Raw genomic sequence first — 143,078 nt, forward strand, 5'->3', positions numbered from 1 at the left:
AAGTCTTTGGGTTAGGGTTACATTTTAGTGACACATTTTAACCTCTGCTTGCATTGTGGCAAGTTCTGGATTTCAGATTTTCTTTATTTCTCTTAGAGGCCCATCTGTTGTCCTGAACCCCAGGCCTACCTGGCATTAAGTCAGTATGTCAAGTCCTTAGTCTAAGGTCAAGCCACGTGTCCAAAGTCCAAACTGAAGCACCATGTGGCAGAGATCCTGGAGCATCCAAGCTGAGGTCCATTAACATGGGCAGTTGAGAAGACACAGCACCTCAACTCTGCTTCCCTTTTGCATGCTGATTGCAGCATCTAGGCTTGATGAGGCATGTGACCCTCACCTGTTCCAATCCTACTCCAGCTGAGGAATCACACCCCTCCTCCCAGAGCTAGCGTGTCTCACCTGGCCAGAGCTAGAGAGCTGGGCTGTGGACCCTTGCCTGCCTCAGCCTCCTGGAGCTCCCCACCCGTTGCTCCCTTTGCCTCAGAGCCCACCATGTGAGGGTCATTATGGCTCTGGTGATGGGTCCTGCTCTTTGGTTCCTGTGCACTTGACCCGTATGTCCCCTCATCATCCTCCGTCACCCCATGAGTACTTCCTACATCAACCTCTCCTTCCCCATCCCCAGCTTGCCCCAGTGTGTCCCAGTCCCAGCCACACCCCTCACTGGGGTCTTCTTCCTCTTCCCCATTGTCCTGCCAGTTCATGATACCTGCTCTCTGAGGCTTTTGATGTCAGATTGAGGTGGTTATGATTAATGTTATGTTCCCCCTGTCTTCTTATGCAGCTAAACATGTTTTAGTCATATTTTAATGTGTGTGTTTTGTAGTGAACCGCCTTGTGATATTGAATGAAAATGGAACTATATATATTTTAAATAAAATAAAGAAAAAACTTCTCCCCTGGGGCTTTTTCAGTTCAGTAAATGTGGACAAGTTGGGGAGGCTGCGGAGACAGTACTGCAGAAATGCTACAGTGGAGAGAGAGAGCAAACCAGATACCACCCTCAGTTTTCTGTTCCCAACAATAAGGAAATTTCAACTTTTGAAGGAATTTTGATGTGACCTCAGAATGAGGAAGAAAAATAGAAGCCTATTTCCAAGAGGAAGAGAATTTCTGAGACAGAATAGTTGTTGGCACAGACCTTGTGCTCATCACCACCTGATTGTAGCACGCCTTGACCACACACACATAGGGGAAATGCTCTTTCGATTTCCCAATCACTCTTTTTGGGTGCGAGTAGCTATAAATGCCACAGGCAAAGTGAGCTGAGACAAATTCTGAGGAGCAACCACCAGCTTTCTTCAGAACAGGAGGGCTGTGCTGAATCTGTACTCACCATGGGCCGAGCATTCATTTTGGCGTGTAAGTTTGGCTTCAATAGCATGTCTATGTTGGATGTTGTTGTTTTGCTAGATTTCACTCATTAAGATATGCTACTGTGCAATGCGCTCTTATTGGGAATGGAGGAGAACTTTGATCCAGTTCATACTGAAAAAGTAAGCATATGTAATTTGCACTTCTCAAAACAATAGGTCAGGCATAAACAAACTCGGCCCTCCAGATGTTTTGGGACTATAACTCCCATCATCCCTAGCTAACAGGACCAGTGGTCAGGGATGATGGGAGTTGTAGTCCCAAAACATCTGGAGGGTCGAGTTTGCCTATGCCTGCAATAGGTGTACCAAAACTCAGGCATCCTTCAAAATGTGCACCTATCTGAATTTTGCAATGCAGTTGTACAAAGGTTGTACAAAGCATACAAATTTTGGGGTAAAGTGTGCACATAAATGCATATATTTGTGAAAATAATTTTAAAAATGCATTATCCTTGGGGAAATTGCTTTGCAAGAGTTTGTATATTTGGAGAAATTTGTACTAAAATGCTGTTGAGTTTTCCTAAGGACTTAAAATCACAAAAAGATTTTGATTGAATCTAAAAAGATTAAATTACAGGTCCTAAGTTTGCCTGTGCTGACTGATTTGGGCTTCAAGATTAGACCCCATTATTTGAATTATATTCTAAGGTACTATTCCACAGCCGTAGACAACTTTCTGATGGTGTGGCAGAAGGTTTGTATTGAGTGAATTCTGAAAGAAAAGCAGATGGGGGAATGAGAGAGAGAGGATCTGAATTACTTTAAGAATAAACCACCAGTAGATTGTGTCAAAAAGGGGACTTTGGCTAATGGTGCAAAGGGTTAAGACACACACTGGTTGAAATTTCTCCTTCCTCCCAACTATTAAAGCTTGAGACCAGAAGCAGTGCCTTCTTTTGCTTCTAGTCATATGAGAAAAGGCAAAGACACCCTAACACTTCATTTTCTGTTTGGGAAAATATACCATCCATCACATTCTAACCTTTATCTGAATGACCTCAAAAACCTTCATAACATTCACCATCATTTTAGCTGTTGGTTATTGGGTTAGCAGGATGGATGAGAAACTCTTTCAATAGCACAGGAAATTAAATGTTATTGAAGAGGGGCAAGCTTGAGATTTATGGGTTACAGAACATGTAGCCAAAATGATATCATTTGTCTTTCATTTTGTATATTCTATTGAGGGATTAAATACCATTGGTACAGTATTTTATAATACATGGCTGGACCTATTGTAGAGGAACACATTATGATGTTCAGGCATGTGGTTATTTGATATTGGTGTTTTAATCATTAGGACAATTCAATTTGGTGTTTTAGTCTATAAAACTAATTCATGTACGGAAAATGCTATTAGTGCTAATAATAATGCTATTAACAATTATCATAACAGAATCAACTTACTGGAAGGTTCCAAAGTATCCAGCTACCTGTCTAATATCTTCCATTTTCATTTTTCTCTAGGTTTTGCCATCTTGCTGGTTTTTCACTGCAGTAAGTAAGCCTTCCCAGAGTTGTTACTCGCTTAGAACAAGCCAAGTGAAAATCAGGCAGAGTAAAGCTTGGGTTTGTTGGGCTTCGTTAAGACATTTCCTGCTTTAGAATAATCTACCGCATGCTGTGCATGATGGAGCCAGTTAGACAGAGCCAGGTGTCAGCACCTAGCACAAACACCTGGCATTGCTCACCTGGGCATGATAGGTTGAACATACATATCATGCCAATCCTGGCCCAATAGCATTGGCTACCAAATAGTTTCCAGGCCCAATTCAAAGTGCTGGTTTTGACCTATAAAGCCTTAAACAGCTCAGGGCCGCAATGCCTTAAAGACTTCTTCTCCCCACAATTATCATCTGAGACCCTTCTTTGTGTGTCCCTTCCGTCAGAAGACTGGAGGGTGGCAACATGAGAATGAGCCTTTTCCGAAGTGGCTCCCCCCTGGAATGGGCCTTTTCTGTAGTGGCTTCCTCTGCAGTGGCTCACCTGGTGTCTTTGTCACATATCTTTAGGCACCAGGCAAAACATTCCTCTTCTCCCAGGCCTTGGGCTAATTAAACAATCTCTGGCTTTTTAAAGGGGTGCATTGTTTGCTACTATGGTGTGGATTTTTGTGTTTTTATATTGTAAACTGCCTTGTGATACTTGGCAGTAAAGAAATTTATTTATTTATTTAATAATAGGTTCAGTTTCAAACTTTGTCTCTCCCATATATGAAAGGCATATCTAAATTCTAAAACTATAAACAACTTGTTTATCTATTTCCTCTCCACTTCTCTACAAATATGGGTGGGCAAATATAGTAAAGTAAAAAATCCAGCCATATTATTGATATGATGAGAGCAAGGCTGTAACCTTAAGGTGTTATGTCCCCACATTGGACCTCTATCATCAGTAAGGCCAGGATGGGTGGATGTTTCTGTGGAAGCAAGTAGGGCAGATCTGACCTTGGAACTCCCTCACCAAGAGTGGGGTTCATTCTCAAACGAGAGAGAGAGAGAGAGAGATTGGGGCGGGAGAGATAGTTTGCATCAGTACAATCTCTCAGAAGCTGTAGGAATGCACAGTTAACAGAATATTACCTCAAGGTAAGTTATTTTGTCATCAATTCCAGATTTTTACACGCACTTTCATCTTTGCAGGCTCTGCTTTCAAACTGGTTTGCTATTTCACCAACTGGGCTCAGTACAGACAAGGTGAAGGGAAATTCCTCCCTCAGAACATTGATCCTAATCTGTGCACTCACCTCATTTATGCATTTGCGGGAATGTCAGAGAACAAGATCAAAACACTGGAATGGAACGATGAAACACTCTACAGGGATTTCCAGAATCTCAAACAAAAGTATGGAGAGGGCTGGGGAGGAAGGATGACTTTTTTTGAATTTCCTAGAACTAGGATCTAAACTTGTATGAGTGCTCCCATTTTCTGATAACAGGGAATTCTGGGCTTAAGAATTGTATAGAGTTTGGTTAATGAGATTTGAAGGTGGAAAATTGGTCAAGCCAACACCTTTATATAATGCTGTGTCATTCACTGTTTCTTAGGAAGAAGCTTCACTTCCCCATGGAGGTAAAAGGGGGTGAGACCTAGCTGAGTCTAAGAATCTAACTCTGTGATCTTAACCCCTTCATGTACTAACTAGCCCTATGCTTGCTAGTAAGGTTTAAAAGCAATTTCCTATGCTCCATACCCTCAAACCCAAGTTGGGACTTTGAAAGAAAACTACATACAGTATGCATGATCTGTTTGTGTACACTGTTTTCCATGCAGCTGGGAAATATATGCAGAAAAGCTAGCTTCCATGAGTAGCACAAATGAACTTCACCGGGAATGATCAGAGATATTTGTAAGCTCAGCTGTGCAAGACAAAAAAAAAAAAAAAACTGAACTCTGTTCCTCTCTTCTCCTCCTATCTAGGAATCCAAGACTGAAGACACTTTTAGCTATTGGTGGATGGACATTTGGAAGTCAAAAGTAAGACCTGGGCATGGGGTTTCTAAAAGAGGAACTTCATCATGAGTAGGCAATATGTATTAAAGATGGGTGTTTGCTTCAGTCAAATCCTGAATGCAGAACTGAAATACTGTAGCTGCTTCAGAGAGATTTGGGAGAAGTCCACAGTGAAGTGAGGTCCCTATGAAGTGATTCAAATTGCACCAGGCATTTCCAAATTCCCAAATCAAGGTCCAGACCAAATATTGTGTTCTGTGCCGCTCTGTAGCATATCCCATTCCCTCCCCCTTCTCAATAATAATATGCATCATGAAAGTTTCCTGTTGCAATCCCCTAGAACCCCATCTTTCTATTTCATTCATTCATTTTTGCATTGCATTGCATTTACTAGATGTTCTGGCGAGTGTGTAAGGAATTCCAAAATAAATAAAAATGACAGATAACTAAAATGCAATGATAACAGCGCTAAAAGGAAGCTAGGGGGGGAAAATCAAAGTTTGTAGCAACGATGCATGTTTTCAGTTTCATTTGTTTTCATAAAGCAAACGCAGGTTAAAGTATCAGATTTAAAAGGAAGCATAAGGTGTGAAGTTCATTAGGTGAAGGTTTATTAGAAGGTTGTTTCTTTAGTAGCCACCCATCATATTCTGGATGGTGGAAGCACTTAGAGAAGTGTCTTCATAAATGATCTCTGAGCATTTGCAGGTACATACAGGGAATGGTAGTCATACCAATACTGTAGCATCAAACTGTGGTGGGGTTTTAAAGGTCAAAATCAACACTTTGTGATTTGGGCTGGAAGATGATGTATTACCATAATACGCTCAGAGGCAGAGTCCCAGCCAGTACTTGCAGCCATTTTCCATCTTGCTCTCAGTTTCTAGACTGTATTTTAAAAGAGCCTCATTTCCAATGTGTTACACAGATACAGTAGCCAACATGGTGCCCTCCAACTATTATTGAACTACAACTTCCATTAGTCCCAGCCAGTGTGGTCAGTTATCAAAGATGATGGGAGTTGTACTCCAGCAACATCTGGAAGAAGCACATTGACTACCTCTGAATTACAGTAATTTGAATAAGGCCTGAATAACAGAAACCAAAAAATCTACTCCATCCATGTAGGCTCATAGTTGGCACACCAGCCTAAGCTGCTATTTAAAGTTAAGTTGCCAATTTTCATGAAGGTATTATTTTTTTTAATTGGGTGGCAATGTTAAGATGCTTTTGAAAAAAAACCTGGAAGAAATTAAACATGCCTCATTCCACCACACCCCCTCTGTACTGAGGCAAATAGCTTCAGAATAATTTAAAGGTCACATGGCCATGAAATTGAAATACTGAGAACTATGCATATTAGTGCCAATCTTCCATCTCATGTTAACCACAGTGCTGAAAATGCCCACTGAAGCCAGTCCTTCAGATTCATCTAACAAAGGCATTACAGTTGGAACATTAACTCTGAGAAGCATATGTTCTCAGAATAATCACACACTGTGGTTTACCTCATTTCTCCCTACTCCCAAGTCCATTCTTTGGAGACAAATCAGGTCAGGGGCATGCTTTATGGAAGCAAAGCAAAAACAGATTGAACAATGAAGTTTCTCCCATGGCTTGATGGAATAAAAGGAAAGTCTGTTCCTGTGTTACGTATTCTGTGGGGACACTGCCTGATTTGCCCCAAGGCTCCAGTTGTAGACCTGTTCTTCATAAGATGGCATTGTTGGTTGGCAGCAGAAATACTGTAAGCACCAGTTATGCTTTTCCAAAATTAACAACTACCAATACACCAGAGTGTGTGTGCTTATGCAGCCAGTATGGTAGCCTTCACCATTCTGGTGCCTTCTGAATGTTTTGGACCACATCTTCCATGGCACTGGACTATCGCAGCCATGAACTGTAAGAAATAAATAGGCAAAGACTACAATTTGGTCTTAATGACTTGATTCTCTACCTATCATGGGTGCTGTAAAATTAGACATACCGGTATATATTTTTTGCATTGGCAGGGGACTGTTAGGGGTGGAATCGAGACCTCCAGCATGTACTGCTGATCATTTAATGCCACACAAGCATCTTTGTGGCTTTGGGAGTGATGAGAGGTGCTACAAGAGCCAACCATGAGCCCAGGTGATGGGTGATGTAAGCTCCAGTCATGGAGGGGGGTTGTCCAGATCTGATGGCTCCTCAGGGTCACTGGTAGTACAGAGATCTGCTGTGGGCCCTGCTCTTCCTAATTTGCTTCTGAGGAGACTACGTTTGAGGTCTGAGCAGGACTGAACCAGGACACCAGAACATGGTGACCTTGCAGTGAAGCAAAACAGCAGCATGTTGGAAAACTAAAATCAAACAGCAAAAGCTTGTGGGTGGACAAAGTCTTCTTCAGCAACCATCTGAAAACTAAAAGACAAGGGTCCAGTGGATAACCAAAGGGAAGATATTTTGTATTTTCAGCACCATCACTGTCTCGGGTGCCAAACAAAACAGCCACGATGTGTATCTTTTTGACTTGAATTGCTTCCCTTCTAGGTTCTCTGCTATGGTAGCTACTCCTGACACACGTCAGACATTTATTAATTCTGTGATACAATTCGTGCGAAATTATGGTTTTGATGGCCTGGACCTAGATTGGGAATATCCTGGAGCCAGAGGCAGTCCTGCAGCTGATAAAATGCGTTTCACTTCCTTGGTTCAGGTACAGTAAAACTCAGCAAATCACCATCAACCAATTCTACTGTCTGGCTGCAGATTCCAGGGGCAACTTCTGTGCACAACAGGCAATGAATTTAATAGGAATATCAGGGAGAGCTGCAAAGAGACAATATGAATTATTGTTTTCTCAGTGAACGGATGGAATCAAATTACAAGATTCAGACTTGTGTCAAATCCCAGGCTGGGCCAAGGTGTTGTCCAGAGACCAACCCCTAGATATGCCTTTGTCTCGGTTATGAAAGGGAAGTTGACCAACCAGTCAAGATATCAGAACTGTGTATACAAATAGAGCCCTAGACCAGCAAAACTAAATTATGTGAAATGTGAAAGCTTGTGTAAATCACCAGACACATCTGGAGTGGTTTTTGAGACAATATGGAACAAGGGGCTTAAAGATAGGTTCTTGTGCCTCAAGTAGTGAGCTAATAGGTTGAACCTATAACATATAGGTAAGATAATGTATAAATATTCCATAAGCTAGCCCTACAGTATGGTCTGAAGGTACACGAGGCCACCACCTTGTTGCAACTAAACAGGTTTGTATCTGGTCATCTGCCTGAATGGGTAGCCACCTGGGAACTACATGTACTTTGCCTTGGGTTCCAGAACAGAAGAAAGGTATGGGATGTAAATGTAATCAAAGCATATGGAATTTTCAATTAGTTCTGAGGGAAAGTGATTGAATCAGTAGGTCTCTACCTACACTTCCGCTCTTTACTGGGAAACCTCTTCTGCTTTGATTCAATTTAGATTTCCCTTTTTATTGATTGATTTTAATTTGATTTATTGTATTTCTATGACGCTTTTCATTCAAATGAATCCCAAAGCAGCTTACAAACAATAAATTACAACATGATAAACCATAATAGAACATCACAAATATAGTATAAATCGTATAAAATTGTCAATGAAACAATTACAATCTATAAAAAAGCAGCTGAAAAATAAACCGAACATCACAATTGCAACAAAAGTCATATTGTATGATTAACAAATCAATACGGCATTTATAATCTATAAAACAATATTAACAACTTAACAAAATAGCAGCTGGAAAAAAAGCTAAGCACTGTTAAGTTCATGCCCACTCTCATAACTCACAATCTTTCACTCTATTTGGTTCATTAAAATAAACATAAAATACAGTACACATAATATACATCAGCTCAACCAAATGCTATACTAGCTGGGGTCCTCATGTAGTGGGTGATGGAGGAGACAGTGGGGCTCTCTGGCCTACTGCCAGTGGCAAGGTAGGTATTGACTCCAGGTAGCCTGCCCAGGTGCCGTTGATGAGGAACTCACCCACATCGCTCTCAGTAATAAGGAAATGTGAGAGGAGCCTGTCCCTATTCCAGCTTCTTCAGCTGCATCTTGGCCAACCTGATGTCAGGGAAGGAGGAGGCTGCTGAGGGGAATGAGGGGGGTGGCTGGTTGAGTCCATCAGGCAGGAGGGAGAGGCCATGATTAACATGCTGAGAGCACCTCAGCAGGATCCTGGAGGCCTGGATGAGCTCGCATCCAATGACTCAGAGCTGTGTATCTGTCTTGGTGTCCATGCAAGGCATGAAGCAGAGGTCATCGGCCAGCATGGGTGAAGCAGGAGATGTGGGGGTGGGCCAAGAAGCTAGAGAGTGTGGAAATGGGGATGTTTCCATCTCTTCCACATCCTCGAGCTTTAAGAGAAGGACAAAAGCAAATTTAATTATTGTTCTACTCAACTATTTGCCTTAGGAAATGGCGAAAGAATTCCAGGCAGAAGCACAACGGACAGGAAAGGAAAGGCTGCTGCTGTCTGCTGCTGTGGCAGCTGGGAAGGAAACCATTGACAATGGCTATGAAGTGGACAAGATTTCCCAGTGAGTATGATGAGGCACTTATGAACCATGAAGGGAAATTAATGGTGGCAACTCACAGGCAGCTTGCATTTGTTACTTGAGAACCAGTTTAGTCCAATAATTTCAAATCATGGTTGACAAATCATGCCAGTGGGCAAATGCATCCACTCAGGATTCTTATGCTAGAGATGGAATAAACATATTCGAATTCCCCTTGCAGGTCTCTGGACTTCATCAACCTGATGACATATGACTTTCATGGATCTTGGGAACGCGTTACAGGACATGTCAGCCCTCTGTACCCTGACACCGTAAGTGTTAAATATTTCCTAGCAAATTGTAGCCTCTCATTTTAATTGAAAGTAAAGAAAATGTCCAAAGATACAAAGCAAACCCACTATTTCTTGGTCCTCTAGATCAGCCTTTACCAAGCTCCTCATCCTGTGAAAGGTTTCCAATATGGAACTGGGATAAAGTTCTTGGCTGAAATAATGTACAAAAACAGATCAAATACGTATTGAGATACAGTATATGAAATACATTGAGATACAATATATATTGTGATATAATGCATGCTTAAATGCCATTGTTATGGCTTTGTATCGTTTTAAAAATATTCATCATTGAATAATGTGGAAATGGGGTTGACTAAACTAATGAATGGATATATGAGAATTTGATACAGACTGGGAAAAGACTCATGTCTCCATCCATAGTCTACTGAGTCGTGGCTGCTGGGAAACTACAGGTCTGTGGAGCAACAAGAGATCTGAACAGTAAAACTGGGCAACATGCATTGATATCATGCTTTCTATCTCATTGCCTCATCAAGGACAATGCTGTGAAGTACTGGATGGGCAAAGGAGCACCAGCTGAAAAGCTTGTCCTGGGAGTTCCTCTCTATGGACGAACCTTTACCCTTTCTTCCACACAAAATGGGGTTAATGCGCCAGCCTCAGGACCAGGGACAGCTGGCACTTTCACCAAAGAGGCTGGATTCTTGTCTTATTATGAGGTAGGAAAGATGCTTAAATATATATATTGTTAGGCTTGCCCCACTTCTCTAAGTGGTGAGACGTTCCAGGAGTAGAGTGCTTGCGAACGTTTATGTTTTGCAATACTGGGTTGTTGTGGGAGGTTTGTTTTACGTTTTACAAATACAGGTTGTGTATAGGTGGAGGCACTTAAATACTGCAGAAGAAAGCTGCCTCATCAGATCTCCAGAGAGAGGGCACCCCTGATACCACTAACTTCCAGAGCCCCCAAAACTCACCTCTATTTCGCTCTACAAAAATGGCAACCCCTTTCTTCTTGCAGACCTACGTTACGTCATCCTCGGCTGAAGGAGCAACACATGCCCCTTCCCCAGTGTGGTCCTATATATATAAAAAAACCTAGCTGTCCAACATTTTGTTGTCATGGGGACACATCTAGTGCTGTACTGAAAAATCCCATTCCTAATATTTTTGCAGGGCCATTTGCAGTGACTTTATTTCCAGTTACTTTCTTGTGGGTGTGAAATATAGTCGCAAAGTGATTTCATGCTCTTTATTCAGCTCATAGTGGTGAGGAGGAATGAATGAAAGTCCCCTCAAAGTATCTGCTTTATATACATTATTTACACAATGGGCTGCACATGATTGGTTAATTCTGGAATTCTACTGTAAGCCAATCAGGTTGTGGATTCACTTATATCTGGAGCATGATTGGGCGGTTCCTGCCAACCAATCATACTGCTGCATTGTTCTTGGACCAATCAGACTGCTGCATTCTGAATCCTATTGTTCTAGGACCAATCAGACTGCTGCAGTTTGGATCCTATTCAACTCAGTACATAACAGGGTGAAATCAGTTAATTGCCATGTCTCCCTCTGCACTGTTGGGCTGGGCACTGGGATGGCAGAATCCAGAGGAAAATGAGGAGACATAGAGGGGGCTGAGGCTGGAACAGATGGAAGCCCTTCCGTTCCCACCACATGGTCCCTCCCCTCTGGCTCCAGTGTGGCTCCAGACTTCCAGCTGCCTCCCCTCCTGAGCAGGTCTTAATAAAAATTCATTTTCTTATCTAGAATTAGGAGCATCTGCTACTGTGTTTTGATCATGGCAAACCCGCTGCCTTTACTTTCCCCCACCCCAATTAACTAATTTCCTCAAACTTATGGACACATACTTCCCTTTTCTGTTCTGCTTTTCATGCCACACACATCCTCAGATTTGTTGAGAAAGTTGTGGGCAAACTTCAGGACAGGGCTCAGAACACACAATCCAAGAAGGTTCAAAGTGGGGTTATTGGGTTGTTGTTTCTGTTTTTATTAGGTATTTGGTGGTTTTATATCTTGATTTCATTCTGTGAACTGCACTGAGACCCCCCGGTTATAGGGCGGTATACAGTGGTACCTTGGTTTGCAACCGCTTTGGATTACAACCGTTTTGGATTACAACCACGTCAAACCTGGAAGTGTGTGTCCCTTTTTTGGATTTAAACCAATGGGGGGGGGAGGCCCCATTGGCGAAAGCGCACCTTGGGTTACAACCTGTTTTGGTTTACAACTGGACCTCCAGAACAGATTATGGTTGTAAACCAACGTACCACTGTATAAATTCCATAAATAACAATAATCATAATCATAATCTGCACTATACATTTAAAGCATCATGCCTCTTTAAACAATCGTGGCTTCCTCCCTGCCAAAGAATGATGGGAAATGTAGTTATTAAGGGGGCTGAGAGTTGTTAGAAAACTCTTATTCCCCTCACAGAGCCACAGTTCTCAGAGTGGTTTAACAGTTAATTTCTTTTCCCAGGGGCTCTGGGAATTTTAGCTCTGTGAGGGGAATAGGGGTCTTCTAACAACACTTGGCAGCACTAACACTGTACTGTGGCTGGTGGAGACTCTTCAAGGTCCCCAGTAGAAGTCTTTCCCAACACCTGTCATGTGCATGTGGCCTACCACTGAGCTATGGTCCCTCCTCAGGTCAGCAATCATTCTCTGTTGTATAATATATTTCCAAAACTTCCTGGAGTAGCGTTAAAACCCCTATTTTGCTTTACTTATTTTAAGGGTAAGGCACCTGATACAGACAGCTTTATGAACATAAGAGAAGCCTGCTGCATCAGGCCAATGGCTCATCTAGTCCAGCATCTTGTTCTCATAGTGCCACCAAGATGCCTCTTTGAGACCTGCAAGCTGAGCATGAGCACAACAGCACTCTGGCCACCTGCAACTTCCAGCACCTGCCTATTATTCAGAGGCACAATGCCTCTGACTGTGGAGGTGCAAGATAGCCATTGTGGCTGGTAGCCATTGGTAGACTTGTCCTCCATGAATTTGTCTCTCTGAAAGCCATCCAATTTGGTGGCCATCACTGGTTGGTGAGGGACACGCTCCATAGTTTTACTATGTGCTTTGCAAAGAAGTGCTTTCTTTAATCTGTCCTAAATCTTTCACCATTCAGCTTCATTGAATCTCCATGAATTCTACTGCATGAGAAAGGGAGAGGAACTTTTCTGTATCCACTTTCTCCGTGCCATGCATAATTTTATAAACTTCTATCATGTCATCTTTTCTCTGAACTAGATGCCCCCAAATGCTGAAACCATTCCTCGTAAGAGGAAGCTTGCTCTATCTCCTAGGTCATTTTAACTGCCCTTCTTGCAATTGCAACAGGCTCTGATTTCTACACCTCCGTAATGGGGAAGTTGTCTGACCTCAAGTGTCTCAATTCAACCATGTGGTAACACAGCCATGCTCCAATCTATTTTGTTTCAGATCTGCAACTTTAATAAAGGTGCCACCACAGCAGTGATTCCAGGGGGGAATGCTCCCTATTCCTTCAAGGGAAATCAGTGGGTAGGATACGACAATGTGGACAGCATTAAAACTAAGGTAACAATTATACATATATTTGCTTTTATCTGTACAAAACATTTAGTGGAGCTCAGTCAATGTTATGCTTCAAAATCATCACCTAGTAAACATGCTAGCAAGCTACATAATTACTAGATAATAAAGATACTAGGTTCTTTAAGGACCACTTTGCTATGTAGAATGCAATTTCCAATAGGAATTAAGGTGTCAGGGGCTGGACTGAGGAGGAATGGTGGGAGTCCCCCCCCCCCACTTTTCCTGAGGACAGGAGGACAGTATTGATTTAGAACAGTGGTTTGCAGAGGGGCATAGTCCAGAGGGGGAAAGCTGGGAAATACTGGGTGAGGAACAACTAGAAGAGGAAACACCAAGAGAGAGACAGCTGGCAGATTCAGTGTCATTGGACAGCATTCCTGACCCACTTGTCCCCCCCCCCTTCGCCTAAGACTAGAAGGGCTTTGAGAGTGGTAAAACAGAAAGCACAGCGGCAACAAACTCAGATTACCCAACATAGGAGTGACGTAGATTAATGGGGACAGAGGGGCTGAACCTTTACTGGGAGCATCGCCATTTCTAGAGAGATATGCATTACTTTGTCTTTCACTGTGATTATTAAAGAAACTAACTGGTAAGAACTCTCCTTTCATTTGATCTGTTTATTACTGCCACCGGGGGAGAGATCTGATTCCCTGAAGTCTGACATAAGCTGAGGTTTTCACTGCCTATAGTGATTAGGGTGTTGGACCTGGGAGACCATGGTTCTAATTCCCACTCAGTGATAAGCCTTCCTGGGTGACCCTGGGCCAGTCACCATCTCTCAGCCCAACCTTCCTCACAGTGCTGTTGTGAACATAAAATGTGGGAGAGGTAGAACCATGTACACCACTTTGAGTTTCTTGGAGGAAAGGTGGGATATAAATGTAATCAATCAATAAAAACACATGCAGTGGGTAGCTATGGTTCACCATGCTTTTCCAAGGACAAAATGCTTAATGTTGAACAATAGCAGCCAGTGATAGGGTGATGTTGCAGAGCTGCTCTCCCAATACTGACATCACTGCCGCTTACATGGGTAGGGTGGGACAAGGCACTGGGCTGCATGGATGTCCTGATGGAAGTGCTGGATTGGCTCTAGCCATAAGCTGCAGTGATGCTAGTGTCTGGAGGTGAGCTCTGTCCCACCACTCCAGCAACTGCTCATATTGAAATTGTCAGTTGTCATGATGATTTACTTTTGTCTTGGACTTTACTGTTAAAGGCAGCATACTTACAGACCTCTGAATATTCTAATTTCCTTCTTAAACAGGAGCCATATTCATTGCCCTAGAACGGTTCTCACCATTATTATTACTCCCACAAGCCTTTGAATTCCTGTTTCTATTTCTCTCAGGTCAACTATCTGAAAGAAAAGAAGCTGGGAGGTGCCATGGTATGGGCCATGGATCTGGATGACTTCAGTGGTTCTTTCTGTGGCCAAGGAGCATACCCACTCCTCCAGACTCTGAAGAGAGAACTTGGCTCCACAGGTTAATCCTTTGTTATTATATTTGTTTTTCTTGAAATCCTCAGTCACAAGGCCTGTAGGGAACTAAATATTTACCCAACACTCTTACTTCATTCTGGCTTCCTGTTATATAGCAATAGGTAGTTGCACCCATGATATAAGAAGAAGAAAAAAGGCCTCTGTGAAAAGGGGAGTTTCTTGTCTCCCTTTAGGCCTCTGGTTGTGCTTAAATAAACTCGTTTAACCTAAAACAGCTCTCTTAGGCTGTGCATTTCTCCTCCTCTTCATGCAACACACCAGGGAATGAACAATCAAGGCTGTGTAAGCACATAAGAGCCCAGTTGGGTCAGCCCAAAAGTCTACCTATTCCACTATCCTCTTTCCCACAGTGGCCAACCACATGCTTCTGAGAAGCACACAAGCAGGACGTGAGGCACTAGGTCTCTCCTACTGTCCCCCTCCCCCAGCAACTGTGGGGTGCTGCCTCTGATCTTGGAGGCAGCATATTCTCCCCATGACTAGCAGCCCTAGCTTCCAAAATTTCATCTAATCCCTACCTTGAAATCCATCTAATATGGTCAGCGCCATTTCTTGTGGAAGCAAGAAATCCCATTATTTAACCAGTTAACCGTTTCTGACTCTCCCACCCTTCATTGGGTGACTCCAGGTTCTAGTATTATGAAGGAAGGAGAAAAACATTTTCTCCACACCATGCCTTCTGTTTTATGAACATTTCCCACACACCACTTCTCTGCACCAAACAGCACTTTCCCTGGTTCCTTTTCTACTGATATTGAAAGGTTCTCTTTGTGTGTGACTAATTTCACCCCATCCCCATTAAATTTCAAGTTAGATTTCAGCACCATTTAATTTATTTCATTATTCTGGAACATCTGAAGGCCACCTTTCCTTGATTGAGCAATCAAAGGCGTACCTCACACTCCAAGCTTAAATTTGCCACAGCATCCTAAAAGTCAATGTGCACAGAAGCCTTGCATGTGGTACCAGAAACAAGAAGTCAGAGGAAGAGGCAGAAGAGGCAGCTGCATTGCTGGAGCCTTTCATGAGTGCCAGCTCCAGATATATACAGTAGTATTATATTTTTTATATATATATATATATATATATATATATATATATATATATATATATATATAAAAAATCTTTTTTAAAAGGCTAAACTATCTGTATTCTTCTTCTGGCAGGCCTGGCACCAAACCCCAAACCTCCAGTTCCTGCTGAACCTCCAAGACCTGATGTGCCACAACCTGATGCGCCACAACCTGATGTACCACAACCTGATGCACCTACAGCAGACACCTTTTGCCTTGACAAGGAGGATGGGATCCATGCTGATTTGCAAGATGCCACAAAGTATTATATGTGCGCACACAAAAAGACTTTCAGCATGCCTTGCCCAACAGGACTAACTTTTGACAAGCAGTGCAAATGTTGCAATCATCCTCAATAAAGGGCTTCTAATATAGGCAAACCCCAAAGATGACATTCCGTTGTCTTCAGAGCTAAGTACTTCAGAGCTAAGTGCTTTGCTGTCCCTGTAAAACTGCCTATACTTCCAATATGTTCATCTGCATATTTCTCCAAGTCTTTAACAAATAGGGTTATAGTATCTGCTTCTGCTTTGCACTAAAGAACAACGCACCAGCCAGCAAGATATGAGCACTTCATAATAGTTTGCTTATACAATATGTAGCCACTTGCTCCCTATTTCTGATAATTGTAGCAAAAGAAAATAAACTAATTTCAACTAAAAGTAGTTAGAGGCTTGTTTTGTTGCATACCTAGCAGGCAACCAGCTCCGTGAATTCATTTTAATAATAACTGGTACTAAACATGTATTTCAAAACATTCTCTCTGTTTGGTTCATTTAAAAAAAACAAACCCACAAGGAACAAATTTAGGATCCAAAAGAGTGACATTTCTGCTTTTGCTTTAGTATCTAATAACTTTGCAATTCTTGGCTCTATGTATGACGTGTGCATACACACGAAAGCTTATACCAGAACAAACTTAGTTGGTCTATAAGGTGCTACTGGACAATTTTTTATTTTGTTTATTTTTATTTCGACTGTGTCAGACCAACAGGGCTACCTACCTGAATCTAGAAATTGGAAACTTATTTCTGGTAGCTGTGCCCAGCATTTCTGCCAATAGATGGCACTCTACACTTCTCTAACAAATAATGTTCTATATTTTATCAGATAATTGTTCCTTTTATCTTAGTACCGGTAGCTCAACCATGCTCTTGAATTTAAGCTTACAGCTATTTTGTATTTATTGTTTCCACTAGGGCTGAAATATACATGTGGCACAGAAGAACTGTGATTAGCCTCCTAAAGATGGTTTGATTTCATTTCTGAACCGAAATACAGCCTTGTAACTGCTTTCATAGCTGCAGGGGAGAAGATACACGTTTTCTTGAAGTGGCATTTCAGTTTTAAAATGCCTATAAATTAATCACAGTTAGGAGCATAGGAAGAAAAAAAGCTATCCATCTTAAGTCTGTATAACTGAGATGAAAGGTTAGAAAACAATAGATTCTGTTTGAGTGACTGAGGTCTTCATGGACTCATGAACAGAGGGCAGGTTAGAAAGGAGTCATGATCAGAAGGCTGGCTGTCCTTTCTTGCCAAAGCCACAGTTCCAGCCACCTTCATCATCTCTAAGGATTCGTCTTTCTTGACAATGAACCATCGTTTGCAATGTTTACTTAGACATAAAACCATTCAATTCAATGGTGCTAGCTCCCTTGGATGTTTAAGACTGCAGCTATAATTTTGGGATTCTAAGCAGTTGATTCTGATTTCATGTAAGCGATTTAGAGAAAATTTCCCAAATATCAGAGCTGTTGCAAGCGCTCAGCATCCATCATCAGTAAGAAGCAATGAAGCATATACACATACACTTTAACTTGATTCAAATTTATTCTTTTACCACTGAGTTTACTGTGTGACTCTACTAAGACTATTGATATAGACTTCAAGACCTCTTGCTCCATTATTTCCTTAACTAAAAGAAGCCACTATGGACTAATTATTGTCCTGGTCACTTAACCAAGTTATTCTACTATTATTTTTATTTGATGGATTATTTGTTCATTCATAACTAACACCATTGGTTTTCTAGTTGTATTTATCCAGCATGGAGTGAGAATTAGGCCCTGTATTCCCCTTGTCTGATGTTGAAACTAAAATTACTTCATCTGCAACTACATCATAGGTCAAATCAGTTTCATTCAAAATGATCCCTAAATATGTATATAGGACCAATACTGACTCACTTTTTAAGCTGAGTTCATCTTAAATGTTCTGACCTAAAAAAAAATAATCCTCAATTGCTGCTAATATTCGCTGAATTACCAGTACTTACAGAGTCTTAGAAAGCTGTGTATGAATTAGGAACAACATTTGCTATATCACTTTCGCTTCTGCAAAGAGCTTTCGTGCTAGGCTAGATTCTGCGTCAAAAAACAATGAAATGTAGACTCTCATACCAAATGTTCATCACTCTGGTACTTGAATTTGCAGAAGTAGGAAAGTGATTAATTACCCAGTAGAGCAGCTTCTCTCTGAAAATCTCTACAGTACTTGCAAGTCACTTAAAGGGAAAAGAGTAAAATGAGAGAAAACACAGTTCAGTACACAAATTCCCTTCCTTTCACAACATTTGATTCGCTTCCCTTACATCTCTTGGTGGCTGGATTAGATCTATGAGAAGGAAGGTTTTTAAACCCTTCCAGCTGTTGTTGGGCTCCATTTCCCATCAGTTTATTAGATTGCTGGGTTCTTCAAAGATATATCTGGCAATACTCTATCATCTATCTATTAATCGATCCTAAGGCCTGCTATTAAGGTCAATCAAAACAATTCAATCAAAACAATATTCAATCAAAACAATTCAATCAAATTCAATCAATCAAAACAATTCAATCAAAACAATATAATATCATTCCTATAACAAATAACTTATTTATCCTGTCATAAAAGGGCCCCTAATTAATACTTTGATCTCATCATGCACCTGCAAATACATTTTAGGAAGTAATTGTTGTACCATATTGCCAAACTACTGTACAGTTCTGCTATGAATACCAGGAATGACAACAGCACAGGTTGGTCATATATACAGTACATGCCTAGCTCACACATCACAGCAAACAAAAATGGAGGATAGTCTTCAAAACTATTTGGTGTGCTCTTTTCTTTGTGATGAGATCCAAGTGTACCTGATCAGTGCTTTTGGTGTGTTAAGCTGATCAGCACCGGAAACCAATATCTGAATGCTCTATAAATCAATGTGTAACTATAGCCCCAGTTCACTTATTAGTGCTCAAATGTTCAATACATGCAAGTCTGGGTTCTTCTTACACCTAGAGACACCCCTGCCACTGCACTCCTCCTCACCACCAGCTTTGTCCTTCTTGAACTTCATGATGTTATGGGTTTGTGCCTGGATTTAGTAAAAGTTTGATTGAATAATGGTTTGATTAAACATTGCCAAACAGAGAATCCCCTGGATTTAGTTATGCTAACAAGCCAAGCCAGCTCAGGAGAGCTAGCTGGATGGTCCCCTAGCAAAGGCAAAGAGTAGTGGGACTCCTCCTGTGCTGGGTGCTAGTGGGCAGAGGCAAAGGCCAGGTTTAGGGTTTCAGCTTTGAATGAAGCAGGCTGTGAGGAGGTCCTTGGACTCAGTTAGCAGCAAGAAGGAGAAGGAGGGGCAAAACTCCCTGTGAGCTGGGGCTGACAGGCTAGGACTAAGAGACACAGAGGGTGGCTTTTTGCTGTTCTTTGAATCCAATGCTGCCCTTAGGAGGGAAGCCAGGATGCTCTGCAATTCCTCCATCTAGGTGCAGCTTATATATATGTAAAAAAACAACAACAACAAAGCCATATATCATAAAGACATCACAGTCTTTGCTGTGCCTAATTTCTGAAGGAAACACAAAACTTGGGTAAGTACCTGGAACCCCTGGAATCTCGCATCGCTCAGAGATAGGGGTGGCATCTAACAATATGTTAGCCACAGACATTTGCAAAGGGGAAAGCTTCATGTGTACAGTTGTGTATGCAAAGGCTTCCACACAATTTGGAACCCATGACCTGAAAACCTTCATACATGGAGCTAAACAATGTATAGCACACGTGTCCCCTTTGCTGATGTGCATGTCAACATGCAGGTGTCAGGGGCATGGTTGGTCAGGCGAGTGGTAGCAGTGGGACTAGCTGGCACAGTCCACTTTCCACCCATGCGTTGACTGAACATGTGAACTGTAACAAGTGAACAAGGCTGAAGTATTTTGGATAAACCTGGTCCCGTATCAAATGTGCTAATCAAGCAAACTGGAACACATGGGAAAGGATATTAAACTTGTTTGGTTTGGTTTTCCCATTATGTTAGCTTCAACCAGCATGTTGTGAAAAATAAAAATTCCACAGTCCTGATTGCAACACTTCCTGGCTAGACAATTGCACAATCATTCCAGGAACAGAAATGAGGACATTTTCACTCAAGTGTGTGAAAGCCACACACTTGTTACATGCCTTCACTTCCTCTTGTAATTTTATTTTTAAAAGGTTGGGATCAGCGGTGTGGAAGCACAACTGTAAAGAAAGCAGCGTTGTCATTGTGGTACAGCAGCCAGGATGGGTCAGGCTTCCGTGTGGGCTGGTGAGTTTGGCAATGTGATTGAAGGTTAGAATTGGAGACTACCCTGGGCTTTCTCCAGCTGGAGTTCCAAGGGTTTGCTTTGGCAGGACAGCAGTGACCCAGTGCATGTTGTTGATGTTGCTAATTGGGTACAAGATATGGAGAGGGTAACTGAATGCTATTTTGAACGTTTATGGTTAGGTACCTTTTAAAATTTCATGGGCAATACAAAAAAGCCCGTACTGCTGTGTGGGGAAATCCCATGTAGCTAACCATCTAAGCAAGTTTGAAATCCCTCTCTGCCTAGGGTAATCATGCTCATTGACTTGAGTAGTTTTATTACTCAAAGTGCATGACTTTGAACATTCAAGAATTTGAAAAAGGTAGTGATAATATGGTATTTATAGCAGGTCTGGTCTTGTCATAACATGATTTTCTCCTCTTGACTTTTTGCAGTAAGCATCACTGCGCTGATCTTTCTGCAGTCTGGTAAGCTATTTTTTCCTCTTTTCTTGGCTTTCGGAAATCACTCTGGGGTTGGAAATTCCTTGTGTCAGTCTCTACTAGGGCTCTGATATGCTCACATTCCCTCATTTCAATCATTCTACAAGGGTTGGTAATGAGGGAAGCTCTCCATGATGGGGCTTTGGCCACTGAACAGGTATCCCAGGATGTCTGAAAGTGCCCCAACACTTTCCCCCTCCCCGGGAAGGGTCGGAATCAATGTTTTATTTGGGATGTGCACAAAATTACTAAATGGAGATAGAATTCCTGTCCTTGCCTTCAACCCAGAGTGGGGCAGGGAGAGGTTAGGAAGGAAGGAGCACATCTGTAAGCCCTACTCCTGATATAGATGCAGGCTGTGTGAAGTGAGTCTAAATATGTACCAACTGCCCAAGCAATTGGAGGTCCTGCATCTTGCCCTTTTGTGGCAGGTTCCCACATATTATTTGACTAAGGGTGTGTCCAGACTGTCATTAATTATGGGTGGGATTCAAGCGCATACAGACAAATACAAGTTGCACAATTAAAGTTGGTTTGGTGCACTGACTCTCTGTGTAATGGACTCTCTGTGAAAGGGAAATTCCCCGAAGATTGTGAGATAACAATTGCTTGATGCAACATCATATAATATCCCTGCAAACAAATCAGTATGTATGCTCAGGGAAGAGCTGACATCCTCTAACCTCCCCACAAACTTTATGCAAACGAATCAGGATCAGAGGCAGTTTTTGGGTGGTGTGACCAGGGCAGTGGCACTGCAGGAGGTGCCACAACAATGCTGTAGAATGGAGAGTGAGAGGCGGGGAGCACTGAATTTTAGCGTCACGCAGGGTGCTGCTGACATTTGAGAACCTAATGTCCACCACTGTCAGGGTGAATGAAAAGGTCATTTTGAAGTATGGCTGTTGGAGAATTCTGGTAGAAATGCCAGTGGAAATTGCTGGTGTTTGCTTATTCATCCCATGCCCAGAACAGAATTGATCTAGTGAAAAGAATCAGTATTCACTGCTGTCTTCAGTCTGCAAACAATACATACATAATTGATTACTCCCCACCCCAGTTTGTATTGCACTCCCTTTGCATTGAGTTGAATGGTATGGATCAAAACAATGACAATGTAATTAATGATGTGAAATTCCACCACAGTGGACAGCAAGACAAATAATGTAAGTTTCGTCAGAAGAAGCCCAAGAGGGATGGAAGGAGCACTGCATGCAATGGACACAGGTGGCAGCGGAAAGCGATGCTTTCTTACATCTCTATCTGGAAGGAAACTAGCTCCTTTTTTAAAAATTATCTCTCCTAATTATCTTAACCTAATTACCTCTCCTAATTATCTTTACAGTTTCTACCTCTAAGCTGGTTTGCTATTTCACCAGCTGGTCCCAATACCGGGAAACTTCAGGGCGTTTTGTCGCTGATCAGATTGATCCAAATCTCTGCACCCACATCATTTATGCTTTCGCCAAAATAAGTGGCAACCAGCTCGAGCCCGGTGAATGGAATGATGCCACTACGTATGGGACTCTCAATCAGCTTAAAAGGTGGGTAACATAAGAAGGCACATACATACCATGAAACACAAAGGGGACCCTATCTCCACAGCATCCTCTATTGTTGACACAGCCCACGCTGAGCCTAGCTGGGAATTTTCTTGCAGGGAGTGAGTGGGCCTTGGGTCAAACTACATATGAAGATGTAACTTAACCTCATATGTATGTTTTACAATAATAAATAGTCACCGGGGATGGTGATCAGAAACATGGTGTGTGCTTGGGCATGGCTTGTTTAACCCTTTCCCTCCACCATGGTCCCAGTGATAATTAGCCCCTGATTTTGTGCCTAAAATGAAGCTCTCATTGGAGCCAATGGAAACTTTCATCTTCAAAAATGAATGCTTTGGGACAGTTCTTGGTATAACCATGGCAGGGAGGTTATATCATATCCACCATGATTCCAATCCTGGTTGCCTCCCCAGCAGTAGCTAGTGTTCACTGTTTTCAGAAGGGTAAAACCCAAGTGTTATGTAGCATGCAGTGTGGACCCCCAGACTCTATCTCTTGCAAGACACCAAGTGCCTTGACTGTTTCCTCAGTGCAAGTCACTGCACTTTCCACCAGCAATGGAATCAGTAATGCTGATAATTAAACCACTGTGGAAGAAGAGGCCTCATTTACCTAACTAACTTCACAGGTTGATGGATATTTGGGGTTCAAATATCACATTGTGTTGAGTTGTATTATTCTTTCTCAAACTTTTTTAAAGCAAAAGCCTTGAAGCAGTCTCTGGCAGGTTGTTTCTGAGCAGAAGAGGAGTGTATCAAGGGACACAACTTTACTCTAACCTCTCCAGCTGTTCATCAGCTGAAACAATTACTTAAAGTACTCATCACTGCTTTGGTAGCACAAAATGAGGGATGGTGAAAAATATGCTACTTCCAAGTGTATCAAATGCTCTGATTATTCCATACAGCCTATTACTCAGAATGCTTGGCCTACTGCCAGTCTCCCCTCCCCTTCTGCACAATCCAGAGAAAATTAAGTAACTGTGCACATGTAACACTCTGGATGATGTTCTGTGCTATAAAAAACCCAACGTTGACTTCTGCTTTGCTGAAATCATTTTTTAAAAATATCCTAATACTCTTTATTTTATTCACTCTTTTCTTCTTTAGAAATCGCAACTTGAAGACCCTTCTCTCTGTTGGTGGAGCTCTCATGGGACCTGAACCGTAAGTCTAGAGCTATCTGTTTACAGTCGTACCTTGGATCCCGAATGCCTTGCGAGTTGAACGTTTTGGATCCCAAATGCCGCAAACCCAGAAGTGAGTGTTCTGGTTTGCAAACGTTCTTTGGAACCCAAACATTGGACACGACTTCTGCGGCTTCCGATTGGCTGCAGGAGCTTCCTGCAGCCAATCGGAAGCCATGCCTTGGTTTCCAAACATTTTGGAAGTTGAACAGACTTTTGGAATGGATTCCATTCAACTACTGAGGTACCACTGAACTTAATTTTTGCTTATGCCAGTAAAAATCATAAATTAAAAAAAGCCAAAGGTTTCTCTTCCAAAGTGGCCTGTCCTTTCAAGATAGCAAGTATACTTCCCAGAAGTGGGGTTGACACCTTGCTGTAAACTCTCTCTCTCTGAACACGTGTGGTGATGGTCAGAACCTGGCTATTTCCACATTTCTCCCTGTCTAACTGTGAGACAGCCTAATGCTTCTTGACACCTCCAGTGGGAGGGTGAGCATGGGCAAACCCTGGTGTATAAAGTTGCACAGTGAACCATTCTTCTCTTGGATTTTAGATTACAATTCATCTCAGCAAGTGGGACCTGCAACAAAATGTGTATCTTCTTCCTTTAACAAGACTGGCTGCTCCAGCCAGTCAAGCCCTCCAATATATACTGTGAGCTGTAAAAGGACCAACACAGACCAATTCACCTTCCCAATTTGCTTTCTTGTTTTTCTATAGTCATCACCAGGGCTGTCTTTAGTATATGCACTGCCAGAGTGCAAAGATCCGCCCAGCGCCCCAAAATTAACTTTTATTGAGCTTTTTTAGGAGGGGGGAAGCCAAAGTTGCTGACCTTTTTTAAGGGGGGAAATCGCTCACCTGTAACAATGACGCAGCGGAATAAATTGCTTTTGTTTCCTGACTCACCAGTGATATTTGATGCTATGGAGTAGCAGAGCGACGGGAGGGGGGGGAGGACACTTTCGCTCCTGTCAGGGAACTGCCATCAGCTCAAAGGCAAGAAATAGAAGGGCAGTTGTGTTACAGGGAGCCTCTGAAAATCTTGCAAAGCAGTTCCTCTTCCGGAGAGGAGGAAAGCCCCAGCTCCAGTGGGGAAGAGGTGCAAAGACCAGAGGATGCTGGTAGGAGCCTTAACACCATACCTGGGCAAGCTGGACAGGAGGGAAACACGCCCTTGCCATCACCCATCCTGCGCAGTAGCCTAAGGCGCAGAGAGGGAAGGAGAAGGTTGGGAGTAACGAAATTCTTATGTTGGGGGAGGTCCAAAGAAAGACCACTCCCGGATTCTGCTAGCGAATGAGCCAGACATGAGCTTTGGGGCTCTTCACTGTAAATAGTTTGCACCAAAATAAAGCCTGTAAAACACAGGTCCTGCCTGGTTACTCTCGAGCAACCACAACAGCCACCTGACAGCTCCATTGCTTTTCACTGCCGCCAATCGAGAGGGACAGGTATACCGTAGGTATACATTTGGCACCCTCCAGAATGAAGCACCTGGGTGCCCCGCACCCCTTGCACCACCGGGTAAAGACAGCCCTGGTCATCAACAAGTTTTTCCAACCCTTCTGTTGGCTCCCTTTTGTTTTCCAGTGGTCCATTTCTGTTGGCATGGTGTGCTGAGTTTTCTATTGGAGGGAGTGATACTTTCAATATGAATACTTCTCTGCCCGTGGAAACTTTTTTTCCAGTTATTGTGGAATACTTCAATCATCTACTGTAAAAAATAATAATAATGGCTTCATTTTATTTCTATGAAAAATACAAAGTAATCAAGAATCCCTCTACGTTTTTGTCTCCTATCTGTAATAGCTTTAGAAGAATAACTGCATCTCCTGCCACACGCTCACAATTTGTGATGTCTGTGTTGCAGTTGCTTCGGACAAATAACTTCGATGGCTTTGATCTTGCTTGGCCCTTAGCAGAACTGTCTGATAAAAGCCGTTTGACTAACCTGGTTAAGGTAAATCAAAATACAAATCATCCTTACGCAAATACATTTAACAAAGAAATTGATTCAAAAGACAGTGATGGGAAGGAATTACAAATCATAACTTATGATTTCTGTTTTGACTATGTCTTTGTTTTGTTTTTGCTCCACGCTTTCTCTACAAAACCCTGCTCTTTACCACTGAATTAGCACAAACAGCAATCTACAGAAAAAAACAAAAAACCATTTGCTTCAATTCAGCTGTAAAGATCAGGTTTTTCTGGGGAAAGATGTGGGGCAAAGGGAAAAAAGCACTTGGATACAGAATGGGAAAATGTGGACTGGTGGCTTGAAAATGTAGGGTAGAAGATAACTGTGGATAAGTCCTCAGATGTCTGAAGAGTGGAAGGCCAGGAGAGAGATTTCTTTGTGGTAGCCCCCAAATTGTAAAACTCCCTCCCTACACAAGTGAATCTAACAGCATCATTATTCAGCTGAAAAGGCACCTCTTTGCTTTTGACAGACACAAAATTATTTTTGTGACCTACTTGAAAACTAGGAATTAACCTGATTGGGGTGGTTGTGGGTGGGTGTGAATGGTTGGTTATTCTGTTTTAAGTTGTACTGCTCTATTTCTTACCCCTCCTTCACCATAACATCCCAGGGCAAGTTACAATAACAAAATTGCCCTGGGATGTTATGGTGAAGGAGGGGTAAGATTCATAGTAGTAGTTGCCGCTGCATTAATCCTCCGCATCACCCATTAGGATCTGTCTGTAGCATTTCGGAGGAGGGGTCAGAAAAGACTCTTACTGAGTGTTGCAATACCCGCTGGAAGGGAAGCCATTGACAAAGGTTATGATATTCAGACAATCTCAGAGTAAGTACCTTTTAAAAAAATTAATCTACATTAAACAGAATGAACAGCATACTGGGTGGGGCAATTACAGTGAGCAAGCAGTACATTTCTTTAGTTCCAGTTTAAATGGTTCAGGCAAGCAAACAGATGCTATAATGATGATTTAGGGCTTATTTGCACAAATTTCTTTGTGTACCCTGAGAAGGGTGGTATACAAATTTAATAAATAACAGTAATTTACTTTCATAAATAATATTTATTAAGTTTTCCAATTTAACAATCCAGTAAAAACTACATAAAAACATTCCAAATTATAATGCAACAAAACAGCCAAATAACCATGCCAAATTATAAATCTGAAGTTCAGGGAGTGATGATCTAATATTGTTACTGCATTCCTTAATTAGTCAGATAGTCCTGATAAACATTTCCAAAGTTGATCCTTTGTTTATTGTTAACATCCTCTGAGTTCGTTTAGACAAGTGGATTAGTTCTTTGTAATTATGTGTGAAATATTGTCCTGTAATCCAACATTCTCATCCACTTTCACTTTCTGCATTTCTTACTGTGTCACAGCCAAGACCGGAGGAGATGTTGCCTCTTCACCATTAGCGCAGGGCAGATATCTAAAATTCCCTCCTGTAATATTTTTCCAGCTGCTAATGAGTTGATGTTTCCGTAAAAAACACCGCAGCTCCCATCGTAAATTCTTTTTATCATTCAATTAAAGGTCTTTGCCAGAATCATAGTCCAAATTTCACACAGTCAATTTTGTAGTTAAACCATAACAATAATGATAGCAAGATACTTTTTCAGTCCTGCTTGCTTATTTCAAACCGTACTTCGGGGGAGATTTGCCAAAAAAACAGTAAATGCAAAATATATCAAAAGGAAGTAATGGAGGCTCACCTCCCCAACATACTAATAGTTGCAACGAAAGTCCTTCTCCAGGTCGAATCCTTGGCACCCTGTGGCTGAATCAGTTAGCAGAGTACTTTATATTCCCTAGTTCAGAGCATGCCTGCTAATTAAGCCCAAATTTTATCTTAAAAAACAGGTGTCTGCTGCTTATGGCAACAGCTTTGGAGAGTTGCCAAGAAGTGCAATGCAATGCACCCAGTGCCCCCTGCCCCCCACATTAAATAACAGAAATTTAAAATCCTCAGCATAAAGTGCCTTTTTCAGTTGTAAGGTAGAGGTGAGACCAAAAACAGTCAGCTCACAGTTTTGCTCCAAAATGGTAAGTAACTACAAATAGATTTCCATTCTGGAAGGTTAGTGTGTATGGCATTTATTAAACCTAACAGAAACTGAAGATAACTGTAGTTATTCCCCAAGGGGCTCTGGTGACCATTTGTTCTTCTTTCTCTAGATATGTTGATTTCATTAACTTCATGACCTTTGATTTTCACGGTGCCTGGGAAACTTTCACAGGCCATTTAAGCCCCCTTCAGAAGAGCACAGCTGACAGTGGATCTGCATCCTACTACAATGTTGTAAGTTGTCAGTCCAAGGACTTTGTTAAATATTTCAAAGAGCTTTTCCATAAGCTTTTTTTTTTTAAAAAAAATGCCACATGTTTTCTTTACTGTAGCAATAGTAAAGCTAGCCTGGTGGACGAGGTTCTGAACCAAATATCAGTGGTAGAGCTCTGTTTACTTTGCCCCCTCCATCCATTGATTTAATGACTGGCACAAGATAAATTCACATCTACCCCCATTAAACAGATGATTAATTCAAGCAGATGGATGGGGACAGATTTCCCAAATAAAACAGTCTGGTATTAAAACAGCCTGGTATTCAGGATCCTGCATTTTTCCAAGGCACATGCAACCCATAGATAATAGCATTGAGCAACAGATCTGCAACATGTCCTGAACAGGCAGATCTAGGAATTAGAAAGTTGACCTGTTTAGCATGGGGAGAACCTCACTTGAAGGAAACATTTCAGCATTGTCTTTGGAGGTCTAAATGACATCAGTGGCTCAAAGTGTCCTTTTCCAGCTATGCCTGGTAAGCCATAGCCATTTCTGGATCATAAGAGCCCTGACACAGTGATCTATGCTCTGGTAACCTCTTGGTAGATTACTGTAATATGGTCTTCATGGGGCTACCCTTGAAGATAGTTTGGAAGCTCCAGCTAAGGGGAAACACAGCTGCTAGAATCTTGAGTGGTTCAGTCAGGTTCTTCTTACCCTGTCAATTGGTGAAGTTTAAGATAGGGCCTGTTCTGTGATAACACTTTGGTTCTCCCTCAAAGTATGGTTGGTGCCATCAATGCTTCCTTTTCAGCAGCTAAAAACACACTTCTTCAGCCAGGTTTTTGCTGGGAATACTTTACTGGGTCACATAGAAACTGATCATGGTGCTGCATTACGTTTTGGGTCAGGGATGGGCAGGAGCGTGAGGGCTGAGAGAATGTGTGGGCAGAGGAGGCAAGCGGGGAGAAGGAAGATCTAGGGGAAGGGGCCGGTGATGTGTGGGGAACTGGAGGAGGTATTGGAAGCTGAAGAGCCTGTGATGGGTCCAGAGAGAGTGGTGCCTTTGGAATCGCCTCCATCCTTCCCCACCACTGTCTCCATACACAAGGAGGGACTTGAAGTGACAGGAGAAGCTGGAGCTGTCACTGAGGAGGAGCTATTGGGTGCTTGTGTTGGCCATATCAGACAAGGGCATTTAAGAAATCAGGAAGAGGTGTGGCTATGTTGTTGCTCAAATGTCCAAGATGGAACACAGGTCTACAGAGATACCGTATTTTTTGCACCATAGCACTCACTTTTTTCCTCCTAGAAAGTAAGGGGAAATGTCTGTGCGTGTTATGGAGGGAATGCCTACGGGTGGCATGCCTATGGATTTTCCTCCTCTAAAAACTACGTGCATGTTATGGTCGGGTGCGTGTTATAGAGCGAAAAATACGGTAGATTGCCTAGAGAGCTAGTTAGCGGGGAGTGGTATATCCCTTGCAACTTAGGAGCTGACATAACCGAGTGCTTTGCTGATAAATAAATAACATTCAAGTCAGTTGTCCTCATCATGGGTCTGGGTATGAGCAGGATGTATTGTCATTTTGTATATTTTATCTGAGTTGTTAATTGTTTTAATGGTGTGTTATGTTGTTAACCATGTTGGGACCATGAATAAAGGCTGGGATAGAAATTGAAATAATAAATAAAGAAGTTTAGAAATAACATTTAGTGTCCTACCTAATGTATGCAGTAACTAGTCTACTCTTCCTTCTTCAGGACTACGCTGTGAAGTATCTACGCAGCATAGGTGCCCCAGCTGAGAAGATCATCATGGGAATCCCCACTTATGGCCGGTCTTATACCCTTTCTACCAAGCTGACTGGAGTTGAAGCCCCAGTATCTGGTGCTGGGACACTTGGTCCTTTCACAAAAGAAGCGGGGGTACTGGCCTATTATGAGGTAGGGAGGAGTTCATTTAAGTTCCCATTTAGCCTATAGAAACCCCAATTCCCTTCTGTCTCATCAATCTCAAGGAGATGGATTCAAATCAGAATTAGGATGGGAAGAAGGCAGGAGAAATTTAACATGAAGTTATCTCATGCTCTGTCTTAGAAATGGTACATAATTAGATATGTATGGCTCATAGACAACCCAGACATCACACAGGGGTGTGCGTGGAGAGAAAGAGAGAGAGAGAGAGAGAGAGAGAGAGAGAGAGAGAGAGAGAGAGAGAATGCACACACCACTATGTCATACAGTCGAAGCATTTCTTCACTCCCATACCCTCTGAGTGTCCTGATTTTCCAAGGACAGACGTGGAATTATGAAAGCCATCCTAGCTTCTGATTTGATCCCAGAATGTCCCTATTTTCCCCACCAGTGCTGAGCTTGAGGAGGCCACTGCTCAGTGCCACTGCTGAGCTTGAGGAGGAGCTAGCACTTGTCCTGAGCAGCAGTGGCAACGAGGGAGCATCCTGTTGCCTCTCCATGGCCTCTCCATGGCCGCCGCTGCCTACCTCCTCCCTTGGGCAGCTCATAGTGGCTGCTGGAGAGCAGGTGAGGAGGAGAAGCTGCTGCTGCTGAGGCCCAGGCCCACATGAGGTGCTGGCTCTGAGGAGCAGGCAGAGCACAGGGCTGTCCTGGGCAGGAAAAAAGGGGAAGCGGAGCAGAGAGCAAAGAGTCTAGATTTATTTAAGCTTTGTGCACCTACGTTTAATCTTGCCCCTTTCTAAAAATTATTTATTGGTGTGTGTTTTTCTTTTTAAATCTACCAAAGCAAAATAAAAAAGGAATAAGGGGTTTTCTCAGGGCGTTAGTGTGTAAACTGTGTCCCGTTGGTATTGTGGTGGGGGCACTCGCCATTCTTCTGATAGGAAATGCTCTGTGGGGGCAGGACCAAAAAAGAGGGGTCAAGGAGAGTCAATTGGTGGGGGGGTGAGCAATGTTCTTATTTTCCTGAGGAATGTTGGAGGGCAGTTGTTTTTTCTTAAAAAAAATGTTTAGGGGTACTCTCATTTTCCCACGCATATTGAAATACTGCCCCTCAATGAGGCCAAACTTAGATTCACAAAATGTTTGGGGGTATGTGTACCCCCACAAAAAAGCACTGTTGGAGGGTATGCACTCCCAGTCCCAAAGCAATGGGAAAGCTAAAGTCCTCAATCTGAAATGAAGCATTTGCCCTAAAATCAAGTTTAACTGGCAAGAATTGGGAGAGTGGGGGAGTGATGTGTCCAAACTATATCACTACCTGTGGAATCCCTTTATGGACCTCAAAGCAATGGTATGGGGGAGGGCTTTAAATCTATATCAGATTTTCTCTTCAAAAACATGTGTTGTGGTAAAACTTTAACCTACTTTTTATAGCTCACATATATATTGTTATAGCATTGTGAGTGCTGTGGAAACGTTGTGGAGAGAGTAGTCAGAGGATAAATGGGAGGACTTTGGAGAACTAACGTGGGGGAAGGTCCTAGCAGGTTGGCAGGTGGAGATCTGGACACAAGGGAAGGGTCTAGTGGCCTATTAGAGGAGAGACCCACTTCTATGAGATCAGACTCACCAAGCAATATGTCACCAGCTGTGGAGGTGACTCCAGTGCCCCCATTGTCGGTGAAAAGCCTTTCCATCACTGGCAGGCAGAAGAGAGATGTCAGGACAAAATGGTGGCTAGTCCTGTCCTGCAGTTATAGACAATCTGCTAACATCAGCATTCATGTTTATGACTTTCAATTTATTCCTGTCAGATCTGTGGCTTTAATTCCGGTGCCAAGAAGGAATGGATTCAGGAACAAAAAGTCCCCTACTCCTATAAAGGGAACCAGTGGGTTGGATATGAAGATGTGACAAGTGTTCAGATCAAGGTAAGTACTGGCAAATGTCTATTCCCTTTGTCCATTAAGTTGCATGATCTACAGGTATTGGTAAGGAAAGTTATGAAATTGTGTGAGGATAGGTCCTCTTATTCTTAAAATAGCCCATAGTGGCTGAGCACCTGAATGTCATACAGAGAGATGCCACCACTCAATTTTATTTAGAGGGCAAATCTTGTTTCCATCAAAGATGTACATCAGGATAGGAGCTGGATGATCCCAGCTGCCTACACAGACCATATCTGCAAGAACTAGCAAATTAAGTGGCAAGAAGCAGAATAAAAGAAAAACTGTGATGGGCAGTACAGATGTCCCCCACTTATGTATAATCAATTTGGTAACAACTCACTAATTCAATTCAAACCCAGAAATGGCAGGAGAGAGCTGGAGAGCACTTGCGGTTCATAAGGATACCCTTTCCAGAGCCCAAAGAGAATATCGGTGAGGGAAGAGGAAGCCCCAAACAGACTGGAGGCACAACAGGGATTTTTTTAGGCTGCTGAGCCTCCCCACCTAGCAGCTGATATATGGAGTAGTGCAGCAGCAGCCGCTTTTCCAGCCTCCAGCCAGCCCCCGAGTTTCAATTCTAGTTGTAGGTATTTTTGAATACAGTATTTTTGGTATGGGTGAAGAGAGAGCAGCAGAGAGGGTGTTTAAAGGGTATTTAGAGGGTACTCTCCACTTTACAAGATTTCATTTAAGTACACGGGGCTCTGGAACGTAACTCCTGCATAAAGGGGGGGGCTGCCTGGACATGTTTTTTACAAAGATTTGACTATTGGCTTGGTTTCAATCTAATTTTCTATTTCACTGAGCAATGATACTCAAACGAGGTGGCAAGCCATTGTACAAAGCTGTGTGGCTGTTAGATATGAGATTGTAGCTTGGATTGCTATACGGTTAAGCAATGCGCAGGCCTGCTCACAATTCTATTCTCTTATCAGGCTGCCAACATCAGAGAATACAGAGGCCCATAAAAAAATCCCAGCAAAATATCACTTTGCTGCTTTGCATATATGAGCTGTCACAGAATACATATGTGCACTTTGGGATCATATGGGAATTTGTTGCGCAATGTGCATGAATATGCTGTTAATGCACTGTGCCGTGAATGTGAATGCATGTGCATTTGACTGCCATGTGGAAATCCAGCCCTAACAGAAGACCTATAGAGGTGGCTGTTACCATCCTAGAAGATATGTTTGTCAAAGGTGTGCATGTGCAGTATGGCGGCCTTCTTGCTGCTTGACAGACAGATGTGTCTCTATTGAGGAAATGACAGCAGTAGCCTGTTTTACACATCTGGACCACAGCGTAGACTAAGACGCTTCCACAGCCCAGTTTGCACACCATGGTAAACCATAATTAATGGTTTGCTGTGGGTTGCTTTGTTCTTCTCTGCCTTGTATATGGAGAACACAAAGTACTACAGACTGGTTTGGATGTAATGTTAAGAAAGGGGGTAATTTGTTTTTCCCCAAGCTAGCAAGATGGGAACAAAACAGCTGTGTTTGGTTCATGCATGGTAAGTCATGCTGTATGGCGTACCAGGATGTGCGAACAAAATCCATGTGTGGTATGCAAAAAAGTTCCATAAAATTTTACATTTGATATAGAATTTGTTTTTGTTTTTTAATTCTTTTTCCCCTTTCTAATCTTCTTTAGGTTCAATACATGAAGGATAATCAGTTGGGAGGTATTATGGTTTGGACACTTGAGCAGGATGATTTTTCGGGTTCCTTCTGCAACCAGGGAAAATACCCTCTACTTGGTGCTATTAAGAAAGAACTGGATAAAAAAGCTCCAGTTTTTGCAAAAGGATAATCTTGAATATCAGGAGAACTGTGAAGGCATGCTGGAGCTTATCTGTTTCTTCTAGACTTGAATGCAGATGATCCATTTACTATGTGGGAAATGTCAGGAAGTTTATTTGGTTGTTAAATGCATGTTAAAGTGCTATAATGTAGACTGCCATAGCAAGTTTCTTGGTTAATGTTAGTTCCTAATTTGCTGTACTGATGTGAAGTGAAGACATCGTTTCTCCACATCCCACTCTGTGCTTCTGCAGTTTTCATCACTATTGCCAAGTTCCTGGATGAAGGGCTATGACGTTACTCGTTAAGTCTGTTCTTAGCTGTCTTAAAAATGAACTCACCGTTGTAATTGTGGCGCTTGCATTGGTTTCTAAATATATAAATAATGCATTCAATAAAACACTCTCCTGTCTTTTTTTCAGGGAAAGCTTTCTTTTCTTATCCTGCAAAATAGTTATCTCGGAAATTGTGTTTGTGCGTGTATGTCTTGTAATGATGTGTTGGGTGAGGAGGTGTGGCATACAGATTCATAAAAACATAGAGTTGGAAGGGACCCTGAGGATCTGGTCCAACCCCCTTGCAGTGCAGGAATATGCAGCTGTTCCTTATGGGGATCGAACCTGCAACCTTGGCATTATCAGCATGGCACTCTAACCAACGGAGCTATCAAAGTTGTGCCATTAATCTGGTTTAAAATATGTTCAATGTGTAAATGTAATTGCTTTTAAAAAAAACACTCACAAACAAGCATTTTGCACACACAGGGTGGTATTCAACTAGTATTTACTCAGAGTAGATCCATTGAAATTAAGCAACCTGAGTCATATCTATTGATTTCAATGGATCTGTTCTGAGTAAAATCTAGTTGAATGCCACCCATGGAGGCTGAAATTGTCTCTCAGGTCCTTTCCACACAATCAAACAAAATCATTTGCACAAAACTCCTGCAAGCCTTAATCTATTGCAAATGTGCCACATTTGCATTTAGGTAAGTGTGCCTAGCATTGCAACCATGCCACACAGTGCTATGTTTGTTACCAAGAAGGACAACACCATAACAAGAGGACAACACCATACATTTCAGGCACATTTTACCCCAAAGAATCCTGGGAATTGTAGTTTATATTTCCCAGGATTCTCAGGGACAGGGTTGCTTTAGATGTGCTTTAAGATGTGCATGCAACCTCTCTCCCAAGTGTGTAATCTGGATGAGAGAATGTGTTGCTATCTTCAGTAATCAACTGTAGTCCAGTGCAGTTCTGTATCCAGAAGTTTGTTAAGGGTTTAAGCAATTATCATTATAATTTTTCCAATCCCATTCTTATTAAATTGAGATCATATTTATGTCCTCTGTACAAGTTGGGGTTATTTCAGCACTAGCGCAATTACCAAAACTTGCCAAGGTCCTAAGCAACATTATATCTTATCTTAATTTTCCCCGAGTAAATGTTTTTATAGGAGAATTCCAAGGACAAATGCTTAATGTTACATTTGCTTTCTAAGGTGTGATTCCTTCAAAGGCCCTGGTCAATTCCATTTGCCCCTTTCTTTCAAGGCAGAGATGGGGAGCCTGTAGTCTTGCAGATGTTGCTGGATTGCAGCTCCCATCATCCCTAATCACTGGACATGCTGACTGGGGCTGATGTGAACTGGAAGTCAACAACATCTGGAGGATCACAGGTTCCCCCAGCCTGGTTTGAGGACCATCAAAAAAGCTATTTGACTTGTTTCAATATGCATTAAGTCCGTTGTATAGAATGAAAGCATTTTTCAAAGCTGGCTGGTAGATTTTTTTGCAGCTGGGTGTTTTTGGCAACTGTCCCTTGCTAAAGTATCTATTTCATTTAGCTATTTCAGCAGTCCAGGTATAAAGGATTTTTTTTGTGTTTGTTTGTTTAGCTTTCTTTGGCCTTTGTTGCTGTTGTTAGCTTCAAAGCATTTTTTAAAAATGACAGATTCTGAAAGAAGCACCTATGAAGTAATGTTTACAGCAGATGTTGTTTCTAGCAAAGGTAATCAAACACACGAGGAGCAATGGCATACAGCTTTGAGGCATTTTAAATGTGCTAGGTTTGCCCTGAATCAGAAACGTAGACCCAATTTGCAAGGCATGTAGTCAGCAATCATGTAGTTTAGCTTCTGATTAACTCTCCCATACTCTGCAAAATTGGTCCATGTTAGCAATTTTATGGGGTTCAAAGCAGTACAAATGTTCGTACATTCGGAGTGAAAGCAATGTAATTCAGGAAGCATTGCACTCACTTTGAACTGACTTCATTCAATTTCAGCGATGTAATTGTGTAGAAAAATCTGATTGGCTACATACACCCTTGTGCAAATTAATTGAAACAAAGCATGTTTTCTATCTTAACTCGTAATCCTGTACTCAGAAAGCCCACAAAAAGTCAGTTATTATTATAATAATATAATTTTATTTATATCCCGCCCTCCCCAGCCAAAGCCGGGCTCAGAGCGGCTAACAACAGTAAAAATAGTACAGTTTACATAAAATCACAGTCAATTAATTGAAATACATTCTAAAATCAATTTGGTTGATCATTATGGTGTCGGAAGCCTGCAGCAATGAAAAGAATGATGCACTCGCCACAATATATTGAGGTTCTACGAAAGAGAGTTATTCCAGAGCTGGAAAAGATATCCCTGACGATACTGGGATATTGCAGCAGGACCTAGCCCCCTGCCACACATCGAAAGTGATGAAGAAATTCATGACAGAGCAGCAAACACAGGTACTTGATTGGCCAGGGAATTCCCCAGACATAAATCCCATTGAGAATTTGTGGGCTATATGCAAAAGTCTCCTCTGTGCTGCAGACTGTCCGACTATGGAGAATCTCATTCAGGCGCTGATTCAAGAGTGGTACAGGGATCCAAAAATCAACAGTGACTGTTTGAAATTAGTAGACTCCATGCCAAACTGTGTTCAAATGCTGTTTCGAAATAGCGGAGGTCATATCCATTACTAATGTACATATATGTGAGTCTTGTACATGTATGTGTGAGTTTTGTACAACAAACTACTAAATTCATTGTTTGTTTCAATTAATTTGCACAAGGGTGTAGTAACAGCAGGAAGAAGGATGAGTTGGGGTGGGGAGGGAGAATGACACAATGGCAGCAGATGGCTGTGAGCAGCATGTTCAGGGAGCATTTTTATCCCTCTCTCTGACAACTCCTATTATTTAAGCAACCTCTGATGGCAGGGGATGCAAGACATTCTTATTCAAGCGCTGCAGTAGAACATAGAAAGTTGCCTTATACTCCACCATTGGCCCACTTGACTCAATATTGTCTGTATTGACTGGAAGTGGTCCTCCAGGATTTCAGATAGGAGTCTCTTCCAGCCAAGGATCAAACCTAACTGGGATTGAACTTGGAACCTTCTGCATGAAGAGCAGATGCTCTACCTCTGAGCTATGACCCTTCACAGCATCAGCTTAGCTACAAATTAGAGACCAGCAAATAAAATATGAGATGCAACACTAGTAAACACTCCATCACTGTCAATGTGAATGCAGCAGTACTAAGCCCTACCATTAAGCAGAATAACACACTAGCTCAGGCAGCTGATTTGGGGTGTTATGAAAGGGCAGAGGACTGTTAGCTAATGCATTGTTTATTTAAAACAAAAAAATTCCTTCCAGTAGCACCTTAAAGACCAACTAAGTTAGTTCTTGGTATGAGCTTTCGTGTGCATGCACACTTCTTCAGATACACTGAAACAGAAGTTGCCAGATCCTTCTATATAGTGAGAAGGTGGGGAGGGGTGTTACTCAGAAGGGTGGTGGGAATGGGAGATAGGCAGATAGCTGAGAGAGCCTGTTGACGACTCTTAACGACTGTAATAGGTCTTACAGGAAAAGGCAAGGGGTGAGAAGGTGAGAAATGGTTTAGTCATGTATAGTGGGATAAGAATCCAATGTCTTTGTTCAGCCCAGGTCTTTCCATGGTTTTAAGTTTGGTAATGAGTTGTAATTCAGCAGCTTCTCTTTCCAGTCTATTTCTGAAATTCCTTTGTAGTAAAACAGCTACTTTGAGATCTTGTATAGAATGTCCTGGGAGATTGAAGTGTTCTCCTACTGGTTTCTCTGTTTTGTGATTCTTGATGTCAGATTTATGTCCGTTTATTCTTTGGCGTAAGGTTTGGCCTGTTTGTCCAATATAGAGAGCTGAAGGACACTGTTGGCATTTGATGGCATACACAATGTTAGACGATGAGCAATTAAATAGTCCCGAGATGGTATGTGTGATGTTGTTGGGGCCAGTAATGGTGTTGTCCGGGTGTATGTGGCAGCAAAGTTGGCATCTGGGTTTATTGCAGGCTCTGGTGCCAGTGTCTGTGTTAAGTCTGGTTGTAGTATTATTGTGGGTTAGGAGTTGTTTAAGATTGGGTGGCTGTCTGTAGGCAATGAAAGGTCTTCCTCCCAGAGCTTGAGAAAGAGAACTGTCATTGTCCAGGAGAGGTTGTAGATCTCTGATGATGCGTTGTACTGTTTTAACTTGGGAGCTGTATGTGATGACTAGAGGTGTTCTGTTATTTTCTTTTTTGGGTCTGTCTTGCAGCAAGTTCTCTCTGGGTATCAGTCTGGCTCTGTTGATCTGTTGTCTAACTTCATCTGCTGGGTATTTTAGTTCTGAGAAGGTTTGCTGTAGATCTCTTAGGTGAGAGTCTCTGTCTGTAGAATTGGAACAGATGCGGCTGTAACGTAGTGCCTGGCTATATACAATGGACTGTTTGGTATGTTTGGGATGGTAGCTAGAGGCATGTAGATATGTTTGTCGGTCAGTTGGTTTGCGGTATAAGGTGGTGTCTATGCGCCCATCCTGTATTTTTATAGTAGTGTCCAAAAAATGTATTTCTTGCATAGATTGATTCATTGTAAGGTTGATTGTGGGGTGAAAATCATTAAATTTCTGGTGAAAGGTGTCCAGGGTCTGTTGACCATGTGTCCAGATGATAAAAATATCGTCAATGTATCGCAGGTACAAGAGAGGTTTGAGTGGGTAGGAGTTCAGGAAACGTTGTTCTAAATCTGCCATGAAGATGTTGGCATACTGTGGGGCCATGCGGGTGCCTATTGCTGTGCCGCTGATCTGAAGGAACAGGTCGTCACCGAATTTGAAATTGTTGTGGGTAAGGACAAATTGACAGAGTTTGGTGGCAAGGTCCGCTGTGGTTTTATCTGAAATGGTGTTCCTTATAGCTTGTAAACCATCGTTGTGTGGGATGTTGGTATACAGAGATTCCACATCCATAGTAGCTAGTATAGTATTGTTGGGAAGATTATTTAAAGATTGTATTTTCCTCAGAAAATCTGTGGTGTCGCGTACATAGCTGGGAGCACTGATGGCATATGGTTTCAGAACAGAGTCCATATAACCGGAGACACCCACTGTAACAGTGCCAATACCTGAAATGATGGGGCGTCCTGGATTTCCTGGTTTGTGTATTTTAGGTAGAAGATAGAAAGTTCTTTATTTGTATTTCTTTATTTGTATTTGTGTATTTTAGGTAGAAGATAGAAAGTTCTTTATTTGTATTTCTACTGCCAGGAAGAGGGAGAGGAAGTAATGAGATACCCTGTCACAGGGGCCAAAATAACTGTAAAGTTAGTTAAATGTGCCGAGACTTGTTAGGAGACCCTGTTTCTCTCACAGAGTGACAATTGCTAGAGTGGTTCTCCACGGCAGGCACTGCACCATGAGGAGTGTTGGCTGCTAATTTAATAATGGCAAGAACTGAAGTAACATATAAATGGAAAGCATCAAATGTTCTAAACACTGCAACCCTTGACACATTGGCTCAGATATAAGACCCCGTATTGGTTAAATGGGACTTACTCCCAGGTAAGGAAGTAGAGAATTGCAACCTTGATTTAAAAATAGACTAAGATAATTGAAACTACTCTGCATGTGTTGAAATTTATTGCCTTAATTAGATTTGGGAGGAAAGAAGAAACAGGATTAAGTTAAATGATATTGAAGGTTGGAATCTTTTTTTATCCAATTGTAATGTGTTATTGAATCAAAATATTCCACTTGGAAATCTTATGGCTTGGAGTTGATTTTGAGTATGGAGAAAATGTATAAATGCTTATTTTAAATTTATATTCTAATTAAAATTGGGGGAAATATGTGTTACTGAGGATGATATGCTTTTGGGGTGAACGGAATTTGTACATGCATGCCTATGCACAGCCATAGTACTTTAATTCTTGGTGGCAGTTGATTAGAAACTGGCCTGAACCAATAATTAATTTGCTTCCCAAATAGCTGTTATCTCTCATGCCTCACTAAGGGCTCGTGGGTTTGTTTCCAATGTCATTTCTCTGCAATTAAATGGTCCATTTTCAACACTGTAATTGCATAAGCAAATCTTACTGATACATATGTTTGCCTTCCTTATCCAATACCCAATATCTTTGGTAAATTTTGAGTGGAAGGGTATAACATTGATTTAGGATCTGGGATGCAAAAATAACCTTCCTCTTTCAATGCATGCCTGCTTAATCCCAAACTTCAGAAGATTGGGATGAAAGATAATATTCCAAGGTGAAGAGGACAGTCGGTATAGTAATTTAGTTTAGTTGTGTCTACCAATGATTACATATTAACTTTCTATTTAATTTTTGGGGGTGAGGGCATCTGAAGTCACATGTGTTCAGAAGGAGGTGGGAACTGAATGTTTCATATAAAAAGGAAACAGAAGATGAAACAACCTAGTACACAGGTATCAAAATGGGCAAACTACTCCTTCTGACTGGTGAGTAGGACAGGCTCAACGTAGCACTGAGCTGGCAAAAGTTTCCATCTCTCTGTCAATCTATCTCTTTTTGTTGTTCTCTGCCTTCGTCAACACACTATTCTAGTCTGACCTAGTTTACTTTCAAGTAGTCTTTCTGTCCACGTACATCTATAGACTACCTAGCTATAGTAATTTGATGGCCATTCTAGAAAATGTTCATAAATTGACCAGAAACTGTGATGGTTTAGGAAAAAATAGGCCTCTTACTAAAAACATAAGAATAAAAACAAATTATAACAGATGTTTTTAGGCTGGATAACAAGAAATGTTTTCAATAAGAAGAACAGGCATAGATTAGAATAAGTTTTGGAATTCCTTGCTCTAGAGTTTTAAGAGACTGAGGGAAATCTCTTAGGAAGTCGCTTAAGTCTTAATAATTTTTTTAATGTGTGGAACTTGGGTAGGTGGCCCACAATATCTTTTTACAGCAACAAATGAGTCAGGGTAAAGCTACGCAGTATCTCAGCAACCACTTATTCCTAATCCTGCATTTGCTGAGATAACGCCAATGTGGAGGGAGGACACTTGAAGGAGACAGAGGTGGACTGGTGGGGCAGATTGCTGGGCTACAACTCCCATCATCCCTGACCATTGGCAATGATGACTGAGACTGATGGGAGCTGCAGTCCAGCAACATCTGGAATTGTTCTCCACCGTTGCCTTATTTAGGAAACAGGATTTGGGGAACCCCATGTTTTCCTCATAAATGTGAATTTCCACCCGTTATATCTATGCCATTATGAAGAGGATCCCAGAATCCAAGTATTTATTTATCATACATCTAAGACAGGACCACAACATATAACAAACTGAATTGTCTGTCTCATCAAGCCAGTAACCATTGCTTGCAATATATCAGGACAAACCCATGGCTTACTTCAAAAGCTTCAGAGATCTACAGCAAAACCACCTGATGAGAACACCATTGACTTAAACAAGCTTAGGAGTAATGCTGTCTCACAAAGGAACCATGGGTGAGAAAGCCTAGGGATCTATAACAAAGTATTCTCAGTTGATCAGCACCCTTAACAAACTACACTTCCCATGATTCTGTTGGGGGAAGCTATGACACTGATGCAGACAATGCAAGTTTGTAGTGTAGATCTGTTCACTGACTTGTAGTTGAGGTGAACTAAGAAATACACATGACTAGCTTTTGTGTTTAACTAACAATGGAACTTTTCTTTCATAGGTCTGGCTCTCCTGCTGCATGTGCAGCTGGGTAAGTTGTAGCAAATTTCTTTTTCTTTTATTTTATTTTATTCCTTAAAAAGCAATACCTAAAAGAAGCTTCTCCTCTAGTAGGAAATTTGAATGCAATGGTTGACTTTAACCTTTCAAACTGCAGGTGCATCTACCAATATTGTCTGCTACTTCACCAACTGGTGCCAGTATAGACCTGGTATTGCACGTTATATGCCCGAAGATCTTGACCCATGCCTATGTACTCATGTCATCTATGCTTTCGCGGGCATGGCAAACAACCAGATCCAGACCATCGAGTACAATGATGTGGCTCTCTATGGTGGCATCAATGGACTCAAAACCTAGTAAGATTCAGCATTCAACATACAACATTCAACACAAGGGGCAGAGTCAAGAGAATTAATTTCCAGTGAAATAAATGAGGATTGAGTATTAAGTTTAAATCCCATGAACTTCCATGCAACTTTAGCTCCATATTTTTCTATGGCGTATGCCTAATTTTTGCATTTCCTATTCTATTTCAATAATATACCTGTCTTTCATATTAGCAAAAATCAGACACATATGATACTGAAGGTGAAAGAAAGTAATAAATGGGTGTGTCTGCTCCTTTCTCCAGGCAACTTTCTGCCCACTTTCACAACAGAAACACACTTTTACAATTTGCTTTCTGGTTTCTTGAATCCCTGGACAGGCTCCCCGCTAAATTTGCTCCAAAACTCTCGCAACTCCCCAGATTCTGAGGGGGTGTAGAGAGGAATGAGAAGCAAATGTCCAATTAGATCTCACCATCTGTTGCATTTTTATATTAACAATCGCCCTTTCTATGCAATTCTTAAAGGGTACAGGAATTCTCTTTGGATCTATCCCTGCTTTTAAAGTTTGTGTGGATATTTCAATTCTTTCTTTTTAAAGATAGCCCACTTGTAACTGTTTGCATATGGTTCAGAGTCTCTTTAATGACCTTCCAAATAATTTGTTTACAGCAATCCTGACCTGAAAACCTTGCTGTCTGTTGGAGGCTGGAACTTTGGTACCCAAAAGTAAGGTCCTCTAGGAGATCCCCTCCCATATTTAGCACTAGGATGATCAGGAGAAAAAGAGGACAGAGCCCCTGACCAGAAGAGAGAACTTCCACAACTGCTGAAATTTCCTCTTCTACACAACTGGTGCAGGCGCCCTGTCCTCTGTTCCACCTGGACATATTGTTTAGCACCATCTCCACCCTTGCTCTACATTAGCTGTTGTATTTCCCTGGCCCATAAATTAGCACACCTGAGAACTGTTTTCCCTTCTTCCAGCTCCTTAATTAATGCAGTATGGTTCTAGATTAAAGAAGACAAGGACCACTTTTACATGTGCAAATCTAGTCACATGTATGTAGATGTGCGTGAGAGTTGTGTATTGTGAGGATGCTCCCTGTGTCTCTCTTTTTGTTTCCAGCTCCTTGTGTGCATCTGGAAGTAGATTCCATGTTTCTGCTTCCAAGTAGTCAGAAAAAGCAACTTCCAGGGGCAGGGGGCAACTTTCATCTCACAAGATACATACACAGTTCTATACTGGATTAAATCCATAGATACACATTTATACCACAAGAAGGGGTATGGATATGCTGGGTACGCTGCCAGAAACAACAGGAATATCTTCAAGTCCAAACAATGAAGATTAATGTAAGCTGTTCCTCACAAGGGAGGGAACTCTGATTCACAGCCAATGTGATTGAACGTGGACTGGATACACTTGGGTTCAAATCCTTGCTCAGCTATGGAATTCACTGGGTGGCCTTGGGCAAGTCACTGTCACCCAGCCTAACCTATCTTGCAGGGTTGTTGAGGAGATAAAATGGGATAACAGTTAATAGCACACTTAACACCTTGTATGCATGTGGGAAATTAACATGCCTTAAGAGATGTGAGGAATATTATCAGGGAAGAATAAATATTTGGATTTTAAGGTTAAGTGACTGAAGATATCCCCTTCCTATCTAAACCAGGGATAGCATTATGTAGCAGGAAATCAAAACCTCTAGTTCAGGAGGGGAAACCTATGACCCTGCAGCTGCTGTTGGACTCCAAAACTCCCATCAACAACAGTCAGCTTGGGCAATAGTCAGGGGTGACCAGAGGTGGAGACCAGCAACATCTGGAGGGCTGAAGGTTTCCCGTCCCTCCTGAAGTCTGTGGAATTCAAAGCTTAACAATCTCAAAAGGCTATGCTGTTTTCAATATCCAAAGTATCTGGAGAGCACTAGGTTGGTGAAAGCTAGCTCAGACCATCAGCAGCAGATCTAATTAAGCTCTATAGTTTCAGATTTGTGGAACTGATCATTCCGACCTTCCTCTTTGCAGGTTTTCTGACATGGTTTCCTCTGCTCAGAACCGCCAGACTTTCATTCAGTCTGCCATCTCCTTCCTGCGCAAGTACGGCTTTGATGGGTTGGATATTGACTGGGAGTACCCTGGCAACAGAGGCAGCCCCGCTGACACCCAACAACTTTTCACAGTCTTACTCAAGGTTGGCTTCGGCAATGTGCTCTCTCTGTATCTGGGTGACTAATATAGCAGTGAAAGGAGGTTTGTTCTGGAATTTTACCCAGTGCTATTTGTCTAGGCAACGCAATCACTAAAACAGATATAATAACAACTCCATGTCTTTAGGGTAGGATACCTTTTTTCTCATTCTTTCCTGGGCTGGATCTAGACACATCAAAAAAGTGTTTCAGGAAATTGAGTTGTGAACTTTATTATGGGAAATATAAAATACTTTTTCTTTACTAATGTAGCTGAGTACCCTGTTCGTGTTCCAATAATCTGCATCTCAGAAATATTAACAGCATTTGTGATGCTCATAGTTTGAGGCAAATGGTGGGTAGAGAGCTTCAGAAGTGGATACAGAGGGAAGTGAGACTGTGATTACAGTTTTTGATTAAATAACTGCATGAGTGGAATGACTTCAGCTTCTGCCCACTCCCCCCACCCCCTGTGCATGCCCAACACCATCCCCATCTCTACTCTGGAAAGTTAGACGGGGGACCCAGAACAGATTTTTGTGGCGGGGGAGCATGCAGAAAGTGGAGAAAGTTCCATCAAGCAAGTGGAAGTCATTCTGCTTATGCAAGGAGCCACTTAGTGCTACGTTGAATACAACCCAATTTTCTTAGTTACCCTGTGCCTTACATTCTGGAACATCACTTCATTATGTCCGCAAAGCCAAGCATTTTAAACATTTTTTAAAAACCATGACCCTGAGACTAAGAGCCTCAACCAGACAATGAAGATTTTAAAAACTCAGATAAGGGTGTGTGCGTGTTCTTAAAAGAGTAGCTTAGTGCTGGAGCTACAAATTTTCTCTTAGAAGCAAATGCCTGCACTACTGCTCCCTTTATCCCTCCTAGTGTGCTTACTCCAGCAGCAGGGGGGAGGTTGAAAAGGATAAATAATTATTTTCCCCTTGACCACCATTCCACACATCCATACACACACAGGAGCAGGCAAAGCGTCTGTAGTTTTTCCACCATCCCAACCTACCTCCTGGGGCACTTGCCGCCTCTTGCCCCCTACCCTCGATCCAGACCTGGAGTAGCTTGTGACAATTCACTTCTTCCAATAACAGGAAATGTATGAAGCTTTTGAACAGGAGGCTTCTCAAACCAACAAGCCCAGACTGTTGATCTCTGCAGCTGTGTCTGCTGGTGTGGGCACCATTGAGACTGCTTACCAGATCCCAGAGATGTCTAAGTAAGTTGCATGTGGATATCTTGGCTCATTGTGAGCTAGCATAGACAATACGGAGGTAGCTGGCCCAATGGTTTCATTTGGTATAAGGCAGTTTCCTATGTTCCTAAGAGGAGACAGGAGTACACAGTGGAAAGACTGGTCATTATGGCAATTGCACCATAGTTTAGGACTTCTGCTGCAGTGATTACCCACTATGGTAAAAGCTGAGATCTTCTTGGGTTGGAGTGGGTGCCTCCTCACTTTGCCAAACACTAATAAGAAAAATCCAGAATATGATGGCTGGTGTCCTGGTCACATATCAGGCAAGCAGTGGTTATTTCTATGGCTCAGCACTACTGTATCTGCCTGTGATCTTGCCTATACTTGTCAGTTCAGGAAAGAGGAAAGAATGTGACTTATGTGGCAGAGGACATGCACAGGCCAAATTATGTTTCAGCACAGAATTCTTTACATCCTTCAGCATGGTCTGAAGTAGATACGTAACAGCTTATTAATGTGTGCATTGGAGCATATTACTGTGTTCACCAGTGACAAAAACAAACATTAGCAATAATGCTGAAGCGATTAATGAAAGTCTCTGTGTGGATCTTGTGTGTATTGCATCTATACCCTGCAAATCTCACAAATCTTGACAGGCTGCCCCATGCTCAGTGACTGGGAACTTGGCAATATCTACATTGTATTAATATTAACAATTAAACTCTATTGCAGAAGCAAGACACTTTGCCTTCTTACTAATCAATTTGAATCATGGGACCAAACAAGATAGGGACCTGAGAATCACCAGAGATGGCTGAGGATATCATATAATAATGCCTCCTGGCTAGAATCCTAACCAACTGAAATCTGATACATTTTCGGGGGGGGACGGGACGACAGCATCAATGCATGCCAAATGGCCAGTTTTAAATTTGCCTAAATTTAAATGAATTGTAATGTTGAATACACTGAAACTGATAGATAGAAATGTGCAACAGCCACGATTCTCTGATAGAAGTGGCAATGCTTAGTTAACAGAGTAAATACATATGAGGAAAGGGTCCAAAGTTTTCATTAGAGGGAAATAAATTTCTAGACTGATATATTTGCCTATTTGCTTCCCTCACGTCCCTCCAAGGTACATGGATCTGATCAATGTAATGACTTATGACCTCAGAGGATCCTGGGAAGGTTTCACTGGTGAGAACAGCCCTCTGTATGCAGGCCCTGAAGACCAAGGCTCCTATATTTACTTCAATGTGGTGAGTGACTGAACAGAAATTAAGGGTTTCCTTTATCATCAACCATACCCTACATATTCAGCTGCTGAATATGTAGTTCAGAATTGTCCCATGATTCGCCTTCTGATTGCCTCCTCAATGTTCTTTCCACCAGGACTATGCTATGAACTACTGGAAGAAGAATGGTGCACCAGCTGAGAAGCTGATGGTGGGATTTGGAGCCTATGCTCGCACCTTCACCCTGAGCAACCCTTCTAACCATGGCCTGGATGCACCAACCTCTGGGCCAGGGAGAGGTGGGGCCTACACCCAAGCAGCTGGGACGCTGGCCTATTTTGAGGTAAAACTGTGGCATAGTTCTTGCAGCGATCCTGAACATTGGTTAGTTATCATGATGTCCTGCATTTTCATTTTTTAATTATAGCTTTTTATGTACTACTGATGCAGTTTTGCATCTGGATATTGCACTTGTGAGCCAATATAGTTATCCAGTTTATTTCTGTGTAGTTTCATGTTCCTGTTTTTGAATGGGTGTTTATTTGTTGCTTTCTGTGCCAAGGAGCATAATGGCCAATTCTCGCATTCAGAAAGTGTGCTGTTTTTAAGCCAGCATCTGCTATCCTGGTGCCCTCCAGATGTTTTGGACTAAATCGCCCATCAGCCTGCTTTAAACTATGGCAATGTGCAAGCCACTCTTTGCACTGTTGGAGCTGACATTCTGATTTCCACATTTCTCTCCCGCTCACAGCTAACAAACACTCATATGATTTCTGGAAATGGGTGTAAATAACCCAACATAGTTTAGCTAGCCTTGGGTAACTAGATCAAACATTTTCATTGGCTTAATCCAAGATATTTGTCTCCACAGGTCTGTACCTTCTTGAAGGAGGGTGCCACTGTTGTGTGGAATGCTCCCCAGGAAGTCCCTTATGCTTATAAAGGAAATCAGTGGATTGGCTATGATAACCCTAAGAGTTTTGGTATCAAGGTAAGCCTGTTTATTGTCTCCATATTCTGCCCTTATTCAGCACTTAATGGCCAGAGGCTCCTCCTGGAAGGCATCTTGCCTTTCTTCTCCCACCTTCCCCATTCCTGTGGAGCGTGATGCCATCAAGCTGTCTTTGAAAAAACCACAGGTTTAGACTGTGTTGAGTCTGAAAGGTCAGAGCAGAAGGATTTCTAGGGAGCTCAAGAGGCACAAGCTCCCCCCACCCTCCCTTTTAGAAGCCTAATGGGGGAGTAGTATCCATTATGTTCCACCTGTATATTTACACTCTGCCTGTATATTTGTAAAGAATATGAAAATATTGCACAACATCTTAAGTCTCCCATGACCATATACAGTGGTACCTCGGGTTAAGAACTTAATTCGTTCTGGAGGTCTGTTCTTAACCTGAAGCACCACTTTAGCTAACGGGGCCTCCTGCTCCGCTGTGCCGATTTCTGTTCTCATCCTGAAGCAAAGTTCTTAACCCGAGGTAATATTTCTGGGTTAGCAGAGTCTGTAACCTGAAGCGTATGTAACCTGAAGCATATGTAACCGGAGGTACCACTGTAGAAAGAAAACTGCACCCAAGTACACACACCCAGGAAAACTGGGGATAGTGGAACAATTATATAGTACTTTCTCCCTAAATAAATAAATAACTTGATTAACTGTGTTTCATGCATCTAACAGTGCAAATCCAAGTCTGTTGTGTGTGTTTTTTTAAAAAAGTAAACTCCTTATAGTTCAGCTGGCTTTTTTTCTCCAAATATGGTTAGGATTTCAGACTATCTGTTTAGGATTTATGTACTGTAATTTCTTAACCTATTTCCTGTAACTGCAGCTTTAAAAGTTACAGACCACAACTCTGGAGTATAGAGTCAGGCCGTTTATGCTCTCTATCTTAGCAACTCAAGGAAAAGATAGCTCTGGTTCTCATTTATTACATAATGCTTAACCGTCTAACTCACAGGCTAAGTGGCTGTTGGAGAACAACTTCGGAGGAGCCATGGTCTGGGCTATTGACTTGGATGACTTCACTGGCACATTCTGCGGGGAAGGCAAATACCCCCTGATGAATGCCTTGAAATCTGGATTGGGAGTCAGCACACCAAGTGAGTAGCATACTCCTGTTGGCAGGATTGAACAAAGTGCCTGGCATGCCCAGAAACCTTTGTTTTGTCTGTATGTGTATTTGGCTCATTTCTTTTGAGGCAGTATGGCTGGTCCAGTACTGAAAAAGCCACTGGGTGTGATGATAATTATCTGGATTTCAGCAGATGGGAGGCGGAATTTAACACTTTCCTCTTCTGCTATGGTCCTTAGGAAATCCCTCCTCTGAAGTCCATACTTACTTTGGACGCCTTCCTCTCAATGCAAATACTAGCTGAATTTTCACAGTGGAGGGAAAGGTTACATTTCCCCCCTCTACTTGGGCTGCAGCCCCAGTCATTATCCTGCATACATTCTCTGCTGGTTATATTTTTTGCAAAGATGCAGTTAATGTCTAGTCTGGCCAGGGCTTCTTTTGCCACGTTAAATTTTAAATTCTCCTTGAATGAGGTTTGTGTTTATGAGACTTTTGTTCCTCGCTCCTAGTGCAGGCAATATTGAAAGATATTCCCAAAGGTCTGGCTCAGTTTAAGGCAGCCTTCTGTGTTCCTAAAGTTCTAACGCCATTCTCATCTTCCTTTCAGACTGTAAGGTGCCTGCAACAACCCTTGGCACTAATGCTAATCAGCCTGCCCAGGCTACAACAGCAGCCCCATCTGGTGGTGGAAGCTCTGGTGGAAGTGGAAGTGGAAGCTCTGGTGGCAACTTCTGCAATGGAAAAGCCAGTGGCCTCTACCCAGATCCCACTGACAAGAATAGCTTCTACCATTGTGTGAATGGGAAGACCTACCAACAATATTGCCAGAGTGGCCTTGTATTTGATGCCAGCTGCTCCTGCTGCAACTGGGCATGAAGAGAACAGCCAGAGTGGTACACACTCCTTCCACTTGAGTAAACAGCAAGGAAAGAATTCAGCATGATAAATAAAGATGCATTGCATTCAAATCATAGTCTGTGGTTTCTTCTGCACAAATTCAGTATTTCTTCCCATTGAATCGAGTACTTCAATTACATTTTCTTGCAGTGCTGTTAAAAAAAAAACCATACTAGATCAAATGTGTGATTTATTTAATTTATTCGTTTGCTTTGAAAACACATTGAACATTTTTGCCATCCCAAAAGTGTCCAATGAAACATGCAAGAAAACTGTCAAGATAGGAATATAAAACATGCTGCAAGAGAAAATCATGACAAAGATTACAATTCTGAGACAATGTATGGAGCTTTCATGTAAATATTTAGTTAGATATAGGGAAATAAATGTAGCAGCATAGTGTTCTTGTTGGAGTCTGCAGATCACCATTTTCCTACAGTGAGGAAAAATCCTCTATTCACAAACTATAAAAGGTGCTACAGCATTCTTTGTTGATTTTGTTACAACAGGCATAGTAAGGCTGTGTACTACAGTACTACATGTTTAAAGCACATTCTTTTCCTTAAAGAATTATGGGGGGTGCAGTTTACTCCTCAGAAAGCTATAACTCCCAGCAACCCTTAACAATCTACAATGCCCAGAATTCTTTGAAGGAAAGAATGTTATTCAAATGTGCTTTAAAGGCATAGTATGTACCCAGCTACCCCTTTGGATGCTATTTCTGGGATTGTAGCAATCGGGTGACCAAATGCAATTAAATCGTTTATTCCCTCTAACTTCCCCCAACCCTCAATGCTTTTCTTGACTGCCACTACAACATATAAAGACCTCAATTAGCAGCAACCTTTAATGAATTCAGGCCTAGTGTGGCCATATGTCCTGCTTTCCAGAGGACAGACTTTCATTTGAAGAGCTGTCAGAGAGAGGACAAGCCTCTGTTTCAAAATATCCTCCATCTGAAGGGTCTTCCAACCCAAGTCTGGTTTAAAGACAAATAACAGTAAGAAGAGAGAGCAGGGGCCTTGAAGTCAGCACCTGGACAGTGGACTGAACAGGCACCCAGGTCACCCTGTCATGTTCTTCTGCACTATGCTGAGATGTACCTATACATACAAATCAACATTTGCTAGTTTTATGCAGATCTGTGTAATCTTCTGTCCTTTTTGTTGATAATGTATTTCGTCCTTTGGTGCAATGTGTGAATTGCCATCACCAACACACAGGGAAACAACAAGGGGGGGGGATCTACAAAAACTTTCCAAGTCCAACATGGAAGGATCTCTCCATTTCCCATTTTCCCCAAACTTCAATTTAGTCCTCCACTTTTCTGCAGAAATTTGTGGTTTTAAAAAAATCCTCAAGAAAATTCTTCAGCATTTTTGTTCCACTTTCTCCTAATAAACATGTAAACCTTGACTAATGCACACATTTTTGCAAGACTTTTCTCTTAATATAATGCATTTTTGTATGTTACTTTCACTAAGAAATGCATTTTTATGCCCATTTTCCCCTAGTATGTGCACTCTTGGAAACATTGGTTGAATAACTGCAGCACAAAATTCAGCTAAGTGTGAATTTTGCAGGATGGCAGTTTTTCAGTTTTCATATTGTTTTGGAAAGTGCAAATTCATTAGGTTCATTTTTAAATGCAAGCACAATAGAATTTCACCCCCATCCCTACAACCATTGCTTTTTTCTGGGGGGGGGGGTACGCATATCCCTAAACATTTTGTGAATCTAAGAGGAGAGAGAGAGAGAGAGATTGAGGGGCAGTATTTCAATATGAGTAGGAAAATGAGAGTACCCCTAAACATTTTTGGGGGGCGAGGGAAGCACTGCCTACAACTATATACATTCTTCCTCAAAGAAATTGTGGGTTTGGTTGTTAAAATGCCATCACACAAATGTGGACACATTAGACAGAAGGGTGTGGCAGTGTTATGTCCAGCACAGTTGGGAACATGCATCCATGCTATGTTCCCTAATGGGCTACCAATGCCAGCCACAGACACATTCACAGGCTGGCCCTGTTTAGCCATTTCACATTCAGTACCAAGGCTTTTGGGCAAAGAAAGCTCATGACCACAGCCAACCCGAGACATTCATGATGGGGCAACTGGTGCTCCTCAACTGCATATCCCCTGCTTCTTAAGGATCTTCCCACTATCTTATCCTGCCCTGCTCACCCTCTCTTGACCCAGCGGCTGGCACTACAGCAGCTGTATGAAATAAACAAAATAGTATTTGATAACTGACACTTGATTCTATTAGACATTTTTTGTGTAAAGGTAGATGGTATTTGACTATTGACAGATTATTATGAGGCTTCACATTTGATTTCTACCAAAATCAAGACAAAGGCATGCTGACAACTCTGAAACATTTGAATTTCTAGTGTTAAGGCAATTCTTCAGTAACAATCTGAATTTGAAACTCAACTCAAAAATATTATTTTTTATACCATATAATTTACAAATTGCAAAATGTTGACAAGGAAAACAGGAAACAAGCAAAACTGTTAGCTCAAGCCAGCATTCAATTCATTGGTATGCTTGGTTGTTAGTTTCACTGTGAAACCAGGCACACAGCATGGCTAGATCATTGCATAACCTCACCTTTTATGTTAATTCTTTCTTTCCTGTTATGGAACCTGAAACACAGCTGTTTTGCGCAAGTAGCTGAAATAATTTGCCGTACCTAAACTGTAGTGGGATATAGCATTCCAAGTAGAAAATCCATCAGATACGACACTTACATACTGTCACTATTTTGTGGGTGGGATTCAGTTGCATACTGGGTAAATTCAAGTAGCGCAATTAAAGTGTATTTGGTGCTCTTGCACAACAAGCCTACTTTTAAAAAAATGGACCTTTGTAGCAGGAAAAGCTATTGGAAAGTGTGGTTATAATTATTGATTAATGTGATATCATATAATAACCTCCACAACAAAGCTGAATGAATGTTCAAGGAACAAATGTCATATGACCTCCTCACAAACTTTGTGCAAACAAGTCAATAAAAAGGTCACCTGAAAGCGACGCTTACTGAGTTCTGTAGTCCCTAGAATAGAGGAACTCCTGACTTCCTCAGCAGATCCTGTAATGCAACACTTGTTGACACCATATGTTCCTTTTTAAAAAATGACTTTTTCTCAATCACCACAATGGAGAAGAAGTTAGTGGTTCACTTAGGACAGGGGTAGGAAATCTGTGCTCTTCAGAAGTTCTTGGACACCAACTCACCCAAAAAATGCTTTTGATAAAAGGCTTCATCAAACACTTCTGAGTAAGCTTAGCAGTTATGAAAGAAGAGGTCTTCTTGTGGACTGGTAACTGGTTAAGAAACAGGAAGGAGGGAGTAGGAATAAATGGACAATAGAGGGATAAATAGAGTGGAGTCCTCCAAGGGTCAGTATTTGGATCTATGCTTCTTAACTTGTTCGTAAATAATCTGGAGTTAGAGGTGAGCAGCGAGGAAGCCAAGATTGCTAATGTCAAATTGTTCAGCATGGTTAAAACAAAAAGAGATTGTGAAGAGCTACAAAAGGATCTCCCCAGAGTACTTAAGTGTAAAATGATGCACACTGTGACAAAAAAATATTTATTTCATACACATACTCATGGGGTCTGAACTGGAGTTGACTGGTGAGGAAGGAGACCTTGGCATCATAGTGGGTAGCTTGATGAAGATGTTTACCTAGTGTGTGGCAGCTATGAAAAAGGTCAATACCATGTTAATTAATTTAGAGAAAAGTCATGTAAGTGGTGACATGATATAGGTGTATAAAATTATACATGTAGAGAAAGTGGATAGAGTTTTTCTCCCTCTCTCAGAACATTAGAACTTGGGGGTCATTCAATGAAGGTGAATGTTGGAAGATTTAGGACAGGGGAAAAAACCACAGGGACCTCTTCACACAGTACATAATTAAACTATAGAATTTGCTCCAACAAGAAGCAGTGATGGCCACCAACGTGAATGGCTTTAAAAGAGGGTAAGATAAATTCATGGAGGGTACAAGCCACACGGATTACATTCCACCTCTACTGTTGGAGGCAACGTGTCTCTGAATACCAGTTGCTGGGAATCACAAGTGGAGTGTTGTTGCACTCCGATCCTGTTTATGGACATCTGACTGGCCACTGTGAGAACAGGATACTGGATTAGAAGGACCTTTGCCCTGATCCAGCAGATTCTTCTGCTCCCATACACTCCAGCCAGCATGATCAGTGTGGTGTAGTGGTTAAGAGTGGTAGACTCATAATCTGGTGAAGCGGGTTCGCGTCTCCGCTCCTCCACATGCAGCTGCTGGGTGACCTTGGGCCAGTCACACTTCTCTGAAGTCTCTCAGCCTCTCTCACCTCACAGAGTGTTTGTTGTGGGGGAGGAAGGGAAAGGAGAATGTTAGCCGCTTTGAAACTCCTTCAGGTAGTGATAAAGTGGGAAATCAAATCCAAACTCCTCCTCCTCTTCTTCTTCTTCTTCTTCTTCTTCTTCTTCAACGGTGATAGGAGCTGTAAAAAGGTAAAGGTAAAGGGACCCCTGACCATTAGGTCCAGTTGTGGCTGACTCTGGGGTTGTGGCGCTCATCTTGCTTTATTGGCCGAGGGAGCCGGCGTACAGCTTCCGGGTCATGTGGCCAGCATGACTAAGCCACTTCTGGCGAACCAGTGCAGCGCATGGAAACGCCGTTTACCTTCCCGCCAGAGCGGTACCTGTTGATCTACTTGCACTTTGACGTGCTTTCGAACTGCTAGGTTGGCAGGAGCAGGGACCGAGCAACATCGCGGGGATTCGAACTGCCGACCTTCTGATCGGCAAGTCCTAGGCTCTGTGGTTTAAGCCACAGCACCACCCACGTCCCTTATAGGAGCTGTAGTCCAGTATTATTTGGAGAGTCACAGGTTCTACTCCTGTGACACAGGAAAGCCTAACAAGACTTGAGAACCAGTTTTCTAACCATGGTTTTGTTAAACCTAGTCCAGGGAAGCAGAGAGTATTCCTGGTTGGGAGATCCTTGTAATTTCTCACTAATTAAGGAATCGTCAGTTGTCCATTTATATGCATGGTTGCAAACCTTTCTAGGCTTCTGGACACATCTAGATTCTTGAGCAAATGCTGGGGGAACCTTCTCCTCTAGTCACTTCTCTCCCCTTCACCCTAGATCGGCCCCCTCAAAGAGACAAAATACATGCACACAGTTCAGTTTTGCAAGGGAACAATCAGGTAACTGGGACAAACAGCTGGAAGTCCTCGGTAAACAGGTTATATAACTGTTCTCAATTTATAAGTGTAATCAAAAGCAAACTGGTACAGCAAATATAGAATCCTGACTTCTATATGTTATCATTCAATTAAAGAGACTTAAACACTGTAATCTAATTCCACCAGGATCCCAATGGCACTGGTAAAATAAAAAATAGTGATAACCATGTTTTCTTAAGTTTGGTTTTTTAATTGTGCCTTTGTTCTAGTAGTGGAATTTGTTGCATGCCAATAATTTTAGATGAATGTCCCAATCACCTGATCGCAAGGCACTGAACAGGTAGAAGGGCAAGTGTATGGTATAAAAGGAAGAGAGAAACAATGTTAGATCAGTACAGAGACCAAGATGGCCAAGTTGATGCTTCTTACCGGTAAGTACAAATCTGAAATTCATAAAATGGTGTAACTTTTCTCTGCTGGTAGAAGAAGCTCATTCTGTAATTCTCATTCTTTACTTTTCCATGCATATTCTATTATTTAAAAGAGAACAGCTTTTAATTAACTGAATGGATTTCAAAATAACTGAGCAAGTTTATTTTATTCTTGCTATTTTATAGCAAAGATTTCATTCACTACCATATTTCCTTACAAAACCAGAAGTGTTGCTTCCCTCCATTCCATAGTGTGGAGAGAAAGCTTTCTTTGTTCGGGATATTTGGAAATCAGGAATTCCCTCCATTGGAGAATGACCATAGCTCAGTGGAAAAGCACATGCTTTGCATGCAAAGAGTCCCTGGTTCAGTCCCTTGTGTCTCCAGATAAGGTTGGAGAAAATTCCTGGAGACCCAAGTATGTTCCCTGTAATACTGACAACTGAAAATCTTGCAGATTTTTATTCAGTTGTATCAACCCCTTCTTTTCCCACTATTAATTTCAGTTTTTGAAAATTCCTGCATAATACTTAGCAATGAAGTCCATGGATACCTTTGAGGTACAAATTATGGAAGAAAATTAATTATTCCTCCTCCAAGTAGCATGCACAGTGTAAATTATACCTCCATTACAATTCATTTGAAAATTCAAGCAGTTAAAGTGCTTCTATTTAAAATCATGTTTGAATAACTATATAATATAGCGGTCAATATAAGGCCTACAACAAAGTCTTTCATCAAAACAGAAATTGTTTGCCACTCTTCTCAATGTTAAATAGTGATACACTATGATTTCTAAACAACTCATAAAAGTTTATACATATTTAACTTACAAATTATTCCCTTTTTCTTTATAGGTCTGGTGCTCCTGCTGAATGCACAAATAGGTATGGAAAGCAGCTCTTTAAATTAATGTCTAAGTGTCACCTAGTCGCTTCCTGTGTTGGAGTGACAGCCTGGGTGATGGGCCATTAAGGAAAACAAAGGAAAGGGGCTCTATGTGAGGCAGCAAATGGGTGGGCACCTTCCCTCAACTCATAGATAGTTAGAAGGACAAAGCCTGAGTTTAGAGTTGAGTTGCAGTGATGTGACCTAAAGGTAAAGCACCTCTTGAGAGCAATGTTTGATTTCCATTTGAATCCAAGGCTGTAATTTTGGGAGAAACAAGAGCTTCTGTGGGTGTTAATGCTGTGAACCCCTCCATCATAGGTGCAGGTTGCATATATGTGTAAATAAACCCAATATTATAAAAACACCACAGTCTCCACAGTGGCAGGCTGTGGTCTTTTCAGTGGAACCCATAGCCTTTTGTGGTATTTTGCATTTCTCTAAACGTTGCAACACAGTTCCCAGCTTTCAAAACCATTAAAGGGGATTTTGAAATGCATATTTTGAAAGAAAATATGTTTAGAAAATTAGTGCATTTACATTACACTAAGCTGCATGTGTCTATCTCTAAGAATATTGCAGCAATCCCTCCTAAATATCACAGCAATGAATGCTCTTCTGCACCTACTATAATGACATGCCAAATCTGCAATATATACTAAGACCTGGCAGATATACATGTTTTATTATTGCTGAAGAAAATACACACTTGTCTTTCTTCTCCTCACCCTTCAGTCTTGCTCAATTCCATTTAAACTTTTATTATAACCTGTCCTATTTGTCTTGATAGGTTCTGCCTATGTGCTATCATGCTACTTCACCAACTGGGGCCAATACAGACCAGGCCTTGGGAAATACAAGCCCGACAACATTGACCCTTGTCTGTGTACTCACCTGATCTATGCCTTTGCTGGGATGCGCAACAATGAGATTGCAACCATTGAATGGAATGACGTCACTCTTTATAAATCTTTCAATGGCTTGAAAAACCAGTGAGTATCCATGAATAATGGTCACCCACCCTTCCCACATTCTGCTTCTGCCTTGTTTATATGAGGCTCAACTGGAACAGAAGGCAATATCATATGCCTTCCTGCCCAGAGGGATCCAATGGCCAGTGTTGTAACCTAGCTGAACCTAGCGCTACATAGAACAAAGAAGCAAGAAAGTTTGAGTACATGTGGAGCTACGATACTACAAGGTTGTCAGCTGATGTTGGGATGCAAACCAATAATAAAAAGTGACTCATTCTAGACTACTTGACAGATCGTCTGACATAAGAAAATGGGGTTCAAGATTATAAAAACAAACACAAAATAGATAGCAAGATGGCACCAACTCGGGACTCCTTGTTCCAGAAATAGGGTAGATTTAATCTCTGCAATCTCTTCCATGACAGGAATGGGGACCTGAAGACTCTTCTGGCAATTGGAGGCTGGAACTTTGGAACAGCACCGTAAGTTGAAGCAACGCTTGCATACTTCATCCTAGTAATAGAGAAAAGAATACACATAATAAGTAGGTAATTATCTTCTACCCTCTTATGGCCACATTACAGATTCACTGCAATGGTTGCCACTCCTGAGACCCGCCAGACCTTCATCAACTCTGTCATCACTTTCTTGCGCCAGTACGAGTTTGATGGGCTGGACTTTGACTGGGAGTACCCTGGCTCTAGAGGCAGCACCCCTCAGGATAAGTCCCTCTTTACTTTATTGGTTAAGGTAAAACCACTGATTATGTTGTTCTTATTTCACCACCACCACCCAGAAAGGGAGAAGCCAGATTGGATAGTTTAGCATCAATTTATCTCTGCCTTTATTCTCCTAACCTAGGGTGGCTAAAACCAAATACTGTGGACCACAACACCCACTGCTCCTGACCGTTGACCATTGCTGGCTAAGCTGATGGGAGTTGTAGTCCACAATAAAGCGCACCATATTGCCTACTGCTGCCCTAAAGTCAAGGAAGGAAGTCACTCTCACCAGCAGAGATGAGTGGTCCCGTTGCCATAGCAGCATAACAATAATGCTACATAGGGCTACAACATTTATGCTGCTATCCTACACACAACCACTTGGGTGTAAGCCCTACAGAAGATGGTGGAGCCTGTTTCTAAGTTAGCATGTGTACGACTGTCCCATTATTCAGTTAATAGGTTTTATCAATCTTTTAAAACCTTGCTATCAATTAAAAATTGCCTCAGATTGATGGGGTCTTTATTTTTAATATCATTATCTACAAAAACCAAAACTGGTAAGCATCATTTTAGAAGAGACAGGCTTTCATCTATCTCACACAGAAGTGGGCGCCTCTTCTAAAATGGTGCTTCCTGTGACAACACCTAAAACAGGAGTGGGGCAACTTGTGGTCCTCCAGTTGTTGTTTCACTACAGCTCCAATCAGCATAAGCTAGCATGGCCAGTGGTCAGGGATGGTGGTAGACCAACAACATCTGCAGGGCCACAGGTTCCTCACCTCTTACTTTTTTCAAGAAATTTTTATTCACAGGCATTTTTTATAGTCTGAAATTGTCACTTTAATTATTTTGTTGACTAAAATTCATAGGATTGACTCAAAACCCGAACAGTAACAAGAGTGCGGGGCTCTGTCAGAAAATTCACATTTACCTTACTGTTTGCTTTGTAGGAAATGTTGGAAGCCTTTGAGAAGGAAGCCAAACAAGTGAACAGACCCAGACTCATGGTCACTGCTGCTGTTGCTGCTGGTCTTTCCAATATTGAGTCAGGCTACCAGATTCCTGAGCTTGGCCAGTAAGTACAGTATTTTAGGTACTTTGTATCTCTCTCTCTCTCTCTCTCTCTCTCTCTCTCTCTCTCTCTCTCTCTCTAAATTTAACTTCTGTCTTTTGTATATGCATAGGTGAAGATACCCTTACAATTAATGTTATTTTGAATCATCTGATGTGTGTCATATTGTTTATCAGTTGCACACTGTGCATTAAAGTGAAACCAAGCCAGTATGTCTCATTGGTAAAATCACTATGCCAGCGTCACTGTCATAGAGGCAGCTGCAGTATTAGCATACTGGCTGGTTTTAGGAGAACAGTGTACCTTACAGCCAGTCCTAGTACACAGAGTTACTTCAGGAGACAAGGCAGCCACAGATACTATTTCCTCTGTTGATTACTTTAATAAAGCACCAAAACATTGATAGTGCTATAGATATTCATCCTGAAGGACAAACCTAAGAAGGTTGGCTAAAAAAACCCAGTGATCAAATATTCCAAAGTCAAAGTCACAATAATTATCTGTTTTGAAGAGCAAACTGGGCCTGTGATGGGCATACACTATGGAACTGCATTTATGGGTCTAATTATACATCAAATACTATCATATATAGTCAGAAAAAAGAATGGTGGTGCTACTGCATAGCAGAAAATGGGCTATGGTCTAGAGAGGTGATGTTTATGGAAGATGAGACTGCAAAAGCCTTAGAAGCATAGAGTTTATTCAACATATTACTAACAGTTGCAAAGAAGAAGAAGAAGAACTGGACACAGATACATTTAATCTCCTCACAGGTATCTGGACTATTTCCATGTGATGACCTATGACTTCCATGGCTCCTGGGAGAGATACACTGGAGAGAACAGCCCTCTGTACAGAGGTCCTGCAGACACTGGTGGAAACATCTACTTCAATGTTGTAAGTATAAGTTGAAAGTAGGGCTGGGGGAGACATTTAAAGGTCAATCTGCCTAATTTGCACTTTTTGAAACAACATGTAAACTGAAACATAGCCATCCCTTGAAATTCACACTTTTCCAAATACTGCAATGCAATTCTTCAGGAAAATAATGTGTCAAAAGTACATATACTGTACTAGAATAAGATGTGCATTAAAAAATAATACGCTAGTGAACATAACATACAAAAAGGCATTGTATTAGGGGAAATTGCTTTGCAAAAAAAATGTGTATAAGGCAAAAGTGCTTGCTTTAATGAAAATCATACGCTGATATGGAAATGTGGAGAACCAAATTTAAGGGTGAAAAAATAAGAAACTGAGAGAGAAAACCTGCAACTGGCAGATTCACTCATCCCAAGCTGGAAGCCTATTTTTACAGGGTGCTTCAAAGCCTGCCAGGAACTAAACCTAAAAAAAAAGGAAGAAATTAACATTCCACTTTGCAAGCAGAGAGTAACACATGATTTGCCTTTGTAGGACTATGCCATGAACTACTGGAAGAAGAATGGTGCCCCAGCTGAGAAACTCATTGTTGGATTCCCAACTTATGGACACACCTTCATCCTCAGCGATCCATCCAACACAGCTGTTGGTGCTCCCACAACTGGCGCTGGGCCTGCTGGACCATACACAAGACAAGCTGGCTTCTGGGCTTACTATGAGGTTTGTTCACTTTTTCCACCACAATCCATTAAAACATTTATTTGCATCACAATATACAGATGAAGAATATAATTCTAAAGATAGGCCAATCAAATAAGAAATCCTACAAAGATGCTACAACTAAATTTTGGCCTAATAGCTTGGAAAATATGCTGTTTGCACAAAACCAGTGGTGCAAAAAATGTTTCTAAAGCTTAGTAGCCAGTGAGATTTTTCTCAGTGCCAGACAGAAAGCGAGAAAAAAATTCCTCTATAGGGATCAAGGGACCATTTTTTGTATGGATATCACTAGCTAGGGCACCTGGGTTTTAGCATTTCTGCTCAAAATTATACTGAGATGAAGTAATGTGGCTAATGCACACTGGTTTTTGGGGTAGGCAGGAATTTCAGGTAACTGAGGACAAGATAATAACTTTTTTCACTGTGCAGCCAGCAAGATATTCTCAACTCTTGATACACATTGTGCCTCCTTTTTAAGCCATGGAGGAAATACTTTATGAAGCCTATGCAGATTTGTGCATTGATACTTTCAGTTCACTTCTCTGCACTATGCGCATAGCATTATGAGACAGCAACCAAGACAGTCTTGCAATGATTTGCTACATGCCTTTTTTGTTTCCTCTGTTAGATCTGCACCTTCCTGAAGAATGGAGCCACTCAAGCTTGGGATGCTCCTCAAGATGTGCCTTATGCCTACAAGGGAAATGAGTGGCTGGGGTATGACAACATTAAGAGCTTCCAGATCAAGGTATGGTACCAATCTCACAAAAGCATACATTCATTCTGGTGCATTAGAATGTTTTGGTAGGTTCATCAAGAGTTTCAAAATCAAGGTATGAGGACTATGGCTGATGTAATGCCACTAAGTACAGCTTTTCTATATAGTAGATTGACTTGGGCATCTTTCTTGGCATCTGACAGGCTGAGTGGTTGAAGAAGAACAACTTTGCAGGTGCTATGGTTTGGTCTCTTGACTTGGATGACTTCACTGGTACTTTCTGCAACCAAGGCAAATACCCCTTGATCACCACCCTGAAGAACTCTCTCGGACTGCAGAGTGCTAGTAAGTAGCAGCAGCAGCAGGAAAAGCTCTCAAAACGATTGTGAAAGCCAAAGTTCCAGCAAAAGTTCATAATGCTGAAAAACAAATCACTGTTACTTATTTTAGAACTAACCTCCAAACTGAGGTACCAAGGTCAGTTAAGTCACTTTTAGGCCTGTTTAGAACATGCTCGATACGTTTCAATATCAATGGTAGCACTTAAAAAAAAAAAAGAGAATGAGAACAGTTGGATTTGGAAGGTTTCGAAGGGCAAAAAAATACAATGCATTATTAAAGGATGGGGGGAAAACAACCAAGAAGAATTCATCACACCTATAGAATCAGGGACCGATAAGACTCAGGGAGAAAGGGCTGCTGCAGTCCAGAGTGAAAGAGAAGGTATATTTTGGAGATCATATCACTGGCACTGAATGCAGAACCTATGTATTCATAAATTAAGAATGTTGGAAGCTGCCTTATGCTAGGACAGACTATCAGCCCATCTAGCTCAGTGTCATCTAGACCACAGATCTCAAGGGTCTTTCCCATCACCAGGTTCTGGACCCTTTAAACTAAAAATGCCAAAGGTTGAAGCAGGGACCTCCTGCATAAAAAGCATGTACTCTACCACTGAGCTGTAGTTCCTGACCTACTCCACAGATAGCCAAGTACTTTAGATTTACAGCCACAGGGACCCTCAAGTTCTGGGAGGATTTGAGCTGGACTGTACAACTCATGACCCACCATCTGTGTATGAGGTTGAATTAACCTTCAGTTCTTGCTACCTGTTTGGAAACAGAAAAAGACAAGTTCTCAAGAAACTGCCAGGCCGCAGTTTATAGCTGGTGACCTGCATTCAGCCCAATGGATCACAAGTTGTACAGATCTAGAGTAGAATGAGAAATCAGAGGTCTTTTAAATAAGATTTTTAAAAGCCTTTTCCTTGTGCTCATGATTGATTGGTGCCCTCTAGATGTTTAGGATTACAATTCCCATAATCCCTGACCATTAGCCAGGCTGGCTGGAGCTGATGGGAATTTCAGATCAGGAGATCACCTTCTCTATTCACACTGATGTGGATCACACACTAGGGAGAAAGTACAAGGCAGGTTTTCTTTATGGAAAAAGCCAAACACATGTCATGTAGGCAGAATCCCTTAAATCAAGTTCAGAATGATGTAGAATTCACATTTTGAGTCAGTAGTGGTTATTTGAGAGATGAATCAGCTGAGATGGCTTACCTCCTGCTTCTCTTCCAGGTTGCAAAGCCCCATCCAAGCCCATTGAGCCAATCCCACCAGCCCCCAGCAGTGGTGGAGGAAGCTCTGGTGGCAGCCCAAGCAGTGGATCTGGTGGCAGCCCAAGCAGTGGCTCCGGAGGCAGCCCCAGCACCGGAGGCAGTGGATTCTGTGCTAGCAGAGCCGGAGGCCTGTACCCAGACCCAACAGACAAGAACAGCTTTTACCACTGTGTGAACGGCAGGACTTACCTGCAGCATTGCCAGACGGGTCTTGTCTTTGATGCCAGCTGCTCCTGCTGCAACTGGGCATGAAGTGATCAGGTTTTTTAACTCCATAGCCGTCCCAATCCGACATTCCATGTAGCTGTAAAAGTGAAATAAAATTCAGCAAAACCTATGGCTCTTTCCTCTGTGTCAATTTACTTGCATGACATGCAGGCTTTGCTATTCTTTTCACCTGCATCTCCTGCTAGGGCTTGCCGATCAGAAGGTCAGCGGTTCGAATCCCCACGACGGGGTGAGCTCCCATTGCTCGGTCCCTGCTCCTGCCAACCTAGCAGTTCGAAAGCACATCAAGTGCAAGTAGATAAATAGGTACCGCTCTGGCGGGAAGGTAAACAGCATTTCCGTGCACTGCTCTGGTTTGCCAGAAGCGGCTTAGTCATGCTGGCCACATGACCCGGAAGCTGTACGCCGGCTCCCTCGGCCACTAAAGCGAGATGAGCGCTGCAACCCCAGAGTCGTCCATGACTGGACCTAACAGTCAGGGGTCCCTTTACCTTTAAAGTTGCATAGGAAATATAGCTCATAATCCAAGGGGAGCTTCCTGTGATACTGGCTTCCAGGTTGACTGCTGAACCAGTACCCATAAAACTATGTTATCCGGCCTTTGCTTTTGGTTACTTGCAAGATTGCCCCATGTGGGTGGTGGCACCCATGTGGCCTCCATGACACTCACAGCCTGCCATCTAGGCCAGTATCATGTGGCCTGCAGAAGCTGCATGTACCTGACCCACAACAGAGGGGGATCCAAAAACAGGTGACCCCACAATGCAAAACAACAACAAACCTTCAAAGAAATTTACCTTTCACATAAACTATCATTATCTTCATTTTATACAAAAAGTATCGAAGCAACTTAAGAAGCACAAAAAGATAAAATCAACCAACAGTAAAAAAAATAATCTAACGAACAGTCCAGAATACAAAATCTCTAAAATGTTTGTCCAACAACACAATAAGACCAGTCCTACCCCATCCCACCAAAAGGTCAGAACCTAATTTAGCTGCCAAAGGGCTGGGTAAATCAAAAATGTCATAGCCTGGCACCCCAAAACTGACAATGAGATACCAGGCACCACTGAAAACAGGGGGAGGGGGCACTCATGCAATCCGTCATAAAGCAATGTTAAACTATAGCATAAATCAGTGGTTCCCAAACTTTTTTCTCATTGACCACTTGGAAATTAATACAAAGTTCCTAATATACTGGTAGGTGAATCAATATGAATTAATCTTCATGACCACATTATATTTTATAGCATCTAGATCTAACATTACACTTGGTAGCCATCTCAGAGGTGTTGCTACCAGAGAAAATAATGAATGCAAAAGTAGAAAATGTGGTGTCAAAGTTAGAAAAGATAGCCCAGCCTTTCACTACAAGGCAAGCCTGTCTATCCAAAAGCCCCTACTGACTGACCATGAAATCCTAAAGCACAGAGCAGATCCCTCTTAGAAAGATATGTTTGATCCCAGACAATTTATTTTATTGGACAAAGCTTTGTAGATATGCAAACTTTTGAGTTATGTAGATTCCCCACCTCAAATTTAACTGTGTTACACAAACTGGCATACTCAGTTGGCCCAAGATAGTTAAAATTGTAGGAGAGGGAAACAACATTGACTTTAGACCTCCAAGCCACACTGAAGACTTGGATGATGCCTTCCTAGAGCAGATTGCCAAACATTCAAAAAGGAGAGATACAGTAGTTATAGGAAACTTCAACTACCCAATATCTGTTGGAACTCAACTCTATCACGAATGTAAGGTCCAACAAATTCCTCCATTACCTCTCTGACAATTTCATTTCACATAAGATGGAAGAAGCAACAAGAGGATCATCTGTCTTGGATCTGGTCCTCACCAACAGGGAGGAACTGATTCACAAAGTGGAAGTACTGGGAACCTTGGAAGGAGGTAAACATATCCAGGGACGTAGGAAGGGGAGGTGGGGCGGTGGTCTGACCCAGGTGCCATCGTGGAGGGGTTGACAAATTATCAAGGAGCAATTACTGCCCTACTAGGGTGGTTCATAAAAAACTTTTTTTAAAAAAAGGTCTTATCTTACTACACCAGGGATTATATGGCTATATATGAAATTTCATGCATATCAGTTAATATCTTGACCCTCCTCCACAAAAATAGCTGTTTACTTGGCCATTTCCCTATGTTGTGAAGGCTGAATTTTCAGTTCAGTGGAGCAAGGTCAAGATATTAACTGATATGCATGAAATTTCAGATATAGCTATATAATCCCTAGTTTAGCAACCTTTGGAGCAGGCATTTTTTAAAAAATGTTTTTTATTCACCGCCCTACTGCCCCACCCTCCGCTGGGCTTCCCGCCCCCACCTCCAGTCTCCGTTGTTGTGTCTTTATCCATTGTGTGTCCTGGCTGAAGGGAAAAACAGAAGAAGGATGGCCATCGGTCAGGGATGGTCTAGTTGAGATTCCTGCATTGCCCCAGGGGTTTGGCTAGATGACCCTCAGGGGTCCCTTCCAACTCTACAATTCTCTGGGGCAGGCTTGTGCAGAGTTTTAGGTACAAGTTGGATGCAAGGGTGCATAGGATTGCAGCCCATCTTATGCACCATCGGCTCGGGAATAAGTCCCACTGATCATGATGAGATTAGATTGCTGCTGTGCAGTCCTGTTTTTAAAATAAATGTTTTTCTTTTCAGATAATACAAAGCATGGTGAAACCACAATAAATAAAACCTCCCCTTCAGTAGTTTCAAGCACTACTACAGGTTCCACATAATATCTGTACTGCATTGTTTACTGTGACAGCACCTGCACGTTGGAACTGCCTACCTATTGCAACAAAGCACATGCCTTTGCTAGACTCTTTTCAGGCACCTGCTAAAAGCATTCTACTTTAGGAAAGCATACCTAGATGCTTAGGAAGTTGAAGTAATTTTAATCTTAATATTTTAGCTTTTGTATGTTTTATAGTAGGAATGTTAATTTTTCTTGATTTTACTGCTGTGGTGTTTTTTTGTTTTTTGTTTTGGTAAACCACTTTGCAGGGGTTTTAAGAAAAAATATTAAATAAATAAACAAACAATAAATATAAATATAAATATAAATATAAATATAAATATAAATATAAATAACACAAGCCATGACACAATCAATCCTGTTGATTTAAGTTTCTGTTCATAGTCGCCTACTTGTTATCAGAGGCCCAGAATCCACATTCCTTTGTAAGAAAATATGAAATAATGTAAAACCATTTTTGCAGGCAAAATAAAAATAAAAAATCAATGGGGGGGTGACAAGAAAGTTTCCGCACCGGGTACCACCTGACCTTCCTATGCCTCTGATCATATCCTCTTGAGTTTCATGACACAGAGGCAAGAGAAATCTGAGTGTTGCGTGCCCAGGCACCACACCACCACCCACCCAGTCTTATAGAATACAGTAACCAGGCAAAAAACAATACTTTGGGTCAAATAAGACCACAACTTTTATTGATTACAGGTGTAAGAGGTTTGGCATAGGCATTGTTGACTTCGGGCCTGCCTACCAGAAGTAATTCATTTTAGGGTGAACCTGGAAGCAAGAGAGAGGGAGATGGTTTGAACAACACAGGAAGCCAAACTATGGTTTACCAGAACCATACAGAGCCCCACATTGGGCAAAAGATTCCTGCATTGCAGGGGGTTAGACTAAATGATCCTTGTGGTCCCTTCCAACTCTATAATTCTATATGTGGGCTCTCACAGAGGAGATCACGTTCACTTTGCTATACCAGATTCTATTTTACACCTGTGCTGAGCTAAGTCAAAATTTAGCTTACTGTGTCATTGGGAATCTAGGTGTCAGGCGTGGGGGATTCTCTCCTCCCCCAGTAGCATCAAGGATCAGGGAAGAAACCAGAAAGTTCATATCTGTCATGCATGAGCCAGTCTCCAAGGGAAGTTTGCAGCCAGCTCCCAGTGAAGGAAGGAGCCAGGAAGAGAGAGGGTTAACTGCAAGACACGAGGATTATAGCTGAGAACCAACTCCCCCACCCTTAGGAATGCCAACTGATAGCAGAGTTGCGGAGTCAGCCCGCAGTTTGCCAGTGTGCCAGTGAAGGGCAAACTGCAGGGACTAGAAACGAAAGCAGCTCAGAGAGCGGGAAAGACCATGGAAGTACACTCTCAGAGAATGAGGAAGGGGTGGGAGCTGACCCCCCCCCAGCCCAAGATCTAGGCGTATGGGGGGGTCTTCAAGACAGAATACGTCAGAAGAGGAAGTTTGGCTGTTTCTGATCTCGCCGGAAACAACCTCCTTAAAAGGGACATCTTTGATTTATGAACGGACGGCTGTGATTGCCGCTCTGGTGAACTCTGTTTTTTGCAATAAATCTTCCTTTTAATTTGCTCGTTTGTTATCAAGACTCCTGACAACATTTATGGTTTTGTTCAGTCATCGTGGTGCAAGACAAAGAATCCAGTCCTTAACTCTATAGTGACATTGCTCACTCTGAGCTCCTCCCTTTCTTTCCCCAGCAACAGTCCTTGGCTATGGGCCTCAGGAGGCAAATGGCGTTGAACCCTTTGCTCTTCAGTTCTAATTGAGCGGCGGGTATGCGGGGATGGTTGCTCTTCTATGCTTTCCAATGACGTCTCTGCTGGCAGGTCTCCCCCTCCCCCTCCTTCTCCTAACACCTCATAACCTGGCAGCTCTGAGTTCTACTGTAATTTAATCCTGTCTCCCTCTTCTCTTGAAACTACTGGAGGGGGGGCGATTCCCCCCCTACTCCCACTCCTCCTCCTCTGAGGGAAGCAGAGGAGAAGGAGGGGGCCAGTCCTCCTCTTCAGTCCAGTCCCTGACATTAGGTTTCTTCCTAACCATGAGCTGTTGCCAAGGTTTGTTCTTGACTGCAGCTCACAGTCAGCGATGAGAGAGATTAATCACAAGCCCAGTTGCAGAAAACAGCTCTTAGCATCCTTAGCCATTGGCCATGCACCCAGTAGGAGTTGTCGTCTGAAACGTCTGAAGGGCACCAGGTTGGGGAAATAAATAAATAAAAATTTAAAATTATCCAGTAGCACCTTAGAGACCAACTAAGTTTGTTCTGGGTATAAGCTTTCGTGTACATGCACACTTCTTCGGACACGCTGAAATGGAAGTCACCAGACCCTTATATACAGTGGGAGGGTGGGGTGGATTTTTTTCTCAGAAGGGTAATAGGATTGACTCAATGGTATGGTAAACCTGTTGATGACTGTTAACAACTGCAATTAATCCTACAGGAAAAAGCAAGGGATAGTATGCAGATGACCAAAAATAGCTTTAGCATATGTAATGAGAAAAGAATCCAATATCTCTTGGATTTTCAGTTTAGTAATAAGTTGTAATTCAGCAACTTCTCTTTCAAGTTGGCAATAAACCCAGATGCCAACTTTGCTGCCACATACACCCAGGCAACACCATCACTGGACCCAACAACATCAAACATGCCATCTCAGGCCTATTTAATTGTTCATCTTCTAACATTGTGTATGCCATCAAATGCCAGGAGTGCCCTTCAGCTCTCTATATTGGACAAACAGGCCAAACCCTACACCAAAGTAATCACAAGACAGAGAAGCCAGGAGGAGAACACTTCAGTCTCCCAGGACATTGAATACAGGATCTCAAAGCAGCTGTCTTACTACAAAAGAATTTCAGAAATAGACTTGAAAGAGAAGTTGCTCTACCATACTGAACAGTGGAAGACAGGAGTGCCTGGCGTGCTCTGGTCCATGGGGTCCCAAAGAGTCGGACACGACTAAACGACTAAACAACAACAACCATACTGAAAACTATGGAGAGACCTGGTCTGAATAGAAATATTGGATTCTAGTCTCATTACATATGCTAAAGCTATTCTTGGTCATCTGCATACTATCCCTTGCTTTTTCTGTAGGACTAATTGCAGTCGTTAACAGTCATCAACAGGTTTGCCATACCATTGAATCAATCACCCATCTCCTACTACCCTTCTGAGAAAACACCCACCCCACCCTCCCACTATATATAAGGGTCTGGTGACTTCCGTTTCAGCGTGTCCAAAGAAGTGTGCATGTACACGAAAGCTTATACCTTGAACAAACTTAGTTGGCCTCTAAGGTGCTACTGGACAATTTTTTAATTTATTTTGACTGCGTCAGAGCAACACGGCTACCTACCTGTATCTAGAACCAGGTTGGGGAAGATTTTCATAGAGTACAGTCGACTCACAACTTACATTCATTTAACTTGCATCATCAGAGTTTTAAGCACTTGGTTGCCAGCCAGTTGACATGGCACAAAATAAACGCACGCAAGGCAAAGAGCTTAAAAGCTCTTTCCACAGTGGGCGAACCTGATGCGGAAAGAGCTTTAAGCTCTTTGCTTTGCTTAAGATGCTCTGGGAGGCTCTCTGCCTTTTGGGGGCAAGGCTTGCTTGGCACAATGGCTTCGAAAAGGTAGGGTTTCTTGCCTGGGGGCAGTTCCAGGGTTGGTTTGACTATGTACAATTTTGGCTTGAAGCACCATCCCCAGAACATAACCCTCACGTGCGTTGTGCATCAACTGTATAACAAAGAGATTTCATATTAAAGACGTAAAGCTTTAATCTTTAATATTCTTATTTAATAATCTTTAATAATCTTTAATATTCCAAATGCTAAAGAATTCTTAAAATGCAAAATGAGAGTCACCTATAAAGAGACATTGTTCACATTCACTACAGTGCTTTCACATGACCGTTCCCTAAAAAGAACTATGTTATCTTGGCTTTTTTTATTAAGTCAACCAAAAAATAATTGTAGTTTATGCGGACAATAAAAGAACTAAAATGAGTACAATAGGAATCGCAATAAGGAAAAATACTGGTGCTGCCCAGAGGTTAAAGGTCAGTAACATGACAAGGAGAAAAGGGACTAAGAACCGATATTTGACTGAACTGAAGCACTGTGTAAACATTGGTATTTCACTGGTCACTTATGACTAGTACCACATATATTTGTTTGTCTGTAATTTTAAAAATTCCTGGCCCACAGAACTGCAAGCACCATAGCAGCTGTGTACCTGCTCTCAGAAGCCATTGGGCCTCCAAAAGCTGGAGCCTCTGGTAACCTTCTAAGGGGTGTCACAAGTGCAAACTTGATAAAAGGGTTTCAAATGTAAGCTATGATGCTGGTGGATATCTCCCATAAAGGTTATTAATAAACGTCTTGTTGACATTTTGATAGTGGCTTTGGTGTAGCAGCACAGAACACTGTGCTGCAATGTCATGACATTGCACCAAATGAATACAGGACATTGGATTGATTTCACTGGATGACCCTAAATTTCTTTCCAGGACTCCGCATTCATAAATATTCTTAAATAAAAGACAGCAAATCACTGAACACTTTCTGCATGTGTGTCAAATGATATTACAAGGAAATAACACTTAAAGATTCACATAAACAAAAATTAACTTTGGAATAATTTCCAGTAGCATATATGCAAGAAATAAAAGTAAAGATTTCTACGCAGATGACCTAGACTGGTTTTCTAACTTTCCAAATACCATCATACCAGTTTGTGTCTTTAAACTGATTGCTGTTAATTGCTAACTGAGATAAATTGGACTTAAGTATGATGAAGTCCTCTGGATCCCACCAAAATTTAGGATTTCAGTATGAGTGAACATAAATCCAAATATTTTATTACAACAGGGCCCCAGACTGATTATAGTAAAAACAAGTGCTTGAAATCCATCCACTAATTGTAAATGCCATTTCACTATTAACTTTTCCCTTAAAGAGTTTGACCAGAGTCATTGTAGAAGTTTGTGTCCCTTAAGAGCAGAGGAACCAAGCTCTGAGTCTTTGTAGAGGCAAAGGCCAACTGATCACAAGAAAATCAGTGGCTGAATAGAGCAAGGACATCAAAACTGTGACTCCACAAAAGCTGGCAGTGCCAGCAAACCAGATAGATACGCAAAATCTTGTTGGGTCTCCCTGCCTTACAGTTCACTTTGAAATAATTTTATCTATCGTCATTCTCTCCACTAACATTCCACAGTCATATTCCTTGAAACACTGTTTACACAGCAAACCAAACACTGTTATAACAATTAGAAGCATTAATAGCCACTATCAACGCCATACAGATTAGATCAAACACGTTCCCAAACAGGCTTTATGTCTATGAGGCTATTATTGTAGCTTTGTCATTTCCATAATGGCAGCAGGTTTACATAATCCGCTGTAGGAAAATAACGGCAAACTGCAGAGGTGAGATGGAAATATCTATTTATTAATCCATTAACTACCAATTAGCTTTGTCAAAAAGTAGATTTGGTTATCTTTTCTGATAAGGAGCCATGTGATTAAATAAGGATGTCGTCTATAAAAGGCAGTTGAGAATTATGGAAAAGTGGTACACAGATCAACCATGGCCAAGTTGATTCTCCTTACCGGTAAGTCTATAATGACCACTTTATGTCTATACATTGTGTTATTGAGTTTTATTCTTAAACACTGTAATGAATGGGCCAGTCTGAAACGTGACTGAGGCTGCAATCCTATCAAGAGTTAGTTGGGAGAAAGCTGCATTAATGAGACCTACTTCTGAGTAGGGATGGAGGGGAAATTCGATTTTGTTTGCAGTTTATTGACTACCTAGTCTGCATTTCTCAAACCAATATACAAACTGAAACACGGCTATGCTTCGAAATGCACTCTTCTCCAAATTTTGTGATGCAGTTTGCCAACCAAACAAAAATGCATATATTAAGGGGAAATGTGCATAAGACCACATATATTAGTGAAACTAACATCCAAAACTGCATATTAGGGGAAATTGCTTGTTTTTCCTTGGGAGGGGAAAATCTCAGAGCCATTATTAAATGCAAAACATTCTTGGGTTCATCATTTATTTGAATGCTTTTTATTTTTAAGTCCATATGACGGGGCTCTCTTACGCACACATATCTACCTCAATGGCTTATTTCTTTACTCTTTATTTCCTTCGTAGGTCTGGCGCTTTTGCTGAATGCTCAGCTGGGTAAGTAATAAACAGGTAGAGGGAAAGCAATTGAGCTGTGTTGAGCATCTCCTATGCCACTAGTGGCACTTTCAGGAGCTTATTTTGGGAAATAAACAAAAATACACCAAATAAATAAAATGTTTAAAAAATGGATCTGCCTGTTCCTAAGGAATAGCATTAAGATAATGAGATAATTTCTGAGTTGAATTCATGCCCTCTCCCTTTACATGGTAATGTGCATTCCTTCATTTATTTCAAAACACCCTGTTGGGGGGTTTTGGGTGAAGAGTTCTTACTTATTCTTCTGAATGAGGCCCAAGACTCTGTCCCAAATCCTGGTCTGTAATTATTATTATTATTATTGTTGTTGTTGTTGTTGTTGTTGTTGTTGTTGTTGTTGTTGTTGTTATACCCTGCCCATCTAGCTGGATTTCCCCAGCCACTCTGGGTTCATTGTGGAACATATCCTACTACTATCACAACTTTTCTCTTAACCATAGGCTCTGCCTACCAGCTGACATGCTACTTTACCAACTGGGCCCAGTACAGACCAGGCCTGGGAAAATTCAAACCTGACAACATTGACCCATGCCTGTGTACCCAGCTGATCTATGCATTTGCTGGCATGAAGAACAACGAGATCGCTACCATTGAGTGGAATGATGTGACCCTTTACCAATCTTTCAACGGGCTGAAAAACCAGTAAGTTGCCTGATGACAAGTTAGTTCTAGTTTATTTTCTTAAATTGCCTGCAGATCATTTTCTGCAGAGTGCCTCTCTGAAAACATCTGCATGATTGGTAGCAAATGCCTGATATTATACAGTATAAGGCAGGAAACCACAGGGCTTCTCTTGTGAAGTTGTTGCAGTAAGATACGACAAATCTAGAATGTATCAAGCAGCACAAGACCTGTTTCAGGTACAAACACATTTATATACAAATTCCAGTGAAAGTTGTTGTATATCTTTTTTTCCTTTTCTTTTTTGAAATGCAACTTTGTTATCTGAAAGACCCACATAGAGCAGTCCTGCGTGGAGTACATTGCAGTATTCTAAATGTGAGGTTAGCACAACGTGTACTATTGTAGTCAGGTAGCTATCCTGGTCTAGGAAATGCTTTACGTGGCAGACCAACCATAGCTGGGAATACGTCCTCCTAGCCACTGAGGCCACTTGGGCCTCTAATCAAAATGATGGCTCTAGGAGACCCCCAAGCTATGCACCTGTTCCTTCGGGAAGTGGAACTTCATTCTGAACAGGCCATCTACACAATTCCCAGACCCAGAAACCACCCACCATCAGTACCTCTATCTTATCAGGATTCATTCTTCGTTATGTTTATGTTAACATGCCAATAACACTGTCCTCCAAATCCCATACAGATGTCAAAAAGCATGGGAGACAGAGTAGAACTCTATGAACTAGACAACATATTAACAGAACTGATCTAGGAGTCAGTGATATCAAATGCCACATAGAATCAATAGGGTTGCAATTCTCCTTGTCTATCACCTAATATAATCAGACAGGGTGGCCAAGGCTATTTCAGTGGAAACTAGACTGAAATGGGTCTAAATAATCAGCTTTCTTGAAAGCAGAATGATTTCTCACTGGTCCAAGAAAAAGGAGCAAAACAAACAAACAAACAAAAATGGTTATTTGAATAGCCTTATATGAGATGTGTCACAGTCAATATTTTATAGCACAATAGTGTCCCTTCTGCCCAAGGAAAAGTAATCATCAGGGGATGCTGAATAAAAAAAAAATACAGAACTGAACTTAATCTCTCTTACTCCTTTTTTTCAAGGAATGGACAACTCAAGACTCTCCTGGCTATTGGAGGCTGGAACTTTGGAACAGCTCCGTAAGCACCATAACATTTTTCTTGGATCAATTCAGTGATGGGGTTTGACTCAAGGACTCGAAGTCTGAATTATCATAACCTTAATTTGAGATCTGAAAGGAATTGGCTCACAAGTCAACTGATGATACGGGAGGTTTTTTATCTCCCCTGCAGATTGGATTTGGCTCACTTATTTGAACCATTTACAATTATTTGATTTTTGGTACCTGACTATGGAATCCCTGGTGTATAAATTTGGTGCACCATTTTCACAATTGTGACAGCTGCTTTGGGGTGGGTGGGTTGCTGTATCTTGAGATTTGGCATTGTATTGGGTAGTCCATTGCAACTTTTTATCAAGTCTTTTCTTGCTGAGTGGAGTGAGTGCTGGTTGTAGTTATTTCTCCTAATCCTCCACTTCTCTGGTTCTTGCCTAGATTCAATGCAATGGTTGCCACTTCCGCAACTCGTCAGACTTTCATCAACTCAGTCATCAAATTCCTGCGCCAGTATGAATTTGATGGGCTGGACTTTGACTGGGAGTACCCTGGCTCTCGAGGCAGCACTGCTCAGGATAAGGCCCTCTTTACTGTTCTGGTTAAGGTAAGCTAGAGATGGTGCTGTGGGTAGGGCAGCTAATGGGAGGCAGAGCCAGGTCACTATAGGCGGAGTCAACGTACTCTGGTTTTCTCTCTATCCCCCTACCTTGCAAAAGATACTGTGGACAATTAAGCAATTCCCATACACAAGCATGAGATATTTAAGTCACCTAGGAAGAAAGCTGGACACCTGGAAATTTTACATATCTAAGGGTAAAACTGCCCATCAAATACATAGATGTACCTGCAATTTTTCAGTTTTATATATACCAAGGAAGATGGGCAGAAAAGACTCCCTGAATAAATTGAATGTTATGAATATGACTGCATGGGACACAGGACTGCTGCACTCTAGCTTCCTATTTTATGTTGCAGGAAAAATAAGAGTACTGACCCACCATGTCCTAGTGACTACCTACCTGCAGCCCCTCAGATGTTTCAGCTACCACTTTGCTATTGACTCTCTCAATGTCTGTGCTTATCATATGAAACAGGGGTTTCCTTCTTAGAGTGGGAGGGTAATATACAGCATGATGCAGAAGTAATTGCTATAGCTCTTCTTCTCTTTCATAGGAAATGCGGGAAGCCTTTGAGCAGGAAGCCCAACAATCCAACAAGCCCAGGCTCATGGTCACTGCTGCTGTGGCTGGTGGACTTTCCAACATTGAGTCAGGCTATGAAATTCCTCAGCTGGGCCAGTAAGTATACTGTACTGCAGATGTACTTGAGCTACTGCTTAGAGGTGCCTGGCAGGTGCATACTGAGTGAGCAATGGATAAAGAGATATTACCCTTTTCTACCTCAATAAAGCAAAAGGGTAGCTGGGTAGGTCTGCTCTCTCTTCCTAAACTCCATCTTAACACAGATCTTTGCTTTGCTCTCAGCTTGATGAAGAGTTCTAGAGAACTCAAAAGCTTGCTCACTATTTTGTGACATTTGGCTGACCCAATAAAGGTATTGCCCTACTTATGGATTTTGGGCTTTTTCTGCACAGAATTTAGAAGACCAGCTATAGATTATCCTTATCAATATCACAATTCTAATTGACAACCTGGTAAGATAGCAAATTGGCCACAAATGAACCCATCTCTGAATACCTATGTACCTACCTTCCGAACAGGTACCTGGACTATTTCCATGTGATGACCTATGACTTCCATGGCTCCTGGGAGGGATACACTGGAGAGAACAGCCCTCTGTACAGAGGTCCTGCAGACACAGGCGGTAACATCTATTTCAATGTTGTAAGTATATTTCAGAAGCTTTGTCACTAATAGCTAAATCAGCTTTCCTCAACAAAGGAAATAAAGCTGACCCAAAATGTTCTGATTACAGGGCAAGGGAACCAGAAACAAAGAGATTGGCTTTAAATAAGGAACTTCGCTCAAGGAAACTTCCAACTATGTCTTTGGAGACATTTTAGCACTGTGTTTTCCTTGTAGGAATATGCCATGAACTATTGGAAGAACAACGGTGCCCCAGCTGAGAAGCTCATTGTTGGATTCCCAACTTATGGACACACCTTCATCCTTAGCAACCCATCCAACACAGCTGTTGGTGCTCCAACATCTGGGGCTGGACCTGCTGGACCATATACAAGACAAGCTGGCTTCTGGGCTTACTATGAGGTATGTGCCACAAAGTTATGTCCGTGAGAAATTAGGGGCAGATTTTGTTATCTCAACAAGATAGGGGATGAGATGAGGATTAAGCAAGCGTCTGTTTTGGAGATCATTGTACTCAGTCTGAAGGAAAAGGTATGTAGCATGGGGTGCTCCTAGATCTATCACAATTGCTTCCATGGCAAGAAATGTCTTAGGCCAGCTTCATCTAGTATGTCAGCTACAGCTATTCTTGGTCACAGTAACCTATGGGCTGAAAAACTCAAGACTGGATTTTTACTGTAATGTGTTGTAAGTGGGGCTGCCTTTGATGTTGGTTTGGAAGGTGCAATTAGGGGCTGCCTATTGCAAAAGAACTCCACTATGCTATATAAGCAAGTTAAAGGTGCCTACCTTGACATACATGGCCTTATACATCTCAGGACCTAGATACCTGGTGGAGCATCTTCTCCCAGAGACCCACCAATGAACTATGATCTATGGGGGAGGGCAAGAAAGATATAAAATAAAGTAAAACATCATGCAGTGAATGCCTGTCCTGAGCTTCCCTTTTTTCTAGGGGATAAAAAGCTTATGGTTCAGCAGAGGCTAGGGTGGGACGAACACTTAGAAAAGTCTCAGTTTATTATGGGTCAATTGTTGGACCGTTTCTTAGCATGAAATAGTACTGCAAATAATTTTATTATTATTTTATAGCCATTTCATGAAATTAGCTATTGCTATTGTTATATGATTTCATGCAAGAATAAACTAGTTAACTGCTATGATAGCACAAGGTTACTGTTCTGGAATTATGCATTCCAAAAGTGTTAATAGACAACTTCTCAAGCAACTATATTTTAAAAAATAGCAGAACACAGACAAAAAATATTTCATAACTCAAATCTACAAAAACAGCAGTACAAGATAAACTCAAATTAAATACAAGATTGCTGTAGGTTACTGGAAGTAACTGAGTTTATTTTTTAATTTATACAGTGCTTATTGCAGCATTGGGTGCAAAAAGAACTGTGTCAAACACACATTTCTAAATAACCCATAATTTTTCTGTTTGAAGGCAACATATGGAAATCTGAGTTCGTGCTGAAATTGTTTTAAATTTCTTTCCTGGGAGATAAAACCTGAATAGCTTTGCTCTTGACACACTCCTTAATGTGCATTACAGATTCAAGCAATGGAGACATAAGATCAGAGGAATCTTTTGACAAAGATCAACAGCTTTAAAATCATGTTTAAAAACTAATAAGTCAGTTATAAACTTTAAGGGACTGATTTCCACTATGTTTATTAGCACAAAGCCTCTCCTCCCCTAGCAAGCTATTCTTCAAGCATGTAAGCTGGTAATATTGTGTGTCTGCTCCCTTCCAGATCTGCACCTTCCTGAAGAATGGAGCCACTCAAGCTTGGGATGGTCCTCAAGATGTCCCTTATGCTTACAAAGGCAATGAATGGGTGGGCTATGACAACATCAAGAGCTTCCAGATCAAGGTATGGTACCAATCTCTCAAAAGCTTACATTCATTCTGGTGCATTAGAATGTCTTGGTAGGTTCAAGACTGGTTTTTTTGTTTCTTTTTTATATATATAAAATTTTTATTAGGGTTTTCAAAAAGTTTTTTAGACAAACACAACAACAAACAAACACAACACACAACACACACATAACAAATATAGTCTTAAAATCTTAATTTCTTAACCACTTTCCCGGACTTCCCCCACCTCCCCTTCTTGCATCCCTATTCCAATAATTAACTCAACAAGTTCTTATCCCCAAATTATCCCTTATTAACATTTTACTTAAATTATCTTAATTTATCGAATTTAAACTTCTAAACCTCATTTTAATACATAACATTTACCCCTTTTTCTAAGGTCGACCCAAGTTCCCTTTCCCGAGTTTCCCAATTTTTATAATTGTTACCCAACAACTTTATCCAATAAAAACATATAATTATACCCCTTTGGATTCCAAAATCTCCCCCCCCCTCCCCGGTTTTGCTCCCCAAAAATTGTCTTTCAGTCTATCAGTTCTCAGCCTGGGTCTATCACGTCCGAGGCCCTTAAGTCTCTTTCAGTCCCTTTCAGCTGGTTTTGTTGACAATCCTTCATGTTGAACATCAAGTCTTGGAGCAGCTTTGACCCACTAGGGTCTGTATTTTTTCCAACCAGGCCTCCATATTCAAAGAAAAGGTCCAGATCCTGTTTCTTGGTCTTTTCAGATACCAATGTCCCAAATGTCCCAAATGCTTCAATTTTCACCGGTTTTTTTGTTTCTTTCTTCAAAGGCTGAATGGCTGATGAAGAACAACTTTGGAGGTGCCATGGTTTGGGCCATTGACTTGGATGACTTCACTGGAACTTTCTGCAACCAAGGCAAATACCCCTTGATCACTGCCCTGAAGAATGCCCTTGGTCTTCAAAGCACCAGTAAGTACCAGCAACAAGACGCTTTCTCAAATTAACATTTGCATAAATGTCAATACAGTCATGTCTCAGTAATGCTAATAATAATAAAAAACAACCACTTTTCTTAAAACACATACAAATGGTTCGAGCATGGAAAAAGCAGCACCATGCACATCATATGATACATTCTGGATTAAGATTAGAAAAATGAGAAACTAAGAGAACAGAAACTGGCAGGTCCCCTGGTTCAGCAGAGCATGGGAACTAAGGGATTCAGCCAAAGGCTTCACAAAAAGGTGAGCTTTGAAGGAGGTTTTGGAGGGAGATGGGAGAGGTGGCATCATGCAGTTTTCAAGCAAACAAAGCAGCAAGAGAGAAAAGACTAAAGTAATGACAAACAACAATACCTTCTGCTTTTGTGAAACTGATCTTGGAAACTATAGCCTAGCACAGAAGTCAAGTTTAGTAGTCATCCTACCCATTGTTTTTAGACCTTTGAGTAAATGCATTTTTGTTCCACCAAGCTTTTACCATTTCAAGAGGTTCTGTCTATAATTAAATTAAATAACGACTAATTAGGGACAAAGGAAGAATACGTGCAATACTGATCCTGTCTTCTTCTTCTTCTTCTTCTTTGGCGATCACTCGTAGCTGAGTAAGATTGTCTTCCATAAACACGGTTTTAACAATGAGTTCGTAAGTGACTGTGGAGGCCAATTCTGGACCCACACGTCCTTCCACAGTGGGGACATTGGTTTCCAGGTGGGAGTTGATCGTGATGTGGATTTTCCAAGTGTGCCTTCCTCTTAGCACGTTTCTTCCTTGCATCTTGAGTTTGAGTGTCTTCAAAGCCCATGACACCTTTGGTAAAGGCTGTTCTCCAACTGGAGCGCTCGCAGGCCAGTGTTTCCCAGTTGTCTGTGTTTATACTACTTTTTTTAGATTTGCCTTGAGACAGTCTTTAAACCTCTTTTGTTGACCACCAGCATTACGCTTTCCATTTTTAAGTTCGGAATAGAGTAGTTGCTTTGGAAGATGATAATCAGGCATCCGCATAACATGACCAGTCCAACGAAGTTGATGTGGAAGAATCATTGCTTCTGATCCTGTACTGATCCTGTACATCTAAGTGTGTGATGCTTTTTTTCTATTTCAGGCTGTACCGCTCCTGCCCAACCCAATCCTCCAATCACAGCTGCTCCTAGTGGTGGAGGAAGTGGCAGTGGAAGCTCTGGCAGTGGAAGTTCTGGCAGTGGCAGCAGTGGTGGTAGCGGTTTCTGTGCTGGCAAAGCCAATGGTCTGTACCCCGTGGCCAACAACAGAAATGCTTTCTGGCACTGTCTGAATGGAGTCACCTATGAGCAGAATTGCCAGGCTGGCTTGGTCTTTGATACAAGCTGTGAATGCTGCAACTGGGCATAAAACCAGATTATCCAGCTCTTACCTAGGCTTTTCAATTTAAACTCATGGCAGAAAATTAAGAAATAAAAGCGTGCAAGTTAAACCCTAGTGTGTTCATCTCCTTCATTATAATGTTTTGGTATTACCTAGTTATTTCTTTAGGTAAAGGTAAAGGGACCCCTGACTGTTAGGTCTAGTCGTGGCCGACTCTGGGGTTGCGGCACTCATCTCGCTTTACTGACCGAGGGAGCCAGCGTATAGCTTCTGGGTCATGTGGCCAGCATGACTAAGCTGCTTCTGTCGAACCAGAGCAGCGCACTGAAACACCGTTTACCTTCCCGCTGGAGCGGTACCTATTTATCTAATTGCACTTTGATGTGCTTTTGAACTGCTAGGTTGGCAGGAGCAGGGACCCAGCAATGGGAGCTCACCCTGTCACGGGGATTCAAACCGCCGACCTTCTGATCGACAAGTCCTAGGCTCTGTGGTTTAACCCACAGCACCACACGTATCCCAGTTATTTCTTTAGATTTCATTATTAACAAACTGTTAATTTTGTGTTTAATGAAAAGGACACTTAAATATAATTAATACATTGCTTCAGCAGCATCCAAAGCATAGCCTGTCATTTGCCCAGTTTGGTGCCTTTGTGAACATCATGGCCAGCACAGAATTAAGCTTTGCAAAACATTCTGCAGCAATTCTGCTTATATACAGTATATGCTCATCATCCTTTACACTTACCAACATGATCCAAGAGCAGAGGTCTGAAAGTTGAGTCATCTTGGATGACACAGGGCATCTGAAGGGGAAACCTGGTTCTCCAGGAATGATGGAAACTGGTCATTCCCCAAAAGGGTGCAGCAATGGAGGAAATGTTTTGGCATCAATCTCCTGCTCAGCTGAGTATAAGATTGATTCAACTGGTAAGGCCCCTCAAACTCAAGTGAGGAACACTGTGCTGTAACTCATACTCTAGAACTGTAGTCTTCTACTTTTTCAGGCTCACCTATAACCCAGACATGCATTTGCAGAATCATTTATTTAATACCATATATTTGTCTGGTGGTAGCACTGCTGATAAGTCCCACATTAAAACACCTTGGGATGCAATATTGGGTCCAACCCACAACTGAAGATCAATGCTCTAGAAAACAGAGACTCCACATCATGCCAAATATGTCTCATGACTATAAAAGAAACAGCTTCTTCCATAGAGAAGTTGTGCCCTGATGACACTACCCCTCCACTGTTTTATAAAAATGATGCAGACCAGGGGTAGGCAACCTAAGGCCCGTGGCCCGGATGCAGCCCAATCGCCTTCTCAATCCGGCCCGTGCATGGTCCGGGAATCAGCATGTTTTTACATGAGTAGAATGTGTGCTTTTATTTAAAATGCATCTCTGGGTTATTTGTGGGGCATAGGAATTTGATCATTTCCCTCCAAAAAATATAGTCCAGCTCACCACATGGTCTGAGGGACGGTGGACCGGCCCACGGCTGAAAAAGGTTGCTGATGTAGACTGTTATGTCATAATTAGACCAAAGCGATCCAAGGGTTACAGTTCTATAGTATGTATGATGTCAGGCTTGGCTGTCCCTGAAAAGAACCACAGTTCTGTTATTTGAGAGGGGGAAAGAGATCAGCTACTCTTATCTGTCCCTGTTAGTTTTATGCTCTACCATGCCACGGAAGTCAGGTTCAAATATATGGCCAGGTAAGCCAGTTTTTGTGGGGGTTTTGCTGGGTACATGCTGTTAGTATAATCTATTTAGAATTTATCATCTGTGTGAGTTCATACCACTTAATATTTCAGAGTTCATGCTCAGGCCCACCTATCTCAATGTGACATTCATCAAGTGCCAACAATGTCCTAGGTGCTATACATAAAAGTTAAGCAGTCCCGAACAAAGGATCTGCAAGAGAATGGTGCAAAGATGAGTCAGGGATTGGCAAATGACTAGGAATAGTAGCACAAGGGAGAGTCAGCTGGCAGTTTTGTGGCAAGCTACATAATGGCATGCTACACTACAATGGTACCTCGGGTTACAGATGCTTCAGGTTACAGACTCCACTAACCCAGAAATAGTACCTCAGGTTAAGAACTTTGCTTCAGGATGAGAACAGAAATCGTGCAGTGGCAGCGGGAGTCCCCATTAGCTTAAGTGATACCTCAGGTTAAGAACAGTTTCAGGTTAAGAACACACCTCCAGAACGAATTAAGTTCTTAACCCAAGGTACCATTGTACTTATAAAGGTCCGTCCTGGAAAGCTGTCTGTGGACAAACAAGATGAGCGCCCCAACCCCATACAGTGGTACCTCGCAAGACGAATGCCTCGGAAGACAAAAAACTCGCAAGACGAAAGAGTTTTTCGTTTTTTGAGTTGCTTCGCAAGACGAATTTCCCTATGGGCTTGCTTCGCAAGACGAAAACTTCTTGCAAGTTTGTTTCCTTTTTCTTACAACCGCTTGAAGAGGTGCAGTTGCGCCTTGACCATGCTTCACAAGACGAAAAATTCGCAAGATGAAAAAAACTCGCAGAACGAATTAATTTGGTCTTGCGAGGCACCACTGTAATTACCTTTGACTGGACTTTGGGGTCCTGGGGTCCTTTACCATTTTGTAATTTTTAAAAACACCTAACTCCATAATTTTCAGTCATCAAGCAACAGGGCTGTAGAGGTCACTATGGTGCATTAGCACCATCAAAAAGGAGAAGCAGGCAAGGGAACAAATACAGTGGTACCTCGCAAGACGAATGCCTCGCAAGACAAAAAACTCGCAAGACAAAAGGGTTTTTGGTTTTTTGAGTTGCTTCGCAAGACAATTTTCCCTATGGGCTTGCTTCGCAAGACGGAAACGTCTTGCAAGTTTGTTTCCTTTTTCTTAACACCGTTAATACAGTTGCAACTTGACTTCGAGGAGCAACTCATAGAACGCGATGTGGTAGCCTTTTTTGAGGTTTTTAAAGACTTTGGTGATTTTTGAAGCTTTTCCAAAACTTTCCCAACACCGTGCTTCGCAAGACGAAAAAAATCGCAAGACGACAAAACTCGCGGAACGAATTAAATTCGTCTTGCGAGGCACCACTGTAATAGCAAAAGGTGTGTGAGGCAGCAGAACCCATTAAGTCTTAAAAACGAATAGCTCTTAATGATCAAGAGTGACTAAAAAAGGTGCACATGCCACACAATACTGATCATGGCATTGCTCTGAAAAGACTTTCGTCCCCATGCCCTACAATAACCAAGCCTAAGTACATATTCTTACCCTCTTTAGCCCTGCCTCCACTTCCTTCCCTTCTGTCAAGACTGTAAGCTCCACAGGGCAAGGATCTGTCCTTTTGCACTCTGCAAAATAGCAGACACACTAATGATGGTAAGCAAATAAATAAGTCCCTCTCACCATTTTTAATGTATGGTAATTAAAGTAGCATTACTGACTTCTTTCCCTACAGCATCTTAGCAATGGAAGGAAGCATTCTCCAGCTGCATAGCACTTAGCACCAATCTGCTGCTCTTGAAGTGGTATCCCAGCTTAAATGTATTTATTTATTTCTTAAATTTCTACAGCGCCCTTCACCTGAGAGTCAAAAGTTGGTTTACAATATCAAAAGGCAAAAATACATACCATAGAAACAAACGAAAAGAATACCCATCCTGTGCACACAAAGGGTGAGTCATTAAAGGCCATAGATTGTTTAATTAGTCAAAGGCCTGGGAGAAGAGGTACTTTTATTAATTAAATTAAATTAAATTAAATTAAATTAAAGCAATTTGACTAATGCAAGCACTTGAGCCAATCCATAAATCATTCAGAAATTAGAAGAGAGAAAAACCTAACTTGATTAAGCTCTAGTTCAACAAGCAGCATAACTTGTTTCCTTTCCTCTATGGGTGCATAAGGTGGTGCTGCCCCCTCCATCACCGATTTGTTTTGACCAAGGAGAACAGGTTCGTTCTGGTTGCACCTCTCTACAACCTTGGGTCACTCGCTATTGTAGGACCACAACTCTCATCATTCCCACACAGCTTAGCCAATGCTCAGGGATGATAGGAGTCGTAGTCCAAGCTCCTTCTACTTTCAGCACTACTTTCCATGCTCCGGGGCTAAGCCCTGTAACTGAATGCAGGTCCGAGATTGGAGCCTCCTACCTATAAGATACATCCTCCCTCATCACCACCATTGTTAAGAACAGCACGTGTGTATACTCTCTTTCTCGCTCTGCTCTCAGGCAGAAGAAGACGACTTGAGCCAAATGGGCCAATTTAGGAATTAAAAACGCACGCAAATGGGAGAAGAACTACAATAAAATAAGCACTAGTTACACTTAGAAATATATATATATTTGGAACACGTGATTGAACCTCCCCAGCGCCCGGCGAGTAAACACACGTGTGTGCTTTTCCTGGTCCTGTCTACCTGCAGCGGCTTTTGGCAATAGCTCGGACGAAATGACGTTCTACCGCTCAGGATTTCCGGGCGTTGCGAATAGATTCCACCTCGGTGTATTTCCATGGCAACAGGGAGGCTCGGCACACAAGAGGAGCGCCCTCAGCTTGGTCATGGGACAACGCCAGCTGACGTGGGAGCTCTCAGGTGAGGCGGGCACGGATTGGCCAGAACGAGTGTGAGGCGAGCAGGTCGCCCAGGGGCGCCAGGCGAGCTCACGTCTCCCTTCTCCCCCGTCCGGGGAATGGGCATCTGCTGAAAAGGGAGCTTTTGCTGAGCTGAAGCTGGATCTTTCCCTGGGACAGTTGAGCCCACCCCTTTCTTTCGCCGTAGTTACACACCACATACATCGAAAGCACATAATTTCCCTCAAAGAATTCCGGGCACTGTGGTGTGTTTAGCGTTGTTAGGAAATGTAACTCTGTGTGGGGTTACGCAGAATTATTTGAATTCTACAGAACGTGCTTTCGAGTGTGTACACAACCTAAGCGTATGGCCATTTAGAGTCCCCAAATGAGAAGTACACACCAAGGGTAGCGGTAAACCAATAGGGTTTTTTACCCTCTGGTGATACTGTAAAACTTGCAGTTGTCTGCCCAGGAATCAGCTGCAGGTTGCAAAGGATTCTGGGGCATGCTAGCAGACCATGCAGAACAGTCTTCGTCATGCGTGGAGCCACAGCAAATTTTTCATGTTTAACTCTACGCAATGTAGGGTAGCAATCATAGAATTGTAAAGTTGAAAGGGACCCTGAGGATCATCTAGTCCAGCCCCCTGCATTGCAGGACTATGCAGTTGTCCCATACAGGGATCAAACCTGCAACCTTGGCATTATCAGCACTATACTCTAACCAGCTGAGCTGTCCACCTCTTTTACACACTTTACTGGGAGTGAGTCCAGTGGAATTCAGTAGGACCCCAAGGTCAGAGTGGTTCTTGCTTGTATGTTTTTAACATTTAACAATGAAGAGAGATCACACACAAAAATAATTCTCAGTCCTGGAGCTGAAGAAGTCATTTCTGTTCACTTGTCATTTCTGTTTATTTCCATCCCTGCCTATAAAACATCCCATTTTAATTCTTATTGATTACTAGTTATTCAAACATTTCCACCACTGTGTATGATAATGGAATTTCATTGTTCATTTGAAGTTTGATGTCCGCCAGCATTCCAATATGCTTTGACTGCAGTTAGCTCCCAGCCTGAATTCAGTACAAGGGGCATTTCGGGAGAAGTTCACATCTGCGGGGTCACCACCACTACCCTGGGACTTCCCCAATCTTGCTGCCACATCCCCTCCCTAATGATTGCAGCATCACTGCTAGGAGGACACTGTAGCTTCTGCTCCCCCTCACAAGTCACTGCTGATGACCGTACAATTGACAGAAAAACACGCCATACCTTCATTTATTTTTGTATCCCATCATTTGTCGGTAGTAGCAGTACATGCTGCAAGTCGGATGGTATTCTTTCTAAATGACACTCATAACTATTCCTGGTTTTTGCAGCTGCACAGCAACGAAATTCATTTGGATCGTGTCAGGAGAGAAGAATATTCCCCGTTTTTTACCCTCCAGATCGGTTAGGCAATGAGAATGTGCCAATTAAAGGTGATCCTGATCGTGGACCTGGAGCTTATAACTATGCAGAGGTAAACTATACTGCCTTTGATTTAGCTGTATTTTCTCTTTATGTATCTTCACTTTGAAGTAAAGAAAGGAAATTTGGTACCTATACTCTCGGTGGAACTGCTTCTAAAAATGGGCTGCCCTTTGCACTGTCCCCCAATATTTTGTTCAAGTTGGCACCTATGCCCCTATCTCACAGCATTTTAAGGATGAAATGTTTCAGGAACTATGTACACTGCTCTTTGGAAGAAGGGTGATGTATGAATATAACAAATAGTAAAGTATATAAAATGTGTAGCATTGTAATAACCAAAGTGCTTTTCTTTCCTAAATAAAAATTAATAGAAGGACAACCTTCTATACCAATTGGCTCGCAGACCAGAGAGTACTAAAGGTTACACCATGGGAGCAAGAACAACCCCACGTTTTGGACTACTCAGCAAGGTAAAGACTGCTTTCAGTCGTTACTGTACTGTGTTTTATATAGTCTATTATACTTCCTCTACAATAGTCCTGGAATAATTCCATTGACTTCAATCTGGCCTCAGCATGTCTGTCCTGAAGTAAGCTGTTTATGGAATTAGATGTCAGCAGGTTTTTAAAAATGTCCTGAGCCATGCTCTTTAGGTGCTAAAAGGCTCTGCTTTTGCCAGTTCTTAAACTTCAATCTTTATTTGTTACAAGTATTGTGCCACTAATGAAATCCTAATTGATAAATAGTATGAGTTGTAGCTGATTGAGCAATTAATTAAATATGATGAAAAAAGCATTTTCTAAAGAAAAAAGCAGCAATTCTTTGCTTTAAGTGATAGAGATATTGCAGCAAGCATCCTCTTAGAAGAGGCATTCTCTGTTCTCCATCATGCAGGGTTCAAGGTGGCAGAACACATGCTTTGCATGCAGAATGAGGGCTGAGAGCAAAAGAACTCTAGCTCAGACCTACCATTGTCAGATAGAGTAGACAGTACTATGGACCAGTGCACTAACCAGTTCACTGACCCAAGATAAGGCAGCTTCAATGTCAGAAATTTAGTATTGCCATTAAATTACAATACTTGCTGAACTTTCCTTTGCCCAGGAAAGGAAATTAGGGCTGCAGTCTTTGACACACATTATTGAGTAAGACCCATTGAGTTCAGTAGGACTTATTCTGAATAGACCTGGTTAGGACTATGCTGTAAACTTCAATGAACCGAGTGGAACTTAATGAGTATGTAACTCCATCTTCTTCCTGGATTGTCAAGTCAAAATGAATCTGTAGTGTGTGAATTACAGCATGGTCCACAACAGTGCAAGAGACCCTTTCACCTCCCTCTCCAAGATGGATCTCTGCCCTACTTCCTCTGTCTTCTCCCAGGAATCCCTGCTTCTGGACTCACTTTTCCTGCTCCCTCAAACACATAGTTACCCTGACAACCTTTGACATCTGACTTCCCAGCCCAAAGGATCCTCCTATGGCCCATCAACACCTTTTTTATAATGCTAACAGGTCTGCTCTTCTTTCCCATGGCCAGCCAGGAGAATTTGCATAAGCCAGCCCAGGAATTCCCTGAATTCCCTGTCTGGCACAGTTCTGAACCTTAATATCCCAGTTAATCAAAATCCTAGTATTTATTCCTTTCTAGTGTTTAGCGGGACAACCCCCTCGCCAGTACTATAACAATATTTTAATAGAGGATTTGTCTTGTAACTTAATTTTATATGCTCCATTTATAGCATGTGACGCCTGATCCTACTGCATACCAGTCTATATGGATCAGAGACCACCACAGACGCCACCATCCAACACATGTCTCTTTTTGCAGCAATATGCCACGATTTTCTGAGAAGCTTCTGGACAAAGACTTTTATCCTGGGTACCATTTTTCATTTCTTGAATTACAAAGCTTCCCCTTATAATGAGAGCAGCAAGGTCTTAACGAAAGCTCAGGTGGGGCCAAGGATTATAGTCACCCAAACTGATAATGTAATGCAGAATCCTGACAAGATGGAGGTGCTTTTGGTGGGTGATTCCCTGCCCTGAAATTGATGAGGTGGCTGTTCTAGATAGGGTTGCAATCCTCCTGAAACAGCAAGATCAGAGCTTTGGGTACTCCTTGGTCCAGCATTGTCACTTGAGGCCCAGGTGGCTTCAGAGGCAAAGAGTGGCTACTTCCAGCTCTAGCTGATTCACGATCTAGTCCTGGACCAGAATAACCTGGCTATAATCATGCTTTGATGCCCTCTATATTAGATGACTGTAATACACTCTACATGGGACTATACTTGTTTACTAACCAAAACAGGGTGGTCCAGCCCACATCCCCTAAGCTGCATGCAGTCCTTGGCAACAGTCAAGAAAGGCCATCTTAAAGCCTTAAAAATATTTTTTTTCATCATGTGTTGTTAAACAAAAGTGCATACACTTGTTTGTGTACTGAATTTGTTTAGTAACTAAATATGTTAAATCTTTAAATCTTGTATTCAATTATATATATTTAATTAAATATATCAATTGTGTATATTAACTAATATTAAATATATTGTGAACACTTTAATTTACAATATAGAAATTTAATTCAGTGTGTGGCCCATAGGTTCTGTGTAAAAGTACTCTTGCAGCCCACTTGGTATGGAAAGTTGGACTGGTAGCCTTTTTTGAGGTTTTTGAGGACTTTGGTGATTTTTGAAGCTTTTCCAAAGCTTTTCCGACACCGTGCTTCGCAAGACGAAAAAAACTGCAAGACGAAAAAACTCGTGGAACGAATTAATTTCGTCTTGCGAGGCACCATTGTATCTCAATGTATTAATGTGGAATATGTAACGTGCACAGTATAATGGACCATATTAGCTCATTGAAGAAATGATGCAAGGACTTTTCTCTCTAGACCTGGAACATATGACCCATACGGCATGCCACACAGGCATGTCACCTGGCCAGGGAAGTTTGGGGCTCCAGACTGGTCTTTAATACCAATGCCAGCAAAAAGAACGCTGAAAAGTGAGGTATGAAATTCAGACACAGTTTTCTAAATGATCATTGTGACTATTTGGGGATTAAGAATGTTAGAATCTCAGACAGACTTGATTTCAGCAAGGGAGAGCCATTTTTTTCAGGGCTGTATCTGTCATGAACTGGCTGGGTACAGAAGAGTGGTTGGAGGCAGCAGCTGGGAAACCCCCAACAGAACTCCTAAAGGGTGAAGGCTCAGAACCAGGGGATTGGTGGTGGGACAACAATGAGTGGTCAGAGGGAGAAGAGGGAGCAGAATGGGAGGAGTAGGTGCCAGAAGCTGATGAAGTAACAGGGTTTAGTGAGCAGGAAGAGACTGTGGCAGGCAGCAGTCCAGAATCAGAGGCAGAAGTGGAGGCTGGAGAGGCTGGGGGCCAAGAAGCAGAGATGAGGCAATCTGCTGAAGAAGCCAAGGGGTCTCTCTCCTGTTGTGACCAGCTCCCCGCCCCCTGGTCTCCTAGAACCCTCTGAGGTATAAAGAGGGCAGAGCAGAGACAAGGTGTTGGAGTCTCAGACTGCCTGGGAAGGACCCGGGAAGGAATATACTTAGAGATCTTTCAGAAGACAATAACATACATTTCTTTCTGTGGAATTCCTTTGTCTCACATGGTTTGTTTGCTGGACATAGAGCTATAGATAGAAATCTTCACTAAAACGTTTGCTTCTTTATTGTGCTTATTGAGTTTTTGAACACTGAATATATTTTATATTTGTATTTGTTTTAGCTGCTTTCGGACAAAGAGTTTAGGAAGCACCGGAACCTAGTGGCCTACCTGAGCATATATTACAGTGATTAATTACTCTGGTTGGAGTCGTTCCTCTTCTGTGTACTTGGACTACTAATTTGCCTTTGTTTTGTTTTTTGTTAAAGGAAATTTAGACTTTGTTAGTTGTTTGTTACTCTGATTCAGTTACCAGATTGCTTCATAAACAGCTGTCTTGTTATGCCTCTTACCTTCCTAGTTTTATTGCCTAGTTCAAAACTGTTGATTTTATGTGAAGAACTCATAACTGTGAAGCCAAAAAGTATCTTAAAATGTAGGTGTCTTGACTCTTGCCTGTTGACAACAGCTATTCCAGCCCTTCAGTTTTCCTTCCTTGCTGCATGTGCCAGTCCTCCCAGTTTGCAGTCAGTTAGGCTTGGAGAATTTGTAAGAGAAGCACAGATTGCCACTGACTCACTTTTATTTGTAGACCAACTTTGGAAAATATTGCCAACATTTTGAGTTATGAGGTCACAGTGCCCACAAAAGCCATGTCAAATGCGAGTCACTACTGCCTGCAGCAGCACATCCTGGTGAAATTCCCAGATCCAGATTCTCCCATACCTTTTACTTCTTGGCTCTCCCCATGCTACTTGCACCACAAGAGGCCCTGGAAGCATGTGGCTCATTTATCTGCTGTTATTGTGTATGATATGATGATAGGTGGTCTGGCATGTATTTCCAAGCACAACAGTGCCTGCTTTCTATCTCTGCATGTGGCTGTATGTGTAGTTTCATTTTTCTTTTATGCAATGTTCTCTTCTTTTGCATAATGCAGTTACAGAGGCTGAAATTTGAAGTAGGCAGCAGGGGAGAGGTGATTCTTAATGCTGTTCACTCTTGCTGCTTTACCACTGAAAAGTGCACCCCCCACACAAAGAGACCCTCTGCTGGGGGAAAGAGAGGCTTGGTTCATACCAAGCAGCAAACCATGGTTTCCCTAGATGAACCTCAGGTTTGTGCAATCTCTCCTTCCTTCTCTACTTTCATGCCTGTGGAGAGGAGACCTTTATATTTTAAACTAACCAGTTTCTTGAGATGTCCAAACTTGGATTAATAAAATGAGATCAGGAACCACAGTTCTAATTTTGCTTGTTTCACTATTCAGAGTTTAAACAAACCACAGTTTCAAAAATTCTGGCATCATGAGGAACTATTGTTCTTTTAATTCAACTGTGGAAGCTTTTGATCTTCTCCTTGACTTGCATGAAAGAGGAGGGATGGGAAGGAGCATGTGAGCTTAAGACTCTTTAACTTGTTCTCAAAGTGAAAAACCATGGTTTCCTGTTAAGTCTGAACTGAGGCACAGGTACTTTACTTAGGAACATATGTTTGCAATATGTTATAAACTTGTACTCATGGTATATTAATATTTCATTGTGAACTACTGTAGGCTCATCCATACAATCTGATCCTTGATCTGTTCTACAACATGGGAGGAAATACATACTTGATAAGAAACATGTTGATAGACTACTGCAGCTTTCTCACTCAGCACTGGTAGATAGTATATAGCTAGCCCACAACCTGCTATTTGTTGCTGTTCTTGTCTTATCTATGGCATCACAATAAAGTGGGTTATATCAAACACTGCACAAGCAGTGGCCCACTTGAACAGTGGGACTTCCTCTTCCTCTCCTTTACTCATCCCCCCCCCAGCAGGTTCAGCGGGTGCTCTGAGAGAAAATGCCATTGCACAAACAAAACTCTGTTGCATGTGCAGAATGGCAGCGTTGGATATAACCCAATAGATCTATATAACCCTCCCTATATATGGAACTTACAGTTTCCTTTGGGAACTCCCGATTTCTCTAAACATTGTTTACACTTAACTGTTTCACGTGGGAGCCTTGTGATTCCAGTGGAGCCACATGCTGATATATCATTTCCTACAGTTCCTAAGCACGACTTCCCTTATACATCTTGCAAGCTAGAGGGTTCAGGTTAGACAGTCCGTAAAACTATGTGCCTTACAGCAAAGAAGAAATATTTACAGTTGACAGAGAAAAATTCAAAGTGAAATAAGGCCATATAGTGCTTGATGTTCTACCACCCATCCAGTCCCTTGCTTTTTATTATAATTAGTAATGTGTCATTAATAGCCAAATGTATTTGTTTTACTGCATAATAAAATTCAGAAAATTATTCTGTGTGGTCAGTGTGTATGTTTTTCATTTTCAAGGGATTAGCATATCGCTCAAGTAGTATGAATTTCATTGGCAGTTAATCTGATACGGAATGTGTAACTCCATTCTGTCTACAGATAGGTAGCCGTGTTGGTCTGCCATAGTCAAAATAAAAAAATTCCTTCCAGTAGCACCTTAAAGACCAACTAAGTTAGTTCTTGGTATGAGCTTTCGTGTGCATACACTTCAGGTATCTGAAGAAGTGTGCATGCACACGAAAGCTCATACCAAGAACTAACTTAGTTGGTCTTTAAGGTGCTACTGGAAGGAATTTTTTTATTTTGTCCATTCTGTCTAGCATCATAGGCTCTTTTTACTCCTTGCCAGAGAGTATAGAATATTCCTAAACAAATCTTTCCCCTTCAGGTTTTCATGACTTCATGTTGGTCACACCACAGTTTACTGCAAGCCATCAGAGTATGGCCTAGTGTTGCCTTGGCTATACACAATTTTATCTGGAAGCAATAACCTGCAAACTAGAGTTCAAATCTGTCAGTTCCCATTTTCTGGGATACAATTCACCTGTTGCTAAAGAAAGCCACTATGTCTAGTACTCTGATGAAAGAGGTTTGCTAGCAGCAGCACAATTTGTCCTGCAGCAGCTTCTAGGTGTTTGAAAGTTGCTTAAACTGCTCAGGTAGATTTTGTAAGAAGCTTTATGCCAACTTTATATATGCAAATACCACTGACATCAGACCTGGGAGGCATAAGATACAAATAATGAATATTCCCCCTATGATAAGGGCTGGATTATGTGTTCCTACTATTTTAATATTTTTTCTTAAATTGATTAATAGGCATCTATAGAGGCAAGCAAGGATTACCTAAATTAATCCTGCTGCAATCATATCCACACCTGTTAGGAAGTAACTTGGTAGTACTTGCTTTACGGTGTTTATTCAGTATGTTCCATTGAGTTCAATTGGGGTTAGACCCAAGGATGCATAGGAATACAGCCTTCAACATATCCATGATGGGCTGTAAGCCTCTCTAGGAAGTAGAGGAGTGAAAGGAGAGGGCCCCAGTTGTTCCAGAAAACAGTTAAACTAAAAACATCTATTTTAAAAACCTTTGGGGTTTTTTTTTAAATATAAGGGAGAAATCAATTTATGCTTTTCTGGCACAATTAATGCTGCTACTAGCTGTCTCCTACATCCTGAGGTCTGATTGAAGAAACTGAATTGACCCTGAAAGGTGTGTGTGTGTGTGTGTGTGTGTGTGTGTGTGTGTGTGTTTAACCTAAACCACAATGGACTCCAGCACTTTGGAAAATGTTTCCCATCACCTGTTAAGGTCCATTTGTCACTTATTTCCTCTGCTCATTTTGCTCCCATCAATTTTTTCTTATCATTAGGAGCTGCCCACTTGGTTTATACATTCACTGAGAAGACTTGCATGCCATTCCATCTCTTTATTTAGTGACTGTTGGTAGCCACAGGCTCAAGGCCAGTTACAACACTTGCAGCTCTCATCGAACACCAGACTTTCTCCGCAACTCTTGGAAACAGTATTGCCCCCAGAGCATTCATAGAATTTTGATTTGTCATCCGGATTGGCATAGATACCATCAGCTTTATCTTCACAGAAAATAAGAGGAGGTGGGACTGTTGGAGGGGGTGGAGCTACACAACCTAAAGGTGAAGAATATAATCAGAGAAGACACTTGAAAGAAGTTGTTTAATACATTGAAGTTGTACTAAAGAGCAAAGCCAGTCAGAGGGAACATCCCCACAGAGGTTTCAAAAGGGATTGGGTGTGCATTAAATTGCCCCCCTTTTGCTAAAACATATTGGGAAGTGTCATTGCACATCACATAATTTGTTTATCATTGGCTACTTGTTTCCTTGCACCTCCAAATTGCTGCATGGCACTCTGCGCATGTGCGCACATGCATATACACGTCTTAGTGCAGAATTCTTCTCAATAAATTGACCTACCTGGAGTTTGTATGTCAAGGAGTGTCTTCAAATGTGATATCAGAGGATATGCCCCCGTATTGCAGAAAGTGCCTAGGAAATCATCAAGGTCAATGGCCCAAACCATGGCCCCTCCAAAGTTGTTTGCTTTCAAAAATTCAACCTGCGCAGAAAGCAAGTACAAGATATTCCCACCACATTTTATGTCAGTTGCACGCACTAACATGACATGAATTGTTGGAGTGCTGTTCTTTAGACTCATGGGGTTTGGGAAACACAAACACTGGACTAGACCAATGCATCTAAGGGCTTGACTACATTCCTAAAAGTCAGTGTTAACTTAAAGTTGATTTAATGATGCCAGCAGCTGACTCACAAAAAAATATCCCAAGATCAGTGTCGGTAATACATATACACACAAACATATGCACCAAGCATTGTTATAAAGCTCGAACATTGCACTGGTAAATCTTGCAAGGTACTTTGAGTGTGGGTACAGATCAATCTGTTACATGCACTAGAAAAAAAATAACATACCTTGTACTTGTAGCTGGTTAAATCATCAAACCCAACCCACTCATTCCCCAGGAAGGCATAAGGGACTTTCTGATCTTCAATCCAGACGGTTGTCGCTTCTGGTAAGAACGTACAAATCTGTCAAGGAACATTCATGTTAGCAAACAGCAGCAAACAACTGTATATACAAATCTCAATCAGGCTAACTCATCTGTCTGAATTAAACTGTTTACCAGTCTTATCTGTACAGTTACAAGTATCCCTTGGGCTGGTATAGGCACTTGGTGTCTTATCAGTGAAATGTATTCTATCCTTTGAGGTGCACTTCTATGGCTAATGTAATATTCCTAGCAGCATTTCCTGTAATTATAACAAAGAAGAAAACCATGCACCTGATAAATAATGATGGTTTTTTTAAAGTGACCTTTCCCAAGAGGCCAGAAGCCTTCCTGCTGGGGATACTGAACATTGAAATTCCAAAGAAAGCTTCAATTGTATTTATGTATGTACCCACAGTGACAAGGAATCTTTATGCACAGAAGTGGAAGGAGGAAAGAATGCCCTCAGAGGAAGAACAGCTGGCGAAAATCATGGATTGCACAGAGAGGGCAAAACCGATGGCACTGATGAGAGAGACAAATTTGGAATCTTTTTAGGAGGACTGGAAACCTTTTCTAGTCTATGGGAAAAACTGATTTCCCATATGCGAAGTCCATAGCAGTTTTTGAAGTTCAAGAAAAAATATCAGAACATATTAAGGAACCTGTTAAAGAGGATGAAAATGGATGTGATGGAATTATAAAACACAATTGTATGTAATCTTGATTATAAGCAACCTGGATGGGTGAACGGCAAGAACAGGATTATAACTGCTGAATGACAAAATGCACTTTGCTTAGAGATTTTTAAATACTGCATGCTTTTAAACTTTGGTCCTTTTTAAATGTTCCATTTACCTCATAATGAGCCCAGAAACCAGCTTCCCTTGTGTAAGGTCCAATGGATCCGGCACCAGATGCGGGAGCGCCAACCGATGTGTCAGTTGTGGTAAGCCTAAAGGTACGGCCATAAGTAGGAAACCCCATCATAAGCTTCTGAGCAGGAACCCCATTTTCTAGCCAGTATTTCATGGCAAATTCCTTTCAATATGAACATAATAAATATAGGTATGAACTGACCATTTTTTTACCGGCTCTGAGCAAACAATAATTTTGTTAGCATTTCCTTACGCAGTTGAAGTACACAAAATCGCCTTTATCTGCAGATCCCACATGCAGGGGGCTATTGTGACCTGTGAAGGTGTCCCATCCTCCGTGGAAATCGTAGGTCATCACACTGATGAAATCTAGAACCCTTGTGCAAATTTAAAAAAAAAGCAGAGCAATAACAACTTGCCTAATGGATCCATATACTGAAGTAAAGATCCTCTTGATACTGGTGGGCTGAACCCAGTTCTCTTTCACATTAGCTTTTGAAGATTGCATGAAGCCATACAAAAACTGTATGCATTTGGACAATATGGTGTACATCTGACTTGTAGCTTTCTAAACAGTTAGCTGAGTGTTCCTACAGTTAGCTATATGATCCTCAGCTCCCGCTCCCCTTTTCTGCAAGGATATTTGTCCAGTTGTTAAATTCACATCCAACCTTTCCAACAAATGAAGTTCAAGATGGCTACACTGTTCATTTTTATCACAGAACAAGCTAAAGAGGACATTGACTAGAAAGCTAAAGCTTAGTGTCATATGGGTCCAGCATTGCAATCCTATGCATATCTATCTGTAAACTTAATAAAGTTAAATGGGACTTACTCCCAGGTAAGTGGGTATTGCAGCCACTTATGTTGAACTGTGACTAGACCTTTAGTGGTCACTCAAAGATTTCAAAATGCTGCATCTAAATACTTGAATGTCAAACAACCAAGTTTAAATCTTTGGCAAGACTGCACAAATATATTGTTGACATGTTTATATTTCTCTGTATGCACCTTTTCCTTAATATAAAAAATAATTCCCTCCAAATAAATAATGAATTTTGCCTTGCTTTGTCCTATTTTCACAAGTCCCCAATTTAGCACATTGTCACTTACTTTCCTATCTCTGCAATTTCATATCCAGCATCAATGGTTGCTTTGCCAGCAGATACGGCTGCTGTGATCAACAGTCTGGGTTGCCCACTCCTGGTGGCTTCACTTGAGAAAGCAGCCAGCATTTCCTGGAGAAGGGCATGAGTGAGTAAAGTTAACAGCTGCATTCAATTCTAGCTAATTCATTGTGTGCAAGGTTTCAAAAATTGGTGGTATGCAACAACATCTTTTTTTTTTAATATGAAGAAATTCCACTTCTTTGGTATATGAACCAAGGTGTCATTATGGTGCCATTATGTACATATAAGGAGGAATTTAGAAAGCTCAGTCATTTCTGAGATTGCGTCTTTATCTAATTAAGTAGTACAATCAGCTGATTGTCATTTAAGCATAGCTAAATATGAAGAAATTTCTAATTATTTTAACATTCTTATAAATCTGGAAGTGGAGTGAAGTATGTTCCTTTTCCTAGGAAAGGATATTCCATTATGTGATTGTGTAATTGGCAGTAGCACCTCATTTCTAGCAACATTTAGTTGGAATTAGTGCTTTATTTGGACAAGCGTGTCTGTTGTTGATGGGAGCCATCCTGGCTGAGGATAACTCCCATCACATGAGAAAGGGTAATGTGTGACCAAGCTACCATATCAATCAGCATCTGCTTTGTGATTTCAGGATCTGAGGAAGTGCTGCCAGTATTTACAAAATAATCGACTCATTCACATACTGTATTACATTTGTTTATGCAAAGAGAGCGAGGCACGATGTTCACAGGATGCTGGGCAAAGCTTCCTCACCTGGACTAAAAGAGTGAAACGATGCTTATCCTCGGCAGGGCTGCCCCGAGAACCTGGGTATTCAAAGTCCAGATCAATCCCATCAAACCCATACTGACGAAGGTACGTAATCACTGAATCGATGAAAGTCTTGCGGTTATCAGCTGTAGCAACCATTGTGGTGAACCTAACAAAACCGGATTTGTTTTTAAGTTACTGAAAGTATGAGGATATACACTATATAAACCACAAAATTAAGCAATGCTAGCTTGTTTCAGCTTATCTTACCACTTCCTTCCCCACAAAATGTTTCTACTGCACTTGTTTATCCCATACTTCCCTCTGACTCTTCAAAAAAAAAACCCAACTCTCCTCCTTTAACTCCACAGTGGTCTTATCTTTCTATCCACCAGAGGTTCCTGAAAATCATCCACATCCCTTTTATCCATTCATTGCCTCTTCCTCAGCAGGCCAGCAGCAGTAGCCACAAACTACCCCACCCCCATCTTGTTCATTATACATGTGAAAGAAAAGTTCTCACTTCTGGGTGCCGAAATTCCATCCTCCAATCGCCAAAAGGGTAACCATTTTCTCATTGCTAAGGAAGGGATTGGAAAAATTATGAAATAAATTTATAATATGCAATTGTTGCTTTCCCCATCATCGTTTATTGTTTCGTGAACTGCCATTAAGCATGGTCTGAGGACCAAACTAGATACTGTGTTGATCATAGGACTGTGTGCTTGTTCTTTTTTTTTTTTTTACTAAATAGCCATGAGGAGTGATCTGGGTTGGGGCCACAGAATCATGGGAAGGGACTTTGATCTATTGATATCGAGCAGCAGCCTTCCCACAACCCCTATTTCTGCCCTGGGAGGAAGGCTGTCACTGGTACTAAGAAGAGATTACCTCCCAGTGCAAACAATAGCCATGTAGACAGGTACATCAAGCCATTGTCCCCACAGCATTTCCAGATTGTTAATGTTGTGACAGCTTCTCTGCCCATGCTAGGATCTCCCTTGAGACTCTCTGGTTGGGACTCTCCTATACTAAATAATGTGCTTAATGTCACATTAAGTTTTCCCTGAGTCCTGGAGAGGTGGCATGTTCTGGGACACAGATACAAGAAGGAACTGGCAGGCAAAAGGCATAGAACAGTCAGTTCAGTGAGTAGAGAGCATGTACTGTATGCAAAATAATAATAATAATCAGCCAGTGGCCATTCCAATGGAAGGATCTCAGGATGTGGAAGAGCCCACTGCCTGACAGCAGCTGCCAATCAGTGTGAATAGTGTTTGACAACAGAACTAATGCTCTCACACAGTATAAGTCAGTCTCATATTTTTGAGGGGAAGCATGTCAAGTGCAAGTAGATAAATAGGTACCACTCTGGCAGAAAGGTAAACGGTGTTTCTGCGCGCTGCTCTGGTTTCGCCAGAAGTGGCTTAGTAATGCTGGCCACATGACCCAGAAAAACTGTCTGCGGACAAACGTCGGCTCTCTCGGCCAGTAAAGTGAGATGAGTGCCGCAACCCCAGAGTCATTCGCGACTGGACTTAACTGTCCGGGGTCCTTTACCTTTACCTTTTTAAAGCGGGTTTCAACAGTGATGGGTTGCCTGGACTAAGACTCCTGCAGATCTGAGATCCCTATATTAGACAATAGCACAGGATAGATTCTTTAGTACTAGGGAGACTGGGCTGTTGTAGCAGTGCCCAGAACTGACTTGTCTGCCCTTCTCTCTTCTGGCCATTGGCCTAGTGAGCAGAGGGTAGATAGTACTTTGCAGCTCTGCAGCAGCTAATATTAACCTTCCAGGGTTTTGTTTAGTTTTTTCCAAAAAACTGAATCAAACATTTACAACTAGGGGGCTTAGAAAATCAGATCAGGTCCAAACAAGCCTTATTATTTTGAGATTAACCAATCTGTGTTCATTCTTAGTAATTACCAAGTGCTTAAAGAATTTACTAACTATTCTTTTAGACCATTGAACTGTGGATAGAGGACATCATCATTCCATTCATAGGGGGCGATCTTGTTATTGCTCATAGTAGCAAAGGCATAGATGACGTGTGTGCACAGGCAGTGGTCCACATTTGCTGGTTTATATCTGGCAGGATCAGGCCTGTACTGGGACCAGTTCGTGAAATAACAGACCAGCTTGTAGGAAGATCCTGAGGTAAGAAAGAACATTGTGATGTGAATATCATAGGCAAGAACAACATAGAAATCAAAGCAACTGACTCTAAAACCGGCATACTTTATGTGTTAATGGAATGAGGTGAGCTCACGCAACAGGGATTTTGCCCCTCTCCTCCCACCTCTTAAACCTGTTCTAAGTTTTCCTTCAGCCTTCCAGAGCAAAGTCCCATTGCACAAGCTGATCTCATTCTGCTCGTGCAACAACTTAGTTCAGTCTGGCCCTGTGCGCTTACCTCTTGATTTAGGAAACTCGTCGTGATTAAGATACATGCACAATGCTCAATTAGAAAGTTATCGTCTCTAGCCCAGCCTTTGCTGGCATTCTCCAGATGTTTTCGGCTACAACTCCTATCACCCCCAGAATGAGGAACCATATATTTCCTTTACAGAAATCTGTGGATTTATATAATGCAAAGATATAGTCTCTCATTCTTAATGTTACATTCCTTTGTGCTGGTTGCTGCTACTCATAATCACACCCTTAGTATTGCAAGCTCCCAGATCAGGAGGGGACAGAAATGAAAAGGGCAATATCAAACCTGAAAGCATCTCCCCCACCCTCAATTTGTCTCAGATATTCTATCTATTTTTGAGGAATAAATTTATGAGCAATAAAGAATTCTGCTTACCAAGCTGCAAGTGCAGCAAAATGGCCAGACCTACAAAAGATTAAAAAAAACAACAACACCATTACAGTATGCATAAAACCATCTGGCTCAGTTTGCTAAACACCTCATTTCCAGGGTTATTTGTCTCATAAGCAAGCCTGATGGTGTTCTCATTCCCAAGTCTAAGCACAAAGTTCAGCTCCCTTGTTTCTAGGAAGAAATGTCTCTTTATGTTTCTCAAGATGTAAAATTACACACAGGATCACTCACTTGCCCACAGCAACATCTTCCCCATCTGTTTTTCAGAGGAAATGGCCCATCTGGGGAAATCCAGCACAGCCTTATAAACTGCTCACTTATCAGTATGGGAGCCACACACCTGCTAAAGGGGCATACATCTGGCAGCTAAAGTGCACAGGTGGCTGAAGAATAAATCCCGGGACAGAAAACAGATCTAACTTCAAGGATGGAAAAAGTGTTGACTTTATGAAAAATTACATTGTGTGTATGAAGAGAACCACAAAGGCCTATCTTTTTCTGATTTTTGACAGATTTGGATGTCAACAAAGCCCTGATGTTGACAGCAAATGTCCCAATGATTTTAATGAATGTTCAATTAATCACTTAATGTTCAATTGTAGAAATCTTGCAACTCAATTACATATGTGGTTAAGCTGAAAACAAATCCTAGTGTTGTCAGTCTCTGGGTGTGTAGGCAAAGGACAACAACAACAACAACCCACTCTTCACTCTAAGGTCCCAGCATTAAAACATAACATTAAAATGATATTTTCAGGAGAAATTTTTAAAGAAAATAACCCTGCAACCCAGTGCAGAAATGTGGAAAGCGAGCTTAAGATCAGAAAACTAAGATAAAAGCAGAATGGACGGATTTGTCTATTCCTAGTCTGAACTTGCTCAAGTGTTGAGTAATCATATGTGAAGAGGCTCTAATAGCCTTTCTAGACAACTATTTATAGCATGCAAGGCACATGGCTCAACATGCAGATGTTAGATAAATAAGCAATGATATTTGTGTCCAAATGGGGCCAAAGTATTCTTGCACAATTTGCCATTCTTCATGCCCAGCAAGTGGTTATCATTAAATGACAGCTTAAAAAACAAAAAACCCTAGGTGAACATTAGTTTGTGACTTGCAGCCATACACCATGCCAAAAATTTATGCAACTGGCCTTCAGCCCCCCCCCCCAAAAAAAAGTCACTTTGAGATTATATATCTCTAAATTCCCAAGGCTGTTTCTGCAAGGCACACCTCCATGACACTATATCAGTGCAAGATAAGACTTTATACTAATGCCGGTCTTGAACTTCATGTTGAAAAAAGGAGAACATGATATAGAAGTGGGAGCCTTAACTCAAAGTGGAGCTGAATAACATCAACATAGCTTGGAGTTTCCTCTAGTTTTGCTACTGCAATCTAAAACCATTGCTGATGATGCTGGAAATGAGACTTTGAGAAGCCTCTAAACAACAGTCAAACTGACAGAGCGGATCTGTGAAAGCTAAAATGAACTTGCACAGAACTTCTTGTCCTCTAAGAACTATGGGGATGATTTACTAAGCCTTCAGGCCCTGCTTTTGAGCCTCCAGTTGAATCTGACCGTTATTGGAAACAGAACACAAGCTAAATCAGGAATGGAGAATCTGTGGCCCTTTAGATGTTGTTGAACTCCACCTCCCATGAACCCCAGCCAGTATAGCCAATAGTCAGTGATGTTGGGACTTATTGTTCAACAACTTGTCCCTGAAGTCCAGATCTTCTGCAGCACTCTCTATTCCAGCTTTTTCTTCCAGTTTCCATGTCTTTCTTCCTCCTCCTGCTGCCCAGCTTCACTTATAGACACTATTGTTACACGCCACCCCAATTTCCCAGTGGTGCAAGATTCCAGGGGTTCCAGATGCTTACCCAGGGTTTTCTTTGGAAATGAGGCACAGTGAAGACTGTGGTGTCTTTATGATGTATGGCTTATTTACACATATATACAACCTGAGCCTACAATGCAGGGGTTCAAAGCATTACACTCCAAGGGGGTCCTGTCTCTCTCATGGCTACAATCTCTTATGCAAAACAGGCAGCTCAACTTGAGTTCTGCCCCGCCCCCCATTTCCAACTTGCTGCATTTAACAGACTGACACTTTTCCCCCTTGATCATGCCACAGCCAACTTAAATCCTAAAACTTCCTCCTAACATAAACTCTGGCATTGTCTTCTAACTAACGATCTCAAACTTCAGGGGCTAGTGTTCACATTTTTCATCTAGATTAGAGTCTTTGTCTCACGAAGTCATAACATAACTTTCCATCTCCTAGCCAATCAGAAGGGTAGCAGAATGTAGTTGAATTTCTGGCTCCCATGGCAGTCCTTGATCTTTCTTGCAGGGAGTAGAGTTATACACTTTGGGGTTCATTAAAAAAATAGAGGGAGTGATGATTAGATTTTTTTCTCAAAATAAATACAATTTCTTACATTTCAGGTTGGTTAAATAATAATCTCTCCTCGTTTAAGCACTGCTGTCTCTGCCTTTTAACTGAGCAAAAAGCCATCTGGTCCTCTTTTAGACCTTGACTCAGGTACTCACTAAGCAGCAAACACCTTCCTGGAAACTAGAATTAGGTGAAGCTCCCTGTGTCTTTGATTTTTATAAACTTTCTCTTTTAAAGACAGGTGGAAACAAATAGCTAAGGGAGAGGCACCTAGTTATGTTGGTCAGCTTTTCTTTTAAGTTATAAATATCAGATGTATGAAAAAAATGTCTTAATTGTCATCACCATTGTGCCACAATTTAAAATGATTTAAAGTACAGGTAAATGCAATAATTTTTTTTATTAGATTGCATAGTGAAATAGAAAATCAAGGTTGCCTAAAAAGAGCATGTGCATTCCAATTCTGCATAAATCTCACGATATTCAAAATCTGATTAACAGTAAAGGAAGAAAAACGAGACACGCAGCAGACTCAAACAGAAGTCTGTAATGGAAGATTCCACAACAGGTTGCTCAAGTCTGGATGATCACATGCTAATAGGCAGCGAATATCTTGAAGTATCTTTTCGCTTGCAAAGGTTCAAGGAGGTGAGAGATATAACATGGATCCATCTTTGTTCCACAACACGTTGCATTCATCTATTTGCTTGGTGTGATACTTCATGTTCTGTCATAGGAGAACAAATGCATGTCAGAAGCACATCAGATATTTGCAAGACTTCCTATTTATCAAGAGCATAGCAGAGCAAAAACAACCCTGAAACATTTAACCCTGTATTGCAACACTTCCTCAGACTCTAGACCAACTCAGACACGACACTGCGCATTCCATAGGCCTCTGTATGTTTGGTCTACTAAATAGCATCCATGGGGTGCATATAGTTTGGGACCACAAAGTCCCATTGAGTTTAGTGGCCTTTACTTCCAGGTAAGTAGGCATTGCACAAGCTTTGCTTAACTTTCTATTTTATCTTTTGCTGCCCTTTCAAAGTGGGTTTCTCTTCTTGTCTCAGTTTAATTTCAATTTTAACAACTTTATTTGTTGTGTTGCTTGTATTCATGTTGTGAGCCACTTAGAAGACTACAGCTGAGAGACTATATATATATATATAATATTTAAAATGCTTTCGTATTGCAGGGTTTATCACGTGAATCCCCTTGGGACTATTCCAAACATTCAAATCTAAAAAGAGAGGTTAGAAAATAAGGGTTGAAACTGATGCAATTAGTATGCCTAATTCAAACTTCACTGGATGATAGATTGGTAGCTTAATGAAACATGCGCCTTACAGCTTAATTTGTCATTACCTCAATTTCCTAGGAGACCCTTAAGCTTATTCACAAGGACATTGGCTCCTTGGCCACAGAATTTGCCAGAGAAATCATCCATCCCCAGAGTCCAAACCATGGCTCCTCCATAATTCTCCCTCTTCAGAAACTCAGCCTGCAAAGAAGTTGGGGGAGGGGGACATTTATAAATAGCCCACAGACTAGTGCTTATGTACCCATTCCATAATAGTTGTCACATAACATGCCTCTTCTACCATTTGCTAATAACAGGCAACTACAAATTCCTTCTGGACACTGCAGCACATTTACAATATACGTAAGGAAATTCTGGCTTTACACCAGGAAGAGCTTTCTGACAGTAAGAGCTGTTTAGCAGTGGATGGACTCCCTTGGGAGGTGTTGGACTCTCCTTCCTTGAAAGCTTTTAAGCAGAGATTGGATGGCCACCTGCCATATACCTGTATGCTTTAATTGTGATTCCTGCACAGCAGGGGGTTGGACTAGATGACACTTTATATACCACTTGATTTAAGAAGAAAAAACTAACAGCCTCAAAGCAGTCTACAAAAAGATACAATTTACATTTAAGCATAGCATTCAAAGGAAATTGAACTAACATACAGTGGCTCAGTAACCCATTTTCTGTGAATTGAGAGTGTGCCACTCTGTGGTGACATAAATAAGACACTCCTTCTTTCTGTGAGGTAACCACAGAGGGTGGCTAAAGAGGACTTGGAGCTGCTAACATTGATTTTGCGTAGGGGAAGAAGCAGAATTTTATTTCTGTTTACTCCCAGGGTGAAATAAGAATGAGGCAGACAATTCTTAATATTGTACATTCCTTCTACTTCCAAAATGTTGTGTGCCAGCCAACAGGATGGTACTCATACAATGCTACTTATAAATAAAAGGGGGTATCAGCATGTCGTGGGGGATCCCAGGGTTTGCAGAAGTACCAAAAAAAAATTGAGTTGAACCCTAAAAAATAAAAAACATGTTCAGAGGCCCCAGAATTCTGATTGTCTGTTAGAGGGTAAAGAATGGAGATGAGAAACAAAATGGTGTATCATGGGAAAAGAAGATTTTAAATAACATAGAGCCTTAAAGCACAGAGGTCCACCCATGCAACTGGACTTCCAATTCCACTTCCTCTCCTCTCCCTGTGTGCCCTCAAAATCTGCTCCAGAGGATGCTGTAAACTTTTCATGTCAGGGGCCGCAAGAGATAGGAGAATAGGAAAAGTTCCATTGCATGAGTCTGCTGCGCTAGTGGAATAACGGCATTGGTTACAGCCCATGACTCTGTGAGAATGTGAAATTTGGTTAGCAGCTAGAGGGCCTAAAGGATTTTCATTCTCATAGGATGTAGCAGTTATCACAAGTCAGTGACACACTTTAAACTGAAAACTCTTCTCGTCGTCGTATCCAACCCAGTCTCCAGCTTTGAAAGCATAAGGAACCTTCTGTTCTTCGATCCATCCCTTGGTAGCTCCCTTTAAAAATGGGCACACCTGTCAAAATGATAGAATCCATGTTTAGATAAAGAGCAGAAACTCAAGGGGATATGGACAAAAATAAAAACCAAGTCTATAATCCTAAAAGTTAATCATTCCAAGTTTCCCCCATCAGAATCATTGGTTATTTTATAGCTAGAAGAGTACAGCATTTGGTGGTCTGCAGCTTTAATTTACTGTATACAGCAGCCAAATGAGACATCCCACAGCCTCTGCCTCTGACCTTCAGGACTCTCCCCAGGGCACACGCCTCAATGGCCCTGCACCACACCCTCCATGAGTGCCTTTGCTTGGCTAGAATGTGCTCTTGGCATTTGACAACACCTTAAGCTTGTCTGGATGGAGGCATAAAAACCTATGGATTTTGTGTGGCCGGAAGGTAAACTACTTTGCTAAGTTAAGTCGCATCCATCACTCTACCAATATTTACCTGTGGCCCTTGGGCTGGACAAGACTCCCCACTCCAGTATACAGTAACCAAATTGTTCTGGTTTTCTCTAAAAGTGTGAGCCTACACTTGTCGACTCAGAAGTACATCCCACTGCATTGAATAACAGGTACTCCCTAGCAATGGATTGCAGCTCTACAAGCTGGTATTGTGCATTATTGATGGAACACTGAAGCCCCCATTCAGGCATTCCTCTAAATGCTTGTGGACTAAAAATGGAAAGCAGAGAGCAGAAATGCATACCCAAGGGCCATCCCAAATGTTCCCACAGGTGCTTAGACTCCTCCCCACCAGAAACCCTGATAAGGCAAGGAGCCCAAGCACAGTGAATATGCCAAGCACATTCTGCTAAAGGCACCTAAGTGTCAGCTTTCAGATCTTCCCTCTCAGTTCAGGAAGGTCTGAAACAGAGAAACATACATGGACACTTCTGTCCCTTCCCTGGTTTTAGTCCACATTTATTCAGGAGAAGGCCTGAACAGGGCTGTACCCATGGCATGGCTCCCAAATAAATATTCATGGGATTGCTGCCTAAGACTTTGGTTATGTCTTAGGCACCTTCCACAGAATCATCCCACTTTATCCTCACAAAAACCCTGTCAAAATAAGATGTGTTAAGAGAAAATAATTTGTCCAAGCCCACCCTTTGAGATCTACAGCTGTTGGAATTGACTCTGCCTCCCCAACATGATCAGCTACATTATAGTATCTCTCAATCGTCAATACAGTGGTACCTCGGTTACAGATGCTTCAGGTTACAGACGCTTCAGGTTATAGACTCCGCTAACCCAGAAATAGTACCTCAGGTTAAGAACTTTGCTTCAGGATGAGAACAGAAATCGCGCGGCAGCAGCAGTGGGAGGCCCCATTAGCTAAAGTGGTACCTCAGGTTAAGAACAGTTTCAGGTTAAGAACAGACCTCCAGAACGAATTAAGTTCTTAACCCGAGGTACCACTGTATTCTGTAATAAAACGCCAAAGACCCATTTACCTCGTAATATGCCAAGATCCCAGAAGTTTTGGTGTACTGTCCAGGAGAACCTCCACCACTAGCTGGAGCACCAACCTCGGTTCGTGAACTAGCAAGTTTGAAAGACTGTCCATATGTTGGAAAGCCCATCATGAGTTTCTCAGTTGGGGCTCCATTCTCCTTCCAGTATTTCATGGCATATTCCTGAAGCACAGACAAATTATGCAGACTTCTGTCATTCTTTCCTTGGTGAGTTTACTTTTTTAAAAGACAAAAGTATTTGGGAGGAGCTGAGAGGAAGGGCAGGCGGTGAGGGGCTGCTTAACCCTTTCCCACTTTGGATCAACCTCCTCAAGCTGCTTTGTCATCTGTGGGAAGTCAGGGTCTCCGTGTCTTCCAAAAATATTTGTAAATGAAAAAGAAGCTTGGGGAAGGTGATTTTTGAGCTGAAAATCATTCAGATATAGTCTGTCTTTGAATTTTCTTTTTTAAAAAGAGGAATTCTTCATGCAGCTACACAAAACATGTATTTTGAGCCTCATCATCAATCACCCACCCACCCATGTTTGCTAGGGTAGCAATGTGTCCCACTGGACAGAGAAGAGTCCACTCTTTGAGGAAGTCCTCTTTTTGAAGAGTTGTCTAGTCCAGGCCCAGTTTAAAGATAAGGAATCATGCAAAGGGTGAGCAGGAGCCTTGAAGTCACCCAGTAACAGCTCCTGGACAGCAGACTGAGCTAGCACACAGGTCAATTAGTCCCATCTTCCCCACTATGGCAAAATGTTTTCTATTTCTATTTGAATTTATAGGCATTGGTTCTAGATTTGCATCTAGACATATAAATTAGGACATGAAAATCTGTTCAGGTCTTTTTCATGACGCATCTCCTCCTTTCTGGTGGTGTACAAGTGGCCACCCTTATGCTTAGGCTTGATTCAGTTTTACTGTATTGAGTGGGGGAAATTGTCACTGGAATTTAGCTATGAGTTTAAGATTGGGCTATGTGTTGTTTGTTCTTACACTGTTGAAGAAGGGCGTTGAGTCATAGGAAGGTGCACCTCTGTGCAGGGGGCTGTTGTGTCCTGTTTGAGGTGCCCAACTTCCATGGAAATCATAGGTCATCACGTTGATTAAATCAAGACTCCTGGATGCACACAGAAAGGAATGGCAAGATGAAGGAACAATTTCTTCAAACATTAAGGAATCTATGATCCAACAGCCACACTGTTATTAGTGATAATAATAAGACAGTTATTTTGATTCATAGACAAATAATTTAAAAATCAACAACCTGTGGTTACATAAGTATGATGTAGTAGCTCCTTTAAAAGCCCTCAGAAATATTTTCAGAGGCACTGTAGAATGAGGCCCAGATTTATTTATATATAGCCTACAGCATAGTGTGGCTGCATAGACACAATGGTCAATAAATACCACCCTACAAACCACTGGACATCAAACCCCAGAGGAGGTTCAAAATTATTGAAATGGGCTGGATCTTTGGGAGAGCCAGTGTAGTGTATTGTATACAGGTTCAGCAGCAGCACAATTTTAATAAGTAATAATAATAGTAATAAAGCAGAAAGAGAAGGGAGTTAAAACAGAGGCTTTTCATTTGAACAGCTTTCTCCTGAGTTCTTTAGCTATTTGTCCTAGACCTAGAAGTTAGAGCATTCAAAGCTGGTGTTCAACAGAGATTCTGACGCAGGGCATGTCACTGAGCAGAAACCATATGACTCACTTCCCCAGGGCAGCAACTTCATATCCAGCATCCATGGTGTTTTTGCTAGCAGATACCGCAGCAGAAAGCAACAGCCGTGGGCGTCCTGTTCTTTTGCCCTCTTCCTCAAAAGCAGCTCTCAGTTCCTTCAGAGAGAAACAGCAGGAGCAGTTGGGTGCTGCTCACGTGCAACTGAACAGAACACATTTCACAGGACAGCTGACCTTTTGCAGGCTGGAAAATTCCACCCATACAGATCATGATAAGAAATATCTTCGGATGAAGGATAGTATATAAACTTAATCAATAAATAAAGATAAATATCCACACACAAGTTGGGCATGCCTATTTATTTTTATTTATTTGACTGCATCTGAGCATGCAATAAAGCATTCTTCTTCTTGATGGTTGAGTCTTCTTTGTCATATTTAGTAATTCACAGTGCTATCCTATACAAGTGTACTGAGAAGAAAATTCCATTAAGTTTAATAGTGCTTTCTCTCAGGTATGGTCACTCAGGCCCCATTGAATTTAATGGGACTTGCTTCTGAGTAGATATGCATAGCATTACACAATTTGTCACTGGGACTCAAACCGACCATTGTTCTTGATGTGGAAGAACAAATATATGGAGGCTGGTTGTGATTACAAAAGCACTCTATACATGCACAGAGGTACTCATATGTTCTATCACTACAGTATACATTCCAGGAAATTAATTTTAAATACCATTTTAAAATAAAGTAACCTTGTTACAATCATTCACTTGTTTTTAAGAAAGGTTTTGACCATTTTTTGTCAAAGTAAGTATGATCCATGCTATCTCCCATGGGGCTTCCAGCACCCTTTGCTGAAGCTGGGATGAACATCTATATTATTTTATTTTCATACCTGAGTCAAGATGGTGAAGCGATGCTTATCCTCTGCAGGGCTGCCTTTGGAACCTGGATATTCCCAATCAAGGTCCATACCATCAAACCCATGTTTGCGGAGAAAATCGATTGATGTGGTAGCAAATGTCTGCCGATTTGCTGGAGAGGATATCATGGAAGTGAACCTGGAAGAAATGTGTTATTTTCTGACAGCTGCCTTTTACAACTTACATCACCCTATATTTCACTCTTATTTTTTGCTGGGCATCATGAACAGCTGCTATAAAATGGAAGAGCTTTGATATCAGTAGGGACTAAGGATGGACCAATCTGTCAATATTGGTTCTCCAAGTTTCTCATTTTTAAAATCTTAAATTCGCTTCTATTTCTGCAACAATCCACAAAAATGAATAAATAAATTGAAACTCCTCATGAAGATTCTTCAACATTTTAGTGTGAATTTCTCATAATAAACATTTTTATATGCAGTTTAATACACATTTTTTCAAGAAATTTTCCCTAATCTAATGCAGTTTTGGATGTAATTTTCACCAATATAAGGCATTTTAATGCACATTTTAGGCTACAATGTGCATTGTTGGACACATAACCAGGGGAATCACACTGGAAAATTTGAAGAAGTGTGAATTCTGAAGGTTTCAGTTTATATCATTTTTCAAAAAGTATGAATTTGCTAAGCCCGCTCCTGTGAACCGGTGAATGGCAGGCCGGATCATTTGCCTGAGGCCAAATTGGCCACTGGCAGCAGGGCCTTTCGGGTGTTCTTCTGGGCTTGGGATCAACTGGCCAATGGTGGCGCTTGGCCCCACCCCTAGGACAAGGATAAAAGACCGTCTGCCAGACCATTCAGCTGGTAAGTTCATCTTTAAATATAAACTGAATCAAATTACTCCCCCACCCCAAGATATCAGTGAAATGAGGCCAGTTTACATCACAGTGCCCTCCCACCCTTTCTACTAATTAGGATTAGTCCATTTTTGCTCTCTTTGGGGGTTTGGCCAAATTTAGGGGGACTTTTCAACCACACCTCCCCAATGAAATGAAATGAAGGGAGTAAACAGATTCAACGAGGAGAAAGAGCTTGCATTTGTTGGTGGGGTGAGTTCTTCCTTTCCCCCTCTTCTTTAATCCCTTTTTTATATATAAAAGACCCTCTTATTAAAATCATTATCTGCCAGTACTGCGTCTCTGGGAAGGAGGCTCGCACTGAATACACAGAAACAAAAAGACACAGAAACAAAAGACAGAAAATGTTCCTTGATCTTTGAAGGACAATCATTTCTCAAAAGAGGAAATGCTCTTTCTATCAGACTCAAGCTCTCCAAAATGTCTTAAGCCGGGTGTCCCAAATCACAAGTTTCTTAGGAAGCTATATCTCATGAACACCCTCTGCTCTTTCTATGAGTATAAGAAGGAGAAGGGTCTTACTTCTGGTTGTCAAAGCTTCCCCCTCCAACAGCCAGCAATGTGAGCAGCTTATTATTCCTAGAAAGCAAGAAAAAGATATAGTGGAATTAACATTTCACAAATATTTTGTGACAATTAAAAAGGAATTTTACCCTCCCCACCTCAAAATATCCAAGACTTCCATCACCAGTTGCTCCTTATAATTGCAGAATTTCAGAACCAAACAGGTTTTGAGAGCTCCTCTAGCTCATTTTCAGGGGTGTGGGCAGAATCCCAAAAGTTATTCTGTCAGGGCCATTGGGGAAATTAAAGCAACTCCCAGGGACAGAGCCCAAAGTGAGACAGAACTTAAAAGCTTCCTGTTGTTCTTGAGATTACTGGCAGTGCCAAGCAAGGACACAGAAGGCTGGCCAAGCAGATGCTATTACAGTGAAAGGAACAAGCATGCAGCCCTTCATAACTGTCTTTTGCATTCCTGCAAGGCAGTCTTTCCCAACCTGGTGCTTCAAAAACCTGCAAAAGCTCTTTCATCAGAGATTAAGGCAGGGCAGAACAAAACGAATATGTGTCCTGATGACTATCATTCGACTCTCAAGTGTCTTCAGAAACATAGTTACAGAATCCTACTATGCAAAAAATTATCACCACAGGGAAACATCAGCCATCACTCCAACCAACCCCATCCCCCTGAATGTCAGGCATCTCCAAATTACTTTTTTCACATTACATAGCAAAAAGTACAGAATTACCACCATGTGTATGCTCCATAGGAGCCATAACCAATCCTAGCTCTTGGACAAGTATCTCTAGGAAACACATACTTTCAAATTCTTGTTTGGCACTTCCAACCTTTATATTTTTAGAGGAATATTTTAAAAGTCTTAGTTCTAAAGGAACACTTCCCCATGTTTGCAGATCTTAGAGGGAGACTCTTCTTATTGTTGCGCCTCTAAGGGGGAGACGCTATATGGTGACATAGGATGGGGACCTTTCTATGGTGGCACCTTAATTAAGAAATGCTCTCCCCCTGAAAGCATGATTGGCAGAGACACTTTTATCTCTGTGAGGTAAAAACTTGCTGGTTTACCTGTGCTTTTGTGTGATATTGAGAACAATATTAATGTACTGTTTGTGCAATGAAGGAACCTGTGGGTGGTTTCCTTGAGAGTTTATGTACTGTAATTTTTAAGATGTGTTGTGTTCTTGCCTGCTCTTTCAACTACATATACTGGAATTGTGTTGGCTGTATTTTAACTTGTATTGTACCTTGCTCTGAAATCATGTGGTGAGGTGTGGGTTAAAAGTACTTTAATTAATTTATTAAACATATAATTCATGAAGGGACCCCATGAGACTCTTCCTTCTTTTGCTTCTACATCTGCTGCTATTGTCAGGCAGTGTCTAGAAGCAGCCATTAAACAAACATCATGTGAATACATTCATTGTGAGAGCTGCTTGCCTTTGCTTTAAGACATTAAGTTTCTTGTAGAGTTCCACATCATTCCATTCTATAGTGGTAAGTCGGTTGTTGTCTATGCCAGCAAAAGCATAAATTACATGAGTACACAGATGTGGGTCTATATTATCTGGTGTGAACTTGGCTGGCGGGTCCCTGTACTGTTCCCAGTTAGTGACATAACACACAAGCTTGTAGGCAGAACCTGGAAAGAGAAGGCGAAAGGTTATATTTAGAAAAGATCATACTGCATGCAGTTTGTAATGCAGGGTCCTACGCAGTCAAGTCAGCGCACAAGTAGAATGACTCCTGTTTGTGAAATGAAACCTCTCTCTCCTCCTTGCCCTTCTGAGTCTCCCATGTCTGCTCTAGCAGTTCTCCCTATTTTTTGGATTTTTGGGGAGGGTGTGAGCGGCACAACGGGGAGCAGAAGGGATAGGAGTTCCATTTCCCTCACACAATGACTTTGTCGAATTCAACCCATGCTGTTTTCTACAGTTTCCTTCAAATCCTCATCATGAGTTTGACCCTCTTGCAGGGCAGAACCACCAGCTCCACAGACACAAAACGAAAGCTATAGAGCCAGCAACTTTCCAGGTCTAGACATGTGGGAAGTGATTGTTGTGGAATCTTCCACCACCCCAAAAAACACAATAGAAGAGCTGATGCAAGTTTATTTAGCTAGGAGCAGCAGCTGTTGGAGAAGCCATCAAGGTGAGTTTCAACCTCAGTTACCCAGACTTATATCAAGCCATTTCCTCATCACATATCTGTGTGCATAAGACAAACTGTTTTGAGCAGTTAAAAAAAATCCCACATTAACTTGATTGGGCTCTTGATGAAATAGTGGTACTCTAAATAAAGGAGATTTGCAGGGCTTTAGCATTTTGAAATAAGGAGCCCCTTATATGGAGCTGTGATCTTACCCAACAATAAGTGTTCCTGCTTTGCCTCAACTGGGAGCAATGCACACATGCTATGCACACGGCAGATCTGTCACATTTTTAGAACTAGTCCCTAGCAAACAAGCAGAAGGGAAGTTAGCCTTACCAAGCTGCAGATTCAGCAGAAGGATGAAACCTGCAAAGCAAAAGAAACAAGAATGTCCAACATTAGATGTGGGTGTTAAGAAGGCATTGTAATTCTTATCCATTCTACTCAAAATGTAGGCAGATGGCAAGCAGGTTTCCACGAAGCTTGGCAAAATATGCATTTGGGGAGGGGGGCAAACAAAACATGGCAATAAATGGGTTTGGCATTTGCCCAGAATGGGGTGGGGGCTATATGCAAATTGCATCAGATGAGGAGGTCATAATTAATAAGATCACAGGAGGCTGGGGGGATTTAATGCTGTCCTCCTTTGCTGCAGGTGGTGGGAAGTCTCTGGCCCAGCAGGAATCCTTATTTGGCCCCACTAGGCTGTTTTCTCCCAACCACATGAACCTGTTATCCATCTGAAGCCATATGTGACATCAGCTTTGGGGCGGATAAAGTTGTGGCTTCCTGCCAAACATGAGGTATGTATGAGATGCCTGTGTAAAGCCAAACATCCCAGAAAGCGTATAAATGCTATCTTGGTAGTCAAGATAACCCTGGGACTAATTGGTACCTGTGGTGAAATTGCTTTCACATATGTGTATCTGTTTCCTTTGATTTGCTTATCTGCTGTCTGAGTGCTTGGCTGCTGGCCTAGGGAGATGGAAGTCAGGAGCTACCCATGCAACCTGGACCCTTGACACCCATTCCTTCACCTGTCAGATGGATGGATGGATGAGAGTTGGGAACAGGCCTTCAGGCAGGTGGGATTAATTGGACTACTGCACCAGAAGTCCAATTTCTGTAGAAGTAATACATAAATGCTTGGTCGGGCATGGACAGTCACGACATGCTTGCTACTTCAATGTCCATTCCAAGACGGAGCAGCAAGAATCTCTGCATTGCGTTGTAAGTCTCTCTGGCGCTTTTGTCATCCTTGTTTGGAATCACTGCAATAAACCACTCACCCAAGCCCGCTTTCAGGCCTGTGGGACAGAACAGTGCCTATCAGCTGGTTGGCAGTGCCTGCAAATCCCTGTGTCTATGCTGATGTGGTTTGCATCCCTGTGTCTATGCTGATGTGGTTTACACTGGCATCAAGTGATTGACAGGTGGGTACACCCACCTGTGAAAATAGTCCACAGCGGGTAGAGGATGTCAAATTACAGCCAGATCCAGTTACCCTTTATTCCAATCCTCGTGCACTTGGCCTCCACATATTGATACACAGCGGCCTACATGCATGGACAGGAATTGTGTAAGTACAATTCAATTTTCTGGAGTACCAGCTGATTTTAGCCCCCAAAGAGAAAAGGATACAGGGCTCTGTATTTTTTCTCTCTTGGGAAGAAAGTAGTGTGGGGAGGTGTTGCCTGATAAAACTAAACCCTTGGAGAAAGAATTATGGAATTATATATAACAATGAGCTCTTCCCCCACATCATTTATATGAAATTGTTTTATTTATTTATTTATTAGTTATCATGAAACACAGATACTAATACAACACTCACCTGCACACAGTAGTAGCTTCCCCATACTGACACTTGCACCTAGGCAAAAATGCAGGAAGAGGGATGGAGATACATAAAAAATTATGGATCTGCCTTAATACAAAATCTGCCCATGCTTAATAACACACCCCTGAGTGCTGTGTCTGTCTCTGTATGTGTGTGTGTGACTAGTATATATATGACTAGTTCTCCATCTACATAAAAAAGCTCTCTCACCTGGGCCAGGAGCAATCACCCTAGCTAATTACATGGAGGGTTATTATATGGATGCTGTAGCATATTTGAATGTATCTCATTGAATCTGCAGTTACCATTCTTCAAGTAGCTGGTTATGCTATATGGTATAGGGGGCATCCAACTAAATAGGTCTGCTAGCGCAAGGAAGGGTTGGGGAAATCCCCAGAACAGATTGTAGCATGCCAATATATTAATACAAAGGTTTTTTTAAATGTCAGTATCTTTAGTAGTTCCATATACACAGCAAAGTTTTAGTAATTCTTCAGTAAATAGGAACACAGAAATCTGCCTTACACTGTGTCAGGTCATTGGTCAATCTAGCTCCCGGTAACAGGCTTTCAGGCAAGAGTCTTTCCTAGTCCTACCAAGGATTGAACCTGGGACCTTTTGTATGCAAAGCATGTACTCTACCACTAATCTACAGCCCTTCCATAGTCCCATGGAGCACATGTGTCCCCTGTAGTAATCAGCTACCCATTCTGCATTGGAGCTTTGATTAAGATAGCAGGACTGCTGCCTGGCTAGTTTGTTAACATTAGCAAAGCACAATTTTTAAAACAGCAACAACCACCATAACAGCAAAAGTTATTTATATGGCGCTTCAGAAAATTATGTACTGTACATGCTTTAAAAAGAGACAGGTTGCAAGCTTACAACAATTTAAAGATGCTACTTATAATGAAAACATTGCAACATAACAAGGAGAATACAGGGTATAAAACTCTAAGAAAGGTGGCAACCCAAGACAAACAGCTGAACCCTAGACCATGGGTTGGCAAACTAAGGCCTGGGGGCCAGATCTGGCCCAATCGCCTTCAAAATCTGGCCCGCGGATGGTCCGGGAATCAGCATGATTTTACATGAGTAAAATGTGTGCTTTTGTTTAAAATGCATCTCTCAGTTATTTGTGGGGCATAGGAATTCGTTCTTTTTTTCCTTCAAAATATAGTCCGGCCCCCAACAAGGTCTGAGGGACAGTGGACCAGCCCCCTGCTGAAAAAGTTTGCTGACCCCTGCTCTAGACTGTAACAGCAAAACAACTCTAAAGAGTCTAGGGCCCAGCCAGCCCAGCCACTAGACAGGGTGAGGCCACTGCCTCAGGCAGAAGAAGCTCTCCAGGTACTGATTTCACAGCCTTCGGGGGTGAGATTTCACCCAAAATCAGGGCCAGCTTGCCCAAAAATGGCACCAATGGCAGCAGCGCTTTTCCGCCAGTGGTGAATGTGACAGAGTGGGAGGCAGCAGTGGCAGCAGGTATGGTGGCAGCAGTGGCAGCAGGGCAGGGTAGCACTTTCCCTTTTGCCTCAAGCAGAAAAATTGAATGTTCCACCTCTGGTCTAGGGGGTTCTGTAGCGTATTGCAGTAATGGAAAACTTAGAAATTATATGACAGCATCATTCCATATGTTTTGCCAATACTCATTCAATAGTTCACACCCTTTAAGTAATTTGTATTTTCATAAATGTACCTTCCACCTATTCAGCATGAGATCCAACCCACATAACAAAGCCTAAACACCTACACAGAACTCCTTTTAATTTTAGATGGTTATTCATGCAACTACAGACCTGTCAAAATCCTGCAATTCAAAGAGCACGATTCTCTGTAGCATTCAGTCTCTGCCTACTGCATGTCTCAGAAAGCACCTTTTTATACATTTTGCTTCCTCACGCTCCACGCCCTATATTCTTGATATTCTGAGGCAATACCTGAAAAGAAAAGGAAGTTATAAGACAGAAATGTTGTGATGAAACATGGTATGAAGTAACTGCCAAAAGAGATATTGATATCCCTCTCTGTCAGTTATGCAACTGGTCCAGGAAGAGACCTTTGATCCCACACAGGTATGTCCATTTCCACCACAACAATATTTACAAAAAAATTAAGATTAATCTGTTTGCATCCATGACCTGAAATTGTTCCATGAGAGAGCGTTATTCAATTATTCTAGCATTATCTCGTCCAGAGCTCTTCGGCTTTTTCACACTCAGGAGCACACAATATTAACTACAGCCTGAAACATGAAACCCATTTTTAATTTGTTAATCATATTTGTTCCTCTTAATTTAATTTGCTAATTTGTTAATCATCCCTGCCTAGAAGAGAGAATTTTGATTCATGCAGCTTGTATTGCAGAGCAGAGCAGAGCAAAGCAAAGAGGCTGAACGTTCCATCTTCCATAAAGCTTTTAAAGGTACAAGACACTGATCCTCCTTCACATCTGCTTCTGAAAATAAGTGACACATAGAAATGTGGAGAAGTGCTCTCTCTTGCTCTCTCTCTTTCACACATACACAAACACTGACATAGCTCAGACTTCCAACATAAGTTGTTAAAAGGTAACAAGATCTTCAATACCTGATCGAGTATGAAAGAATTCTACTGCTTTGCAAGGAATCTCTGCCTCTTCTCAAACTTTACCTCACAAAGCACCTTGTTTGACACAGTGTAGGATCTGCAGGAACACAATACAATAATGACAAGCAGCTGGTACTCAGAAAGCAAATAAAGCAGCTGATGAATAGCAAGATAACCAATTTCTCCTCCTCATGAGCTCCAGAAGCACAGCTTTGTAAAGTTGCATTAGCCCTGGACTGGCCTGGTACACAGACCAAGTGAGACACCTCTTCTGGAGCTCTTACAATGAAATTCTTAGGGTTGAGTTTTTTTTTAAAAAAAAGGTAAGGTAAGGTAAAGTTTTGAGAATGTTCTTTTTGAGCTCCTCCTGTTTCAACCTTCCCCTGGAGAAATTCTCCAAACTGGCACAAATACACACACATACCTCCAAATTTCACCATCCATGAATTTTGGGCGCAACTGTGAATCCAGTGTTACCACTGAGTAACATCATTTTAAAAGCACTAAAGCCTTGGCCCCTATTCCTTACAGTCCTCCTTTATCATCACATAGCCTCCTTCATAGCCAGTCCCCCTCTCACAGCACATAGATTCCCTCTAAAATGGATTTGCTTAAACCTTCAGCGAACACCCCAAACAGGTAGTGTTTTATGGCAGTGATTCTGACTTTAACATAAGTCCTGCTAAAAGAAAAGGAGTGCAACCGCCTAAAGCCCTTGGTTAGTGGCTGGAACCATTGCCTTCAGCCTTGCCTCTGCAGCCAAAGGGCAACTGTTGTAGCAGACTTCTTTCAGGATACGAAGGCGGAGCAAGATTCCAGAAGCTTAAGGTCCTTTAGACAATTGTTAAGTCAGGTCAATCTTCTGCATCCTGAGAAGTAGAGGGTACAATCCCTCAGGCATCCTTGTTCCTCTGGCTAATGACTTTGGCTAGATTGTCTTTCCTTTTCCCACACCACCCACAGGACAACAGACAACTTGTGATGTCCTTGACCTTGTAACGATCTTATCACTTGTTCATTGTTCCATCCAAATATCCTGTATGCTGCAAAACATACAGTTTCCCGTCTTGAAAGTTTGCCTCAGAAGCGAAAAACAAACATGCTGTTAATTCTCCTGCCTGTAGCAAAATGAGCTCAATTGTAACCCAAATATTAGCTCTTAATATCACCTTGTTAGCAGTAATCATTTGAAATAATTGTAGGCGATTGAACAGCTTTTATTGGAGTATTATGTCTGAGTAAACTACTAAGTTCATATCAGACAAAGGGTCTTTCATGGGATCTGTGAGGGATCCTATGAAGGATTCATGGAGGACAAGTCTATCAATAGCTACTAGCCATGATGAAGGCCATACTCTGCCTTTCCCCCTTCCTCACCCCCTTTAGTTGACCCTGGGAGGCTCAGAAGAACCCCGAGAATAAGGGGAGGGACCAGAGGGGAGAACGATTCACCAGAAAAGCTGAAATGCTTGCCCTGAAAGAACATTGCTTAATGCAATGTTGATTTCCATTATACAGCAGCTGGATAATTGAAATATTACTATTTTTCATCACTGAAATTTTAAAATCTTATTGACACAACAAGAATTTCCACAAAAATCTTTCCATTGGAAAATAAATCTGCTCTTCAGGGCCAGAACAAATGATAAAACAAAAAAATTCCTTCCAGTAGCACCTTAAAGACCAACTAAGTTAGTTCTTGGTATGAGCTTTCGTGTGCATGCACACTTCTTCAGAACAAATGATAACTAAGATCAGGGCCAGCCCACCCATGAGGCAGACTGAAGCAGCTGCCTCAGGCAGTAGAAATGAAAGAGGCAGTGCCCCTGTGGGCAAATCAGTCCCTCCCCACCACCTCCACCACCAGTGAAGAAGCATTGCCAGCAGCAGCAGCAGCACTTTCCAGCAAGATCTCATGAGATCTTCCCCACTGCCGGGGGCACTGGTGAGAGTACCACCTCTACAGCTTCCCAGGTAAGGGTTGTGACATGGTGCCGCAGCATGGCAGCATGATCCTGTTTCCCCTCAGATGGTGAAATAGGACACGCTCCCCCGGTTTAGATGTATTAAAATCACACTTGCTCTTCCATTTGTTTCTGCCATCTCAAATGGGAAAGATTTGTGTTAATGGATCAGTGTCAAGAATCCTACTCTTTATATAGATGGATTCAAGGCTGTGGGTGGCTACAGGCTGCCCCCAAGGTATTCCAGCCACAAGTATGATGGCAGCCAGCTCATTCGCAGATCAGGTTCCATGTGGATTTCCATTGCAATAACTGAGCTAAAAGTCACTCTGTGGTGGGAAATGGGCCTTGGTTGTGTCCGAAGGTTCAAGCCTCAAGCCTGTAATTATATTTTTCATAAGATGCCTGGAGGACGGAGCAACTTCCTATCTTCACTTAGTTTGACTTACTGTAAACCACCATACGCCTTCTCGTATTCAGTCTTGGATTCTTGAGTTCTGGAAAGTGATATGAACCCAGTATTTACTGTCTTGCGTGAGTTGTGAAACACCGAAGAGAAAGCACCTTTCCCATAGATCCTATGCAAAACCCTGCTGATGGAGGACAACTTATGGAAGCAGAGTATAATTAAGCCGAGTAGCTCAGTGGGAGACCACATGAGCTGATACAGAAGATCTCAGTAGCAGCCAGTATACCAGAGTACACTGAATAGGAGCGTACTTAATAGACAACAGATCTTATTCTGCCAAAGTTATGAGATGGATAGTGAAGCCATTTCTCCCTATTCAACCAGTTGAACTAGGCACTAGCAAACACTCTATGGTGGGTGATGTGGGTGGGAAGACACACTGAAACTCAATCTTAAATAGGGAAAGGCACATCAGAATAAGGCCTGCATCTGAACAATGCTGGAGGAGATCGCAAATTTGAGTAAGGAGAGCTAGAAAGGTGTCTGCCAGCAAGCAGCAAAGAGGCAATTAATGTTCTCATATTGTAGTTGTCTTACATAAGCTGTTGCTGCTTTAACTTTGACTTTTCACAATCCCAGGCATCTCTACTTGAAAAAAAGCATCAGCTAGCGTGTGATGGGGAAAACCTCTCCCTGAGACTCTGAAGAGCTACAGCCAATACTGGGCTATGTGGACAAGAAAATGGACCTAAGATAAGGCAATTTCCTATGGTTCTAGTTGTTATGCTAAGGTTTGCTCTACCAAAATAGGATGCAAATCACTACTTTAAAGCAGCAAATTGTTTCTAAACTGCCTTAGAAAATCAGTGACTCGCATCCTGTTTTGATGCATAGTGTTAATAATGGTTCTTATTATTGTGTACTGGCTTTGAATTGATTGTGTACTGGAACCCCATGGCTGTTTCACAATTTTATTTAGGAGAAGAGGAGACTTCCACAGTATGCCTGATCTTTGTTGTTTGTTTGGGGTAGTGTTCATATTATGGGTAGTCACAGCATTTGCAGCTGTCTTTGAAGACCAGGCCAGCTGCACAATTAAATTGAAAAGTCCGGTTTCCTGCACAAATGTAGAATTTTGACTTGTCTTTGGGGTCTGCATGGATGCCATCAACTTTCCCAACACAAAAAGTTTCATCTCCTGAATCCCCTGGCGTCGTGACGACAGGATCAACTGTGGGTGTAACTGAAGGATCAACCGTAGGTGTACTTGGAGGATCAACCAGAGGGCAGTTTGGCACAATGGGATCTGAAACAAAATTGAACAGCTAGTGTTAACAGTTGTGATATTCTCATTTATACACAGAGAGACACTTTTCTCTTTTCCCTGTTCTCCTCATCTCCCTCAGTTCCACTGCATGAGCATGGTGGATGCAACCGAGGGAGGAGACTACAGAGTCTTTCAGTTCCCTACCAAAGTCCATTCCCCAAGTCAAGGAAATGATAGCTCTCTCTCAGATATCAGAGTTTTCAGATATATCAAGCTGGTCAAACTGTAGGCTAAGAACCAGTAATGGGCCTCAGCACCACTGCCCATTTCCTGGATGTACCATAGGCTTTTGGTTGGACCAACAGCAACCGACCCCAACATGTGCAGTGCAGAGGTGTATGTGTGTGCAGGAGCTGGTTAGAGAACAAGGCTTTAACATGCTAAGATGGAGGCAGGGGGAAGGAAGAGAATAGAATAAAGGAAATGGGCAGAGTGGCTAGCCAAGTCTGAGGGAAGGAAAAGAGAAAATGGGAAGGAGGGAGGCAAAAGGGACAGACGGGCTGAGGGAGAAGAAAAGAAGGAACCATTTCTGAAGAGGAATTAGATATCAACAGAATATGATGTCGGTAATTGCCAACTGATTATGTCAAACTCTGTCTCCATCCTCCACCATTTGTGACTGGCTCTGCCTCGGCACCATCATTTTGTGAATGTACATTTACAATGCATGTGGCCATAGTTCCCAGCCTTCTTGAGTGAGCTAGAAATTTTGAGAACCCCTGGTGTGGGTGAAAGAGAAGGCTTCTCAAGCACCAAACCCGCCAAGTAATAATATAGAGGCACTTCTGCTCCAACACAGTCGCCTAGGTTGTCATTATTGTAACTATTGGGAAAGGCCAGCAAGAGGGATACCAACAATTCAGGCTTGCTCAGTATATGTTATGCACTTTTCATTCCCATCTCAATACTAGAGAAGATGAAAAAGTTGCCCTCCATCACACTCTCTTACCATTTGTTTCAAGCAATCGCTTCAGCTCAGTTATTAAAGGATTTATTCCCTGATTACATTCAGTACCACGGAAGTCATCCAAGTCTATGGCCCAAACCATGGCGCCTCCAAACTTATGCTCTTTCAGATATTTGGCCTACAATTTTAAGAAATGTAAAAAATGACTATATATTCTGATTTGCCATCATATGTAAACAGATGCAATGGAATCACCCCAAAAAGGTAGACAGAAATAGATGATATAACAGTTTGTATATCATTACCCTCCATAGAATTAATTCATTAAAAAGAACTGTCTTTGACCACCCATTAGACCTTCCAGGGTTTAGGGGCTTCTAAATTTAGAAAAGATAAGATTAAGGGTGAGGATAGAGAAATCATTCTGTATCAATTGTGCATGTGTTCATTCAAGTTTATTCCATCCCATTTCCACATTAATCTGTGATATATCTGCATACAACAAGTCCGTATGAACATTTGTATCTAAATATGTATTTTATCACAAAATATGGATTTAAAAACTTAAACTCATTTCTATCTTAAAATACTTTTTTTTCATGCATCCAAATATGTTATTTGAGCCAAGAAGTTTATCACAACATTTGGAGAAGTGTGGAATCTGAGGGATAATTATGTTCTGGTCTGGCTATTAGTCCAGGCAGTACAAATTGGTTTGGTTCATTTAAAGTATGGACCAGACAAAAATCTCCTCCAACTATCATACAATGGTACAAATGTTTAACTTACTGCTCTCCCTGCAGTTAATTTAACAACAGGGAGACATGTTAGACATTTATAAAATTGTATGGCAAGGAAAAAGAGGGTAAAGTTCAATCATTCTCCCTTCAGTAACAAGTGTAATCATGTATGTCTCAACATCAGAAATAAATATTTTAGAGATAGAATTAGTAAATAAAGTTTTAAAACAAACAAAAAGACTTACTTTGTGTCTATAACTACAAATATCATCATATGTAACCCATACATTCCCCTTGTAGGCATATGGGACTTTTTGATCCTCCAGCCATCGTACTTCAGCATCCTTTAGGAAAGCGCACACCTATCAAAAACAGGAAATTAATGAGATTATCCAGACTTGCCTTGAAACAAATAAGCTATTGCTTTTTTGCTTTGAGTCAAAGGCCATCTAGTCTAAGCTCCTGCTGATACAGGAAATCCAGTACTTTAGCATCCCTGATAGGTAGCTACCCACATAACTGAACAATGCCTGGCTGAAAATTAGGCAGCTTGATTTAGACTCACTGAGGACTTGACATGTACAGTCGTACCTTGGATCTCAAACGCCTTGGCTCCTGGACAATTCGGCTCCCAAAGAATCAAAACCCAGAAGTGAGTGTTCTGGTTTTCAAACGTTCTTTTGGAAGCCGAACGTCCAATGGGGCTTCCGCAGCTTCTAATTGGCTGCAGGAGCTTCCTACAGCCAATCAGAAGCCGCGCTTTGGTTTCTGAACATTTTGGAAGTCGAACAGACTTCCGGAACGGTTTCCATTCGACTTCCAAGGCACGACTGTAATGCAGAAACGATGGTGGGCAAGTAAGTTTGTCTTTCAACTCTTCTGGTATCTCATGAAAGGACGAAGGAGGTTTGTGGACCTTTCCCCCCCAATGCAAATATGAACTGCATCACAGTAACAGCAACAGTAAATATTCTCAGTAACAGCAACAAACCTCAACCTTTTATATGTGTCATTATAAAATTCATTATTACAAAGCGTCATGTTCTCAGGTTTCATACCTCAAAGTAAGCCCAATATCCAGCCTCCTCTGTATACGGCCCTGGGGGACCAGCACCAGAGACTGAAGCACAGAGACCTGTGCTGCCACTATTACTGAGCGTGAAAGAACGCCCATAGGTGGGGAATCCCATGAGGAGCTTCTCAGCCGGGGCCCCTTGGTCCCTCCAATACTCCATCGCATACGCCTGCCAAAACACAAAGAGGTGCATCTTTTACAATATATTTTAATCTTACTAGATAAGAAAGGGGCTTCAAGGGATCTTTACTCACGCAGTTGAAATAGTCGACGTCACACCAGTCAGAACCTGAGTACAGGGGGCTGTTGCATCCAGTGATACTATCCCAGTCACCGTGGAAGTCATACGTCATCACGCTGATGAAATCCATGAGTCTGATGCAAATCAGTAATCATCCGTTAGGAAGCAGTGGCTCACCAGGCACCGAATTCAACCACCGTGTCATTGCGGTTTGCTCTTGTGGGGAAATGAGCTAAAATGCCACCAGTCAAATGGAGCATCATTTTGCACTTACTGAATCTGACTCCCATATACATAGACTTCCCTTTGCCCTTGTAAGATATGGAAAATATGCAAGTTCAGGCCTATGGATCAGAAGTCCAACCTAGCTGACAGAAGGTGCTCTGATTCAATGGGAGAGGTGTGTGTTATTTGACTGGAAGGGGTTTGTGAATTCCCTCTTTCCCCTCACACAGCCTACTATGTTGTTCCAAAAGATCTACCAACCCATTTGAGCAGATTTGAGGGAAGTGCAGAGAGAAGAGAAAATCAGGAAAAATTGTCTTCCTCATTTCCATCAACAGAAACTTGTGATAGGCCCAAGTGCCTTCCATCAGCAGAGGGTCACAACTGGATACAACCTATGGCTATGAGTGGGAGGGGGAGCACAAAGCATCCTACTCCCATTTTTAATTACTTTTGTCTATTATTATTTTTGTTAAGAAAGAAAAGCAATTGCCAAAACACGTTTTTGCAGTGTTACATGGTTACAATATAGACTACATTCTGAATAAAAAGTGTCCATTACTCTTCTAAATCAGTTAAAATTTATTCTTCCTTTATCCACTAAAACATGCATCTCAGTAATCTCTCAGACTTTGAGGAGCCACTGCAATCCTAACAGCAAGAGCCCAACACTCATCCACACCTAATGAATCTCCCAGGATCTTTTACAAGGGATATTAAAACCCGATCCTTAAAACACTGGTTTGGAAATCCCATTCATTTCAAGAGAATTGTCAGTCCTGGTAAATTTGAGGAGCTCATGTGCAGTGTCGAAAACCAACCCTAGTAATGTGTGTTTTTACAAAGGGTGCATTAATTGTTGTATTTAGGAAAGATGGCCATTATGATTTCAACCTGTTCCTGTATTTATAAAAGGAGAGGGTGTACTTTCTGCATACAATAACTGTGCAAGATCACATTGAATTAGACCCAGGGTATCTTGAGAATTCTACTTACTGCCCTAGCTTAGCAATTTCATATCCAGCATCAATCGTTTCCACACCAGCAGACACTGCAGCTGTGATCAGCAGACTGGACGCTCCGCTTCTTGCAGCTTCCTTTGTAAAGGCATCCCGCATTTCCTATGATACATGAATGGTGAGCAATGCTTATTGAAGAGGATAAATGAATTTATTAATGTCTTGGGTAAAGGAGGTAAAATTGGTCAAGAATATTTGCAACTGGTGTATTCAGGTGAGGTGACATTCCTACCTGAACCAGGGTGGTAAAGCGTTGCTTGTCCTCAGAAGGGCTTCCCCTAGAGCCTGGGTATTCAAAGTCTAGGTCAATTCCATCAAAACCATATTTGCGGAGGTATGCAATCACTGAATTTATGAAGGTCTCGCGGTTCGCAGCTGTAGAAACCATGATGGTGAACCTGTGGAGAAGTCCACTCTTAAATATGATTTTTTTTCCTGCTAGTGCAGACAAAAACAAACTTTGGAGCATAACACAGCAGAGTTAAGCACTCTTCATTAATTCTTTGTTCAGAAATATCTGGGACTTAGAAGTGCTTCATATGAGCTGGAGCATGTGCTGAACATACCGGTAATCATGCTGAACCACAACATTTCAATATTTTCCAAAACCCATTTTTGCCATCATCACTGTACTCATTATCACGCCTTATTACATTAATGCTTCATTTCTCTGTTGAATACAAATTATAAATCTTGACAAAGAGCGTTTCTGATCTTTGAAGTAATATCACACTTCAGTGAAATGCAAATCAGCTTGGCTTATGCAGATTAGCAGGAGACAGAATCTGCAAAGTTTTACCTTGTGTGTATAAACAATGGTTTGTTTATTAGATGTTGACAAAAGCCTTTGACCATGTACAGAGAGCATCTCCACAACAGTACACCAATGAAGAATATAGGCATCGTGACAAGAATTGGTGTTGAGCAATTAACACCTTCCAGCACCCAACCTCACAATCATTCCTTTGGGCATGATCACTGGAAAACTGCAGAGTATTATTTTTAAAAAACCTACCATAAGTAGGGTTACATATTTCATCAGAATTCAATGAACCTTTGGCACATAGCAGAACAAGGCGTAATGTCCCATGAAGTGGAATCAGGCTATGTATGGTGTTATCAGAAACCTTCTCACCATCAGTGGTGCCAGCATAAAATGAATAGGAAAAGACTCACAATTCAGTGCCAAAGTTCCATCCTCCAATTGAGAGCAGTGTCACCAGTTCCGAATTCCTGTGAGAAAAGGCAGACACAGTACAAAGAGCACAATTATTTTGCTGCTTTTAAACACCCCTCCCTCAACACAATTTTCTTTAATGATAAAGAAAAATGACAGTGTTTGCACTGCACCTTTCAACTATAAAATCTGGCTGTGCGGCCACACTGACACTGGCAGCCACTTGCTCACATCACCCTTTGCCATACAATGGAATTATGCAGCATGCGCAATGCAGCACTGATGACCCAATATCTGAAACTAGAAGGAATCCATGAGATCTCACCCTTGTTTGACACCTTAGGCACAACAGCAGATTCCACTTCTACCAAAATGAGTTGCATGCAACATGTGAACAACAGAATTATAGAGTGAAGTAGTGGAAGAAATCCAAAATTTACTCTGCCACTACCTTCAGAGACAAGAATCAACAGCAACCAAATTCTTCTGTGCCACAGATGCAGGCACAAGAAGGAGATATGTGTCTGCACTGGTGCTGTGCTGATAGTTTATTCTGCATTTATAGCTGTTGCAGAGTATGGATAATACCCAGCTAAGTCATTACAGTGTGACATCAATGGACTTTATTTATGCCCATTGATTTAAATGAGTGGCTTCCAACAAGGTAGTTCAATTAGCGCATGAATTTCTGGCTGCACTTTAGAACTTCCACTCCCTCTCCTTCGCCCATGCATGCCTCAAATGTGTTCTGTAGGTTCCCCCAACTCTCCAGAACTGATATGGGGAGGGAGCAAGGGGCATGTGGGGAAAAGAGAGGGAGGAGCAGCCAGAGACCTAGCACTATTGAAACTACTTCATTGTATATCACTCAGCCTGTCTTCTCTATCACTGTTTATCACCCTGTATTTATAAGCAGGATTCAGATAAGCTACCTTAACACAACTTCATAATTCTGACCTCTCTTTCAGTGCTTGGATCTGAGGGAAGAGTTCTTCATCATTCCATTCATAAGGTGCTATCTCGTTGTTTTTCATAGTAACAAAGGCATAACACAAGTGGGTGCAAAGCTGTGGGTCGACATTTTCCGGGAAATACGCCATAGGGCTTGGCCTATACTGAGACCAGTTGGTGAAGTAGCACACGAGTTTATAAGCTGTGCCTGGATGGAGAAAAGAAAACCACAGTTAATTAGGCAGAAGAAACCTCTGCTTGTGGCTTATTCATGTCACACATTCAATGACTGAGTCAAGTCACACAGGGTTTGTTCTTACATGCATTTTCTTCAGCAATAATATGACTAAACTAAGGATTTTTAGATTTTACATATCATCTGAGCTGGACTTCTGTACAATGGTACCTCGGGTTAAGAACTTAATTCGTTCCAGAGGTCCTTTCTTAACCTGAAACTGTTCTTAACCTGAGGTACCACTTTAGCTAATGGGGCCTCCCACTTCCGCTGCGCCGCCGCCACACAATTTCTGTTCTCATCCTGAAGCAAAGTTCTTAACCCGAGGTACTATTTCTGGGTTAGCGGGGTCTGTAACCTGAAGCATCTGTAACCTGAGGTACCACTGTATTTTATACTGAGGTATTTCCCTCTCCCTCATCTTCCAGTCCCTCTCCCTGTGACAACAACATGTCATTGCAACCTTGAGCTCAGTTATCCCCATGAGTGCCATGTACTCCCTTGTCCCTCTTATTGTACCAGGAACAGTCTGTACGTTCTTGCCTGCTCCTAGTAAATCATTGTCCCTACTGTGCCCCTATTTCTGTATTTCAGAGAAATTGGTGGGAGCGGCATCTTGTAAATGTTTCATTAGTGTGACTTTATTTATTGGTGTTCAGTTCCTTCCATTAGTGGGAATCAGGTCATGATGCATCTTCACATATTTAATGCAGCCACATGGACACAAACTAATAAAACGAATAAGCTGCTTACCCAGCTGCAGGTGCAGCAAAATGGCCAGGCCTGCAAAAGAAAATGACAGAATAAGAATAATAGAAAAAGAGCAAATGAGAAACACCATGAGCAGGGTTCCATTCCATTGTTAATGTTTTCCCAGCATCCATAAAGCTACCCAAAGTGTGTTATGTCTAAGAATACAAACCTATCCCATGGCCAACAGTAGGAGGACTTGAAGCTGTGATACATTCCCAGCTCTGGTACTTACACTGGCGAGGCAGCCTTCACTGAATCAGCTCCTTCGTGTGTCCCACCTCCCCATGCCCCAGTGCTAAGGGAGATGACAGAGAAACAGTTTGGCCTTTTGAATTTGGAGACTGTGTGTTTGATGAAGTGGAAATATCCCTGGAGTGCAACTGTTGTCTTTGAGGGGTTGGTGCAAGATGAGCAGCTTTCCTGTCGGCTCCACTATGAGCTGCTTCTATATTTGTGAACAAATTGAATGCTCTCAAAGCACTGATGCTTTCTCATCCAAAGAACCTAAACTCAGAAGTGCCTCTGAAATTCCCGCTTGGGAAAGTGGGTTGCCAGTAATAAGACTTCCTGATCTCATATCGGGCCATCAAATGACCCTGACCACAAAGAAACTGTTCACCCACTGAATCTGCCCTTAAGCAAATGTTTTAGCAAAATTTGTGTATTAATGCAAAACTTAATAGGGAAAGATGTCATAATGCAAAGCTTTCCAGGGATGTTTTTTTAAAAAAATCTGGTTTCAACAGTTGGCAGGTCTCGAGAATGCAAGAGTTACTTACCAACCCACAGCAGACATTTCCCCATCTTTCCTCCTGACTTCGAATGGAAGTCCAGATCTGGAGATGAGCAAGGCTTTATATGGAGGCCGAAATACCAGCTATCACTGTGGAACCCACACACCTGTGGTACACCCACCAGATTGCATACTACCCAGACAAATAGAACAATCAATAAAATCTCATGTATTCAAGGGCAACAGCAACTTGAGCATCTGACTATCACTTCAAAAGTCTCTACCCTGGCAAAGACCTAAAGAGAACCCATGTGATATAATGGTCAAACTAGGGGAACTGCTCTTGGAACAATCACTACCAGGGATGGGAAGGATGTGTCCATTTTGGTTCTCTCAGATTCTCGTTTTTCCAATCTTCAATTCAGTTCTCTACATTTCTGCAGCAATTTTTTTTTATATATTTTTGTCCTGGTGAAAATTCTTCGGCATTTTAGTGTGAATTTTTCCTAATAAACACATTTTTGGATGAAGTTTATTGTTGTTAGCAAGTTCTCCTAATATAATGCAGGCTTGTGTGTTATTTTCACTAAGATACAGTTGTACCTTGGAAGTCGAACAGAATCCGTTCCAGAAGTCCTTTCAACTTCCAAAATATTCAAAAACCAAATCACAGCTTCTGATTGGCTGCAAGGTATGACTGTATTCATTTTAATGCACACTTTTTCCAAATATATGCATTTTTGTAAACATTTTTTGGTTGGGGAACTCCCTTGCAAAATTTGGGTAAGTGTGAACATTGAAAGATGGTTGTGTTGTGGTTTTCATATTGTTTTGCAAATTTTATAGATTCTGCTTTAAATGTGAACTGAATTTCCATCCCCTGTTACCTGACCTTATTTTATTCTCACGGGGTGCTGTGAGAATAAAATAGGGAAGAAACCCATCTATGTTCCCTGAGCTCCTTAGGGGGAGAGAAGGATATTCATGTAATAAAATAATAACAAATAAAACTGCAGGTGTCTTATCCTAGTGGGCCCAGCAAAAATGTGTGTACATTTCACCTGACAACAAATTCTCTTATTGTTTGAAATTATACCCCCATAACAAATTTGCATGGCAAATACAGTCAGGGTCAGTTTTTGCATGCTTTTGAAAAATGGTGCAGAACATGATGTCACTGGTTTCTGCTTTTATGCATATTCAAATATATTTTGTTGCATATCCTAGTCAAATATTTGTGTTGATCCATCATACATCCAGGACTACATCGGCAGGTTTCATAATCAATTTTGAATCAGCAGGTGATGCTCTCTCTCCATGTTGATGGCAGGCTGGAAATAAACCATAGCACTAATATTCAAAGTACCCAGGGTTTTAATACAGTCGCGAGGAACCTCTGGCCCTCCAGATGGTGTTGGACCATGATGTTGGAGGCCCAACCAGCATGGGGGGGGATCAGGGATGATAGGAGTTGTAGTTCAAGAACATCTGGAAGGCCACAGGTTCCACAGCCCTGGTTTAATTAGGTGGTTCCATTTTGATGATGCTATTTGTTGAGCCAGTCATAGAGCAATTCAGATGTTCAACATCTGAGTTTCTCAGATTTGTTGACTTGGATAGGGTGATATAAGAGAAGTGCAGTGACTCAGTACTTCTTCAGTAATAGCCTCCTCCCCTTTGGCATCTTTCTGCTGAATGCCCCTTGAATAAAGATAAATATTGGCAAGAGTGGAGCAAACATTTGATCAATCAGAGCAAACTCTTTGAAATGTTCTAACTGGGCATGGTGTCAACTTAACCTTCAGAACGTGACAAGTAGCTTGACTGATTGAGCTTCATCTAATAATGAAAGAAAGTCAAGGCTATTTATTCTTGCCTCACCAGCCACCTCCCTCTGTTTGTACTTAGCCTGCCATATCCACAGCAAAGCAGTTTCTATTGTTTTGAAAATACCCATTTGGCTTTCCTATTCAACGGCCTTGGTTTGCCTTCACGTATGCAAAGCCAAAGTTAGACTCTTCCACAGCAATTATTCAGAGGGAAATGTTTTTATACGCTTATTATGAAGGTTACATTGCTCACATTTCTATTTCTGGTCAACTGAAGCGAACAACACAAAAGCCATAGCATAAGATAGGGAAAGTTGGAGAATATTTTGGATGAGACCGGAAAGCAATTTTGTTGAAGACCACATGATGATGACCATTGAGATTATGATGGTCTAGTTGGAAGGATTTTTTTAAAAGTCCAATTTTATAGATGTGTAGATTTGAGAGGCTACAAAAACAGCCAAATGAATAGAACCAACCAGGAACAGAGTTGTCACCTAATGAGGTTGGAAGATTTCCTCATTAGGTCCTTTTTTACAGAAGTTGCTATGGCTATCTTTTAATGAATGCTCTTGGGGCAAAGGATTGAACTGAATGAACCAACTCTATAGTACTTTTTACACTTACAGACTGGGAATGTAAAGAGCAATTCTGTGTGTGTTTACTACAAGATAAGACCCACTTTATTCAATGACACTTAAAGTTGTGTGCATAGGATTGAAGCCGAATGCTGAGATATATCCATTTATCCAGGGCTACCCAGTGAATTAATGGAAATGGCTGCATGTGAACTTGGGGCTTGTAGTAGTGATGTAAACATAATCCATTTTATCACTCACTTTATGACGCCACACTTTATGGAAGCTATGATGACACTGCTGTTTTCTGAAGCAAATAAACAAATTGTGGATAATATAATCAAGCTCCTAGCCTGATTAAAGATGCAGACATGCCACCCACATGGTACATTTGCTGGAAAAAACATCACTGAACACTGGTATTGAGGCATCTGATCAAGACCTGTATTTTAAAATGAGCTTTAAAAATATATTTGTAAATGTTTGTATCTTTCATGCCAGGCAGAAACCAGCTGGCTAAGTACTTTGGCAGAGGTTTATCTTCCTAAACAGGGCCCCTCTGATTTATAGCATTAGCAGGAGACGAGTACCTCAAAGTTGTAAAAGGAAATTACAGGCTGGGAGCAAAGGTTACAGTGACCATACATATTACAGAATACAATCAAGCTGCAAAAACACAATTAAGAGTTAGTAAATAGTGAGATTTATTGTTTAACAGAAAATAATACTAGGTGCCTCCCATTAGACTTGAGCCATATTTTCATAAGGTTAAAGGGCAAGAGCTAATAGGAACAGCAGCTGGCTTGAAAGGGGGGTGTAAATTTAAGGGGTTGCTTTTGGAAACTGTTTTTACTAATTTCCTTTCCTTCTAAAAAGCTATATGTTAATGTATGAAATGTATTGGCTTAATGTAATTATGCAAAGGATTTAGAAAGTAAGAAATGTTAGATTCTTATGTTAGATTCTTATTTCATTGATGGTGTGTTAGAAGGTGAACCCAAGATCTCTGTTTAAGATAAAAATTAAAACCATGAGCCATCTGTTTTAGCCATCTGTTTTGGAGTGAAGGGGTAATAGGGCAATAGGGCAATAGGGCAAAGATGATCTGGTAATTAAGGTGCCTTGTCGAGGCAAATGTAAGATATATGGCTACTTGTCTGCCATTTATGGATAGAAGGAAATATAGCTCTTTGTCTCCCATAAAAGGTAATAGGAAATGGGTGTATCTTTTATGATTGGTTCTAGCAAACAGCCAATAGGAATTTCAACCAGGCTGATTGGACAGAGGCAGCCAAAGGAGGAGCAAGGGGGCTGGGCTGAGGAAATATAAGTGCTGGCCATCAGGGCTGGAGTGGGCAGAGCTTTGGTATCCATATACCACTGTGTCTCTCATTTATTTGTCTGACAATATCAAGTTATAGGAAAACGGGCACTATTAACAGTAATCCTTCTAGTTGGTTAATTGGTTCGGCAACTTCCATGCGCATGACATGTGATGCTAATTATTTTCCCCAAGAGTTAAATGATAACTAATCAGAGGCAGCTACAGGAGAGCTATGAGATTCAGGTGAGGGTCAGATGCCTTGTCAATCCCAGCAGCTATATAAGAGGACGACCCGGCCTGCGGCCTGCCCATATGGTGGGTCCATACTTCACATAGCAGATATTATTGCTCAGGTATACTGTAGCACCCTGCTTGTGGTTAACGCTTAGCTGGAATGAAATATTCAACGCAGCAATAGAGAAATTAAAATAATAATTTATTTGCTGGATAGTTTTGATGAACTGCAAAAGCATTTTTAGTTTGCTTTCTGTTGCCACCTGCAGCCTGCCCAGGCCCATAGTTGTGTATAGGATGCAGATCTGAAAGGGCCACATAGGGTAAACCACCCAAAAGGTATGCTGAAGAGTTTGCTAAAACAGTCGTCGTAGATACAGCTGTTGTTAGTAACTCAGAGAAGGTTTGGGAACCTTCAAGCTTCCAAGAGGTCCAAAGTTTAACCTCAGAGGGTGCTGAGCCATGGTTAAATGCCATGAAGGCTGAACTTGATTCCTTAGAGAGGAACAAGACATGGGAACTAGTTCCTGGCCTGCCCAGGCCACAAAAGGTTTACAAAGTTCAGCTATTGCAAAAGTTTTTCAGTGTTAATTTTATGCATTTTTAAAAATCACCATGGTATTTAACAATACAGTGGTACCTTGGGTTAAGAACTTAATTCATTCTGGAGGTCCGTTCTTAACCTGAAACTGTTCTTAACCTGAAGCATCACTTTAGCTAATGGGGCCTCCCACTGCCACTGCGCCACGCCACACGATTTCTTTTCTCATCCTGAAGCAAAGTTCTTAACCCGAGGTAATATTTCTGGATTAGCGGAGTCTGTAACCTGAAGTGTCTGTAACCCGAGGTACCACTGTAATATCTTAGTCATCATGCATAAATTGTGCACATAGCTAATAAGCTGCTCCTCATTATCACAAGAGGTTTGCCCTTAACAATGCAGCCTTAAGAAGAAAATATGATACTTTCCCAAAAGGAATACATTATACCAGACAGGGAAGTAAAGTATAATGGTATGCCTGTAACCACTTGGCACTGATCATGTGTATCATCTCTAGCCAAATGGGAATCACACCTGTTTGCCCCACCCCATGTGCTTTCAGTGTACACTTCTGAAAGTGTGTGCACAACTACAAATTTCATCCCTCTGCAGCATCCCCATGCCCTGCTGCACACGTGCTATTCAGAGGGTTGCTTGGCCCTCAGGAGTGATTTTAGGGGGCATAGGATAATGTAATGCAGAGAGAAACCAAGAACACTGCACAAATCAAATTCCACTCATCTAGTTTACAACACACTCAGTGGATGTTGCTGTTGATTATTATGATGAGAGAGAGAGAGGTGATGGTTTGAGCTAGTGGACTAAGATTAACATTCCAAGACTGCCATCTACTGTAAACACTATTTAGCAGTGGCCCACCCAGTGTTGGTGAACACTTCAATTTCTTGATGTTGGGCACATTATTTTTAAATTGTAGAGGTTCCTCTATGCTATGAACTGTTTTACATTTGCTTATATATGGCACAAATAAATACAGATTTACATATCTGTGTGTGCAAATGTTCCACCATATATGAAAGGGATAAATTATTACTTGGAATCAACCCGACAAGTTTAAATAAATTCTACTTAGAGTAGACCCATTGGGGAATTCAACAGTGCTCTAAGAAGATTGTACCATTAGCGCAAACATTTCTGTTTGCCCATTGGAGCATGCTCCCAAACTGCTGTTCCAGGGATTTTCTGACCCTCCAGAGCAGACTTGGGGGCATGCAAGGGGAAGAGAGAGTTGGAAAAGCCCCTCTGTGCTAGTGGGAGTCATTGCACTGGCTTCTGCTAGTGGAACCAGGTAGTTGAATCCAGCCAACTGAAATGAAGGGACCTAAGTTACTCAAATCGCTTAATACATCTACTCTTAGTAGAACTAATGTTCACAACACATCCCATGCCTTCCCTCCAAAATGGGATCCAAGGCAGCTTACAAAAGGCAATCAGAAGTTGAACAATGGGGCCTGGGCACCTAACATGCCCTTCTCCTGAAGTGCCATCTGTTCTTGGGCCAGCCTGCCTTGGAAATGTCCATCTGCTGCCATCTTTGTTAAATTGTAGGAGAGGGATTAAAAATAATTTATTTGCCTGTGCTTCTGATTGCACTGTGGCATGATGATCTTCTACTGCTGCTTTGGGATTTAATTGTGCCTCTTTATTTGACTGCTGCCCTTCTGCTATTTATATTTTATTTTTTGTAACTTGATATTTAATGCAATTCAACATATACACCCCTCTCATGTATGTGGTTTGGATTGAGTGGAGGCAGTGCTTTTTTCTTTAAAAAAATGTTTAGGGGTACTCTCATTTTCCAACTCATATTGAAATATTGCCCCTCAATGAGGCCAAACATAGATCCGAGGAAGCAGGAACAGAAGGGCGAACTCTCGGCCACGTGGCTGTTTAAATGCCGCAAGCCACGCTCCCTAGCCAACCAGACTGTCTGGCTGTGGCCATGACACTACTGGGATTCCCCCTATGGTGCAGGGAACTAGCCACGCCCCCCGCTGGATGCAGGAAGAGTCCAAGGCCTGACTGCAACCCAGCCCACCTCAGAAGGTGACCGGCTTTCACAAAATGTTTAGGGGTATGCACACCCTGTGTCCCCCCAGAAAAAAGCACTGAGTGGAGTCATTCCTTTGGTCATTTCAGCCAGTGCAGCCAGCCTCCCACCAGCACAGACCTTACCCACCCCACCCACTGAATCTGCAGACATGCAGGATGCTAGCCAGGGGTATCGCTGCCAGTGCAGCCCCACAGAAGGCCCTGAAATGGGGTCTGCCCAAGCTACTCTCCCAACTGGCAGCGCCAGCAGAAAGCCTGTTTCAGACCCAATCTACCTCTCCCCACCACCACCTTCTGCTGAGTAACCAGATTGCAGATGCAGCGGTAACTCCACCGCTCCACAGAGCTTCATCAGTATTGCACGCCCATGTTGTGTTGTTAATTTATTCTGGATCTCAGCTAGGGTATTTTGGCAAGTTAAAAGGTGGGTTGTCATTTCTAAACAGAGTGATATTGTTATGAGTTTGTGGGTACCAGACTCCTCTAAATTCCTGGGCCCAGTAGAGGTTAGAATTTAATCAAGGCAATTGTTAATACAGTATATAAGATAGGCCAATTTTCTGAGCAGAAAACCAACTGAGATTATGGGCCATTAGAAGGACAAAAGGAAGGTGCTAAGCCATTAAGAAAGCCATTAAGACAGCAAGGGCTCTGTACTAGATGTCAAGTGATTGGGAACCCTCCTGCTCAGAAGAACAAAATAAAGGGTTTAGAGTTGGCTGGGATGTGACCTGGAGGGGAAAGGTTGCAGTCTGGTAAAGGCAGCAAGCTGGAGAGAGGGTTAGACCCATGGCTGGTGTCTATTTGAATCCAAGGCTGCAGCTATAGGAGAAACAAGACCCTCTTGTTTCTGTTAATGCTGTGAACCCCTCCATCATAGGAGGGGTTAATGCTGTGAAACCCTGCATCGTAGGCTCAGGTTATGTAAATAAACACATATCCTAAAGACACCACAGTCTCCACTGTGCCTCACTTCCAAAAGGAAACATGGACCGTGAGTAAGCACACCTGGAACCTCTGGAATCTTGAATCACTCAAAGATTGGGATAACATGCAACACTATTAATTTGGGCAGAATCCAGCCTAAATTAAGATACTGTTTATTATTATTTGTTTGTTTTTCTGTGATGGAATGGGGGGCAGAATACACGGAATTCCTGGGCAATTTCACATCTAAGCAATCACCACACTGAGATTGGACTGGGGAGGGATGCTTAGCATGCTGAAGGTTTAATCTTTGGCATCTCCAATTATTATTATTATTATTATTATTATTATTATTATTATTATTATTATTATTAATTGAATTTGTATACTGCCCTTCATCCAAAGTTCTGAGGGCAGTTCACAACAGAAAACTACAAAATGAGATCAGGTAGCAGGAATTGTGAAATACTGTCCGCCTGGAAATCTAAAGAATCTCTACCAGTCAGAGTAGACAGTGCTGGGCTAGATAAAGAAAACTTCCTCTGTTGCTAGTATTAACTTTAACAAAATTGCTGCATCGTATGCCTTTGGATTATGCCCTCCCCATTTTCAAGTCCCTTTGGTGATTCCCTCCTATGCACGAGCCTGTGTTGGGTGAGCTACATTTAGCTCCAAGACATCTTGCCCAGGGACATAAAAAGTCACATCTTCTTCTTTAAATTTATCATGAATGAAAGTAAGAACACCCAGCCAATATATTTTACCAAAAAGACATCAGCACAAACATACTTTAGCCATGCCTGGTAGATTTTATTTGTAGGCAAAGGGGTCTGCTGAGGACCACAAGGCTACATAATTTTAATCATCTCTCCTTGATAGAAACCACCTGTTAATATTTAAGGGTAGTTGCAGCACTTGCAGCTGTCATCGAAAACCAATCCAGCTGCACAGCTGAAACTGTGAGTCTGATGGTTAGCGCATACGTAGAATTTGGTCTTGTCTTCTGGGTCCGCATGCATACCATCGGGTTGGTTGGCACAAAAGTTACCAGGCACTGGGGGCCCCACAGTTGTAGTTGCAGGAGGAGGAGTAGGGTCTCCTCCTCCTCCTCCGTTAGTTGTAGTAGTAGTTGTGGAAGGGGTTGGAGTTACACCACCAGGGCAGTCTGGCACAATAGGCTCTAAAATTAATATTTAACAACACAGTGAGAAAATCATATTCCTACGGAATCATACTAAAGGACTAAGCCACCCAGGGAAGGTGTGTTTATGCAAACAGGTCATATCAATTTAGATACAAATAAATAAATAAGAAAGTGCTCCCAGGCAAAGCTCATTGTGTGCGTATGTAAACCAAAGGTGTCCAGTCTACTTGCCTTCTTGCAAATGCTATTCATTTCATTGAGGTACATGATCAACTAGGGGCTGACCTGCACTTCACATGGGAGACAGGCTTAAGGCTTGGGAAATTGTGACTCCCATTGAACACAGAACCCTGTAAAGGAATTCTGTATGTTCATAATTATATGGGATCATATGATCATATTATATGAGATCATATGATGGATATATCAAGGGGAATCCCCAACTCGGTGTTGCTTATTTCCACTGTTTGTTTACAGGCATGGTCCTCTTCTCACACTTTAGAAAATGGCTTCATGATTGATTGATTGATTGATTGATTGATTGATTGATTGATTCACAACATTTACCGGTATATGCTGCTTGATTGTAATAAAACCATTAATGAATTTAATTACAAATAAATAAAGTATTAAAATGATCAACAAATTTGGCGGTAGAGCGCTTCTGCACAGATGACAGAAGCTGCTTCCGGGCATGCACAAATCATGGCAAACCCAGTGTTTACTTCCAGGTTTGCGGCGGACGCAACTTGGAACATCCGTGAGACAAGGCATATGTAAGTCGAGGTTCCACTGTATAGCATATATTCAACACAAAAAACAGCGACATTTTGTTGTTGACAAAGGACAGCTGGACATATAAAGGGCCCCATTACCATCAGTAGCTTAAGGCCTCATCAAACCTAAATCTGGCCCTATGTGGAATCATTCTGAGGTTAAAATAATCCCAGGATATTATGTCCTAAGTATGAGAAGCCCAGGGAATGCAACATAAAAAAATAAAGGGAAACCTTGCTCCATTCCGCACTGCCAATGTGAGTGTCCTTGTGTGAGCAGCAGAGGCGTAGCAATTGTGCTAAGATCCTGACATTGCTGCTGTGCAAGGTCACCAGTTATGACCACGTGCCAGAGACTGAATCCTTAAGCATTCACACTGTTTCTGGTGATTTAGGAGCAGTGTATAACTATTCCTAGTCTTGGAGCCATATTGGAAGCATTATTTAAACAGTAAGTCAAATATTCTATTTACTTAACCATGCCTATTTACTTAACAATAACATAACTGAGCAGGAATAAGTTTTCCAAGTGTCCTAGATCATTGAACAAAGGAGTTACAGATGGAAACTTCAGTGGGAAACCGCTGAACTATAGTTTATCAGGCAATTCATTTCTGTCACTGGTAGCTTAAACTGAGATTAAGTTAATGCCAGGGTGTCATCACGATCACTGCTGCCTTGCTAATTTGTCACTGTCACTATCTTGCTTTCAGGTAATCAACACAGTCTGTTCTTTCTGCATTTCATTTTCCTCTTACCTCAGTCCTCTACATTCCCACCATCACCCTTTTTGTTTGTATATCTGTTTGCTACTTCATGCAACTCATGCCATGAACTGTATCCATCCCATGAACACTTCTGCCATAGGGAATTTGCTCATCTTTAAGATGCCACAAGATCCTAACATGGCTACCCTTCTGGAAACAGCTTACCATTTGATTCAAGAAGTCTCTTCAGCTCATTTATTAAAGGATATTTTCCTTCATTACAGAATGTACCCAGAAAATCATCAAGATCAATTGCCCAAACCATGGCACCTCCAAAATTGTTCTCTTTCAGGTATTTGACCTGGCAAAAAACAAAACAAAAAGCTATTTAATAAAAAAATTCCACAGCATTTTTCCTTTTCATTTCATATCTGTTACTCAAACCACTTCTTATTTGGACAGCGATAATTCACATCTTTGCTAAATCCCATGTCAGTTCAAACATGCAGTCCACGTATGTCCTAATTTTAGGAAAATGGTAAAAAGAAAATGAAACACATTCATCTTACTTTGTATTTGTAGCTGCAAATGTCATCATATCCAACCCATTCATTACCCTTGTAGGTATATGGAACTTTCTGGTCATCAATCCATTCTTTTGTGGCAGTTTTTAAAAATGTGCAAATCTGTGAAAACATTACCAAAAAAAAAATCATTCTGCAATTCTTAATACCAGAGGACATCATTGTGGGCTCAGCTTTGGCCCCTGTTTTGTGCTGATTCAGGCACCTAAAAACTAATAAGGGTTAGGGTTTCCTGAGAAGGATTTTCTCTCATATCAGAGCATCCCCTGACACATCTATCTCTGAATGGCCACATTTTTCTAAGGCCTTGATCTGAACCTCTGTGTAGAGTAAATCATTAATATTTCAAACTGGACCTCTAGAACAAATCTAAAAAGAGGGTGTGGACCTGGAAACAGAGGATAAGAAAAGCAAGCCACAGCTAAGCACCTATTATTGAGCACAAGAAATCACATTTGATAAGGTAAATGTCTGATATTGTTTAAAATGCTGGCATAAGCATGATAGCTATAGAGAGAAACATTTATGACAAAACTATTGTAGTCCGGTTCTCTAATTGGGTGTTTAAATAATCTAAGACTGAGTATAGTATGTGGGGAGGGGTGGCCTTCCAATAATGCCACTACTTGGGAACATGTGCCAGCACTGTGAGAACATGCAATCCATTAGTTTATCAGTCTTAGTCCATGCCAACTGCGCTATGTGGTAGTCCTCTCATATTGCATGGGACATTATTAGCGGACCTGTTGCCATTAAGCAATGTTGCAAGAGCACAAGATGGCGACAGGACATGGAATGCTAAGTCTTTCAGCTCCAACTAAGGATACTTCCACATTCATCCTTTTCTCTAGAATTGCCATTTAATTAATTTTTTAATAAGATGCTGTTGTTCCAGGTTGTCCAACATAGGCAGAGAAAGTGCTTATTAAAGCAAGCAGTTGTTGAGTTGCTTTACAGCAGACAAAGAGCCTTGCTTACTCCTAGGTCTCTGGGCTTCTTCCTCCTACTCACCTCTACAGGAAGCTCCTTCTTCAAGTACTCCCCCTTTGACCCAGGAACTAAACATATACACAGTCATATCACATTTAGCCTGCATGAAAAGCCTGACAAGCGGAGCGGAGCTTGAAAGAGAGTTGCGCAAGAGAGTTACCTCATAGTAGGCCCAGAAGCCTGCCTCGCGGGTGTAAGGGCCAGCAGAGCCAGCGCCAGATACAGGTGCACAAACACCTGTATCTGATGAAGTAAGCCTGAAAGTGCGCCCATAGGTGGGGAATCCCATAAGCAGCTTTTGAGCTGGGACACCATTGTCCTTCCAGTATTGCATGGCATAATCCTGAGGAAAAGGGGAAGGGTGGAATTAGGACTCAGTATATTCATCTGTCTCATGAAAAACACACAATAATAGCATTTCTAGGATCAGGAGGCTTTACTTACACAGTTGAAATACCTTAAATCACCCTGGTCTTTGGATCCCACATACAATGGGCTGTTGTGTCCTGTGCAGGTATCCCAACCACCATGGAAGTCATATGTCATTACACTGATGAAATCTAAAAGTCTGGAATAAATCAAACAAAACCATGTGCTATAGCTAGTACATGGTTTCTTACAGACCACTGTGTTTTAAGCAGTGAGCTGGGGACTACCAGTGGGCCTTGGACCACTTTTAGGGGGGCCTCAGTGCCACAGTACCTCCTCACTTACCCACCTTGTGCCCCTGCCCCCTTAGCTATGCTGTAGTTTTTGGCTGGGCCAGTGCCAACACCTGCAGCTCCTCACATAGTGGTCAGGACACAGATGTTCGGGAGCAAGGAGGAAAAGGAGATCTCCCTCCTATGTGGGGAAAGGGCAAGAGGAGGTGCTGAAGACAGAAGACAAATATTTAGAAAAATAAATAAACTAGGAACAGAGAAGAGGATAAGAGAGGGAAGATGCTCTAGGAGGAAGTAAATGTCAAAGGGGTAGAGAGGAAAGGTGAAAGAAACTCACAGTTTGGAGAGGAATGGGGTACAAGTGAAATGTGATAGAAGAGTGGGAGAAGAAAGGCAACACAAGAATAAAAAAAAATACTTTGAGCAGCCTGTGGACAAGCAGAAGGGAAAATATAAAATCAAAAGCTGTCTTCACTCAGCACTTCTGGATTAGCAGATTCTGCCCAAAACAGGGACTCCGAGTTACAAAACCTCCAGAGATTATTTCTGTACTTAGCTCGAAGAAGGCTGAACTATGGAATTCCTTTCCACAAGAAAATAATTGTGGAGAAGAATTTATCAATTTCAAGAGAGTGATTAGATATCAGCAGAAAATGGTGTTGATATTTGCCAGCTTACTAGGCCAGGCTCCACCACCAATATGTGACTGGCTCTGGCTCTGAGCCAAGGTGGGCCTTGGTAGTTTTCAGTTATCTCAAGTGATGCCCTGGGGTAAAAAATATGAGAACCCCTCTCATGGAGTAATGACATAAGAAACGCTGGGAAATCCAGTACCAGGCTATGGTATGACTCTATAATCTTCCTAGGTTTTCATCAGTGACACTGGTACTTAACTGCACAAAATGGACATTCTACCACTGATTTAGGAGCAGAGTTGAAATCCTCATTTGAGCTTCCTGGTACTTACTGTCCTATTGCAGCAATTTCATATCCAGCATCAATGGTCCCTTTGCCAGCAGAAACTGCTGCTGTGATCAAAAGCCTTTTCCCATTACATTTAGCGTTCTCAAAGGCAGCCAGCATTTCCTATGGAGAGATACAGTATTGAGAATCATGTCAAACCTTACTGTTGTTTCTCATGAGTATCTATTATTCACACATTTCTATAGGAGACATTGAAACAGCCCCTTCCCATTGCTTCTCATAAAATCTTTTATTTGAGAACCCATTTGAGAACCCATCACAGGCCACATCCAGCTCAGAAGTCAGAGGTTCCCTACTCCTGCCTTAAAGATTAACAGACTAGTGTCCTGTGGTGCTACTGAACTCTCTTCCATTGTTTTCTGCAAGTGACCAACATGCCTACACCCATTTAAGTCATTATTATTACTAAGTTATTGGTCATGCCCTGTTGCTTATATTTTAGCTGCTGATGCTGCTATTCTTTTAAATCCTTGGAGGAAGAGTGTCACCTGTTGTACAGTGTGCAGCTCTGGTGTAGCAGTGCTAATCTAACAATTGTGTTGTTTAAAGTGACAAAAGCCAGAAAGGCTACAAAATATTATGCCA

At 41.7% G+C, this 143,078-nt stretch overlaps 9 protein-coding genes across 9 annotated transcripts in view; 6 read left to right on the forward strand and 3 right to left on the reverse strand.

The window, feature by feature from the left end:
- The first annotated feature begins 1,229 nt into the window (after window positions 1-1,229).
- On the forward strand, window positions 1,230-16,528 carry LOC308586673 (chitotriosidase-1-like). The gene is made up of 11 exons (XM_081193526.1): window positions 1,230-1,362; window positions 2,844-2,873; window positions 4,019-4,220; window positions 4,797-4,853; window positions 7,362-7,527; window positions 9,279-9,403; window positions 9,603-9,693; window positions 10,215-10,397; window positions 13,152-13,268; window positions 14,641-14,776; window positions 15,960-16,528. Exons 1-11 carry the CDS (start codon window positions 1,338-1,340, stop codon window positions 16,223-16,225), a joined length of 1,398 nt encoding a protein of 465 aa, XP_081049652.1. The 5' UTR covers window positions 1,230-1,337; the 3' UTR covers window positions 16,226-16,528.
- Window positions 16,529-20,284: 3,756 nt separating this feature from the next.
- Window positions 20,285-34,020, forward strand: LOC308586682 (chitinase-3-like protein 1). Its single transcript, XM_081193558.1, has 10 exons — window positions 20,285-20,442; window positions 20,878-20,910; window positions 22,271-22,469; window positions 23,600-23,656; window positions 25,492-25,642; window positions 26,377-26,489; window positions 27,841-27,964; window positions 29,711-29,893; window positions 31,681-31,797; window positions 33,472-34,020. The coding sequence occupies exons 1-10, from the start codon at window positions 20,418-20,420 to the stop codon at window positions 33,628-33,630; spliced, it is 1,161 nt and encodes a 386-aa protein (XP_081049684.1). The 5' UTR covers window positions 20,285-20,417; the 3' UTR covers window positions 33,631-34,020.
- Window positions 34,021-40,282: 6,262 nt separating this feature from the next.
- LOC308586669 (acidic mammalian chitinase-like) lies at window positions 40,283-49,652 on the forward strand. Its single transcript, XM_081193516.1, has 11 exons — window positions 40,283-40,404; window positions 41,639-41,668; window positions 41,795-41,996; window positions 42,639-42,695; window positions 44,001-44,166; window positions 45,265-45,389; window positions 46,507-46,630; window positions 46,764-46,949; window positions 47,478-47,597; window positions 48,568-48,709; window positions 49,292-49,652. The coding sequence occupies exons 1-11, from the start codon at window positions 40,380-40,382 to the stop codon at window positions 49,558-49,560; spliced, it is 1,446 nt and encodes a 481-aa protein (XP_081049642.1). The 5' UTR covers window positions 40,283-40,379; the 3' UTR covers window positions 49,561-49,652.
- A 5,492-nt stretch (window positions 49,653-55,144) lies between these two features.
- Window positions 55,145-63,157, forward strand: LOC308587479 (acidic mammalian chitinase-like). The gene is made up of 11 exons (XM_081195116.1): window positions 55,145-55,217; window positions 56,075-56,104; window positions 56,896-57,097; window positions 57,505-57,561; window positions 57,664-57,829; window positions 58,755-58,879; window positions 59,650-59,773; window positions 60,293-60,478; window positions 61,107-61,226; window positions 61,400-61,541; window positions 62,780-63,157. Exons 1-11 carry the CDS (start codon window positions 55,193-55,195, stop codon window positions 63,070-63,072), a joined length of 1,470 nt encoding a protein of 489 aa, XP_081051242.1. The 5' UTR covers window positions 55,145-55,192; the 3' UTR covers window positions 63,073-63,157.
- An 8,204-nt stretch (window positions 63,158-71,361) lies between these two features.
- LOC308587480 (acidic mammalian chitinase-like) lies at window positions 71,362-80,013 on the forward strand. Its single transcript, XM_081195117.1, has 11 exons — window positions 71,362-71,469; window positions 72,027-72,056; window positions 72,539-72,740; window positions 73,847-73,903; window positions 74,320-74,485; window positions 75,055-75,179; window positions 75,602-75,725; window positions 75,924-76,109; window positions 77,472-77,591; window positions 78,389-78,530; window positions 79,666-80,013. Exons 1-11 carry the CDS (start codon window positions 71,445-71,447, stop codon window positions 79,929-79,931), a joined length of 1,443 nt encoding a protein of 480 aa, XP_081051243.1. The 5' UTR covers window positions 71,362-71,444; the 3' UTR covers window positions 79,932-80,013.
- A 1,475-nt stretch (window positions 80,014-81,488) lies between these two features.
- On the forward strand, window positions 81,489-91,894 carry CIMAP3 (ciliary microtubule associated protein 3). Its single transcript, XM_081193567.1, has 7 exons — window positions 81,489-81,628; window positions 84,341-84,511; window positions 85,874-86,016; window positions 86,339-86,437; window positions 87,710-87,849; window positions 88,861-88,978; window positions 89,711-91,894. Exons 1-7 carry the CDS (start codon window positions 81,595-81,597, stop codon window positions 89,780-89,782), a joined length of 777 nt encoding a protein of 258 aa, XP_081049693.1. The 5' UTR covers window positions 81,489-81,594; the 3' UTR covers window positions 89,783-91,894.
- Window positions 91,895-93,375: 1,481 nt separating this feature from the next.
- LOC308587737 (acidic mammalian chitinase-like) lies at window positions 93,376-117,442 on the reverse strand (the record flags this gene model as incomplete). Its single annotated transcript, XM_081195504.1, has 23 exons — window positions 117,385-117,442; window positions 116,595-116,735; window positions 114,790-114,828; window positions 113,292-113,321; window positions 112,245-112,446; window positions 110,807-110,863; window positions 109,377-109,542; window positions 108,507-108,631; window positions 107,786-107,909; window positions 106,787-106,969; window positions 105,228-105,344; window positions 103,858-103,988; window positions 100,310-100,359; window positions 100,061-100,090; window positions 99,202-99,403; window positions 97,771-97,827; window positions 97,251-97,416; window positions 96,457-96,581; window positions 95,597-95,720; window positions 95,324-95,506; window positions 94,389-94,505; window positions 93,873-94,014; window positions 93,376-93,566 (listed from the first exon to the last, which is right to left on the reverse strand). Exons 3-23 carry the CDS (start codon window positions 114,812-114,814, stop codon window positions 93,376-93,378), a joined length of 2,547 nt encoding a protein of 848 aa, XP_081051630.1. The 5' UTR covers window positions 114,815-114,828; window positions 116,595-116,735; window positions 117,385-117,442.
- Window positions 117,443-120,727: 3,285 nt separating this feature from the next.
- Window positions 120,728-129,211, reverse strand: LOC308587738 (acidic mammalian chitinase-like; the record flags this gene model as incomplete). The annotated part of the gene is made up of 11 exons (XM_081195505.1): window positions 120,728-121,063; window positions 122,034-122,169; window positions 122,977-123,093; window positions 123,790-123,975; window positions 124,061-124,181; window positions 125,269-125,393; window positions 125,524-125,689; window positions 126,468-126,524; window positions 127,426-127,627; window positions 128,408-128,437; window positions 129,187-129,211. 11 exons carry the CDS (start codon window positions 129,209-129,211, stop codon window positions 120,798-120,800), a joined length of 1,431 nt encoding a protein of 476 aa, XP_081051631.1. The 3' UTR covers window positions 120,728-120,797.
- An 8,252-nt stretch (window positions 129,212-137,463) lies between these two features.
- The window catches only part of LOC308586674 (acidic mammalian chitinase-like), a gene marked incomplete at its 5' end in the record, with an annotated part of 9,393 nt that continues 3,778 nt past the window's right edge, over window positions 137,464-143,078 (reverse strand). The window contains 6 exons of the mRNA XM_081193527.1: window positions 137,464-137,826; window positions 139,499-139,634; window positions 139,843-139,959; window positions 141,008-141,190; window positions 141,292-141,415; window positions 142,477-142,595. Of these exons, the coding sequence (XP_081049653.1) occupies window positions 137,543-137,826; window positions 139,499-139,634; window positions 139,843-139,959; window positions 141,008-141,190; window positions 141,292-141,415; window positions 142,477-142,595 (963 nt within the window). The 3' untranslated portion in view covers window positions 137,464-137,542. The remainder of the gene's footprint in view (window positions 137,827-139,498; window positions 139,635-139,842; window positions 139,960-141,007; window positions 141,191-141,291; window positions 141,416-142,476; window positions 142,596-143,078) is intronic.

This window comes from Podarcis bocagei (genome assembly GCF_964188305.1).
Source record: "Podarcis bocagei genome assembly, chromosome: 5".
Classification (NCBI taxonomy): Eukaryota; Metazoa; Chordata; class Lepidosauria; order Squamata; family Lacertidae; genus Podarcis; species Podarcis bocagei.

Bases quoted from the DNA above. Each gene is read 5' to 3' on its own strand.
- LOC308586673 (XM_081193526.1), top strand. From the start codon at position 1,338: ATGGGCCGAGCATTCATTTTGGCGT. The intron at 2,874-4,018 runs GTAAGTAAGCCT...TCATCTTTGCAG, and splicing joins CTTGCTGGTTTTTCACTGCA to GCTCTGCTTTCAAACTGGTT. The intron at 10,398-13,151 runs GTAGGAAAGATG...ATTTTGTTTCAG, and splicing joins GATTCTTGTCTTATTATGAG to ATCTGCAACTTTAATAAAGG.
- LOC308587480 (XM_081195117.1), top strand. From the start codon at position 71,445: ATGGCCAAGTTGATTCTCCTTACCG. The intron at 72,741-73,846 runs GTAAGTTGCCTG...CTTTTTTTCAAG, and splicing joins TTCAACGGGCTGAAAAACCA to GAATGGACAACTCAAGACTC. The intron at 73,904-74,319 runs GTAAGCACCATA...GTTCTTGCCTAG, and splicing joins TGGAACTTTGGAACAGCTCC to ATTCAATGCAATGGTTGCCA.
- LOC308586669 (XM_081193516.1), top strand. From the start codon at position 40,380: ATGGGCAAACTACTCCTTCTGACTG. The intron at 45,390-46,506 runs GTAAGTTGCATG...CGTCCCTCCAAG, and splicing joins CAGATCCCAGAGATGTCTAA to GTACATGGATCTGATCAATG. The intron at 46,950-47,477 runs GTAAAACTGTGG...TTGTCTCCACAG, and splicing joins GGACGCTGGCCTATTTTGAG to GTCTGTACCTTCTTGAAGGA.
- CIMAP3 (XM_081193567.1), top strand. From the start codon at position 81,595: ATGCCACGGAAGTCAGGTTCAAATATATGGCCAG. The intron at 81,629-84,340 runs GTAAGCCAGTTT...GTCTACCTGCAG, and splicing joins AGGTTCAAATATATGGCCAG to CGGCTTTTGGCAATAGCTCG. The intron at 84,512-85,873 runs GTGAGGCGGGCA...TGGTTTTTGCAG, and splicing joins GCTGACGTGGGAGCTCTCAG to CTGCACAGCAACGAAATTCA.
- LOC308586682 (XM_081193558.1), top strand. From the start codon at position 20,418: ATGGGTCAGGCTTCCGTGTGGGCTG. The intron at 20,443-20,877 runs GTGAGTTTGGCA...GACTTTTTGCAG, and splicing joins TCAGGCTTCCGTGTGGGCTG to TAAGCATCACTGCGCTGATC. The intron at 29,894-31,680 runs GTAGGGAGGAGT...TATTCCTGTCAG, and splicing joins GGGTACTGGCCTATTATGAG to ATCTGTGGCTTTAATTCCGG.
- LOC308587479 (XM_081195116.1), top strand. From the start codon at position 55,193: ATGGCCAAGTTGATGCTTCTTACCG. The intron at 55,218-56,074 runs GTAAGTACAAAT...TTTTCTTTATAG, and splicing joins CAAGTTGATGCTTCTTACCG to GTCTGGTGCTCCTGCTGAAT. The intron at 61,227-61,399 runs GTATGGTACCAA...GGCATCTGACAG, and splicing joins TTAAGAGCTTCCAGATCAAG to GCTGAGTGGTTGAAGAAGAA.